This window comes from Hoplias malabaricus, chromosome 3 (assembly GCF_029633855.1).
Source record: "Hoplias malabaricus isolate fHopMal1 chromosome 3, fHopMal1.hap1, whole genome shotgun sequence".
NCBI classification, from domain to species: Eukaryota; Metazoa; Chordata; class Actinopteri; order Characiformes; family Erythrinidae; genus Hoplias; species Hoplias malabaricus.
In genome coordinates, this window is record NC_089802.1 from 49733777 (window position 1) to 49856103 (window position 122327).

Below are 122327 nucleotides of genomic sequence, written 5' to 3' on the forward strand. Positions count from 1 at the left end.
AATGGCTGTACTAGATAGTATGTCTTTTGAAATGGGTCTGTTCTGATTTCCAAATGGGCCTAATATTTTAACATTATTCATTTATTCATTGTCTGTAATCACTTATCCAGTTCAGAGTCACTGTGGATCCAGAGCCTACCGAGAATCACTGGGCGCAAGGCAGGAACACACCCTGGAGGGGGTGCCAGTCCATTGTAGGGCACCACACATGCACACACTCATACCTATGGACATGTTTGTGTCGCCAATCCACATACCAACATTTGTTTTAGGACCGTGGGAGGAAACCAGAGCACCAGGAGGAAACCCACGTGGACACGGGAAGAACACACCAAACTCCTCACAGTCACCCGAAGTGCAGCTCGAACCCACAACTCCAGGACCCTGGAGCGGTGTGGCAGTAACACTACCTGCTGCACCCTTATTTTGGGTATATACCACTATAAAACATCATCCACTTACTGTTTGCTGTCTGGTTATATTTGTCTACAGTCGGTTCAAAACTGATGAGAAAAATGTGAATGAGTGAAAAAATAACGGGTAGTCAGTGATTGAGTGATCAGCAAACATAAATGACTGAGTAAATATGAGTAAGTGGGTGATTGAAGAAGTGGCTGGATGAGTGGATGTATGTGATCTTGTAAATAAGTGAGTAGTGAGAATGAAGTTGAGTGAGTTAATGTGAGAGACTGATTGAATGACTGATGTGAGTGAGTGAGTGAGTGAGTGAGTAAATGACTGAAAGAGCGAGTCAGCGAATGGATGAATGAGATCAACTCCATGTTGTGTTTCAAATCCAATACAAATCCTCAGTAGTGGTGTAAGTGGCAGGTGTTTTGACGCCACCGAACCTAGTTTACTGCCATGTGCTCGATCAAGATCCCTGCAGTGACAGGAGGAGTGAAAGAACAAGTGCACAGCCTCCTTAAAGACAAACCTGTTTGTGCCTCTTCTCCTTCACGTAACACTCTCCAGCTGTCACGCGCCACAGCTATAAACAGGCCATGGTCAAACTACTAAAAATACGTCTCCTCCCCTCTCTCTCTCCCTCTATTTTCTCCTCTTTCATCCTCTAAGGGTGGTTTTAAAAAGACTCCACAGAGGCCTCGGGGCTCATAACACCTGCACCAACTTCACTGATGCTCAGATTCAAACTGAGCTGCATGTTACAGCTGTGATAACCTTTACATTAAAACGGATCATTTCACGTCTTTGACATAAACATACAGGAACATCTTATTCCAACAAGCATCAGTAGTCACAACTCTTTCTGTAGTGGAATAACTAAAGTATTCTTTATGACAACTGAGGCTTGTCTAGGCAGAATTTTTCAAATAATGTGATATCTATCTAAGGGCAACATGATCCTATGCATTATACTACATTCAAATATTTTTATTTTAATCATTAGCCCTTTATAATCAATTAGATGTTTATGTAGATTATACTGGTTGACATGACGGTATTGTTGAGGTGTTGGTGAGCTTTATAATAATGATAATGATAATACTAATAATAATACATTACATTTATATAGTGCATTTCAAGAACTTAATTATGTCAATACATAGAAAGTATTGGTAGACATACAAAACAGAATGAGCATGAATTGTTTAAGTTTGAGGAATATTATATTTATGAACATCTAGATTCCTTCTCTTCCTGGTCAAAAGCCATTTCTCCTGTACTTGCTCGTGAAGTGCTAGAGACCTGTGCGACAAAGCAACAGACCTTTCAGACTAATCAATTCTTGGACAAAGAGGTGACTGAAATGCAGATGTACACACAAACACACACAGACACAGACACGCAATCAATTTTACAGCACGGTTTCCAGTTTCAGAACCATCAAAACCCACCTCAATCTATGATCATTATCCCCGGTAATTCCCATCTCATTGACTCCTGCAGTTTGAATGTCGGAGTGCAACTTCTCTGCTATATGATGTAAATCAAAGCATAGCACACAACCTGCTGTCAGCATGAAAACTGTTGTTGTTGGAAACGAAAGCTTTATCTGCTGCATTCTGTTTTGGCACCAAATATACTCATCCTCAAGGGTTCCGGATACCCACCTAAAACTTCTCTTCCAAACAGCACCATCTGAATTCAAACTGGAATCATTCATTCATCTGTAACCACCTCAACCTGTTCATGGTTGCCATGGGTCTGGAGCCCATCCAGAATCGCTGAGCGCAAGGCAGAAACACACCCTGGACACTCATAAATATGGATGCTTTTGAAGGCCAAGCCACTTAACAAGAAGTGTTTTTCAACTGCGGAGGGAAACCCATGCAGAAAAGGGGAGAACACACCACAACTTCTCACAGATAGTCACCTGAGGCAGAGATGGATCTCAGGGCCCTGGAGCTGTTTGACCATGAGCAGTGCCACTGTGCCACCCTGAAAACTAGCACCATACATTGTGATACTGCTGGTAGCTATATGTTCAAAGGAACACTACATGGTGTTTTATATTAAAATTATGGTTTTAAAATCATTGTGATGTTCCACTGACCTCTGTTGCTGCTTCAGGTTTGGCACTGCAGAAACTGCACCATGTAACTTTTAAGAAAGGACAGAAACCATTCAACATTCCCTTCTTGTTGCAGTTGATTTCAATACAGCTGTACAAATGAATTATACTAGAGGACGCCCCAGGAGCAAAAACACAAATCTTACCTAGTGTTCCTTTAAGTGTTCCTTTAAGACATCATAACAGGGTCTGCATTATTGATAAGGAAAGTGTTATGTTTGTGTCTTGCAATATATTGCGGTATGACTTCTACCAATCCTGTGAATCGTTTATACATCAGCCTGCATTGTTTTTAACCAAAATACTCAACATTTGTTGGATTATATTAATATTTTGACACACCCAACCCCCCCGTGAAACCCCATTGTGAATGACTATGGAAACTCTAGTGATGAAAAACCTACTGTAAGAAGAGGAGGCCCTGAACATCAAAAAATAATCTGTATTTCTTTGGCTTACAGTAATTTGCTCTGACTGTGACTTGCAAGGTCAGTACTGTAAATGCATAGCAGTGTGCTGGAGATATTGTGGCACAGGCTAGAGGAGGGGTCAGATGCATACTGCCTTAGGCGATATCAAAGTGGCAAAGATCATTATTGCAGTGACTGTTAAGAAACAGTATATTGTGCAGCTGAAATGGTAATGAACCATGAGGGCACTGAGTGCAAAGCATCTATATGGAAGGAGCGCATCACTGCAAGCAGAGTTTACAGGAAGCAGAAAGAGGTTTAATTAGCACTCTCCTCTGTCAAATGAAGATGATGTGATAAAAAAACATGACACAGCTGAGTCTCCCTCATCAGTCTATATGTATGTTGTGTTTTTACCAAAATGCAGCTTGTCTCTGTCCCTCTGTCTATGCAATGGTTCCCATCCTCATGCAATGAAGCTACATTCAGGAGTGTGTTTGTTTTGTGTGGTGATTAAATTGACTAAATGCCAGGGCTCTTGTCCTAAAATGCTCCCTGCTCTGTTTTCTATTGACTGCCAGTCCAATGATGCATATCCAAACAAACCTTGATTCTGACATCTATATGTGACTGTGTGTGTGTGTGTGTGTGTGTGTGTGTGTTAGAGATGGACAGCTTCATTATCACTCCTGGTGAATTCCAACACCACTTGGGCTGACCCTCTCTGATCGCTGTCAAAGTGTGAACAGATAAATGCATTGTACTTGTTTCAGCATGACCGCCAAGGACTGATTAAGAATTCTTCAGCTTCATCAGCAAGAGGGCTTTGATGAACACACGGTCTGATACCAAATGTTGTATCAGTTCAAAACTCTCCGAAAGACTGTCACTGTGGTGGAACCCTCAATGATACATCTTAGTACATTTATTTCTGAACATAATTGTTCATTCATTCATTCATTATCTATAACTTTTCCATTTCCATCTTATCCATTTCAGGGTCGTGGTGGGTCCGGAGCCTACCCGGAATCACTGGGTGCAAGGCAGGAATACACCCTGAAGGGGGCGCCACACACTCACACCTATGGACACCTTTGAGTTGTCAATCCACCTACCAATATGTGTTTTTTGGACCACGGAAGGAAACCAGAGCACCCGGAGAAAACCCACGCGGACACGAGGAGAACACACCAAACTCCTCACAGACAGTGACCCAGAGCGGGACTCGAACCCACAACCTCCTGATTCCTGTAGATGTGTGACTGCGACACCATCCACAAATATCTACTGTTTCAAATGTTTTTGCATTTAACACAACTGGTCTTTTAGACCACTGTTATACCTTTGAAGAGATATTTCTGCTATACCCTATACCAAACAGCAATGCATGTGTACAAGGAATTTTTTTCTGACAGTGTGTGTAGTAGTGTGTGAAGTAGGGCTGTCACAATTACTCTATTAATATAACATTAATTGCTCAGTGTATTGAAATGAAGTTGAATGAAGTGAATTAGAATCGGACATGATTCATTGGAAATTTGACTGATGATGTTGCATGACATCATCAAATTTCTTAAGACTTAAGCCCATGCGGTAAAAAACAACTTGTCTTATGAGCTGTACAAATTAATCAAAATTTCACTGTGAAATTTCACACATTTCCCTTCACATGCACATATGATTATATATGATTCTATGTTAGATTTGATTATTTTTTGCAATATGTTCTTGTTTAGGAGCAGATTTCCATTTGATACTTTATATAAAAATGCAAAGCCATGACATTAAGAGGGAAATAACTTCTATCACCTAAAAAAAGCTGTCTGCTGTTTAGTTACACAGTAATCTTTTTAATTGTGTGTTTTACACTTCACTGTAGGTCAGACTCTGACCTAAACCATGTCACTGAGTCACTATGGATTTCTAGTGTTTGTTAGCAATGCTGAAATGTCCTGGGACTACATCTGGGTTACGTGGAAAATTGTGTACATTGGATTTTTTAGTTATAACGGTCCTTATCATCTACCAAGTCAATTGTTTTTTATTCTCCTTTTTTAAAAATCACAGATTAGTTCATTAATCATCACAATAATTAATGGACTTGCTGGTATAATCCATAGTGACAGCCCTAGCATGGTGATTTCTTTTTTTTTATTACACTGTAAAATGTCACTTCTCTTTCTTTCGTTCTCTGGTGAGCTTCCTGAATACAAGTCTAACACTATTCACGTAGTAAAATCCACATACCCCCCCCCCCCTTCCATTCACAATGCGCGATTTTGCTTCTGACGCTGATTAGAGAAACACACACAGCTCCGGGCACGTAGGATGGCCTGCTTGACATTTTCACAGCTTCAATTATTCACACTTTTGACAATACAGCAGACATCCTAAAATGCTAAGGAAGCTAAATGAATAGAGCAAGCATTATTTCTCTCTCTCTCTCTCTCTCTGTGTGTGTGATCATCCATCCTCACGCTTCTTTCAAAGCATCTCTATTGGTTTGGCACAGGGCATTATACAGTAAACACAAAGAGCTACAGACCACTGAAATGATCATTATATTTAAAACAATGAAAGTAAAAATCAAAGACCACATTTGGATCCGAAAGAAATTAATAGTGGCAACTCCTATGATATTATCTTGTGCTTGGTCTTACCTGGACTAAGGTCGTTCAAATATAGACCAGTGTGTGTGTGTGTGTGTGTGTGTGTGTATTTCATCTCCCATTATACTTGACCACACAGTCAATAATGACATCACTATTTGCTTCCCCCTTCTTCCACTGCCTGAATTGCACTGCGGGGAAAAGCACAAATGAATTGTTTGTGGCTCTTTTTTGCCTTCAGTTTTCCCTGTCTATGCACCAAGAAATCATCCCCCACCAGGCCTATCACTGTCAGCAGAAGCAACAGAAAACTATCACCAAACCCATCCCACAAAAAGCATTATTACATTCTTTAATGTTCTCCCTTTCTCTGCCCCAATTTGACGCAACTCTCTGAAATCAGGCCCAGGCTCTGAGGGGTGATATGCACACGCTTACCTCCAATTCTGCAGATATTTAATACACAAGTCTTCATGCATAATACATAGGGTTGCATTATACAGCCTTAACATCTCACTAGCTCTGTCCAGCTCGAGCAACACAACAATGACATGCCCTTCACTTTTTTTACACTGCTGCCCGCCACAAGGGCTTTTCATGGGTGAACAGTTCCTATTTGTCCTCCTGTGTGCAGGTTAAAACAATCTGCTCTCCTGGACTGCTTTAGAGAAAGAAAACCAGGACCATGGTGTGGCAGGTAATATCAAAGCTAAAATAGCTTGCAGAAAGCCAAGACTCTTTGACCTACTGCATGAAATAAAATCCCATAAAAAAGATAGTATTATAAACTAGCTAATGAAATGATCTGATAGAGATATTCTGTATAATACCGTACTGTACAAATGTCAGAGGCCACCCATTCTTTTCTTTCTTTGCCAGTCAAGGTTGCCATTCAGTAGTTTAAATATATATCACTAAAAGCAAAATGCACACATGCCTCCAACACCAAGTATAACAAAAGTACCATCAGTGTTTAATTTAGGTGCTCTTTACATTTGTGCAGTTTACTGTCACTTTAATTCATCCATCCATTGAATCTTAAAGACACCCTCCAGTGAAAATCAAGCTTTTTTACCTGCTACATTTATCAAACACTGTAAGACAGATTATTCAAAAAAATAATTTGTCAAAGCCATGGCTAAGCATATTTCAATTAGAAACCAGGGTTCCGTGGAAATTCTCAAACAGGTGGATTCAGGCAGCCAGGCTTCCTGACATCATAAAGCTCAGAAACTAACTCCACCAATTTTGCAGTGTGGGGCTTTCAAGCTGCAGGTGAGCAGCAGAGGGGTAGAGATTAAATGCATTTTTATAGATCTTCCTGTAATGAATAAATGAGAAGGTATACAGTTACACAAAGCCCCTTGGAAGCCCCTTGAAGGATTTTTTTCTTGGAAATTACTTCTAGCTATGTAATAGGTGCACTAGGGGTGTTATTTGATGACCAGAGTGGGACTTTAAACACAAATGTCTTCCAACAAATGCTGTTTCCAAAGGTGTCACTGACATTATCTTCCCTTTCAAAGAGAGGTGGGTGTATTCATTGGAAAAGGAAATATACTGCAAAAATCTACTAGAACAAAGAAAGTGAAAATCTGAGTTTAGAGGACATCTGTAGGAATCTAAGCTTGCCTGGGTTGTGAGAAGCAGAAAATACAACTAAATTCTACAAAGGCAAATTTGGATGTGTTTCATTAAAAAGCATGGGAAAGAATCAGTGCAAATAAAACGTATTATATTATGTAAAACTCACTTTTTGTGTGCTTTTGTATTTCCACTTGGGAAATAAAAAATAGAAAATCCATTTGTTTTCTATGAGGAATCATATGCTTCTATGAGCCGTTTGGATGGCTCCCCTATTGTGATGTCACAATAAGTAAATTTGCATAGAACCATCCTGGCACCACCCCTCATCTGCGTAAATATAGGATGGGTGGGGCGTGGCCAGCTTAATAAAGTGCATAAAAGTGACAGAGCCCTTAAACAGCTCATTTTGAAAGGGAGTGAAACTGGCAATAATAGATCTCATTATGTGAGTGATTTTGTGCAAAGAACTTCATGAACATGTTTTGTAAATCCCATAGACCTATTCCAACTTGCTTAAAAAGAGGTATAATATGTTCCCTTTAAATATAAACTTAGAAAAAATGTAATACAATAAATGATGTAAAAGGAGGTCATGTGCAAACAGGTTTGTTTGACCCACTCTGTATTTTAATTGTGCAAGGCACTCATCACTACAAACTGTACTTTAAATAACTGAACCCAAAGAAAAAAAACATACAGTGCCTTATGTCTAATGAAAATGAATATTACAAGAGAGAGATAGTCACAGAGAAAGAGAGAAAGAGTGGTGAGGCTCAGCTGCATGTAAATATGGGTAAACACTATTGAAAAGGCTATTGATCTTGCCAGGATTAGCAGTCCTTTCATGGCCTTTGCTGCTGCTGCTGCTGGTTCCTGTCCTCTTATCGACTGGCCATTCAGAAGATGTCAGTCTGGATTTTTTTAAGCACAAAAGCCAAAAGGGCATCAAAGTGCAGCAGACAGTCACTTTACAGGAAACAGCACTACAGTTTGACAGGTTTAATTTTCACTGCTGAAGACATCACTGCAGAGGGATAAGCTTGGTTAAGTCTGGGCTTTCTTCTGTTCTGAACATACTTCAAGACAGTTCAGCATGAGTAAATGGAGCTGCTGTACAGTAAGGACAGTTCTGCCACACGAGGGTGCCTTGCGAGGCAAAGCATGCGACTGTATCCAAAGTAGAGCAAGGAGATTTTCAGCATGAATGAATTTGAGGCTGGACTGTGTTTACAGAGAACTCTTGGATAAATCACAGCTAAAAAAGCAAATAGCAAAAATAGGGTTCTAGGGATGTGGGGTTCTAGGGAAGAAAAAAAAAGAATTGAAAACCTAGAATAGACAGATAAAATCTTTACATTATGCTGAAGTTCTTTAAATCTAAAAAAGCTCTTCAGACAAGCACATATATAGTTCACTAGCTCTTTTAAGAAGAAAGGGGAAGAGCTTAAAATGTCCATTTTTACTTATTGATAACCTGTACACTTTTGAAGCATCAAAGACTCCTTGACTGCCGGCGGCACCACCTTGTGGACAATTTTCAATTGAGTGAGAGAGTGAGTGGGTAAATGTGAGAGTGACTGAGTTACAAGCCCCTTCTGGGTGGTCCTTCATGTCTGCAAAGCCAGGAAAGTGTGTGTCGGCAGACAGGGCAAATTACAAAGCACAGCTGCAATGAGATATGGCACGATTACTAGCATTGCCCGTTTGAAAGAGGTGCAGACCTGTGCTCAGCAGCTCCTGTTTTACCAGCAGACACTGACAGGAGAGCACGTTGGTCTAAGACCTCTCAGCACAGGTCTGTACTGAAACCGGAGGAACTACAAGCTTGTTCCCAGCTCCATCATGACACCACCTTAACCCCCAACTGTCGCCTGGGCAGAGGAAACAAGCGGAAAATGGCTGTGATTGGCCAGCACTTCAGCGTCTGATCTTTGTGATTCGCTCCTGTTACATCTGACCGGGACAGACCCACAAAAGCCTGACTGGGTCCAGCTAAAGGTTAATGGCTACTTATAGGATAAATATTTGAATAAATACCAGACTCTACATACAATAGTATGAGGGAATAGAATCATAGTACATGAGGGGGAGGGAATCATTGTGCAGAGCGAACAAACAAACAAAAAAACAAATCTCCAACAACATAGGAACACCACTGCAGCCAAATTGATTTAAACCAAGTAAAATGATATATTAAAACAGCAATAGACGAGTAGTGGAAAATAAGGCGGCTCTGAAAGTGGCCTGTGCACTTTTTATGCTTTTTGCGGGGTTGTGGCACTCTCGTTCTCCCTCTGTGCACGAGCCACAAACCGTAAACACGCCACACATTCGTCTCTTACCTCCTCCAGCGGGAACCTCAAGTGTTCGCCCAGTACGGATGAATCTCAGGCGATTATCCCGTGAAAACTTGATGGTAAACAGTCCGCTCGGGTTCGAGACCAGCCAGTGGCGCTGGAGGAATTCAGCCTGAGAGCAAGTGCTTCTTTTCCCGGGCTAAAGAAGCCAAACGGAGGGTAAAAAAATAAAATAAAAAATCACGTGTTAAAGTGTGAGCCGGAGCTCATTTCCTCTCGTGTCTGTAGACTGCGAGGCGGCGGCGGCGGCGGATCTTCTGAACACTCTGATCCCCATCACTGAGCCCTTCATTCGGCATCACAACACAGACACGAGCCGCGGCTTGGAGAGTAGCGACGAGCAGAGATACTGCAACATTCGGCACACAACACAACCCTCAGGGGGAGAGAGGGGGAGGGAGACAAAGAGAGAGAGAGAGAGAGAGAGAGAAAGAGGAGACAGGAAATTACTTTAAAAAGCCCTTTAATAAAGCATCAGATTTATTAAAGGGTCAATGTAAAAGTCTACAGAAATAGATGAACTAGAAAGAGGGAAAAAACTCACCATATATAAAGAGTGAGAGAGAGAGAGAGAGAGAGAGAGAGAGAGAGAGAAGACAAATCAGCACCATGGACAGAGTTCTATGAGCAACATTTTAGTCAGCACATTTAATTACTTCCCTCTGTAACCATGCTGTGTCATTTTAAGTCTTCAGTCTCACAGTATGGGTCTTCTTTGGGTTTTGCTGGTATATATTTTGTTATATATTTGGCCATCAATTTAAACCTTAAAATTCTGTTAATCAGAACAACAGATAATACATTTTTCCTAAGTAAACAAGTCCAAATGCCTTAAAATGGTTTAGACGTAACACTTTAAATGTGTTTTCTTTCAGTATAATCTTTCGTGTATACATATATAAAAATGTTTATGAAAATAGAATTTGTCCCAGCCTCTATCTCCACCCATGCACCACTGTCCTGCAGCTCAAAAGCCCTTTCCTGGAAGAAGGGATTGGTTCCATAGGCTTATGATGTCAGAAAGCCTGGTTGTCTGAATTTGCCCATTGTAGACCTTCTGTGGAACACTGCAGTTTCATAGTGGATATTGCTCAGGTATGACTTTGATTGCTTATTTTATTCATGACATGTTTTTTGAGCAAATATACGGCACCACAAAAACACGAAAACAAGGTAGAAAACTTGATTTTCACTACAGTGGGTTTTGAAAAGAAAGATCTTCGGATCAGCACATCGTGAAATGTGATTTTTCAACAGTTTGGGGTGTGCCCATGTGGAGATCTTTTAAAAAATGCTAAGCATGAGTCAGTGATAATTACCAAAAATAAACAGTATACAACTGACACCCGAAAAAAGGAAACAGTGTAAGATTTGCTGGATACATGCGAGAATGTTATGGTGCTCATAGAGGGCACTAATGAGATCCCTTACTGGGGAAAATAAAGAAACCAAACATATTTGCAGGCATGTGTTAAATAAATCAAGCAGGGGTTTTCACATGAAAGGCTGAACCCACTTTCCCTTTAACACATGTAGCACACAATTTTAATTCAAGCGCAGTGATTTCCTTTTAAAATATATGCTGAGTTCTTGTAGGTTTGATGCATTGGTAAATAGTACCCTACTGGCCGTGGGGTCCTTAATGAAACCATTGACACCATTAGGGAGTAAACGAGCCTATGTTCAAAATGCTCAATGTCAGTCTTGGCCTATAGAGGTGTTAATCCAGGTGCAGTGGAACTGAATTCTCTGGAGGGGTGGAACACCAATATCTGGGAAGGTTTGAAGTGGTGTTAGTGATCTACAGTTGATCATCCAACCATCCAATCAATCAGTATCTTACCTCACCGATTCATGATTGAGATGTTCCACCTTCTCAATCATGATTAATGCCTCCCTAGAAGACAAGAAACTGTTATTGCAGCAACCAGGGGACAAATTTGTTACTGCACTTTTGAGTCCAGAAGAAAACATTGCATGTTTACAAACATTTGGCCATTTACAATGTATTTCTGAGCAGATACAAGGAATCCCACTTTTATTAGTTCTATCGGGGAGAAATAATTTTTATTTTATTCTTTATAAATAATTTATAAAGTATATTAACCCGTTAACATACGTGCAAAATCCAAAATCCCACCAGTTTTTCTCCTACCCCCCTCACCCCATAGTGCTGTATTTTTAAAATCTAGGGCAGCACTGTAGTGGTAACTTCAAGCTTGTACCTTCTGATCCTTTCATGCACAGCTGTTTATTGCAAGGCAGAGAGAACATCTCTAAAACAGTGTAACCTAGCCCAAAAGAGTTCTCCTTTTCAGAATCCACTCTTAAAAAGTCTTTTTATACCCACCAACTGAAAGCCTGCATCTCTCTTTACCCTCCTGCTGCAGCTGTGGAGTCGAGATTTGAGAAGGGAACGTAAGAGTGGAGCAGAAAGCGGAGGTGGGGATGAACAGGCACACGATAATTAGCCATTCATCAAGTCACCTTACCATACAACACACCACTCACACGATTAGCCTACATTAGATCAGCCAATTAGATCTGTTTCGGCTTGTTCAGACCATTAACTGATAAAGAAACACTGAGAAAATCATGGAACCGCCACCAGACACAGCTCCAGTCGTGTAATATCCCAGTGAGGTCTGGATCAGGTGCAGGTTTGTTGGGAGACTGAACTGTGTGTGTATTGATTGGTCATGTGAGCCCCACTTACTGCCAAGAAAGGCAGTAAATCCCACCAAGCGTATCTCTGGGATTTTTGAATTGCTCGCAAGAAATGGGTTGACGTTTTTCTGAAAAACAACCGCTCTCCCCTTTATTCCACTGAGTCACTTTCTGAGTGATGAAGATGCACTTGGAAATGCAGGTCATGGGGCATGACACATTTTTCATCAATTCATATTTGGGCACATTTATAAAAGATGGGGAAAAATGCTAAATATGTGACCAATATAATTTAAGAGAAGGCGCACAAAGGCCAGCATTTTATATTATATGGTATGTTTACCTCTCTGATTGGCTTATAACTCACTCACACACTTGATTACTCACTGGTAACAAAATCGTCCATTAGGGGCCGCTATTGAGTACTTCAGTAATATTTATCGTTCAAGCACTATTGCTTTTGTTTGAACATTTCTTCTTATTATTATTCTTTTTCTCCTAAACAAATGAATCTGCAGAAGAAACCGTAACAGCTACAGACAATAAAATTGGTGGATAAGTGTAGTTAGTGTGCATCTCGGTGAACAACAAAAATGACACCAATTAGTCAATGGGGGGCGCTATAATTTAGCTAAATGCGTTTTGCCTCATAACTCCTAAACTCTTTTAGCTAGAGTCAAAATTCTAATTTTTACTGATTCCTTGTGTGCAGACAAACAAATTTGCCATTCAGACCATACATGTTTTTGCAATTTTTTGTTAATAATGTTTTATTATTGATAATACTGCATGAAAACTTCCATACATACATATTTGGCCTGGTCCATGGTGTGTAGCCTTCTTATTGTCCTATTATTCATGTAGGATGTAGACCCACTGTGACACTGATCAGCATGAATTTATTACAGAAGATGAATAAACAAATGAATATATGTATTTTGTGTTATGCATAGGCTTTACACAGAGCAATACACCGGGGACAGTTTCTTATTTATACACTTTTTATTTTTGCATTAGTCTTAGAACCAGTTTCCACAAACCTCCGCGACAACATTCTTCACACATTACGACACATGGGCAGAGACTTTGTTAGGCTTTCAGCTGGTTAAATTTGTGATAATTTAACTCTATTATTGTTATATAATACCATGTAAAATCACCACATACACATACATTTTTTTAATCTATAGAAACACTAAAGTACACTCATAAAAACAAAGGGTTCTAAACAGTGTGTGTGAGCTTCTACTCATTAATTATACATATGCTATTTAAGATGTGGAAGTTGTTTCCATTTTTAAGAAGTCTGTAACTTTTGCAAATCTCCCCTAAACACAGTTCTTTAAAGAATCTTCCAAGTTTAGAAAATGAAGGTATCGCTATATAGATCTCCTTTTGAGCCCTTTATCAGAACTTTTTAGCTGGGTTTGATTTCTTTTGGTTCATGGCTTCTGCTAAACAGCAAGGCGCATACAAGGCAATCTACTCAGAGTATGATTTCTGCTCTTTGATCAGCTAATGCCTGAACAACAGGTAGCTACAGGTAGTGCCGCTAACACACAGCTCCATTGTCCATGGTTCCTGGGTTCAGGCCTGTCTGTGAGGAGTTTGGTGTGTGCATGAGTTTCCTCCAGGCACTCTGGTTTCATCCCACAGTCCAAAAGCACATACTGGTAGGTGGATTGTCTGTGTCCACAGGTGCGAGGTATGAGGACTGGTGCCCTGTGTGCTCAGTGCTCCAGGTAGGGTCAAGACCCACAGTGACCCTGATTAGTATGAAGTGTTACAGAATATGAATGAATGTTTAATTGTGTATATGAATAATAGTATCTAATAGAAACTTTTCACTCAGTTGCATTTCACTGATTAGGACTTAGTTCATATTTCCTTTTTTGAGGTAATACCATGTTAACGAGTAACTGCATCTTTAATGCTTTGTAGTTTGTCACACCATTGATTATTGTAGACCAGGAGCACATAAAAAAAAAACGAAGAATGGCTGTGTAGACTACCCGGCTCAGGGACAAATACAAAACAGAGCCAGACAATCTACTATTCAGATGGCATTAGACTTTCTTTTGCTGTTTCAAATGTAGTGACACACACCAAATTTGGGAGACTTGCATGAAAGCAAATGCATACCTAGTGCTACAAAACAAAACAAATAGAGTTACAAAGGAGCTCCTGTGGTAATTCAAACAGTGAATAAAACTTACAGGTAATGGCGGGTTCACACTACACAAATTTAGCCCAGATTTTCCAGTCACAGATTGTTTTGGAGCTATCTGACAAAACCCCTAAAGTTGGGGGTAAATCGGCATTCGCTCTGCATTCGCATAAGTCATGCATGAACCACTGAAAGACACGAACTGAGAGCTCACCTAACGAACAGTGATGCCTGAAAAATGGCCAACATATATCTAGCAGGTTTCTGGATCTGTTGATGACTCTAATTCTGGTATTGTGAAAAGTGTGGCAGTGAGTGTGGAGACTTGCTACAGCCTGAAACACAGGCTGAGGGAAAGCTGTAGAAGTAGAACTACTGTGCTCCTTCTGTATTTAATTTATTCCTTTGTAATTATTACTACATCCTATTACTACATTTTCTTTCTTTTTTTTTGAGCTACTATTTTCTACTCAATTTCTTTTATTCAAGTCATTATTTTAACAAAGTACCATCACTCTTCCTTTTAGGCTACTCTACCTATTCCTGCTTGCATCCAGTTCTGGCTCACAGAAGACACAGAGCACAATTTTTTGGAGCTGTGTATTACAATGTGATGATGGTTGTAAGCTTGTCCCTTGAGCCCCAGTATGAATCATTTGAGGCAGTTCCTGACCAATTTATGCTTAGATTACAGTGTCGTGACAATGCCCCAGTGGAAGAAGTCTCCTGCTGGCCCAGACTTCAAGTCAGATTCTACAATTTTTGACAAGCTCCAAGCTGAATGTGCAATGCCATGCAAAGTCCTTCAGACAGGGCTAAGACATTTATGTCCATATAAGGGAGAGGACTGATCGTCATATCATTTCACGAAATCAGTTTCACACTCATGTCAGTGTTAACTCCACTCCAAAACTTCTGCAGTGACTGTGCCTGGAGAAGGATCTTTAGGGGTAATGCCTAAGAGGGATGAAATGTCATCCTCCTTTATATGATATTGATGCCATTTCTATGGCTACACTAGATTCACACTTATGCCCAGTCATTGAGTATATTTTTGGCCACTATTAAACTGGCCTCAGCTTGTCCAGTCCTGGATTCTCCTCCCTACCCTGCCCAAGCCTTGTGTATTTTTCTCCTGTGCTTCAGCAGCCTGTGAGACCGCATATAAAGTCTACAGGGATTATGTGGAAGAGCATGGCAGTGTTTCAAAGGTATCCTTTCACACTTTTGTCCAAATGAAGCAGAGAGAGTGGTAGCATGTATGGCAGAACCAGGTCATTAAAGCCTGGAGAAAATGCCAGCGGATACTGGCATGGCCTTTCAAAGATTCTCCCTGGTAAAATCCCTAAAACCTGGGAAAATGCTGAATCTAGATGCTCCAATGGGCACACCTGGGACCTCTCTGTATTTGCTGGTTGCCCTGTATGTCTTGCTGTGATACTTCCATTCAGGCACAGGATATATTATCAGACACTGGTAAGGTTTTAGCTTCAACAAGCTTCAACAAGGCCACTTATTTTTGCCAGCACCTAAATGTTCTCACAGAGATAGATTGGAGAAAACTGTTGATTATTGGATATTTACAAATATATGAGATCCATGAAAGGAATATAGAAGCAATCATTAATGTGATGCACGGGAGCATTATTTTTGTATAACTTTTATTGACTTGGTTTTAACCGGAGGTATTATAGCCTGGTATATTATAACCAAAGTTACACCCTTACAGCATGTAAACGAGAAACAATTTGACCAAATTTTAACATAGCCAGCAGCGTTATTGGTGAGCAGTGGATATCACTTTCAGACATCTTTGACAGACAGGTACGGTGAAGGGCAAAGAACATTACTGTTAATCTGCCCCATCCTCACTGTGATGAATTCCAGCAGCTCCCTGCAGGCAGAAGGTACAGACTCCCCACGGCCAGGTGCAACACTCTGAAACACCTCTTTATACTATGTGCAATGAAACCTCTCAATGAAGGAAATAGTTCTATTTACACATTTCCTTATTTGAGTGTTTAATCCAGCCTCTGCTCTGAGACTGTTACTACTATGTGACAGTGAATGTTAATGAGTACACATTTTAGGAACTGTCTCTGGGGGTGTTTCTTCTATGACTGACATGCTTCTGAAACACAGTTATATGCTAAAAAAAAGCATCTTCAAGAATTCTTTAGTAAAGGCAGTGGTTATGTAATGTACAGAATCATAACAACTGTTTGCATGGTTAAATAGTTATTTTCTATGATAGAGCACATATAGAAATATCTGTAGAATTTTAAAACAAAAACAACAAAAAAATATTTCATTATAGTAAACTGTGATGGATTTGTGCAGTTTGTGTTTATTGTTTTGTGTTTATTGCCTTGTGTGTAATAATTCCGGGTAGGTGCTGTGACCCTGATAAGGAGGAATTGGATTCAGGAGGTGCATGAAGGAATGAACAAATAAAACCAGCACTCTTCTTAATTAACAAATTAACATTAATCGTGTTGTTCAAAAGTTTTAATTTATAATCAATTTATGGCAGAAAGCATTTCAAAAACAGTGACCAACCAACATGATAAGACTTGTACTACAAATGTTTATATTACGTATAAAAACAAATATGCATGAAAAATAATGGTTGTTTTACTGTAATGAACTTTACATTAAGGTCAATGTAATAAATTACCCACTGGATATGACAAAGCGGGCAGCACGGTTGTGCAGCAGGTAGTGTTGCAGTCACACCGCTCCAGGGACCTGGAGGTTGTGGGTTCAATTCCTGCTCCAGGTGACCCTCTGTGAGGAGTTTGGTGTGTTCTCCCTGTGTCCACGTGGGTTTCCTCCCACAGTTCTAAAACACACTTTGGTAGGTGGATTGGCAACTAAAAAGTGTCCATAGGTGTGAGTGTGTGTCGCCTTGCGAAGGACTGGCGCTCCCTCCAGGGTGTGTTCCTACCTTGTGCCCAGTGATTCTGGGTGGAGTCACTGCGACCCTGAGCTGGATAAGTGGTTACAGACAATGAATGAATGATTTACATTTAGTTTAAGGAAATCAGTTTTTATTTTGTCCCTGCTAAATGAGATATCTTGGAGAGACATGAAGACATGACTGAAAACCTAGAAAATCAGAGCACAAGAGCTGTATCAAGATAAATGCCCTTAATTCACCCGTGGCTGGACAATTTAAAGAGCTGAATCTCAATGTTCAAGATCTTACATGTATTGCTATAGAGACAGGTAAGAGAGGTGGGGATGTCATTAATAAGATTTCACAATGGGAAGCGTTTTGGATTCATACTTTGGGTATTATGGCCCAAGCAGGAAATGTAATCTTGCATGATTTTGGAATTAGATGATTAGGAATATTTTGTTTGATGTTTTTGTATGTAGATATATTGTGTTTGTTATGTTGAAATATTTATTTGGTTTATATTGTTGGTAGAGGGTAGCACGGTGGTGCAGCAGGTAGTGTCGCAGTCACACAGCTCCAGGGACCTGGAGGTTGAGGGTTCGATTCCTGCTCCGGGTGACTGTCTGTGAGGAGTTGGTGTGTTCTCCCCGTGTCCGCGTGGGTTTCCTCCAGGTGCTCCAGTTTCCTCCCACAGTCCAAAAACACACGTTGGTAGGTGGATTGGTGACTCAAAAGTGTCCGTGAGTGTGTGTGTTGCCCTGTGAAGGGTGCCCTCAAGGGTGTATTCCCGCCTTGCGCCCAGTGATTCCAGGTAGGCTCTGGACCCACCGCGACCCTGAACTGGATAAGTGATTATAGATAATGAATGAATGAATATCATTGGTAGATTATTGATCATTTGAGAGTTTACAGTGCCTTGCACTGTGCCCCCTTGAACTTTTCAAACTTTTGCCACATTTCAGGCTTCAAACATAAAGATATAAAATTTTAATTTTTTGTAAAGAATCAACAACAAGTGGGACACAATCGTAAAGTGGAATGAAATTTATTGTGTCAAAATTTTTTAACAAATAAAAAACTGAAAAGTGGGGCATTAGTTTCAGTGCAGCAAACTCACTCCAGAAGTTTAGTGAGGATCTCTGAATGATCCAATGTTGTCCCAAATGACCGATGATGATAAATAGAATCCACCTGTGTGTAATCAAGTCTCCGTATAAATGCACCTGCTCTGTGATAGTCTCAGGGTTCTGTTCAAAGTGCAGAGAGTATCATGAACACCAGGCAGGTCTGAGATACTGTTGTGGAGAAGTTTAAAGATGGATTTGGATTCAAAAAAGATTTCCCAAGCTTTAAACATCCCAAGGAGCACTGTGCAAGCAATCATATTGAAATGGAAGGAGTATCAGACCACTGCAAATCTACCAAGACCCGGCCATCCCTCTAAATGTTCATCTCGAACAAGTAGAAGACTGATCAGAGATGCAGCCAAGAGGCCCATGATCACTCTGGATGAACTGCAGAGGTCTACAGCTGAGGTGGGAGAGTCTGTCCATAGGACAACAATCAGTCTTACACTGCACAAATCTGGCCTTTATGGAAGAATGGCAAGAAGAAAGCCATTTCTCACAAGCCATCTGGGAGACACACCAAACATGTGGAAGAAGGTGCTCTGGTCAGATGAAACCAAAATCGAACTGTTTGGCCACAATGCAAAACGATGTTTGGCGTAAAAGCAACACAGCTCATCACCCTGAACACACCATCCCCACTGTCAAACATGGTGGTGGCAGCATCATGGTTTGGGCCTGCTTTTCGTCAGCAGGGACAGGGAAGATGGTCAAAAATGATGGGACAATGGATGGGGCCAAATACAGGACCATTCTGGAAGAAAACCTGTTGGAGTCTGCAAGAGAACTGAGACTGGGACGGAGATTTATCTTCCAACAAGACAATGATCCAAAATATAAAGCCAAATCTACAATGGAATGGTTCACAAATAAACGTACCCAGGTGTTGGAATGGCCAAGTCAAAGTCCAGACCTGAATCCAAGCGAGAATCTGTGGAAAGAGCTGAAGACTGCTGTTCACAAACGCTCTCCATCCAACCTCAATGAGCTCGAGCTGTTTTGCAAGGAAGGATGGGCAAGAATTTCAGTCTCTCAATGTGCAAAACTGATAGAGACATACCCCAAGCGACTTGTAGTTGTAATTGAAGCAAAAGGTGGCACTACAAAGTATTAACGCAAGGGGGCCGAATAATATTGCACGCCCAACTTTTCAGCTTTTTATTTGTTAAAGTTTGACACATCCAATAAATTTCATTCCACTTCACGATTGTGTCCCACTTGTTGATTCTTCACAAAAAAATTAAAATTTTATATCTTTATGTTTGAAGCCTGAAATGTGGCAAAAGGTTGAAAAGTTCAAGGGGGCCAAATACTTTCGCAAGGCACTGTATGTCAGGCTACACTTGTATGCCCTAATTTTAAATGGCATTGAAGTTTCACTGATTCGATCACTGCTTGTAACCACTTACCAAGCTCAAGGTAATGATGGGTCCGAAGCCTACCCGGAATCAGTGGGCACAATGCAGGAACACATCCTGAGAGGGGCACCAGTCCATGGCAGGGTATCACACCTTCACACACTGGCACTAGTCAAAACATCTCTTTGTCATGAATTAAAATATTTAAGCAGATATCTCTTGAATATTTATATTGGTGAGTGCAGGCCTCGGTGTATGAGTAACATGAAACTTATTAGTATTATTATTATTATATAGTATTAGTATTAACATTTAGTATTATTAAGTGTACACCCATGGTCTGTAGAATCAGTACACTTGTGTTTGTTCAGCATTTCATAAATCCCAAAAAAGCACATGAAGCTGTAGGGTCAGTTGAGATGTTCTTTCATGTTTGAATATGCCAGCACACAGTGACAATTAAGGACTGTGCATCTGTTTCCAAGTATTTCTCGACAGCATTAAAACTCGAGAACATCTACAGAGAGGGCTTTTTATTTTAAAAGCTTTCCATTTATTGTTCCATTTACTTAACGTTTAATTGTACATTTATTGCAAACTCTCTCATCGCATCTGTGCAGTCATCTGTGCAATTAAAGTCTTCTATATCCCATTTTTTCTATGTTAAAATACAGATGTATTCGGCACACATTAGACTTGTACGCTATTTGCCATATACACTCCCTCATTCTCACTGCAACACTGAAAAAACCCCACTGCAGCTCAATTAAAGAGAGATTAATAGGGACGTCAAAACCAGATGAAGGGCTTATGTGATGTGCCATCTGATCAGCAGATGGCACAGAGACACTAGGCTGCCAGTGCTGGAGACTCTGCTGCTGGTCTAGGAACAGTTGTGCCAAGCCAAATGTAAAGCCTTTAGCAAAGTAAGGCAAAACAGGTCTCAGAGCAGCAGTTAGTGGCAGATTCTGACAGTGTCCTACAGCGTGCCAGAGCATTGGTGGGAACAATAATACAACGTGCACCAGGTGCACAAGGTGGTAAAACAAGGTAAAGGGGGCAAAGAAAATTATGCAGAGAAACAGGTGGTCTATCTACAAGATGCATCAATTTGCATAGGTAATTTCAGACCATTCAGTTGGCATGTATGGGTTTTTCAAATATTTTTTAAAATGATATTTAAAAATATCATATACTTTTTTTTTTTAACACTGTTCTTGAACATTGTTTTCTCAGCGACTATATATAAACATCCAGACTTATTAGCCACTTTACATTAATTTACATTTACTGTGTTTAGCAGAGGCACTTATTCAAAGCAATTTTCAATTCTAATGATGTTACATAGATAGGTGAATCAAGTGCTAGGAGTGTTGCCCATGGACTTTTAATATAGTGGTGTGCTTATGCAGATAGGGAACAGAATAATTGGTAACCAGGGTCTTGTTACCCACTAAGCCACACCACCCACCACTTAATGAGGTATCTTGTATCTACACTTACTACTTAGGTGGACTTTCCATGTGTGACAATAACACATTGCCACATTGTGCAGCCATGGTATAATGGTTACAGAAAGAGGCTTGGGACTGGAAGGTCGCTGGTTCAATCCCCATGACCGGCAGGAAAATTGAGGGCAGGGGGTTTAAAGGAACAGCGCTGTCCTGTTCTCCCAATAATGACTGAGATAGCCTGGAGCAAGGCACCTAAACCCCAATGCTCCCTGGAGAAGTGTGTGTGTGTGTTTACTGCCATGGATGGGTTAAATGAGGGAGATGCATTTCATCAGACACTGTGAATAAATGTGTAAACAATGACGAATAAATGTACTTTGCATTTTTAGATCTGTAAAGTCCATCTGTTTCTCTGTATAATTTGCAACCTTGCTGTGCCAGACAGGGTCTCAAAATGAGAAATCAAACCTGGGGACAATTTGTTAAAATTCTGGTGCTGGACTAAGGCAAAACCTGTCACTAACAAAGATGTATACCTTGAAATCCTGCCCTCAAATTCCTTTAATACCTGCTCCTATAGTCCAAAATACAATTAATAATGCAAACAAAACAATCTAGAGAAAACGCTATTTTTAGAAACTGGGACTGTTTAAACCACATTTAATTTAATTTAATGTGACACATGCCTACATGGTTAATAATTTACTGAGTTAATATTTTGCTCCTGCTAAAATATCCATGATGTAACAGGTGTTTTTGGAACATTATGAAGATTGTAGCATGGCTACTTTTAGTTATGCCTCACAATGTGTTGGCTCAGAGATTTCATACAGTTTGTTCCCACCCTAATAAGTCTATATCCCCACTCACTTTTAATCTCAAACTCTCCAGTCTCGGCGGCACAATGGCACAGCAAGTAGTGTCGCAGTCACACAGCTCCAGGGACCTGTGGGTTCGATTTCTGTGAGGAGTTGGTGTGTTCTCCCCGTGTCTGCGAGGGTTTCCTCCGGGTGCTCTGGTTTCCTCCGGGTGCTCTGGTTTCCTCCCGCAGTCCAAAAAAACACGTTGGTAGGTGGATTGGTGACTCAAAAGTGTCCGTAGGAGTGAGTGTGTGTGTTGCCCTGTGAAGGACTGGCACCCCCTCCAGGTTGTGTTCCCGCCTTGCACCCAGTGATTCCAGGTAGGCTCTGGACCCACCGTGACCCTGAACTGGATAAGCAGTTACTGATAATGGATGGATAGAAGATCCAGTCTCCAAATAGGTGTACTTGGTGTTCTTCGGTTACAGACTTTGGCTGATGTGTTGCTCTGCATACATTGTTTGCCCTCTTTACCTATATTTCAGTGGTCAGGACACCTATAAGACCACCACAAAAGCAGAGCAACCACCCTGGTGTTGTGATGTTGTGATGGTAAGTGTGGACACACACAGACACAGCAGTGCTACTGTAGTTTTGAATCATTTCACTATGAATGCTGGACTTAGAATGGTCCACCAACCAAAATATACCTATCTAACAGCATCCTGTTGGCAGTGAGCACTGATAAAAGACTAGAGGATGCCCAACACAAACTTCAGCAACAGATGAGCTACTTTAGAGTGGTCAGTAAGTGTTTAAAAACTTCAGGGGCACAGATGTGTCTGATCAACTTGTAGCAGCACAACAAACAAAAACGTGCCGCCACCACCACTGGTGCTCACAATAATGTACTACCCAAATAATAGCTGTTCTGTGATGGTCCCATGGGGGTCCTGGCCTTTTAAAAACAGGATGAAAAGGGCATAAAATAGGCAGAGAAGCAGATGGTGTACTGTCTAACTGTAGAAATACAAAGGGAAGGATATGGCAAGTGAGAGATTACACAAGAATAGAAATGAGAAGGTGGTTTTAATGTTATAGCTGGTCATTGCATACACAACAACTAAGTTCACTCATATAGCTTTGGTGGAGCTGAAGTGTTATCACATATAAACCTCTGCAGATTCATATGGCTGAAAGGGGCCAGCAGTGGAAATAACAGTCCTTTCTCTTTCCCTTTTTGATATTCATACATTTTCTCTCAGAGCTGTCTTTTGTGATCTTTGTGTTTTCACATTCGCTGTCATTCACTATTCTGACGGTGTATTTATTTTTCCCTCTGTTCATATGAAATGCCAACCAGAGGAAAATGGGCAGCACAACAAAAAGAGAAAGCCTTGTCTGGAACCAGTTGCACCCAATATGTCCACCTCTCTCTGGCACAAGCTCATTCTTTTTTCTTTTCATGACAGTGAGTTCAGTCCTGCAGCAGGTCATTGTTATTTGCCGTTTAATATTTCAGATTTATACAAACTCATACATGCATGCACTTCTGCAGGTGGTTTAAACACAGAACATTAATATCTAAGCTAGTTGAGTCACTGGGAACATTACTTTTCCCATTACCCATTCGCTTTACTTTCATTTGCTCACTGACAATGCCTTTTACCATCCTCTTTCAGTCATTTGTATTGAATCCAACTGGTGATGTTCCTTCTTAATAAAGACAGGATGTGGCTTTTTTTTATTTTTTATTTTACAACATTTTCAGTATTTTAATTTTTAGGAAATTGTGACTACAAATCCTATTTCTTGTTTAACATTAATAGTTTTATTTCTATGATTTACTAAATAATAATAATAACAATAATAATAATAATAATAATAGTAGTAGTAGTGTGGCACGGTGGCGCAGCAGGTAGTGTTGCAGTCACACAGCTCCAGGGACCTGGAGGTTGTGGGTTCAATTCCCGCTCCGGGTGACTGTCTGTGAGGAGTTGGTGTGTTCTCCCTGTGTCCACGTCGGTTTCCTCCGGGTGCTCTGGTTTCCTCCCACAGTCCAAAAACACACGTTGGTAGGTGGATTGGTGTGTGTGTTGCCCTGTGAAGGACTGGTGCCCCCTCCAGGGTGTGTTCCCCACCTTGTGCCCAAAGATTCCAGGTAGGCTCTGGTCTTGTGAATAAGAACTATACCTTATTAGGAAATCATCATATAAATGACAATATGTTTAGTGAGTAATGGAAACAGTGGGTATTTCTGTGAAGAGAATCTATAACATTACATGGTATTATCAGACAGGTCTGATAATAGGCCTTTTAAGGTGGAACTGTATGTTTGAGGACAGTTGTGTGTGTGGCTGAAGTTGAACTTATCTGTAATATTTCTTCACTGTGTGAAGTACCACAGAAACCATGCCTTTCCATGTTGTAGCAACACATTTGAATCTCCTTCCCAAGGGTCTAAAATCCTTGATTATTATTATGTTCTGGCTTGTCTCAAGGTTCCATACATTTCAAATGATCTGTATGCCTTAGAATTTATCTTAGATGCAGTCTGCGGTGCAAGAACTCATTTTGTCCCATGTGTAAATGCATAAATTGCATTGCCAACACCTTTCTAAAAAGGATGAGAAAAGATCTTGAAGATCTGTGTATATCTGATTAATTATCACCTCCAAAACTGCATTTTACTGAGTCAAACACATCTATTCTCAGTGTGAGATCCACACTCTCCTCCGAGATGGAGAACAGAAAGAGAGAGAGAGAGAGAGAGAGAGAGAGAGAGAGAGAACATACAATATTTATACCTTGCTATATATACAACTCTATCAAATTATCTCTATACATTTTTATAACATTTTATGAATTGCTAAGTGTTTCACCTGGCTATAACATTTTATAGCTAACACATGGTACCGTAGAGTAATAATAATTTTGTTTATGACAAAAACACGTATTAACACGTGTGCGTACGTGTGCATATGCGTGCGAACTGTCTCTAATTATAGCTGTGCAGTTCAAGATGAGCCTGGAATGTACTGCCACTCCCTCCATCACTCTCTCTCCACTACTCTCAATCCAACTGGAAATGTCAGCAGAAACAGATGTCAGAAAAATGCTTTATTCCCAGCTGAGCATCTCTGAGGACATCTGCCTTTCTCTCTGCAATCACACAAAAAAATCTCTCTTATGTGAAATGCCTCATGTCACCTGCATCTTGTAACTCTTGGCCTACTTAACTCTGAAAACATTTTGAGAACTGGCTCTCCACGTGAGACCACATTTAGGACATTTCACAGCCTACTTTTACTACAGTACTTTAAATTAGGGGTACCACGCTTTATCACAGTATGTTTTTTTCATTTAAAAATATTGTGTGGTACACATCATGGCATATGTGTTCGGACCATCACTCTTGCTATCAGCTCTACATATATACACATACAGTGAAAACCTATCACAACATTTTTAAAGCATTCTGATTTTAAACACCATATATGTCCCATAGGAAAGGCCATAGCATTGTTGACATGACACTGATACAATGTGCAGATGCCCTTCTATATTTCCCCTCATGTAGCACACACCTTTGATATTTATTCTGCAAAAAACAACCCTGGAAAATATTCCTACTGCAATAAATGTTACAATTCAGATTTTCTGTATAATTAAATCATAATGATTGATGCAAAGTCACCATAATACACCGTAATACAGCCATCTTAATAGTAGCGCCACATGTTCTAAAGTCACAAATGAAAATTCATTCATTCATTGTCTGAAACTGCTTATCCAGTTCAGGGTCACGGTGGGTCCAGAGCCCACCCGGAACGCGCAATGCAGGAACACACCCTGGAGGAGGCGGCAGTTCTTTACAGAGTGACACATGCTGGGACACTTTTGAGTCACCAATCCACCTACCAACATGTGTTTTTGGACCCCGGAGGAAACCCACGCGGACACTGGGAGAACACACCAAACTCCTCACAGACAGTCACCCGGAGCAGGACTCGAACCCACAACCTCCAGGTCCCTGGAGCTGTGTGATTGCAACACTACCTGCTGCGCCACCGTGCCACACTTACAAACGAAAAAATACTAGATAAATAAACAGTCAAAATCAGCTGGTTCGGTCAATAGCTCCAACAACGGCATACAGAAGATCGCTGAATGCGCACTTGTAGCTGCATTTCTGTCCAGTGCAGCTTGATTCTATGTTAAACCCTGTGATGTTGGCTTGGCTGTGTTTGGGTTGAAGCCGCCAGTGCTGCTATTTAAAACCCACATCAGCGATGGAGTGAGCATTTGCTAAGCCCAGGGCCAGCCTCTCTCTCTCTCTCTCTCTCTCTCTCTCTCTCTAGCACACACGCATGCACACATCCATTCTATCTCTCTTGCTCTCACTCACTCTTACGCACACTCTCTCTCTCTCAAACTGCTCATCTTCCATATATACTTACACTTTCTTATTACACACAAGGAGGAATGCTTTGTAGAGAGACAAAACACATTCCATATGTATGTGGTAAGAAGACATATTCTAACTCAGTTTTTTTGGCCTTTTTTAACATTTAAAACTGGCAGTTGCCATTTACTCTGTGTCAGAAATGAATGCTGTATGGACTAAACAGCAGATATACTGTGAGATATAAACTGTTGTGTTTATTTGCCTTAAACTACAAACCATTTCAGTACATAAAATCTCATTGAACATATCTTACATTACACATCTTTTATATGTTATAGATATATTGTGTATTGTTTTTTGCCTACTGTTAAAAACAAAAATGAATTAAACATTGAGTACTGTTTGTTAGTGTAACTGTTTAAAGTGAGAACATATACCATGAAAGACACTGTCCTGTTAATGCAGCTAAATGAGGGTCTACATCCTGTTGTGGGGTCACCTAAACTTTACTTCAGACTTTACTCAAAATAGATTTCTCTCTCTCTCTCTCTCTATACACACACACACACACACACATATATATATATATATATATATATATATTTAAATGGTTTAATGACAGTGAGTTGGCTGGTGTTGTCTCTTGCCAGGCCAGTGCAGGATTAACTGGTGGAGTTTTTAAAGGAGATTAGAAGAGGATTTATTTATTTATTTGTTTTATTTATTTATTTATTTTATACCAGATGAGATCTATTCTGTCCTCTCCATGTTCCATTAACTAATTGTTACGTCCTACCTCATATGCTCACTGAAACATGTGGCATTAGAGAAGGAGAATGAGGGTTTATTTGTGCAGCAGAAAGGGAGAGGGAGGGAAGGAGGGGAGAGAGAGAGAGAGAGAGAGAGAGAGAGAGAGAGAGAGAGAGAGAGAGAGAGAGAGAGAGAGAGAGAGAGAGAGAGAGATGGGCTAAATTTGACCCCAAATTTAGCTAGCAGCCAGTTTGTCCGTAGGCTAAAAGGAGCAGAAGTGCTGCTCATATTATGATGAAACATGAGTAGGGGCCTTCTGATAAATAGAAAAAAGAACAACAATAACAACAAAAACATATGCAGACTTTACATAACACAGCAATAGCATATATTATCTCAAATGGGCCTGCAAAACATGACTAATTGTGGTGGAACAAAACCATAATGTAGCTTCTGCAAACAGTCCATATGATTTCTGTAAGATGTGTAACCTTCAAGTGCCTCGTGGGTATAGCATGTCACAGCGTATAAAGGCAGCACATGTGGGCTCTCGAGCAAACCAGGCCAGCATCACTCCATACACATTAAACATAAATCCTACTTAGTAATAGAAATGTATTTAGGAGATTTTGCCTATTTTCAGAAAACACATTTTTTGTGGTGGTGGTGCAGCAGGTAGTGTCGCAGTCACACAGCTCCAGGGACCTGGAGGTTGCGGGTTCAATTCCTGCTCCGGGTGACTGTCTGTGAGGAGTGTGGTGTGTTCTCCCTGTGTCTGCGTGGGTTTCCTCCGGGTGCTCTGGTTTCCTCCCACAGTCCAAAAATACATGTTGGTAGGTGGATTGGTGACTCAAAAGTGTCTGTAGGTGTGAATGTGTGAGTGTGTGTGTTGCCCAGTGAAGGACTGGCGCCCCCTCCAGGGTATATTCCCGCCTTGCGCCCAATGATTCCAGGTAGGCTCTGGACCCACTGTGAACCTGAACTGGATAAGTGGTTACAGATAATGGATGAATGGATGGATTAACTGTAAGGTATTGTTTAAATAATAACAGAATTGCTAGTGGAAACAAGACATTTGTATTTCAGTATAATGCTCAAAAACTGTAAATTGCACAGAGAAATGTAATGAGTATAGATGCTTTCAGACAGGTGCTGGGATGATACAGGTCCACTTGGAAGGAAGAAGCCATGCAATGCAACACAAGCGATTCTGACAGATCTTCTATACTGACAGAAGTGATCTCTTCGAAGATGACAGCCTCATCTACAAGGCACAAGTAATGAGCATGAAACTAATGTAAATCAAATGCTATGACCTTTGCAGTAACCAGATCTAACCTTTGGGAGATCGGATTGGCATGTTAAACAACAGGCTTCAGTTCAAGAATCAAATCATCAACTAAGGAAAAATATTTGGTAGAATTTCTTTGAATCCCATGAATACATGCCAAGATGGCAATATGTAATGAACCAATGTGGTCTTGAGCCATTGGGTATGGTCCAATTTGTCAGCTATTTGTATCACAGATGGGTTTTACATATCTCTAATTACAGTGTCTCACTGTATATATTAAAGCCCATAAACAAAAGAATGCCATTTTGAACACTATCAAGGACCAAGGACTCATGATATATTTACCCACAGCAAAACAACTGCTTTAATATGTTTAGCACCAAATTACGTTATCACACTCCACTGAGTTCCATCTGTGATATAAGCTTTAACTATGTGTCCACAAACGTTCCCTATTGACTGTATAGTGCACTATTTTAAGGTTTCGCCAGTTTGTAGATGTGTCCAAATAATAGTAGACAATTTGCAGTGCAATCCAACCATCCCACAATGCATCATAAATGGTAGTGTACAGCTCATGTAAAACTCAAGTAAACCCCTTCTGAATTCAGTTCCCTATAATAGTGCACAGTGAATAACTGGTCTGACGGGTCTGAACTGGTTTCAGTCAGTTTAGTTAGAGACCGTGTTGGAGCAGGTGGTCTCTGTTCACTTAAGATTCATTAATATTTTCAGTTTATTTAGTACATGTGTGTGTCTAGTGTACAAAACCACATCAGTATACCCTGTAATGTGTATGGGAAACCTATATATTAAATAGACCACAGTTCAGTTTGGAAGAGTTTGTGGTATTCTGGACTCTTTGTTTATTCTAATCAGATGACCCACAGTCTTCACAGTCATTTGCCAAATCTTGTTTGCAATATGTATCATCTGAACAAGAGTGTATACAGCACACATGGTATATTATTAGTCACACATGGTCACAGGGCACAAGTCAAGATGAAATCTAGCCATTGGCTGCCCCATAAAATTCATAGCCAATGTGAATATAACTTACTGCCCAGTGCCAAAAAGCTGCTCACAGGGAGACTCCTGGATACACTACAAAGAGAACAGCAGAAGAAAGAAAGGAGAGATTGAGGGAGACAGGTAGGAGGTGATATCAAAGGAAATAAACACACAATCACATACACTAATATATAATGTGATGTTATAATTCATTCATTCATAGTCTGTAACCGATTATCCAGTTCAGGGTCGCGGTGGGTCTGGAGCCTACTCGGAATCATTGGGCAGGGCGGGAACACACCCTGAAGGGGGCACCAGTTCGTCGCAGGGCGACACACACTCACACACTGACTCTTTCGAGTAGCCAATCCACCTACTAATGTGTGTTTTTGGATCATGAGAGGAAATCGGAGCAACTGGAGGAAACCCATGCAGACACAGGGAGAACACACCAAACTCCTCACAGACAGTCACCCGGAGCAGGACTTGAACCCACTCCGGAGCTGTGTGACACTACTACCACTGTGCTGCCCTTACTAGAATTATAAATAGTGTAAATTCCAATATTCAGCCTTCTTTAAAGGGAACAGCTTTGCCTCTGGGCACAGGGTAAGTCCACAGGATTTCTTTGGAAATCAAAACTATGAAAACTTTGGCTGTAATGAGCACTAAGTCAAAGCAAACACACATCGCCAAATTTTCAGATTAATTCAGTATGTTCAGTGCCGTTAAGGGAGAAACTGTCCTCCCTGAGAGTTGACTGGAGTATCATATAATTTCTTTTTATTCTTAATCATGTTTGGTTAAACTGTGGATGTTGCAGTGCATAAATATTTAAATCAGAAAGAGATTAGCATATTTACATATTTTTACAAGATGAATAACTGAATATCTTATTAGGCTGCTGAGAGAAGTGAAATCACGCAAAGACGATGAAAGCGGGGTCAAGCACATTTTCGGGTCAATGATTAAAATGCAGTGCAAAACAAATCAAGCTATAGGCTACTACATGGCTTTCCTACTGTATATGAAAATAATTGGTAATTAGTCCGACTAGTGGTGCACAGGCTGACTCATAGCCTGAGTGTCTGGGGTTTACCCTCAGATCAAGCATGTTCACGCTGAAAAAAAATATACTCAGCACTGCAGATTCACATGAAAATATAAAACACATAGGCTGTAGTTAATAGTATCACAAAATGTTATTTGTTCTGTTGAATAAAAGCAAAGTACAAACAATGGCATATTATTTAGAAATCATGCAGGTCAAGGTTTCTTTTTTAAGTCAAAACATACGAAGTTACCCTTGCTACCGCTTACTCATGATGGGTAAAGTAAAGGTAATATTCCTTCATTCACTCATTATCTGTAACTGCTTATCCAGTTCAGGGTCGCGGTGGGTCTGGAGCCCATCTGGAATCACTGGGCACAAAGCAGGAACACACCCCGGAGGGGGCACCAGTCCTTCACAGGGTGATGTAAGGGTAATAGCACAGAGAAATACAGATAAATTATTTAATGAAATGTAAAACTTTAGGGCCCAGTGCTGTATTATGGATAAACAGAGTTTAGCCTGTAAGAGGTGTGCAGTGAAGAACATTCTTTGGGCTATTGTTTTAGTGCACAATGTTGACTTCTGTATTGAAATGATATGAAAGACTTACAAATAAATGAAATGGGGCAGCTTGGTCCTCCCTCTGCCCTAGAAAGACATTGCAGAGGAAAAGTAAACTTCAGCAGCCTTTTTTATGAGACAACAAAAGATGAGAGAAGTCCCACTTTAACAAGGAACTGTGCTGGTACATGCAGGCATGCTGACCTACTTCTACATCGGCGTTTTAGGCCAACATTAGTGGAAGAACGATGCTGGGCATCTGGAACTCTGGAACAAATCAGATATGTTAAAGTGTAAATATGACATTGTTCACAAAACAAAAAAAAATCTATCATTGGTGTCACCATATCACTCTTCCTCTGAACATTGTCAGTGATCATCCTCATCATCTTCATCATAGTCTATAAGAGTATTTGTCTCTATGTTAAAACTATCCTCATCATCATGTTTTTCTTTCCATAGTTTATTGCATCCTTATGCAGTCTCGACAGACCCAAAGCCACAAAGATATCACTGCTACTCACTCACTGCAGTGCAGTTTAAAACACCCCAGAAAACACCCAGTGTGTGCGCATGTGTGTGTGAGCTCTCTCCCACGGTTCTCTGACCCAAATACTGCAAGCTCTCTCTATCTGACAGACAGGTGGAGGTCTGGCACACGCTGCCTCTGAGGGACCATGCCGCAATGTTCCTCATGTGAACCCAACCAGCTATATTTATATTAAAGAGGACACTCCGCTTTCTTTTCGTATCTTTCAGAATAGCTGAGCTTGTTCTAGGTAAGCCTAGGAAACTCAATTGGGAGCTGTAATTTAGGCCGAATCATGGTGCATACACACCAAAATACACCCCCTACACACACATTAACACACAAAGTTGGAGACCAACTTACATTTGAATGTGTAGACACTTTAGACACTGCTCATTAAAAGCCAAACGCCCCTATTTTCATAGAGCTTCAACATAGTCCTACCAACGCTAACACGATGAATCACTAGAGCTAAATTCACAGCTAAACAGAAGTGTTATAAGGTAAAGGCATGTGGAAGGACTAGGACAACTCACCTAAGCAACATGTGGCCAGCTGCGCCCTCCAGTGGTAGATAAACGACACTTTAACAACATGTTTTCTTATGGCCTTGAGCAAGAGCAGAACAAATGAGCTACAACGCGTTAACACACGACCACGACCATGGTTGAACAATGTAAGCCTGAAGGTCATACAAATCTAAGACCACTGCTTGTAAACTATTAGCAGTACTGTGTTATGAAATAGACTATTTAAAACACGTACAAAAATAACGAATATTATTTCTGTGTGTAGAGAGGATTAAACAAAGGCAGGCTTTTTTTTTCTTTTCTACTATCAGTTCCTCAGAATAATGGATTTCCCACAGTAGCAATTTGATACATAAAATATATATATATATATATATATATATATATATATATATATATATATATATATATATATATATATATATATATATATACATTTTTTAAAAATGTGTATTATTTATTTTATCTGGTGTGTAATTTTAGGAGAAGCAGAAGAGAACAAAATTATTGTAGGGTTGAAAAGCATATCTTACCTTTTAACTTAGTCCTTAAAAAACCGTACAATTTCTGGGGCTCTCAGCAGGACTATGACTAAATGACTAAAGTTCGTTCGCTTTAATACAACGATTTGTTTTAGCTTGTAGTCTATGTCTAACCGCTCCTACAGTCTTCGTCCAATCAGAGCGCCAGTAAGTCTCTCGCGCTCCACACACCTGTTGGTAACGGCTGTCTCTCGAGCTCCATTCGCACCGCGTGCCTGTCATTTAAACTGCGGGAGAGCTGAAGCTGAAAGCGGGTTCCTTGGGATTTGGACTAAATTCAAATAACGTGGGTAAGATTACACATATTTCCATCATTTTCTTTGTAGAACTATCAAAACTTCCTACGCTGGCAAGTTAGTGCAATACTGGTTCTTAAGCTTGTTTTCTGAACGTACACAGCAAATTCACCAGTGTTGAATTAACACTGACAGCGTTGACAAGTGTTACGTTTTAACACGAATGGTGTTGATTTAACACGGTTGGACTTGCGGTGTAGTTTTGGGGTTTTCTTGCCTGCCATTTCAATCTTCCATTTTTATAGTACGTAAAACAAGTAAATCTGGCGATTCACACAGAGAAAACTCATTTCCTGAGGCAGTGTCTTTTGAAATATCAAAGCAGGCTGTGTTTACTAAAGGCTGAGCTTTGTAAACCCGATGGAAGTTTGCCAGAATGACATTGTTGAAATACGTGATATATCCGATTTGGCACAGACTTATCGCTACTTTCCTTTGAAATGAGAATATGATTTATGGTACTTGTGCCTCTTCCAAGATACTTGTAAATATATGAAAATTTATAATGGTCTGGAAAACTTTATGTTTAAAAAACGACTATAAAATTCGTTATGTTTAAAAGGAATACAATATGATCCATCATTCCTGGTGAAAAGAGGTAATAAATGTTGCTGTTGTCATCAGGAATTTAACTGTGTATTTGCTGTGACAGTGTGTGTGAGTTCAGTAGGCCTTTTTATAAAGGAATGCAATGCAAGGTCAGTTAAGGCTTTCAGCTACAGCTCAACCTGTTTTTTTCTCTTTTAAAACAAGAAAGAGCAGCAAATGCTTGCTGTCACATACATGAGAAATAACACACAGTGGCTGTATGAATAGGAGCTCTCAGTTAGAGGAAAAAAGACCTTCTGCTAATTCCATGCCATCCTTATCATGGCAAAGATGTGCTTGAGTTCCACATTAAAGTGTGTTAGACCACTTTGAGAGTAAGTGAGCTTTGTGAGATTGTTTGGGGGCATTGATGTTTAATCTGTAAATCTGTAGCAGTGTCATGGCAGTGTCACTCATCCTCCAGACTTAAACAAGAGCTCATTCTTATCTCTGTGTATCTCAGACTTGTTCAGACAAATATCATGTCTACTTTGAATGTATCTGTTTGGGTTTGTAGGACTTACCAGGGCTTGTCTTGAAAGTGTGCTAGCCGCTGTTGTTTGACATGGACTAATTATTGTTGTCTTTCCAAATGTGGTTATGGGCTGTGCTACATCATAGCAAAACCCCTGGCTTGTTTTGAAGTTTTCAGGATAATGTGTGCTTTGGTGAGCCAGTGGAAGGAAGAAAACTGTAACTAGATACAAGGTGTTCTATGGTACTCATGTCACAACGTAAAGATTATTTCCCCTCATAGTGTTAAATGTATAATGCTTTATTGAGCAGTTAAAACAATACAGTCTTGGCATGCTTCATGCTTACTTCGAAGAATGAAATATAAAAGATTTTGATGTTTATGTGTAATGTCAGTCTTTGGCATGACTTAGAGAGCAAAGCAATAACTTCCTAAACAAACCGGCACAGTGCTTCACCTGTTCACTAAAGTTTCAGACATCTGCTAAACATATTAACACCAACAGTGTGTATATTTATTTGTTTATTGTATGCTAGAACGGAATGGTCTTTCAGAATATATATGTTCAGTGTCAGAACAAAACCTCTATCTCTTTTATTATTGTATATCATTTTGGGAAATAATTTGAAAATTCCAGCTCCCCATTACAGTGTGAAATATTATAAAGGATGGACCAGGAGAATATTAATAATGCATTTCCTTTAACTAAAAAATATACGGTTTTGGAGAAACAAGCAATGTGTTCATATAATGCAGTTATGGTGTGAGAAAAAGTGTGTATCATTAAAACTGTTCAGAAACTATAACCACTTTATAGCAAATATTTTTCTCGTCAAATGCCACATAACAAGCCCTTGCTTCCTTAAAAACTAGTCTTCTTGCTTAGTCAGTATTGTGTCATGAGAGTTTTTGGGAAAGTGATGTAACACCTAGCTGTAACCGCTAGATATAATTTGTAATTAATAAAATGAATCTCACTTTTCACAATGGATTTTTTTAGGTGTCAGGTAAACTTGTGATTTTTGCCCTGCCATAAAGTGTCACTATTCACTGTTTTACACCTTATAAAAACGTGAAAGCATAATTAATGCTGAATAAATTTCTTCTCCCTAAGCTAAACCCTGTGCAATCAGAACCTTTGCTGTCCTCACTCTAAGTGCTACACAAACACAGACAGTTAAGAGGACAGGTCGGTTTAATGGCTCACACACGTACGTGCACTAAGTGCTGGGTAAACACTAGGGAAAGAACAGGAAAACAGCTGGGATTGATGTGCCCACTTTAACTACTGAAAACTCACTCTTTTAAATAATGTCTCTGTTCTCAGAAAGACACACACACACACACAAATTCAATATGCTAGTTTTCAATAAATTACAGCATATAGATGTTTTAAATGGGATTTATACAGAAAACATTTAATATTTTGGCTATTTGTTGTTGTTGTTGTTGTTGTTTTTAATGTAGAGTCTAGACCTGTAACCACTTATCCACTTTAGGTTTGTGGTGGGCCCAGGCCTACCCAGAATCCCTGAGCATGTGGAATCACAATATCCTGGATGGGGCACAAAGCCAATTAATTTCTATATAAATAACGATACCTGGATCCACCTACTTTGTATCTACACTCATTGTATCTTCACAGGAGCACTTTGTAGTTCTTTAATTACAGATCAGGGCAGCACGGTGGCGCAGCAGGTAGGTGTCGCAGTCACACAGCTCCAGGGGCCTGGAGGTTGTGGGTTTGATTCCCGCTCCAGGTGACTGTCTGTGAGGAGTTGGTGTGTTCTCCCCGTGTCCGCGTGGGTTTCCTCCAGGTGCTCCGGTTTCCTCCCACAGTCCAAAAACACACATTGCAGGTGGATTGGTGACTCAAAAGTGTCCGTAGGTGTGAGTGTGTGAGTGAATGTGTGTGAGTGTCTGTGTTGCCCTGTGAAAGACTGGTGCCCCCTCCAGGGTGTATTCCCACCTTGCGCCCAATGATTCCAGGTAGGCTCTGGACCCACCGCGACCCTGAACTGGATAAGCGGTTACAGATAATGAATAATTAAATAATTACAGATCATTCTCAGCAGTGACACTGACGTGGCGATGATGTGTCAGTGTGTGTTGCGTTGGTACAGGTGGATCGGACACAGCAGTGCTGCTGGAGTTCATTCAGTGTCCACTCTACTGGACACACCTACCTTGAGTGGAAGTTTTTGATTGGTGGACTATTGTCAGTCCAGCAGTGACACTGAGAGCTGTATGCTCCTGTATGGTCAGTGGAGCTGATAAAAGGGACAGTGAGTGTAGATACATGGCAGGGGTTACTAATCCAGTGATTGTTCAGGGTATATATCAAAAATAGTTTTATATACTGATCAAAGTTATTTAAAAACAGGTTTAAAATTAAAGTAAACCTACATGATAACATTACTTAACCTTGGCCTCTAAATATGGTTTTTCATAAATGCGTTTTCTGCCTTCTTTTATTTTTATGTGTTTTCCTCAGACAGTTGAATATGGATCAAGCTAAAATAAAATAAAATTAAATCAAATTAAAAACAAACAAAACAATCCTAGGATATTATGTAATTACTGTGACATCATTTTACGTGGGAGTGTCTGTTGATTTTCTGATGTGTCTCTCTTCATGAGCGATTTAAAATAAACAAATGATTGTTAGGGCTATGAGTCGTTTTTTTCCAGTTGTGGGTGGAATCCAATTTCACTCCACTCTAATTTATAGAGAAAGATCGGTTTTGGAAATTTCAAGTTTCAAGAGTTCAAAATGGACATTACTAACGGACATAACTTTTTATTATGCATTTTCTGTTATTATTACCATCACTGACCCCTTTCCTTGGCCCAGTAGGTGGTGCTGTTTGACTGAGTGACTTCAGTTGAAAAGCTCACAACGTTCACTGTTGAGTACAGTTGTTACAGCATGCATCCTCGTCCCATCGTCTTAAACTCCACATTAACTCACCAGCCCCAGACAGGGATAGACAAAATGTGTGTGTGTGTGTGTGTGTGTGTGTGTGTGTGAGTGTGTGTCTGAAAGAAACAGAGAAAGCGAGAAGGACTTGATGCTTTATGTGCCTCAAAAAGGTGGTAAGGGGTCAAGGACCAGGGCACCCAGAGAGTCTCCATGAATCTTGACAGGTAAAATGTGAAAAAGGAAATTCTTTCATATTGTGGAGGCCAAAACTAGTTTACAGATTGAACCAGCTGGTCCCCACAATGTAAATCATTACATTTTAAGGTGAAGGCATGTTTTTAGGTTGGGTTATGTTTAGGATTAGAGTTAAGCTGGAAGCAATTATGGAAAGGTTACTAGTAGATTTTCACATAATAAATATAAGTGTAGGTAACATCCTTCACCAATCATAGTTCAAATATACAAGTGTGTGTGTGTGTAGGCATGTATTCAGATGTATTTGTTTTTCGGGGGTTTTCCATAGTTGAATTACCTGACAGTTTACCTGATATTGTGATTGTCTGCAGGTTTATTTTCCCTGACGGACATAGCCAATCACCTTTGACATAATTCTTTAATTTTTTAGGATTTCTTTTCTTTATCCAGTGCACTACTGTTTTCACGATAGCAAAATTATGACTTTCGATACGATACCTGCCTAAATATCTCAATACCGATACTGAAACCATACCATTGCAAAAACCTAAAACACCAGAAAACTAATGTACTTTCTCTACAAGCTGAGGGCAGCAGCCATAATCGCTAGCATCTGCTTGTTAAGTGTGATGCCACACATGACTTTTCGCCATTTCTGGGTTCAATCGTGCCTTCGGCCCCGTCTCATACTTTCATGACTTGTTCACTGTTTGAATGAAGATGTGGTCTCAGTTCAGGAGTTCAGAAAAAGAAATAAATTCAACATAAAAAGAAGTAAACATGTTTTTGGCAGCACTTTTTGCACATTTGCAGCTCATTCTGATCTGTGTGAGCTGCCGTGTGGGCCGACTGTGCTTCTCCTGTGTCTGGTATGGACTGGTATGCTAGTTTTTCTCTCTCTCTCTGCTCCTTACAGAGCCATCTGGAGGTTTTTAGACAATGGAGAGAACTTCAAACATTGAAAATCACAAAAGGAGATGAAGATATTGCTCTACTCCTGCTCCATAGGTAATATCGACTTTCTTTTGCTGTTTCAGATCATTTAGGAAATGTCTCCAAATTCGGGTGATGGTGTAACTGCATTACAGAAAATGCTATAAAATGTTTTAAAGGGGATTAAAAAGATAGATTTTTGAGTGCTTTAGCACATTAATTTTGCACCCACAATCTGTGAAATAACACAACCAGTTTTTTGTGATCTGCCTTAGTTGGGAAACATGGGATGAAACAAGCCATTCTGATTTTGTGATGAACGTAGATTGCAGACCCTATAGAACTGCCTTGCCTCTTTGTCGAAGTCTCTCCAATCATGGCACTGGTCCAATGTTTATGTGAGAGCGCAAAAACATTGTTAAACAGAGTAAAACAACACCAAGGACACAGAGAAATAAGAGTACTGATTAAATATGCCCAAAACAAGAATGGAGCAGAAAGAGAACCAGACAAAATGACTAAAAATCAGAGCTTCTTCTCATTGATCTTCACACCTGTGCTTTCACAGAGAATCAATAAGCCCTAAAGCCAGACATTCTGTGCAGCTCTGTTTAGACAGAGTGTGAATTTTACTGTATTGTTTGGTCCTTGTGGTATTTTGATCAAAGATTGTCACAGGCATCTCTATAAGACCCCAGGGAACTGTGTTAATTGTGGAAAGGAGTATATGTTCCCTTTAAATAATCAGGACATTACTCAGTTAGAAATATTATTAAAATGATGGCCTATGTTGTTAACGTACAGCCTCATGAGCTCTTTTAAAAAACGACCACTACTGAGTAATATTCGTTGATCTGAAGCTGGTTCTGCATATGTTATGCTTTTTTTTTTGCTGAAAATCACGCAGACACAGCACTGTGTTCAGAACTGTTATTCATTACATGAGCCCTTTCCGTAAGCATCTTTAAGCTATTAAAACAATGATGAGAAGCAGGAGAAGGGTATTGGAGCTGACCTAATTTTTCCTTACAGTGCCGAAGAATCACTCTTTACTGGAGCTCGATTAAAACAAATGGCTCTCACTCACAAATTGCTGTCTGATTGGCCAACATTTGGTTCTGTTTCATATAAATGTTTGATCATTCTTTTTATGCATACATTGTTAAAGGTTGCGCTACAGATATCCATTCTAAAATTCTCTTTATTGACTCTTGGAGAGCTTATTTCCCCCCATTTGTATCCTCAATTACTGCAATGGAAAACTCCAAACTGGTCATAGGTCAGCAATAACGCTTGACCTCTGTCTGCACTGCAGCTCCACAGAGCTACAAATAAAACTAGCCATAGTCTTGCATTATTTTGTTACTTTTAATGTCTCCATCCTGGTTAGGAGCCCTTGTCCTGACATAGTAACTCATGCTGCAGATTACTAATGATTATCTAGTTTCTTTTCTCATGTATGTATGCTGCTGTTCATGCACTACACTCAACTTACACATATACAGATCTATGCCTGCTCAGACACACACGCACACGGAACATTGTCTTTCTGTACATGCTAACAGACCGGGTTGCATCTGCATCAACTTAAAACGCCAGGGTGAATTAGCAGCTACTCAGCACTCGGAATGAAAACATTTAAAGTCGGTGTGTGTCATGTAAGCAGCAATCTGGATGTTTTGACATGCATATTGCTTTACAGCTCTCTCACTAATTATACAATCATTTACCACTCTGTTCAATATTCTGGACTTTTTTAAAATTTTACAGCTTCCCACTTTGTGTGGCACGACCATAAAATATTATTAAAACCATTTCAATACACATATCTGCAATGAATTTGTTTCATAATATCAGAAAAGAACACTTTTCCTTCTTCTGTAAAGTGACCATACACAAGGAGGTTTTATTTTTCCTCTTCCCCAGGACAGAAATTATATGTTTACTGAGACTGAGAAAGGCAGTCATGAGGAAAATTGCACTGTCAGGTGAAGGGTAAGTGCATGGTGTCTTTGGGTGTATCTAGGACGCTTGAGGTGTCTAGTTTGTCTTGTGTTTAAATTGGGTGTGTCAGTTATTCATAGACACACATTCAAACACATACAACAACCAGTACTCATGCTCTTGCTGTTTCCCCACCCATGAGCTCCCTTCAAAATCTACTAACTTCTGCGAGAAAAAAAAAAGAGAGAGAAAGAGAGATAGATAGATAGTATACATTAGTATAATAAATGTATACTAGAAAAGGAAAAGTACTGTGCATGGTTGATATAAGCAGACGGAGAAAGTGTGTAAAAACAAGAGTTTAACACTGGATTCTGTGTAGGTGTTTGGGACACCTAAAAAATTACAATAGTCTAATTTTTCTTCCTCCGACAGGTAAACAATAACTAAACCACAAATACTAGAGAGTGAGGTGCTTGAGACCTAATGCATATTAGGGATGGGCAGTATCCAAATTTTTCATACCACCATATCGTCTCAAAATAGTAATACGGTATACGGTATTACCGTGGGGAACGGGGGTGCAATGGGCTGTGAGGGCCTCATATCTATGAGCACATAGTCGAGTAACGGGTTGCGCGGTGTAGTTCAGCCCAGTACAGCTGGACCATTCACACCGACACACGTGTTGATGATAAAAACCCATTTTTGAGAGAGCAAATTTCAGAACAGAAAAGCTAAAAAATACGCAAAATAATACAGGCTCAACACTGTTTAGAAGCATAGTTGGCCAGCTAACAGCTGTGGTTTAGCACACCACAGCAAATGATTTTCCAGCAAACACCTGTTGAAATCACACACATTTACAAGATAAAGCCTCATACCTGTGAGTACAAAATTAAGTAAAGGGTATTTTTGCCTGTTTTCAGCTTCAACCCAGCTTCTTAGCTTTAACCCAAACACCTAAACGCACAACTGCGGTGGGCTACAGAAAACTTGTGTTTTAACCCGACCCGTTTTCAGTGTGACGTCACCAGTCAGTGAACTCCCACAGCGCCCCCTTCCAGTGGCTCTCTTAAATGCACACGAATAACTTCTGGCCTTGTACTCAAAGACACAAAACAGACATTGACACAAATTTGACTATATCTCACATCTAAGTTACAGTCCACATTTGTAAATACTGCAGTATACAGTATTAACGTATACTGTATAACGTATAACATATCCAACTCCAATGCATATATCAGATCACATCAAACATACAATGACACCAGTGACCTCTAATAATTCCAATGAAAACTTTAACTTGACTGTTTAAGTTTATTTTTGATATTGTTCTAATTATATTATGCAGGTTTTTTCAAATACAGAGTGCACATATTTAATTTAGAAAAGGCCTTAATGCAACCTCTCTCTCGCTCTCTCTCTCTTAAACATACACCCACGCACACCTGTTGTCCTCTGCCTGAACCAGAGAAAAGCCTGGTGTGTTAATGACTGGCTGCACTGCTGTGATGCTCTTGAATGGTTTATCTCAACCAGTGGTGTCCAGTTCTGACCCTGGAGGGCCTCAGTCCAGCCCTGTGTTGTGTTTTCCCTTCTCAAACAAACCTGATTGAACTTACCAAGTTCAGCGGGAGTGCTAGGGAATGAAAATCACTATGGCTGTTTATGGCTGATTAATTAAGAAAAGAGCTTTAAAAGATCTTTAACAAGGGGATCAACAATAAAAATTGACTTAACTGAGAGTCCATTGTTCTGAGAGCACTATGTGGCCAAGATAAATATAAATGGATTAAGGCATCTGAACCTTTTAATGTATTGTCTGTTAAATTACTCAAGAAAGTCAATTTTAGCTTCTGATTTCTGACTTGACCCCTCATGCCAATCCAAAAATCTAATCCTCTGAGTTAAACCCTGTGGTTCAAGCTCTGAGAGAAACATACATCAAACATTTTGGGGGTGTTTATAACTCCTAAGTTTTCAAATCAGCAAAAGGCAGTTCAGATTGGTCTAAAGGCCCTAGCAGGCCCTTTGAACTAGCAATATTTTCCACTTAAAACCCTACTATCCTTTTTGCTGCAGTGTTAGACATAAGGAGATAGTGGTGGATTATCTCTTAAATATATTCCTTTCTGTCATAAGAATAAGAAAAACCCCGTGATGCCTGATTTCAGCCTTTGTAACATCAAAGTCCTTGTGAATTCCTGTGTAAGACCTAAAGGTATTGAGGTGAAATAAAACCTAGATATAGTTACGTTTATACCTCCACACTCTGTCTGATTTATCTTTTTTTATTTTAAATAAAAACACTCTGTTCTAGAATTAGGTCTCAATGCGCTCACACAGTGGGAAGATTAGTTAAAGAGAAACAGATGGAATGTGATTTTCAGCTTGGGAAATTTTCTGCTATGTGCTTAGTGACCAAATAATATATGACGATGTAAGTAAGGAAATGAGGTATAAGTTACTAAAGTACTTTACTGAGCTATATAACTACTTTTGTTTTATGAAGTGTTTCTGACATTTTAGAAACAAAGAGTTTCTTTGTATAAACATGTATGCGCATGTGCACACACACAAACAGACATTTCTTACTTTACAATTCCTGTACTTTCTAAAGTCCAGATGTGCTCCTGAGCAGGAAGTGCTGATAGATAATACATACCTTTGCTAAGCCTTTCCTTTATTCATCTCTAAACAGTGGACAGAGTTTGAATTCCTTCTTTAAGACCTCTAAGAATCCTTAAGTACAAGGTTTGTCCCCTGTCACTCATAGTTAATGGAAAAAATGTAATGGTTCCTAAAAAAGAAAATATAGGTCATCGGAAAAGGGATTCACCACAATTGAGTGTGTGTGTGTGTGTTTTTGTGTATGTGTTAAGTATCTACATATAATTGTTATTTTTCTCTGTAATGTGAACCAAGGTAGATATGATCCCAAAGCTTGCACTGTGTATCAGCATTGGAAGATATGCACATGAAACACACCAGAGATCATTATCTGTTCAAAGTCCTTTTTGAGTCAGTTTTTTTTAAATTTGTGATTGCTTTGATCACCATTTGATCAACTTTACTTCTTTACCAGGAGCATGGACAAGTCTACCAGCAGAATAAATAGAGCTCTACTAACCTAACGTAATGCTAAAGTAATAATAGTTAGATGTTCTATGTAATTTTCTGTAAATGCTACAATTTCATTTGACATAAATGGCCATTAAAAATAAAATAAAAGAGCTGCAAGCAAACCAGTAAAGATTGACACAAATCAGTCTCTCAAGTCTAGTTGTATTAGGATGTTTAAAAAGGTCCATTCCTGTTCAAACTCTGTTAATGTTCCCTGTATTGAATGGATTTTTTCAGGAGTGCAGTATGACAACAGGTTGTTAATCCAATGATATTGGTTTGGAGGTTCTGTAGTTTTCCAGTTTTTAAGTATACACTTTTTGCCACAGTAAATGCCAGTAAAACAAGGAAGTAGTTTCAGGGATGTAACATCTCCAAAGATCCAGATCTTAGGATCAGAGTCCAAACGAAATCCACACACCTCTGTGGTTATTGTGATCAAATTATTCCAGTAGGTCTGCAACTGTAAACAACTCCAAAGCATATGAACAAGATCCCCAACAACTGTTTTACACCTTTGGCACTGGTCAGAGACAACATTACTGAGTTTATTCAGCCTAAATGGAGTATCACATGTACGATGGAGAATGTTGAATGGAATTTGTCTGTGTTTGGCAGATATATACAGTACAGTCTGAGATGAATTCAGTTATCTGCTCCAGCTATCGTCTTCATGCATGCAGCTTAGGTCTAATTCCCATTTTGATTTTTTGAACACTTCTTATAAGCTGGTAAGTTATCAGTAACAGTTTTATAGACACAAGAAGTAAGGCCTTTTGTGGAATTACATTTGGGATCCAACAGACACATTTCAAGTAAGGTTCCCTCTGGTTTATTTAGGAATATCCCTAATGATTGGCTCCTGTCCCAATGTCTGATCTGTAAATATTTCAAACGTTTATGTCTGTATAAATCATAAAACTCAGACAGTTCACCAAAGCTGGTAATATTTTATGTAATTTCATGTTTTTGTCATTTTATACCTGCCCATGGGCTGTAGTTGAAAATTAGTCTAATGGATACAGTTACAGAAATGTGGTTTAATGTAGATTAAGATGTAGACTAATATAGAGTGAGAATATAGGTAAGACTGTTTAGGGTTATAGAGGTGGCTCACTGTGAGATGGGCAGACATTGATAACAAAGGAGACAAAAGACAAACAAGGGAAAGCTTTGTCTTCTTTCCCTACAGACAGACACACCCAAATACAGCTCATATTGCGTCACTGTATACACAAGCCTTTAGAAGTCAAATTATTCTTCTGATCTAATGCCCATGACTCTGTGTTGGGCTCTTGGCTGTTTGAATATAATTAACCAGTGCAAATTAAAGAATATATGGCCGAAATTGGCATTTAGGTGTACATTTACATGGGGGATAAAAACTGGAATCTATAGTAAAAAATCAGGTTTTTCATACTCTGGTCTTGTACCCGTGAGCGGATGAGAAATCGAACGGGCTTTCAGACCAAGACCAGAGCACTCAATAAAATACAGCTCAGATGACTCACTCTTCTGAGGCTGCTCAACGACAGCAGGGGGTCAGACATTTACACACACACACACACACACAGCCTAAACAGACCCTGAGTTTCAGCATGACTTCGGTTATCAGTATGTGCTATGGTCAGCCTATTCTTTGTTTAGAGCAAAAAGCATGTGTCTTCAATAAGTGTGCTGTATAACTCATGCTAATGCAGTTTTTTTTCTCACACTCTTAAATAGGAGTTTTCGGTAAATTCAGCCATACTGATGTAATTTACACGTTTAACTGTAAACAATAAAACATGAAGAAAAATATTTAACCACATAGACTAATCCTAAGATACATGCAAATAGGAAATGCCACATTTAGCATGACATTCCATTTACATAATATTTTACAAGAGAAGATTGCTAGTCCTTTTTAAATGAAATATTTAGTCAGCAGTCACAGACTGCTGGCAAATCCCTAGTTGACTTTCAAATATATCAATGACACTGAGTCTCGGATTTAGCCGTCTGCATCAAATGCTTTCACTCAAAGAGACAGAATTATATTCCCCATGTCAAATCTCATCTGTATGGATTACTGGGATTAAGTGAGATTATGGATTGTAAACACATGTCTTTGATGGGGTATCTGTGTAGTGTTACTTGCATTTGTGTAAGAGGGATTATTGCTTCTGTTTACAGCTTGGGAAAATGGAAGAGTTTGTATTTGGTGTGTGTGTTTTTGTTACAAAAATATATATATGTAAATATGTGCACACACATAGAAACCCCTGAGGGCTTTGCTAGAGATTAATAATTGACAAATTCGTATCCCAGTTGTATTCACAGACTACAGCAGGATACGTTCACCAAATTTCAGGATGTCCAAATCTAAGAAAGCTTTGTTATTCCTTTATTCAGTGATTAAAGTTTCAAGATATATGTTGTAAATTGAAAAACATCTGTGACGTATGCCCCGCACTCCCAACCACATACAGAGTCCGATTTAGAATCTCTATAATTATTAAAAGACTTTGCAAGATATATTTAAATTCTTTAGTCAGTATTAAATCACAATGAATCTTTTTGATATTAATCAATATCATGTTTCGCTTCTCTGTGCCACCACCTCCACTATCATAGAATGAAGAATGTTATGCGCTGGAGCGGCCCCATAAAGGTCACTATGACTTATGTCAAGTGTCAGCTAGAGGGGTAAAGCCCCCCAACACTAAGTTGTAGATGTGCATTTAAATGCCTTTGGGATGATTTAGAGTGTCATTTGTGATCCAGAACTAATTGTGTAACATCTGTATTTGACCTCACCAAAACTCTTTTGGCTGAATGCAAGCAAATCCTCATAACAATGTTACTACAGCAACTGTAAAGCATCTCCAGAAGAGCATACAAGGAATAAGCAGGTGGACTAACAAACAAACATCTGGATGAATAGTGTAGCTGGACAATATAATTACACTCTATTCTGCTATTTATTCTATTGTATTCCATCCCTCCAGGGCCCTTCCACTTCTGTGGAAACTTTAACGAGATTTGTCAGTCCACTTTTTCCATTCACTGGCCCGTCTCCTCTATCATACTTTTTTGCTGTCCAGAGGAGAAGTTAGATGAAGGCTTATTCTCAATGTACTCATCTCTCTTTCAAGCTTGTGTCTTTGTTGCCCCCCTCTCCCTCTCTCTCTCTGCACATCTGGTTTAGATGAGATAGGGTTTTAGAGTGCATGTCAGTTGCATCGGGTGCCTTTGATCTGACATCCTTTGCAGACCGGCCTTTTTCATTTCTGGACCTTGGATGGACAGTGGAATAAAACCAGAAACTCCTCTCTTCTCAGCTGTTTGCTGACTTCATTCATGCTTTCCTTCCAAGCATATTTTGTCATTAATTTTATTCACCCTTAGTGTGTCTCTACAGATATATTAGAGTTTAGATGAAACAAATGATGTGTTCACGATAAAACCATGCAACTCCTGTTGTAACGTCTTTTAAAGAGGAACGCCACCTGTTTCTACATATTCCAATTGCTTGGATGTAAATAAATTAATTCTTAGTGGGCTTTTGGACACTCGATTTGTGATGGTGATAAGAACCAAGGGTCATAATGTAAAGTAATACAGCCATTTTATTTATTAACCGAAGTGAACCTACATACATGTGCATTTCTATATGTTGACAATGGTGAAATAGTGATGAATCTGAAAGATGAGTTTTCTTTGGAGAAAGTTTTGCCTTTCACCCAGTGTATAACAAATAAAAATGTTTTAGGCCAAATCCATAATCTCTAAACTGACACAAATCAATGTCTCAGACATAAGGCAGGATCTCTGTTACCATTTCAGTGTTATTTCATCCTGTGAGGAACTTTCAAAGCTTTAAACTCGTTTGGTTCTTATTACCATCAGTATGAACAGTTCTGACCTGGTAAATTTCCTTTCAAACATTTAGCCATAAACCATGATGGTTGCCTTGGTTCTTTGAAATCAGTGGAATTGTTATACTGTGAACTGTTATACTATTTTTAATAATATTTGTAAATATTGCAATCCTAATATAAGAACAAAGGCCTCAAAAACAGATAAAGGCCGGGTTAGTGTGGAGATGTTTTGCAAGTCTTTTTGTTTAATTTAAGTCCAAAACATCTGTCCATCTTAGATCTTCTCATGCACATCTGGAGATACACATCAAGACCGACCTGCTGAGAGGGAGAGAGAGAGAGAGAGAGAGAGAGAGAGAGAGAGAGAGAGAGAGAGAGAGAGAGAGAGAGAGAGAGAGAGAGAGAGAGAGAGAGAGACTAGCATGCAGCATGGAAGAGAGAAGGGGTCAGAATGAGTGGGTGAAAAACGTCTGAAGCTGCAGAGCAAAGTCCACTGTTAGAAACCCACTCTGCTGGTATGTAGGCCATGAACATTCCTCAGTGTGTTTTGGCTAAGAAGTCATCTGTTATTCTGCTCTCTCTCTCTCTCTCTCATTCTCTCTCTCTCTCTCTGTGTCTGGAGAACATAGAAATAATATTCTCAGGTCCTGTGCTCTCTCTCACAGAAGCTCTAGTGTGTGTGCACTGAGGGTGAGAGAAGGGTGTAACTATACATTCCAGGAGGTCTGCTCTCTTTCTGTCTGTCTTTGCACCTCTCTCTCCCTCTCTCTCTCTCTCTCTGTGTGTGTCTTGCACTCTGCTACTATTTATCGATCTTGGTCATTCCCACTCTCTCCTGTTCAGAATTTTTTCTTTCTGCTCACTCCCCTTGTCTTTTTGATAATACATGTCTCTGTCCTTTACACTCTATTTTCTCACTTTTTCTATTTATTTTACCTCTTTTAGCCCCCCCCCCTCTCTCGCCCCTCACTCTGATGTGTTTAAGTGCCTGTGAAGCCCAGAGTTGCAGCAAACTAGAAGCCGAACAGAGGACAAGAAACTTTTCAGAACGACTTCTGATCTTTTTGTCCATGAATGCGTTTTTTTTTGTGTGTAAGTCTGTCTTTACATGATCGGTTTTGTGTATGGGTTTGTGGGGGAGACGACGTCCAGAACTGCCACTGAGGAAAAGTATGAAAGGCCTTAAGGGGGATTTCCTCTGAAAGAGAAAGCTTCTCTCCTCCCCCTCGCTCTCCCTCTCCCTGCTTCTCTCCCTCCCTCCTTCCCTCCCTCTCCTTCTCCACAAAAAAAGCACAGAGCACTCAGGAAGCAACAGAGAAGCGAGCCAAGCAACAGGCTGCATCACACTTTACAGCTTTCTGCTTTAGTTACTCTTGGGCAAACTTGTGAAAACTCACTGTATGATGGAGGCAAGTTACTGTAGCCAAACTACAGCGAAGTACACATCTCCAAACGGGACAGCAGCACAGATACAGCAGCCACTCTGAATGTGAAAGACTATGGGAACAATAGCAATCCATCTGCAAAAGTGATCTGCAAATGTTATGGATTAATGAACCAGAAGATGACAGCTGGATAGTGTGAATAATATCAGCAAAAATGGTATGACCGTTAGCACTGCTGTTTTGTTTTATGATGTTTTATTGTCTTGTTGGCTTTTGAAATACTGACCCAGTGACTTAAACAGATTGACTGACTGTATAATAGGGGATTACAGTGTGGTTATGGGTGAATGGTTTTGAATAAGAATAAGAATGCTATTAGGTATGAATGAAGCTGCAGGTAGCCTCCAGGGGTATTTAGCTTCATGAGAACTCAGTTGGCAAGACACATGTTTGTGAAAGAACAACCTGTTGCCTCACTTGTCGCCTGAAGAGCAGTAGCGTACTTGGTGAGTTCAAGTTGTTGTTATTGGGTTTTACTGCAGTTTAAATCAACCACTACACATATTAATTGTACAAAAACTATGGATGAAAAATGCATAAACATTGCCTGCTAGTGAATAAAAACTTACGGCACAAAAATATTCCACTGATGTAGTGCATGTATGGAGGTCTAGAGAGATTTGGCTAGTAACAGGAAAAAGGCTCACTTTTTTGCCTAAGGGGTAACAATAGCAAGCTCCTTTGATTAGAGTGCAATTACTGTAGAACTCACACATACTCTCTGTGTGTGTGTGTGTGTGTGTGTGTGTGTGTGTGTGTGTGTGTGTGTGTATGTGTGTGTGTGTGTGTGTATGTGTGTGTGTGAGAGAGAGAGAGAGAGAGTCCCCTTTGTGTTCTCCGAGTCCTCGTAGGAGAGTTTTATTAGCACTTACTAGCTATTTCACAGTGGGAGTCATGCTTCTGTTATAATCAGCAAACTGTTCCCACATATACAACAAAAATCATTTGCAATCTATTTCAAGTTCACAACCTACTATAAAGTTCCCATTGCAGTCATTATTAATAATGAAAACTTCTCAGAGCCAAAGCAATAAAAAAATCAGTAAGGTCACAGGAGCAAAAATAAATAAATAAATAAAAACATAAATGTGATGGTATAAACACAAAAATCCCGTGACTACACTATGTTCTTGTATACATCTGTAATTGGTACACATAGCAAAGTGGTTCGGTGTGATTAGCTGGTGTTGTAAACCTGTCACAATGTCAGTAATGTCATAGGAGACAAAAATTCAAGAGAAATTTATATAAATATAGCATGTATTTTGGATTGTGTGGCATGTGATATGTTTATGTGGCTGTGACATGAGGTAACTGTTGCTAATAATTCAGTGTTTTAGGTTTAATATAAAAGTGTATCATGCAAAATTAGAAGATGATGGTTAATATCTCCTTATGAGTTGTACCCATGAGGTTTTCTGAGAACAGTTTCCCCAAGACTTCAAATTCTCCTCTGAAAACCTCCCTTTCATAGCTTATTAACTTTCTGTTGAACATTTTACCTAGACAAAGAACTTGTCTTGGCACTTAGAAGTATTCCATTACTCCATGTACCTGGGAGTACCTGGGATATCCCACTCAATGCAGCATATCCTAAATCCCTCACACAGCTTCATTTCATTTTTACAGGACGTGATTTCACTTTGACTTTGTATGTGTGTGTGTTGAGGTGGGGGATGAGAGAGACTAAGTTTGAGTAAAATGTTTTTTGCATTGTAATTTGGCTATGCAAATAAGCATGGAGTTTTACTAATCTGTAATCTCACGGAAAATATAAATTGAAGCACATTTATTTATTAACAGTGCTCAGTCAGTCAGGCTGTATCATATTGAATAAACCATTAAAAACAATTATACCCACACACAAAATGAATTTGAATAAATACCCACCCAAGTTTGGAGCAGATTCAAAGCTTTATAGATGTCTGTGCAGTGGTTTTAGTTTATTATTTGGTTGATTTTTCCCTTTAAGAGTTTCATCACCATCTATTCCTCATCAGTTTACACAATAACTCAAACTAAGCAGGCCTGTCCTTCGGCCAATGTAATTACAGATCTTAAGTGGAACTGACATCTGTGGGAATGCATGGAGCCATCCTGGTTAGGTTTCAATATGACTCAGTGTGATGTTGGGGTGTGAATATGAGAAGCAGCTGTTTACGATTCCCAGAGATGCTCCATTGTTTGCTTCATGCACTCAGAAAATGTGTGACAAAACCACTTAACTCCACCGTTCTGTTTTGTGGCATTGTAAGTGAGGACACTGCAAGTGTAATAGGCAAGCAACAGCACATAAGTATTAATAGGCAACAAAAATAGGCATGCAGCCTCAATTTAATGCGGGGAACGGCTCCAAATTTGTTATTTCATTACATTATATTACATGATACCTGGGTAATGGCTAATTATGAAACTCTTCAATTGCAGCAGCTTTCAAAATTTGATTTCACGCCCAACCCAGTTTTCAACACCTTTGAATGCATCTGCACCATTTTTTTTTCACATGTAATCATTTCCAATATGTAGTCATTTAGAACAGTCGTACAAATGTCTATTGAGCGAAGGTCTGGAATGAAGAATCCTGTCTGGCTTCTGTTTACTATAAACATCCCTTTGGGCATGGTCATGTGGAGGTCCTGTGGACATGTTAGCTACGTGCCCTAACTGATACAGGTGGCTATCTATTATGACGGTGACACTGTCACATCAGAATATCTCTCTACACAGCTTAAGAAAAAAATATATAATTTCTGTTTTGACTGAAAAATATATAAATGAATGTGGTCTTTGGTCTTGTTTCTACAGTCGTTTTCCATTTTATGCAATTTCTTTCTACAATTACAGATTGTAGTCCATCTGTTGTTATGTACATTTTTTTTAAACCCATTTACATAGTTCTTCAGTGGTCAGGATCACCACACAGCAGGTATTATTTGTCTGGTGAATCATTCTCAGTGCTGCAGTCACACTATCATGATGGTGATGTTTTTGTGTGTTGTACTGGAACAAGGGAATCAGACACAGCAGTGCTATTGGAGTTTTTATACACCTCAGTATCATTGGACTAAGAATAATGTCCTGAGGGCTGTGTACTGTAACAACAGGTGAATGATTAGAAGAATAAACACTGTGCAGCAACGGATGAGCTACTCTCTCTGACTTTACATCTACAAGGTGGACCATCAATATAGGTATGTTTAATAGGGTGACCCAAAAAAATCTGCTGTGCGCTGGTCCTGGATATTGAAGAATAGGGTGAAAGAAGGCTAACCAAATATGCAGAGACACAGACAGAATAACGTCTGTAATTGTAGAACCACCACTTGAATATGTATGGTCAGTGGAGCTAAAAACATGCAAAATTAGAAACAAGGTCATTCTTTTTATTTGGCTGATCAGTGTGAATATATACATATAGTGCCAGTTGCACTTTGAATCACATTTTATGATGACTGGACTAATAGCAATGATTATAATTTTAATTTCATTTAAGGAGGATTAGGCCTGTTTTGAAATTCTTGGGGAATATTTTTGCACTGACACACTGTGCATGTATTCATCCCATATTAATATTTAACACTATACTAACAGTAGATACTCATGAACTTTACCTTGAAACAAAAAGCTAGCAAATATTTTTATTTAAGTTTATAGCCGTGATGGTCAACACTGATCCCAGAAAGCAGGATTTCCCATACATCTGATTTAACACATCAGAGAATTACCAGGGTTAGTATGAGTTTAAAACAAGGGAACTCTCTAAGCTGTGTTAGAGACCAGGCCTCCAAAGCTAGAGTTTATGATTTATTATTCCCAGTGATTGTGGAATTGCCTGATGATTCCCAGAGATTGAAGTAATGTGTATCCACCTCCTCCCAGCTGTTGAGGGGTTTTTGCCTGCAGCAGTCTATCTGACTGTCTGGCAGCAATGGTCAGTGGAAAAAACAATAACAAAATAAAACAAAAAGCATCTGGCCAAACCCTGAACACACACAAACACCACACACTGCGCCAGTGTCTTTTATGGCTTCATACAAACCTCGAAAACACTCACGTAAGCATATGCAGGACCATGACTCAACAAATATACATACAGTTTGCTAGATATCCAGTCATTAAAAGTATGGTTTCTATTTATATAATGTCAACCAAGCACATGTCTTTTAAAAATATTTGGGTGGGTGATAAATGGGAATTTAAATGAGCTGCACTGGCCTAAACTGCTAGCACCCACATTACTGGCATGTCTGCTGAATGTGGCAAAAAGTATATTAAAATCCACTCAAAAGCAAACAAACAGCCATTTTCCCATTCCTTCACTAATGGGAGTGCTGGGACAGATTCACCTGATAAAAGCTGATAGCTTTCTGCCTGAGGGCTTAAAGGGGAGGAGGAGGCTTCAGTGCTAGGCTGGGTTTGTTTTGTCATGCTAATTGAGTCGGTGAAGTACAGCTGTTGGGCAAGTGCCAACTGAGATGCATTAACCGAAAAAAAAAAAAAAAGAGGAGTGTGGGGTGGACTGGGAGGGATTCCTGTTGGGGGGGCAGAGAAACCTTATTCTGACAATGTGGTACCGCAGAAACACTTCCAAACCTGAGCTACCCTGAGCTGTCCAAGTCTCAGGCTGTTTTTAAATTCTTGTATGTTGTTTACTGAAGCATATTTCTGGCCTAGTCAAGACTTGCCATTTTCCTCATACAAAACTAGAGTGATGTGAAAACATGCAGTGGGACTTTCATGTGTTATAGATGGATTCCTGTGGGTTTTGACCCTGTGAAGTATCTGAGCCAGAGAGCAGACTGATGAGAGTGGTCTGTTTACCGTTTATGCCTCTCCTGCCAGATGTTCTGTCATAAGTGTTCCTAAACTGACAAAACATCTTGCAGTGTTTTTTCACTTTCACTTTTAGCCATCCAGGAAGCATAGATAAACCCTATAAAGCGTATTGGAGGGCACCTGGTTTTTACAAACCTCCTCTATTGTTAGGTACTGAATGTAGGCTGTAGAAAGGTGGAGCAGGTTTGAGGTCTGGAGTTTGCATGTTAAAGCAACGGTCAAACAGTGAAATTTCCACCCATATTTCTCCAGTCCCTCTATTTGGAGTTCTGCATCATCCATGCATATTAAAGAAAAAATTCTACCAATTATCACAATGTCTGTACAATTTAGTGGTTAAGTTGTAAACCATTATTTAAAGTGTTTTTATGTGAGATTTTCCATTCTAGAGAAACAGAATTATCCAATTATCCACAACAGTGATGATTGGAGCTGGACATTTAAAGCATTAAATATTTCTTAGCCAATTCACAAAGTTGTTATCTTCACCCCTGGTTCCTGTCACCACCTCTGAAGAGAAATATGAGACTGTAATTTTAAATAAAAAAATGTGGAATTCCCCTTTCATGCCTCTGTAGCAAACAGTTTTGTTGAATATGATTACTGAGACTTTTGTAGAATTTGAGAGAACTCCAAACTATGTTCTTAATTTGCTTGTAATTTTGTGTCTAATAAGGTTTAAATTCTCAGGTGCTTCAATAACTCAAAGCAGTGTAAACAGAGCACTCTGTTGTGTTGACGTTCCTCTAAGTAGAGAGTTTACATGTACCAGAAAAAGTGTTTGTTTTGATAATATACTTCTTGACCCCAAATCAAAATGTAATGAAATTTAAGACTTGGGAGAATTGGACGTCCCTGTGTTTGGCATTCTTGGATCTCAGCTGGGAATCACTGAGCCTTTCTTCCTTTAGCAGACATGTGGGGGAGAAAGACAACAAAGTATGGGACATATGATACAAAGTTTATATGGCCTGTTAACCCAGATGAATCAAAACTAGGCATGTTAGCCTTTAGAAATAGGGTTCTTCCCAAGAGGCCTCCAAATGTCAAAGCTTTAGGCATATTACTCTTAAAAACATGTACTGCAGGACTGATCACTGTGTAAATACAGAATGTCAAACATGTGATAAAATTTTTAGGAGGCCAATTCCAGAGCCAAGGGCTTAGAAATAAAGTTTGAAGCATCATATGGTCAGATGGGTTAAAGGATGGAGGGGTAAGTAGACAGATGGTGCTAGATCCCTCTCAGATTTGAGTTGGGCACACTGTCCTTGTTGGGCTACAGTGTTAGAAAGTCTTCAAATGTGTCTAAGGCAGTGTGAATGGGGTGCATTATGCCAAAGTTCCCTCGAGGAATTAAACAAGAGTGGCCCTAAGACAAAGACAACACTGTCCTCTTGAAGAAAGAGAGGAGGGACAGGAAGAAAGGATGAGAGGAGGGAGAGACCTGCTGAGAACAGAGAGAGCGGGAGAGGGGCTGTAGGAATTTGACAGCTGAAAGTACAAGACTTATCCTGCTGAAAACTTAACACATGTGGGATTAAGGCCTTTTAAAGTTAAGGCTTGTTTGAAGACCTGTTTTGTCCCCATGGATTTCTTGTCTTGAGATTCAAATCAGTTGTTTGTCTTTCATGTCTTGCAACACAGAAGCAGTTTGTAAAGTTCACAACATAGTTTTATTTTCCTTCTTAACTTATTTTCTTTGCCAAAAACACATGTGAAGGTGAAGGCATTGTTTGAATTTTATTAATCTTGGGTCTGTAATCCCAGAAGATAATTTTTGCCATTAAAGCATTTAATAAAGGTTATTTTTTTAATGCATTCATTTATTCAATAGTCTGTTGGCTCATTGGTTGGTTAAATGAGAAAACTTGTAGAATTACACATTGGTATCTGAAAGTAAGGGCTGTTTGTTATACTGTTGGAAGAATGACATGAATTTGCTGCTGCATGTGTGTAATTACAGTCAATCTTAAACAACAGCCTGTGGACAAGTTTGTATCTGTTCCCTGAGATTTCTCTACCTTTACACTTTTACATACAAGGCCCCCATGTCTGGTGATAAGCCTTGACAAGATACTTTGCCTCTGTAGAAAATTATATACAGTATCTCGACACTGTAAACTTGAAGTTAGCAGAACACAAAAACAAAATTAAGGCAATCGGTTGCCATAAACTTTTTAAGTTCATAAACTCAAATGTCCAACGTATGCATACACACATACTTTAAGTGTCTACAACTTCATTTAATGCTTAATAAAACAAAAAAATAACATGCATTTCTTGTAGTCAATACTATTAAATACTATTAACTAATCTAATCATAAATTCATTCCTTGTCTGTAACCAAGGTGCCAGTCCATCACAGGGCACCACATACTCACACCTATGGACACTCTTGCACGGCCTGTCCACCTACCAATGTGTGTTTTTGGAATGTGGGGGAACACACAATTCCTCAGGGCAGTGACCTGATGCAGGTCTCGAACCCACGATCCCAGGACTCTGGAGATAAGACAGTGATTCTATCTGTTACACCACCACCCCTTGCACTGAAAAGACACATGAACCTGTCCAAATTCACTAAAAGCAGTGAAACGCCGACCATCCTCCAGCTTGGCTAAAAACTGCTGCACTTGTTCTAGGACTGTGACTTCAGACGTCATGCTGCATAAACTCATAACATTTAAGTTTAGTTAAATCTCTCATATCCAGCTGTTTGTATTTAAAACCACTAAAATTATTCTGCTAAATCAAAATTATACCATTTCACAAACTCAAAAAGAAGAAAATGTTGAAAATAATTGATTTGTGAAACTTTTCAATATATTTTAAGTTAGAATCACTCAATCCAGGTAATTACTTTGAGCATTAGGGTTTACAGTGTAGAAACCTGAAAGCCTGTGAAAGGTAACCGTTAAAAACACAGAAATAAGTTTACGAGTACCTGGTCAGTTCTCACCCATCTGCTTCCTGAGTCTAACGCTCAGGTGTTGGCCAAGTTGTTGGGGGACCACCCATGCAAGCCATTAAGATGGCACCAAAACAGTCACAGTCTCCTAAATGCAAATAGCAGATGAGGAGAAGCATGCCAGGCTGCCAGCATTCCTCACCGCAGAGCCACCAGGTCCTGCTGAACCTTGTTTGGCCTCCACAGTGTTTGAAACGCAGGGGTGTGGATATGTAGCAGACCTTCAGCACCAAAGCCATAGTTAAAGAGGTAGTGGGACCTCAGAACTGGAATAGAGCATGTTTACTGACAGAGACAAAGACAAAGGCCTGAGCAAGAGGAAGGAGGAAAACCGAAAGGGAGAGAGAACGAAAGAGTCAGCCAGAGGACCCCAGAGGTTCGAAAAGGACCACCCTGAAGTAGATGTACGTGCCAGGGAAATAAAGTCAACTGCTCGGCTCTGTCTGTTCACCTGAAATAAATAATCTCACTACAAACCAACACAAGCATTATGCTCTCACCATACCCACTTATAGAGGGTCCTTTATTATTAATCAAACTATACAATGTCAGTTGTACTCCTACATCCCAGATTAAAACACCTTAAATTCCAGTACATGTATGTTTCTCCTCCGGGCTTAAAGGCATATTCACTGAGTGTTTAATTATAACACAATGTTTAGAACCATGCGATTGCTAGGAGACTCCGAATGTAAATGTACAGGTCTTGATTAAAGACAAACAGAGGATCATATCTCTTCGCCTCTCGAAACATCTACAGCTGCAAAGCATTACAATCTTCAACAAAATCTCCAGATTCCACAGCACAGTCTACACATCAACACAGCTCAATGTCCCTCTATCACATAAAGCTCATTACAGCTAGAAACAGGCTTAGGACGAATGCCAACGCAAGCATTCTTCTGAGGTGAGGTGAGGGACTCGAGACAGTGCTGTCTGCATTACTGTATGACTAATAAAATGAACCCCACTCTCAAGCCTTGGCTGGGGATGTGGCCTTTGTAGTGGAGAAACTGAAGCTCTTTATCATCTCCCTGTTTTCTATTCAGAATGGCAGTCGCAAAATGATAGGTCATGGCAGCCATGAGAGGAAGAGGAATTAGGACTTCAAAACCAGTTAGTGTTATATTTTCACACTGATGGCAGGAAATGCAGCTTGTAGGGGAAGTTTGGCGGTTTAGGAAACAAGAATGTATCACGATTAATGCTGCCGTTTGTTCTAGACAGATTTTTTTGTCTGAACAAAGGGATTTGCTTCATGTCCCCTCCAGTGTTGAGGTACTGGAATACAAAGTAACAAGCTACTGGAATGTGAGAACATTATTTTGGGTCACCTGTTAATATAAATTTATATAAATTTAAGTTTCTATTAAAACCCCATTGCCAAAAAAGTATGATTTGTAATTTCTCTTTAATTTATTCAGCTGAGAAAAGTACAGAGACAGTATTTCCATTGTTCTGGCTAACCATCCTGAATGCTGACATATAGAATCATTTAACCAATGTCTTACATCACCAAGATTTAGCCCAATTGCTTGAAACTGAGGCTAGTTGGCTAATGCACAAAATACAAATTACAAAAGTGGAACAGACCCTGAATAGAGGTGAGACATGATTTCCCCTCAAGACAGATTTCTCTGGCTAGGTTATGTACCCAAAATGGTGAAAGACCTTAACTCGCATTGAGAAATTACCTTTTTGAACTGTTTCACAACTCTGTCATTTCCAGCACAAACTGGTGAACCATGACCAATCACTGCTTGCAAAGTCTGAACTTTTGTTGATTAATTGTGATAAGTTAACATGGCATTCGAAATGAAACAACCTCTAGATGCAAACATTACAAATAAAATCTATAGTTAACTTTACTTATTTGTGAATTAATGAGACCATGTCACACACATTGCACCCAGTGATTACAGGTAGGCTCCAGACCCACTGTAACCCTGAACTGGATACGTGGTTACAGACAATGAATGAAAAATAAATGTCATTCAGTTGAACAGTTGTCCAGTTACATATGGACTCCTCAGATTATAGGACTATGCATAAAATCTTCCTAAATGTCTGCATTATTATGTTTCAAAATTCTGCCCTGTAACTTTACAGTTAGTTCTATGCTGGAATACAGAACCTAAATATTAAAGCTGAAATGCTATTAAAAAGCATACTGATTGCAAGGTGTATGTGTGTGTTTGTGTGCGCACACATTTGTATGCCTATAGTTTGTCCATATTTGATTCATGGCCTTTACTTCTGAGCCTTGTTGTTTATTCCTGTATCTCAGTAGGACAAATAGCATCAAGCATCAAGGTTTGTGGTTGAGTGCTGTGTTTTGACTTCCGGGTTGCGAGAGATACGCTGGCGCGTTTGGCTGCCGCTTCTCCCCCGATGACAAAGTTTGTAATAGCTTTAAAGTTGTATTCGGTTTTTCTGCCCGCTGTGTGCAAAAGTGCTGTGGAACCCAACACACTGTATCAAACTTTGTACTGGATTTATTGTAATATGAGCCTTGGATTTCTCCTTGTGGCTCTGAGCCCTCTTAGAGTTTAGCGTCTGTGTCTGTGCTTAACATCTGCCGCGAGAGCACCTGTGTCGCCCGTGCTATGTGGATTTTTTCGGGATTACTTCTCTGGCTTCTACTGGGCTGTTACGGCTGCAACTTCCATTGTGGCCTCATCATGACGACAAGGAGAATAAGGTACTCTTTTGGTGAACTTTTTACGCTCCGAAATGCACAGTGTAAAACTCCTGCTCCTCTACTGATCCATCGTCACCTTGGTATTTTGCGACGACCTAAATATTCTCATCGGGGTCTTGGTCGGACTTATAACTACTATCAGCACCCCAACAATATCCCCTCGCTGTGGTCATCGTGTCGCCGTAAATCTTCCCAGGCGACGGCAGGCTCAACTGATCACACAAATAACCGGAACCTGTGTTACGTGTCTACAACATCTCTACACGCTCCGAGCACTGATCATAATCTGAAATGTGCTCTGTTTAATGTTCGTTCCTTAAATAATAAGGCAACGTTTGTCGCAGATATTATCCAGGAACATGACACTGACCTGCTTTGTCTCACGGAAACCTGGCAGCGGCCCAACGAGTATTTCGCGCTCAATCAGACTCTGCCTCCACACTATCAATATGTGGATAAACCTCGTTTAACTGGACGAGGAGGAGGACTTGCAGTGGTGTACAGCCCTGGCCTCAAAGTTAAAACAGTTTCAATCCCAAATATGACATCGTTTGAGTGTTTGGCGCTGTTGGTCTCTGCTGTTAAACCTGTATTGGTTCTGCTCATCTATCGCCCCCCAAAAACCTCATCTGTTTTTGTGGCAGAGTTTTCTGAGCTAATCTCCACACTTATTCCTGTTTATTCTGATTTGTTGCTGCTTGGTGACTTTAATATTCACATCAATTCTAGTAACTGTTTGTTTGCTAAAGAATTTCTTAATGTTTTACAGAGCTTTGATATTTCTCAGCACGTTGATTTCCCTACACATAACAAGGGCCACACCTTGGACATTGTTTGCTCTCTGGGTAAAACCCCTTTTAATGTGAGAGGCATTGATCTGTGTGTATCTGACCATAAAGCTGTGTTCTTTGACTTTCCACTATCATGTCAACTGCGAGAGCAGCGTCAATCACGCCAGTTTACATTCCGGAGTGTCAAAAATATCAGTCCTCCTGCTGTTATGGAGATGCTCAGTCAGAGCCCGGTACCTGATTGCTTAGATCCTGATTTGCTAGTGTCCCACTATGACGAAACATTGTCACATATTTTAAACCACCTGGCACCTCTAAGAACACGCTTGGTTACATTTTCTCAGCCTGCTCCCTGGTACACTGCTGAGCTGCGCAAGCTGAAAGCTGTTGGTCGCCAGCTTGAACGACTCTCAAACAGAACTGGCCTGACTGTGCATGCCCTTGCTTACAGTGATCATGTCTTGTTTTATAAGGAAAAACTACAGGAAGCTAAAACACTCTATTATTCTGATGTTATTCTTGGTGCCCACAGTAACCCTAGAGCTCTCTTTTCCACTGTTAATAAGCTATTGAGCCCTGTGAAAAGTTTCCCTATGGTTCCTTCAGCTGAACTCTGCTCTCGGTTCATGGACTTCTTCAATCATAAAATACTTACAATTTACTCTCAGTTCCAGCCCACTGCAACCAGGCTAAACATTCCTCAACTATCTCCTCAGTTCAGCAGCAGCTATTTTTCCACCTTCAATACTGTAAACCAACAGCTTGTTTCACAGATTATTAATTTCTCAAAGGCAACTTCATGTCAATTAGACCCTTTTCCTACACAGCAGGTGAAAGCCTGTTCTTCATTTATCTGTCCTCTCATTACCAAAATTATCAATGCTTCACTTAGTTCAGGAATGGTCCCAGCTTCTTTGAAACTGGCAGCTATTACTCCAGTTCTCAAGAAGCCTGGCTTAGATCCTGAGAACCTCGCAAATTATAGGCCCATCTCTAATCTCCCTTTCCTTGCTAAACTGTTGGAGCGAACAGTAGCTGCTCAGTTAACAGAACATATTCAATCATGTGATCTGTTTGAGGTCTTCCAATCAGGTTTTAGGAGGAACCACAGCACTGAAACTGCTCTTGTTAGGGTTGTCAATGACTTGCTGATGTCAGCTGACCAAGGACTGCTGAATCTTCTTGTCCTGTTGGACCTTACTGCAGCCTTTGATACAGTGTGTCATAGCCTTTTACTAACTCGGCTCAAAAACATGGTTGGCGTAACTGGTACTGCATTAGCCTGGTTTAAATCGTATCTTTCTGGTAGGCAGCAGTTTGTTTCAATGGGAAGTTTTCGATCTGACACATGCTCCTTGTCACATGGTGTCCCCCAGGGCTCTGTTCTTGGGCCCCTGCTTTTTATTTTGTACATCCTTCCTCTTGGTGACATCATTAGACATCATGGGCTGCAGTTTCACTGTTTTGCTGATGATGTCCAGATATACATTTGTACAAAACCTTCCCACAGCTTGCCACCTAGTGCCTTGCTGGAATGCTTAACTGATGTGAGGGCTTGGATGATCGAGAACTTCCTGAGCTTAAATAATAAAAAATCTGAAGCCATCATAATTGCTTCTCCTGCAACAGTCAGGAGGCTTAGTGACACTACTGTTTGTATCCCTGGTTTTGTTGTCTCTACTTCAACACTAGTGAGAAATCTTGGAGTAATGTTTGATTCTACATTATCGTTTGACTCACATATTAACAACACATGTAGGACAGCCTTTTACCATCTTAAAAATATCTCTAGGATTCGCCCTTTTCTCTCTCTCACTGCTGCCGAGACCATTGTCCATGCATTTGTCACTTCCAGACTCGACTACTGCAATGCTCTGTTGTGTGGCCTCCCTGCTCGAGCTTTGAGTAGGTTGCAGTATGTCCAGAACTCTGCTGCTAGGGTGCTGACCCATACAAGATCTTGGGAGCATATTACTACAGTCCTAAGTCGTCTTCATTGGCTTCCAGTGAAGTATCGAATACAGTACAAATTGCTTGTGTTGGTGTTTAAATCCTTGCACGACCTTGCCCCTTCTTACCTAAGTAGTCTACTGAAACCATACTCTCCAGTGCGTACTCTTCGGTCCTCAAGCCTCCATTTGCTTGAGGTCCCACATTTTAAGCTAAGCACCTCTGGAAATAGAGCATTTTGTGTTGCGGGTCCAAAGCTGTGGAATAGTCTTCCCGATGAACTGCGAGCTTGTTCATCTGTAGATGTTTTTAAAATCAGACTAAAAACTCATCTTTTTAAACTAGCATATGGATGATACTATGTATATGTCTCTATGGTCATTTTATGTTTGTATGTGCATTTACCTTTTATTGACTTTCTTCTTTTTTTCTTAACTTTTTTTATTTTCATTTTTATTTTTATTTTAATTTTTATTTTATTTTATTTTTTATTCTTTATTTTTATTATCTATTGTACAGTGTCCTTGGGTCACTTGAAAGGCGCTTTCAAATAAAATTTATTATTATTATTATTATTATTAAATAGTTTTGTTATCAGTTTACAGGTAAAATGTGGGTAATATGGTAACAGTTTGATTTACACATAAATAAAAGGTCAGTTGTGTATTTGTTAGTAAATGGTAACTCAGTACCTTTACCTGTAACTAGCTTTGTAATATATTACCAAATAAAAGCCACAAAACCCTGAAATAATTGGGATTACAGGTATAAAACACTCACTTGTTTGTTTCTTAACCTTTATGACATTTAATGATCAGATACATTGTGATGTACAGTTACTGCAGCTCTCTTTTACTGTTCTGTGCTATACCCAAGCAATGAATCAATCATAGTCATGTTTTCACTGGTCCGTTTTTATCTGAACTGGAGTTTCAGCTCTAATCTTCTGTAAAGAAGGCAGTGGCTAAATGCATTACACAACACACTTTACAGCAAATACATCATTATCCTGGAGAACTGATGTTATTAACTGAGGTGACAAAGTAACTATGAAAGAAGATGGGAATTGTGAGTTTGTATTGTACAGTTCCGATGCTGTGTAGTTTCACTGTAATTGCAGTCACTAATTAGAATGAGTGTTTTACTGCTATTGTACCACACCAGTCAATAGAGCTACTGAACTGTATTTGGAGAAATTAAAACAAAATTTACTGAATAATTATTTAGTTACCTCTAGGAAGCTGACATTTACATTTTCAGTCAATACAAACTGTCTCTGTAATATTATTACCATATTTGAGTGCCTTGGGTTCTGTCTGTGTGTTTGTGGCTAAACCATTCCTCACTAGTGTGTTTTATGTGTGAATTAATAAAGGGGATTAATAAAGTAAATCTTGTTCTATTCAGACTGATCTGTAATGTGCAAACCATATTTCAGCAGATATATGCTTGAGATTTAATTTTTTGATTTTTCAATTTGTTTGATGATGGTGACAATGCTGTACTGCAGAAGAGCAGAATATTTAGGGCTTCTGTGCTACAATATCTGCATTTTATTAATGTTCTTAGAGCTCATGCAGGAGGATTTAGACACAAACTCTGAATTATTTAAATGTTTATGTATAAGCAGATATTTACATGAAAAACAGTGCATATCTAACCAAGAATTCCAGTATTGATTCACCCCTAAGTATAAAGGCCTACTGAGGCCTGTAGAAACAGGCAGAACCATTAGTATAGTGTAGTGGTTATAATTGTGGTCTTATACGAGGAAGACTGCTCAGGTGAGCGTGCCAATATTAGTCATTGGCAACACTTCTACAATTACATTCACCTACACCTGTCATATGATGAGATCTGTAAGTCAATCTGAATAAGAGTGTCTGCCAAATGCCATAAAAGTAAATGTTAATGTACCACAACAAATGTCTTTGGATCAGAATCAAACCCTCAGCCAAACTACATCTGCATCTCTGTGCATGTCATGTAGCTATTAATACCAGAATGATTTAATATCAGTAACATTAAGTATACATAATATATACATATATATGTAGAATGGACATAAAAATAGACCAATGTGCCTGGGGTCACTGTCTGTGAGGAGTGTTCTCCCTGTGCCTGCGTGGGTTTATTCCCACCTTCCAAAAACACATGTTGGTATGTGGACTGGCTGAGCAAAGGTGTCAAGAAGTGTGAGAGTGTGACGACCTTTGATGGACTGGTCCATCCAGGGTGTGTTCCTTCCTTGTGCACAGTGATTCAGAATAGCAGACATGAACCATGATTCTGAAAGGGAGTTTTTTTTACAGAATAATAAACTATGAATTAATGTTGTACTGTGTTGTTTATTTTTCTGGATGTATGACATTTGGTCCTACAAATATTCGGAGGACATCAGCAGTATGTTCACTCACACATACATACCCATGCATACACACAGAGAGACAAAGGCATAAGCTTACCTAAAGTGGTGTGTATCCCCACAATTGCAGCCATGTGATTCCAATCATGTATTTTCTTTGTTCTCTTTTTCAATCTGACTGTCTTCTGTGTGCACTTAGCCATCTTAAATGAGCTGTATCTGGAAAAAAACATGCAACATTCCAGGAACACGCTCCTACCAAGTGCAGAATTAAACTCAAATGTAACATACCATGCCCGGTTGATAAAGCCGAAACATTCAAACTCAAATGATTGATCAGCACCTGAGCCTCTGGTGCAACTGAATCTGAAGGTAAGGTAAAGCCTGTTTTGAAGAAATTGGTAGTTTATACCCAAATAAACAGGCTGTATGGGTTTGACATAGTGTGTTACATTACCACCTGTCTTGTATAATTTCTTAATTCAATGAAATCTTGACCAGTGCATGAAAGTTATTCCTTCATTATACTTCCATCTCTTTTTTCTTTCCCTTTCTCTTGTTTTTATCAGAACCCTTCCTCCCTGGACTGGTCCATTCAGAGTGCACTGTCGTCTCTTTTCCCTCCATTTGAGGCCACTGCCCCAACTGTTCTGAGCCAGCTCTTTCGCACCATCGAGGAGCGTTACCATGGAGATGCACTGCAGTGCTTGTTGGACTACCTAATTCCGGCCAAACATATCCTAGAGAGTGTACAGCAAGCAGCCTGTGTGAGTACAACAATAATAATAATATACTCAATAATATCTCCAACAACAAAGCAAAAAAAAAACAGTATATGTACAGTATAGTTATGTGAGGCCTAACATGGAACTTCATGGATTAAAGGCAGGCTTTTGTCTATTCAGTGCTACGCATGAAAAATGTATGATCATTTTTTTTTTGTATTGGCATAACTCTAAATACAAAGTTCAAAATAAGGATACTATGCTATCTTGCGGTCCTTGTGGATATTTGTGGCTCAGATCCAAGCCTGCTAGTTTGCTTGTCCACTCAGTACAAGATCGCTTTGTTTCATCTTCAAAAGATGTTGAAGCCCTCCAAGATGCTTCCTCTGAAGGAGATTCAAGAATTTGTCATGCTTGCCAAACTTTGCTTCTTCAGTTCTATGCTTTCAACTGTGCAACAATGAAATAATTCTGACCTGCCTTGTAGAAATATACAAATTTTAAGGATCTGTAGTACCTTGGAACACAATAAAAAACCACATTATACATCACTAACATTTGAATGCTACATTTTTTAATCAGTAGCTTCTTCTCTTTTCTTGTCCTCTTTCTCCTTCTATCCTCTCTCTAGGCTGATTATTCTGATGTGTTGTTCCGGTGTGAAGGCTGGCCACTTTGTTTGAGGGATCGTGTTGTGATCCAGCTAGCCCCCATTAATCCCTTACTCTTACGTCCTGGGGACTTCTACTTGCAGGTGGAGCCCTTTGGAGAACAGTCAGCTCGCATAGTCCTCAAGAGTCTTCTCGTGCAGGAGGACCTCTTAACACAGGAGAATCTGGTTGTACAAGCAGGTTTCAGGGTGCCGGAGGGTCCGACCGTGGAGGAGACCCCCATTCCAGAAACATCTTACCCCTGTATATTTACTGAAGCTTGGCTAAAAGAGGTGAACGAGGGCCGTCATGGCAACCAGTTACACCAGTGCGTGCTTTCGTCTGATCAGGGGATTGTGAAAGTGCCCTGGAAGGAAGTAGTCAACCCAGAATTTTTGGACAAGCCAAAAGCAAATACCAGGCCTGAAGCAATGACATCATGCCCAACTGCAGAGCTGATATTGCATGATAATAGGCCTTCTGAGCTAGAGCCTCAGTCACTGTTTCCTGTAAACATTTCACCTCTAGAAATAGAAACAATGATTCTTCCAGCTAAAGATGGGGTTGCAGTTTCAGTTCGGTTGGTTGACAATGGCAGCAGGCTTGTTAAAGTGGAACAAGGGAAACCAGTGAACAGTCCTGTGGGCAAACCTGTTGGCTGGGTCTCGCCTAACACCTGGGACAGCAGGCATAATCGAGAGCTGGAAGGAGAGTATGTCGACCTCTTGGATTTTGCCAAGGAGAAGGAGACATTGGTCCTCAACAAAGCTGCTATACCTACAGTGCCGGTGCACTTCAGGCCGGCTCCCCCACCTCCAAAAAGAAACAGCGAGCCTTGTGTCCAGCCTTCAGGAGGGAGAGACCAGCTTTGCATTCCATGTTCACAAAACAAGCAGTTGTCCCAAGACTTACAGAAGGGCTCAGAGTACAAATGCAGACACAGACAGTCTTACCTAGCAGCTATAAGAAACCCTGTGAGTTTTGAGAAAACAAGTGGGATGGCACCTTTAGAGGAACCCTGGCCAGGTTTGGGCGAAGCGGAAGTAGGTTGTGAGGAACAAACCACAGGAATTGAGTCTCTGAGCTGTTCAGAAGGCCAAGGTTCAACCCAGCTCATCCAAAAACAAAAGCAATCCAGCAAAACATCAGTGCAACAAGATGGGCACTTAGTTCAACACAAAATCAACACCAAACATCAGAACTCACCACAGCCATTCCCTAGCACAGTTCAACAGCCAAAGCCCTTACTTACAGAAGATGCTCCCAAGACTGCACCGGAGAATAAGATAGTTCCTGACCACAGATATCACTGCCTGAGTGAATCCACACGACAAGAACCCTGTCCAATGCGCGCTAGCGGCCCGAAACACGCTAAAAGCCAAAACTTACCCAAAATGGGACTTAGAGCTTTGCCTGATCATCGCAGTCACAGGCAAGAATCAAATGCCTATGGATGTCAAGGCATAGGAACAAAACAAACTGTGGTTCAATATGGTCCAGCATCTCTGCATAAAGACCTGACACAACCCACAGAGCAAAGACTTCCTCTTTTCCATTATCCACACTACAATCTGAATAATCTTATGGTCCGTAAGTCATTCCAAGACAACAAATCGTGTGGTGGAGGCACTGGCACACCTGCACAGGTTGTGAAAGTTTCAGGTAAAAGCCGATCCAAAGCCCGCTCAGCATCCTCAGTATCGGACACAGTCAGAGAGTGCATGCATGTTGACAAGATGACCAACAGGAGTCACAGTGATGTATGTCCAGAGATTATTCCCATGGTTCCTGCAATCCATGCGGTGCAGAGCAGGAAATACACTCCCTTTTTACTGGCCTCCCCGAAACTGGACAGACGAAAAGGACCTAAAAACGGTATGAAATTTACAAACTTCCTGCACCTTTAATAGGGCTAAATTATCAGTTATTTCTGAAATGCAAAAAAAAGTAAACTGAACAAACTATAATTTTAATGACATATCTTGCCATAATTTTACATTGTCTTCATAATTTAAAAATTAAATATGAACTAAAAATTCAGAGCTTGTATACCTCACGTAAGTTTTCGAGTGAGAGGCTATTTGATCTCAGACAGCCCTCTGCCTGATATGTTGTAGTTTTAGACCCCTACATTACTCATAAGCTTGTATAAGCATGATTGATGTAAGCAATTGTTTGAAGAGAAAACATGTGAGTCGTTTTGTCGGTCCTGAAGCGGTTTGGGGAGGCTTGTCTGGACTGCATCCGGTGAGAGGGTCCTCACAATGTCATTTTACATGCTCATGCCAAGATCGGTCCTTTACAAATGGGCTGATTACAGATGACCTCGACCCATCTCAGAGAGGAGAATGTGCTGGGATGACAGTTCAAAGATCATCCAAAAAAGAGTTCTTAATGACAAAGAAGTCAGAAGTCAAATGTCAAAAGCATGCACAGCGTTCTAGCAAAGAACTCTTTCACTCCTCTTCCTTATTTAGCAGAATGAGAGCATTTATAGAGAACTAAATGCTATTGTGAAGCAACAGAAATAACTCCATTTTAAGGAGAGGATTTTTCTCTTTTTTTGGACTGAAAGAAAACAATCATTCAGTTATACACAATGCCTTGCAAGCAGAGACAGACTGACCAAGCTCTATTGCACCACCTGGTGTAGAATAATTATAATAACATGAGTGATAATAGCGACTTATGACACATAAACCATATGGAGACTACACATATTCTTAGAGGAATTTATGGGGTTTATTGGGACGAGGAAAGTCCACTGATTTTGACAGAAATAACTAAAACTAATCTGTTTGTTTTTGCAACACATCTGTAGGCCCTCTATTAAGTCTGAATAGTAAACACAGCGGATTTATCTTTTCATTACTCTAAACAAATCAGAGTGTACATTACTCTACATTGCACTACTCAGGGCTTCCCGCAGAAAATCGGGGGGTGGACAACAGGACAACAGCCTTGTAACCGCCCCCACGCGCGCTCCCATTGAGAATCAAAGCTCAAGAACCGAGTCATCGTTCGGTGTTATAAAAATCCACTGATGTTTCGTGAATTATGTGCTCTGTGTGGTGTTTGGACGCTTTGAGGAACTTACACTAAGGGGTTGAGTGTAGAGTCGACTCATTAAGTAAATCGGTTCAGGAATCGAGTTGAAATTCAAATAAATGATTCAAAACGTTGTTTACAAGCATGGGCTGCACATGCTCTGACCTCGTGTACACACAGCCGTGGGACGAAACTCGGAGACGACACACAGCTCGCCTTAAACTCTGGATTATACTTCAGAACGTGTGTTTGTTACTGAAAACTGGGGGATAACGCATTAAACGAGTCACAGAAAGTACTTTGGAACTTTGAAGGATCCCTTATTTTTGAGGGTTTTCTACAATGGATTGGTTAATCACGGATCAAAGTGGCGCAGCAGGTCGTGTCGCAGTCACACAGCTCCAGGGTTCAAGTCCCACTCCGGGTGACTGACAGGAGCTAGGTGTCTTCTCAGTTTGGTGTGTTCTCCCACAGCCCAAAACACATGTTGGTAGGTGGATTGGCTATTCAAAAAGTGTATGTGAAGGACAAGCGCCCCCTCCAGGGTGTGTTCCTGTCTTGCACCCAGTTATTCCAGGTCCAGGTTACAGACAATGTATGAATTGTGGGGGTGGCCAGCATTGTCAGGGCAGCAGCCCTAAATGTAAAGCACTGCAGGAAACATTTCTACTTCACATCAGAATACTCTGAATCTTTGTTTACAAACATGCCATACAAAGACACTCCCCTTTAATTTTGTTTATTTTTGAACACAATGATAGTGTTACACAGGGTATTTTAGGTTTTTGTTGAACTACTGTGTTCATCATCTACCTAAATTCAATTTCATATTATTAAAACAGACATTATATTGACATAGTGGCCTAGTGGTATCAGAATCTTTTTATTCATTCATTCATTCATTCATTATCTGTAACCGCTTATCCAGTTCAGGGTCACGGTAGAATCTTTTTAAGGAATTTATTTTAAACATGGCAGCCTATGTTCCCCATAGGGGACCTACTGTATATTATCTGGTTCATTCAGGGATTTCTCATCTTTTGTGTGTTGCAATTTATAGAGCAAAATGTGAAAAATAATGAATCACTTTTTGGCTATTTCTTTCTCATTTTAAGATACCCCTTCCTCAGAACCTCCTATTCTTCAGCCTCTAAATGGAATGGTTCTCCAAAACCCTAAAAATGAAGTCCTCTCAGCAATCAAAGCACAAATCTCATCTGGACATGGAAATCAGCTTACACCTCTTTCACAAGACCCTACCATCAAGAGCCTTCTCCAGCTCGGCATCATCTGTCTGCCAGGTGAATTATGCATGACATCTACACCTATTTTAATTATAATCATACACAAGATAAGATGTAAAATATAAGCCCCACTACATAGGGCCCACCACACTCTCTTCCTACCTGCAGCCACCAAAATTCTACACCTCAGCTCTAAGGTTGCTGTGGCCGTTTATGATCCGATCAGCAACCAGCTATCCTTAACAACTACGGTTACTCATTGAGCTCAGCCCATGCGAACCCAAACCAACCACTGTAACACTAGCTCTTCACAGGGGTCATCAGGCAGGCACCTCCTCTCATTGGTGTTTTGCTGAATTAAGCTCCTCCAGAAGGCTCAACAGTGAAGTCTGGCCTCCCAGACCCACCCCCCTTAACTCTAAAGTATCAACAACCGTAAATCCACACTGGACTCCCTGGTGTTTAAGGCTGTACCTAGCCCCACTGGCACTGTTAATGCATGCTCAGCGCCACCAGTTCCATGTGATCGTTACGTGCTACATCACCAACCACTACAACAGCACATAGCTACCCTTAACATTTACGGTTACTCACTGAGCCCATCACATGAGTACCTAAACCACTCACTACATCACTAGCTCTTCACAGGGGTCATCAGGTAGGCACAAGGTCTGGCATCTCAGACCCACGCCCCTCCAAGCCAGCTTTACAGTCCTACCTTACCCTTTACCATCAACAACCATAAATCCACACTGGCCTCCCTGGTGACTAAGGCTGTATCTAACCCCAATGGCACCGTTAATGCATGCTCAGTTCCATGAGTTCCATGTGCACATTACATGCTACATCATCAACAATCCCAATAGCACCTCTACCGTGCATCTCCCCATGCTCTCCTTATCCACAACCTATCCCTAACAACTATCTCTACCAGTCTTACATGTGCCTGTTACCCACGATCCCTCACCTCAGCTGGCAAGTCTGCGTACTTCAGCTTCTTCCTTTCGAATGCTCCATCTACTGCATCCTCAAATGGAACAGTTAACTCTATGAAATAAACTATCCATTTACCTTCAGAGTCATTTCCATTTATTTTCACACGATGTCTGGCCTCAGTGTAGTTAACAAAATGCACTCTGGGTCCTGTAGCTTTTTTCCTACGTCCACTAGCAATTTCCAGTGTCGTGCTTCACTCCATCTACCAATATTTGTAGCCTGCGCACTTTCTCGAAAACATTCCCCCTCACGCACACAGCTAACTATTTTATTACTACAGTTACTCGTCAATGCATTAACCTCTAGCAATTTGCTGTCCAACAAACATGCAAAAATGCTTCAGCATGCCAGCCCCTGTACATAATCCACAACTAGGGTCTTCACCTACCCACTGTCCAAGATTTTGTGGTGTTGGAAGGACATCATAAGATGCTCCCAGCAAAAACTTAATATGACTTGCCTCCATCGTCCCCAAATCTTGCCAGGAAATCTTCTGCATCTCTAGATTCTCCCATCAATCCACTGGGCTTGTTTTGCTCGTGACTCTGCTGTTGCAAACCGGGCCTCCTCCTCCTGCTCGCAAATAAAACTAGTTATAATTTGCCTTCTCTCTGGTGATGTGGCCTTACTAAAAGCTTTCCATGAATCACCTGCTCTTCCGGCAAGGCCTGCTCTGCCGCATCGTACTTGGACAATCACATCCCTTAGTTCTAATGAGCTCCTGGCTACCTGCACGGCCACTTTCGGAATCCACTTCCTTCCTGTTTTCGTGATTGGTGCTGCTGCTTTTACCACTGTATCTTTCGATCCTGACAAAATCATCTCATGACTCACCTTTGCACATTTAAATTCCTTAACTAAACTTGTGAATGGTAACCCCAGTACCGCTCTCCTATACCATGCCACGCAACTTAAACACTGTGGCACTCCTAGCCACTTCCTTATGCCCTTGTTAATAACCCTTTCCATCCTCTGTTCTTCTGTGATTGAAACATCATTAAGTGTCAATGGCCACCTAATACAAGGCAGTAAGCCAAACTGCAGACACCACAATTTCAGCTTCCCTGGCAAACACGATCTATCAATGCTATTAACAGTTGATTAACTATTCACCAGTTCAGCTTTTACTTGTTTGCCCTCTTTCACCCTACAGTGACACTGGCATGGTGTGTTATTGTGTGTTGCGTTAGAATAAGTGGATTAGACACAGCACTGATGCTGGAGCTTTCCAACATTGTGTCCACACAGTGCCCATATCTATCAGATGTTGGTCCTCGAGATTGGTCTTGGAGTTGTAAAATCATGTGTTTGTTCATCCTCTATTCTTTCATCGGTGGTCACTGAATGCTGCCCATAGGATGCTATTTGATATATATTTTAGATTGGTGGATTATTATAGTCACTGACACTGATGGAGTAAAAACTCCAGTGGAGCTGAGAGAATGAACAGTGAGTATAAAAATAAAAAGAAGGTGGTTATAATATTCTGATAAAACTGTGTAGAAATGTGAACCAGTAAGATACTGTAATACCGTGTTGATATTATATGCCCAACATTTTATCTCTGCTGTAGCCCACTAGCCCTTTCAGCATTCTTATGTATGTGTATATTAGGCTCAAGATTGTAGGGGTTATCTTTCTGTTCATTACCTACAGCCAAAAACATTTTCACATATCTACAGAACTTAGTAACCTTACTCCCCATCCCCACAAATACACACATCCAGCTTTACTGATTATGCTGTTTAACTCTAGGCAGTCGTGACCGAACAGGTCGAGCAGTACTGGAGGTTTATGGTGGAAAGAAAGGCTGGACTTCTCCCTTTCTCTCTCCTCTGGAGCTCTGCAGACTACTCCTCTACCTCCATTCCATACCCAGGTACCATATCCTCATTCACATTTCATTTGTTCTGATGCAGTGACATTATTAAAAGAGATGACCACAAATCAATGTCAAATGAGCTGTAATATATTTGTACTGTACAAATGAAAATCATTATATCCACTAGAGGGCAGTAAAATACAGCAGAAAGTCGGTGAAAATGCCATGTGCTTTGTTAATGCCTGGGTTTAGATTTGATGTTATGCGATTGTGTTTCTGCGAGAATTTTATTATAGACTTGAGATAATGATAGTGTACTTTCACTGTCAGAAACAAAACTAAATGTATTTATTGGCCAAAGAAAAAAAACATTACCTTTCAATAGAAATGAAAAAAGATAGTGTTCTGATAGTTACATAAAATGGTCGGTTACATTTAGCTTGGATATCTGTATATGTGCATCCACCTAATTAAGCAGCCAGTGAGTTTAGAAAGGTGTTATTTTTCATTTGAAGTGTTCTGATATCTAATTCTGATGTCGCAAAGAGTGCTAGTGTAAACATGTTGGTTCCAGAACAAATTCCCTGTATAAAATATTTGGTAGAAATGGACACTTTGTTTTTCTGAAGTCAGTGTACTTTAAAACTGCCAATCATGACAAGCAACTTGCATGCAAAATTTTGTGTCTTTAGACACTCTAAAAGAGTATACTATTAAACAGAAATGTGCTAAAACGTTCAGTGGAGTGAAGCCACTTTCATTCTCTAAAGAATCTTCCAGTGTGTGTTTCACTGTTAAACAACTTTTGTACTTAAAATGTGTGCATGAGAAGAACTTTTTTTTTTAAGAATCTCCACATAATACGTTGTTTCCCTGAACAACAATATCAAATATGTTGATTGAATTCACTTAAATACATATTCTAATGACATTTATATGGACTAATTCTAATATTAATTCACACAATATGAAGTTTCTAAAGACTGTATGTGTTCAACTGTAGGAGAGAGGTGAGGGATCTTGGATTAACAGTGGTGATGGACAGTAGGAAGGCTCCACCCCCCTCAGTGCTTTACAGAGCTCTGTTTATGTTGCAGGTGAGTTCAGTATATGCACGATAACATTCAGTGTTATGGTCAAATACACCCGAAGTCCAGAAGCAGACACCCAGTAAAATCTTAAACAAAAATGCAATGCCCAAAACTCTGTATAACTGTAAACTTACACCTCCCATTCACTTTGAGTGTCATCATAATTGCCAAGTAAGAGACTAATGCAAACACACATTCATCTGTGTTGTAGGATCAGGTTGTTCATGCAGTGCACAACATTATATTGTTGGTGGATAAAGACCAAAGTCCTCGGCCTGAGAGACAACCAGGATTACAGGTAATAATGCTTTGGTAGTTTTCTGCCAAGAAAGTACTCTGAGCTAAGATGTGCCAACGCATACAGTGGGTTCCAAAATCTGAGACCACATTTTTTGCCTGTTTAAATAATATAAAAAAAGTTACATATTTATTTTATGCCAAATAACATCTTTTCTAGATGGGTTACATTTCTACCCATGTTATTAATGTAGGCGCATGCAATGGTGCACTTTTGCCTCTTGGAAGCACCCATTTTTGGTATCTTTCACTCACAAAAAACTTTCTAACTTATAATTCAGTGCAGGGTCCAAAAGAAACCACAGGCAACCCTTGCCAGCTGAATAATCCCCCTCTTCAGAATTGGTCTGAAATCATTTTCTGTTATTTTATAACCTGAAAAATAAGAATTTGCAGTAATCCGCTTGTTAAGTGTGACGCCACGAGTGACATTTTGTCATTTCTGGGTCCAATCGCACCTCTTACATTTATAAAGCATGTGTTCATGGTTTGAATAAAGCTGAATATCTCAATCACGTATGCTATCTTGGTTCAGGGGGTCATTAAAAGGAATAAAGTAAATGTAAAATGAAGCAAACGTGTCTTTGGTAGCACTGTTTGCACATTCGCAAGTCATTCTGATCTGTGTGATCTATCGTGAGGACTGATTGTGTGCTCCGCCTCTGGGAGTTGATGAACCGCATAGAGAGAGCCGTGTCCCCCATTGCTCTGTCTCTGGAAGTACAGGAGCTGCGGAGAGAGACGTCTCCTGCTCACAGTCAGTCCTGGTGTTCTAACGAGTTGTACCATCGCTATCGATTATCTAATATAAAGTAACTAAGGAGCTAGATTTGGTGCCGGTCTTTTTTTTTTCTTCATAATAATTCGCTAGATGGTCTGAAAAGTCACTAAATCTAGCAGCAAAGTCACTAACTTGGCTTTACCGAGCAGCAGTTTGGACCCAGACATGACATTTCTCAAGGTCGAAATGTCACAACTTAACAAGCGGATAAGTGAGTAGAGTTAAATTTGTAGTAGTTTAATGTAGTTTATTTTAAAAGTAAGTTATGGAAATTTTGTTCAAATGCAAATGTTGCCTTGAGATAACAGCATACCTTTATTAATTCCTGCCATGATATTTTTCTTTATTGTCTATTTTGGTTTAAATATTAACTTAAAAATACTAAAAATCCTAACAGCAATTATTTTATCTCCACAATTTAACCTAGATAAAGTTGATAAATTGTAGTTGTAACAAATGTCTGGCTATTACACTGTATAGTCTATGGTGCCCTTTGTCCATCCTGGAAACACAAGTGAACAGCAGGTCAACAAATTTGACGACACTCTATAGCATTCATTCCTATTGGCTATTACATAATGGTACAGTGTTTTCTGAGTGTAAATAATCTTTGTAATGAAAAACTATTAATGACTAAACTGGAAACATATTTCTAAATGCAGAAGCTTTTTAACAAGAATTCAGAGATATTTGGACCCCACTGTACACTAGCTCCTAAATTTTTATTTATTTCAAATATTCCTCTTCTACTCTTACTCTTTTTCAGATGGATATTGCAACATCACTCAAAGCTCTTCATAAGACCATTGATGGACAGCAACTAACTTCTGAACTTGAAGGAACCTTCTCTTATAATCACAAAGATTGGCTGCAGTTCCAACAAGTAAGAAATACAGTGAGTCATTGCACTGCAAGGAACTGTATCAGAGTTCTGGGTTAACCAAACTCATGGTGTTCAGTTTCCATGCAATACAGCTCCTCAGACTCTTTATATTTAAAATTTGTTGAGAGAGATGGTGCAACCCAAGGGTGCCCATGATTCTTTGGCTTGAGATCTACTACTTCCAGGGGACAAGTCAATGCTATCTTACTTCATCAGTTTCTGTGAATAGTTTGAAAGTGCTTCTCGACATGCCCCTTCTTTGAAAATATGATGGCTGCTTGACAAATCAAGCAGGCATATTTAGAATTCAATATTTGTTTTCTGATGACTCTGCATGGAAGTGGTAAGTTTTAGGTTTCTTTGTCCTAGGTCTTGTACACATTCTTAAAAAGTCAAGTTACAGAAAGAAGAATGCAAAAATGTGCAAAAACTATGGGAACAACTATTAACAACTGTCAGTCACACTGACTTCACCACCAGAGACAGTAAGAAAGTGATGAAATGTGATAGCCTGTTTGAATGAAATGTAAATTTAAGTAAGATCTACTAAAGTGCATGGTGCTATTAACTGCACGTTCCTGACCGACACGCTGGGCACCCCAACAAAGGCCTTTCACTGAAATTCCTGTGAACTTACACTGTGAACAATGCAGAGTATAATCCACCACCACAATATTACATGCCCCGTGATGGTCCTGACACTTGAAGGACAGAGGACTAACAACCTCTGAAGAGCAACAGATGGACTGATTTAACTCTATAGCTGATCTGTGTGTTTGGATATGTTCAGTCGATCTAACTAACACTCACAAACCAGTAAATAATAGGCACCAAACAAAACATCAGCCTTTAGTTGTCTTGATTTGACTGCAAAGTATATATGGATGATTATCAGAATCAGAATCAGAATCAGAATCTCTTTATTTCGCCAGGTATGTTAAACATACTAGGAATTTGTCTTGGTGACAGCAACACATGTATGACATGTAACACAGACTGTTAACAAACATAACTCTAAAAGAGGTACAATAAACAATAAATAAACTAAAGAATACAGTTAAGTACTAGCAGAAAAAAGAGCATTAAGACATAAATTAGACAACATAAAATATAAAATCTATACTGTACAGATATGAGTATGAATATAAATGTTTCCAGATATTCCTAAAGTAGGTTATATTATATATTGTTGTAGAAGTACAGAAATAGAGCTTCTGTACAGCTGTGCAAAATAGCATAGTGCAAGTGAGTAAAGTGTCCTGTTCAGTGCAGTTAAGTCCAGTCGGTTTAGTTCAGTGGTTTGGAGACTCAGAGGTGTTCACTGTGGTTGAGGAGAGCTACAGCTCTGGGAAAGAAGCTGTTAGCATGTCGTGTTGTGCTGGTTTTGATGGTCCTTAGTCTTCTACCAGAAGGGAGAGTCTGGAAGAGGTGATGTCCAGGATGTGAGGGGTCAAGCGTAATTTTGTGAGCGCGTTTCCTCACCCTGCTGGTGTGGATCTCCTGAAGCGTTGGCAGGTTACATCCAATGATCTTCTCTGCTGATCTGATGATGCGCTGGAGCCTGGCTCTTTCTTGTGAGGTAGAGGAACCAAACCAGGTGGTTATGGATGAGGTGATGATGGACTCGATGATCGCTGTGTAGAACTGGATCATCAGGGTCTGTGGCAGGTCAAGTTTCTTGAGCTGCCTCAAGAAGAACATTCTCTGCTGAGGTTTCTTGGTGATGGAGACGGTGTTCCTCTCCCACTTCAGGTCCCTGGATATGGTGGTGCCCAGGAACTTGAGTGACTCTACAGTGGAAACTGCGGTGCCATTGATGTAGAGGGGGGATACAGGGGGTGGGTTGCGTCGGAAATCCACCACCATCTCTACAGTCTTGTCTGTGTTCAGCAGCAAGTGGTTGTCACTGCACCAGGACACCAGCTTACCAACCTCCTTTCTGTAAGCAGACTCATCACTATTGGCTATGAGGCCCACCAGAGTGGAATCATCTGCAAACTTCAGGAGCTTTACAGCTGGTTCCTTGGAGACACAGTCGTTGGTGTAAAGGCTGAAGAGAAGGGGTGAAAGAACACACCCTTGTGGAACTCCAGTGCTGAGTGTTCGAAGGTCTGAGGTGTGTTTTCCTAGCCGCACATACTGTCTTCTGTCTGTGAGGAAGTTTGCAATCCACTGACACATGGAGTCCGGCACTGACAGCTGGGACAGTTTGCTTTGAAGTAGCTGCGGCACAACGGTGTTGAAAGCCGAGCTAAAGTCAACAAACAGAACCCGAGCGTAGGTTCCAGAGCTGTCCAGATGCTGAAGGATGAAGTGGAGCGTTAGGTTGACCACATCATCAACAGATCTGTTTGCTCTGTATGCAAACTGCAGGGGGTCTGTAATGGTCTTTAGGTGGGCTAAGACCAGGCGTTCAAACACCTTCATGACCACAGATGTCAGGGCGACAGGTCTGTAATCATTAAATCCAGTGATGGTGGATTTCTTGGGGACTGGAATGATGGTGGAGGTCTTGAAGCAGGCTGGAACACAACGGAGCTCCAGTGATCTGTTGAAGATGCTGGTGAAGATTGGTGCTAGTTGGTCACAGCAGTGTTTTAGGATGGATGGAGAAACTGAATCAGGTCCCGGGGCTTTCTTCACCTTCTGTCTGCTGAAGAGTCTGTGGACGTCCTGCAGGCTGATGGTGAGACAAGCTGGGGGTGGAGGTGTGAGAGCCAGTGTGGGGGAGGAGGGGGGTTGATGATGGGGTGAGAGAGTCTGCTGATTGTCTATTGTTTGAAATCTGCAGAAGAACTCATTCAGGTCGTTGGTGAGCTGACGGTCGTTCAGGTGGAGGGGGGTATTTCTCACCTTGTAGCCAGTGAGAAGCTGAAGACTGTTCCAGGCTGACGATGGGTCGTTAGCTGTGATGTGGTTATTCAGCTGCTCTGAGAACTTTCTTTTCGCTGCTTTAACCCCTTTCTCCAATCTGTACTTGGCTTTTTTGTAGACAGCTCTGTCTCCACTCCTGAATGCGGCCTCCTTCTCTCGCCTAAGCTGTTTCAGTTCTATAGAGAACCAGGGTTTGCTGTTACTGTGTTTAACACGTGTTCTAGTTGAAATACAGCTGTCTTCACAGAAGCTTATATATGACGTCACAGCGTCTGTGTATTCGTCCAGTCCGTCTGTCGCCTCCTCAAACACAGCCCAGTTTGTGGATTCGAAGCAGCCCTGCAGCTTCTCTATGTCTCCACTGGTCCACCTCTTCACTGTTGTAATGGCCGGCTTGTTGGTTTTGAGTTTCTGCCGGTACGTGGGAATGAGGTGAACGAGGCTGTGATCGGAGAGCCCGAGAGCGGCGCGCGCAACAGCGCGATAGGCATTCTTGATGCTTGTGTAGCATTTGTCTAGTGCGTTGCCTTCACGTGTAGCGCACGCGATATGTTGCCTGTATTTGGGCATCTCCTTCGTGAGGTTAGCGCTGTTAAAGTCCCCCAGAATGATCAGCAGCGAGTCTGGATGACCTCTCTCTAGTTCCATTATCTGTTCGGCCAGTTGTCTCTGCGCGTCGCTGGTGCACGCGCTCGGCCTAATGTACACGCCGGCCAGAATGAAGGAACTGAATTCTCTGGGAGAGTAAAACGGCCGACAGTTAATGAAGAGAGACTCCAGATGAGGAGAGCATGATGTTAACAATACTGTAGTGTCTCTACACCAGCGCTCGTTGATGTAGAAGCAGATTCCTCCTCCCCTACTCTTCCCGCTACGTTCCACGTCTCTGTCCGCTCTCAGTAGCTGGAAGCCCGGTACGTCCAGCGCACTGTCCGGGATCAGCTCGTTCAGCCAGGTCTCCGTGAAGCAGAGGGCAGAAGCAGAGGAGAAGTCTTTGTTGGTCCGGTGGAGCAGGAGTAGTTCCTCAGTTTTGTTGCTGAGAGATCGGAGGTTGGAGAGGAATAATGATGGTAGAGGTGTGCGAGGCCCGCGCCGCCTGAGACGCACGAGCGCGCCCGCGCGTCTGCCCCTTCGTCTGCACCCCCAGCGTCTCCTTGCGAGGCCGAGCAGCGTCAGCGCGGCCGTTGTAAAGATTTCCACACACTCTAAAGGTTCTTGAATAAATTCCGGCATAAAATCAGGAGAAATGTTGTCCCTGGCGGTTAGTAACTGTTCTCTGTTCCAGCTGACCAAGTTTGAGGTACAATAGACAACATTAATTAACAAGAACAAACATAACACGGAGGAGCTCGTCACCGTGGCTGCCATCCTCGGCGCCATCTTGAATTATGATTTGAATTATGACTTGAATTATGAATTATGATCTGAGGAGAGCCAATGATCACAAGGCAAAAAAAATATGACATACATCATGTGCTAATTTTCTGTAATGTTATATAAATTCCATAATCCCATCATCCATAAAACCAAAGATCAGTATTTTTATATAGTGTTTATATATAGCAGTTTGGGCAGCACGGTGGTGCAGCAGGTAGTGTCACAGTCACACAGCTCCAGGGACCTAGAGTTGTGGGTTCGAGCGCTTGTCCGGGTGACTGTCTGTGAGGAGTTTGGTGTGTTCTCCCTGTGTCCGCATGGGTTTCCTCCGGGTGCTCCTGTTTCCTCCCACGGTCCAAATACCCACGTTGGTAGGTGGAGTGTCCGTAGGAGTGAGTGTGTGTACCTAGCTTTTGGAATGAATCGCATTACAGTGCTGGTCACATTGCCTGGATAAATAGGGAGGGTTGCATCAAGAAGGGCTTCCAGCATAAAAACTGCCAGATCGATGATGCGGTTCACGGTTGATCCGCTGTGGCGACCCCTGGTGGGAAGGGGCAGCCAAAAAAAGTAGATGATTTTAAACATGATTAAAAGATAGTTGAAGAGAAATTCAAATACATGCAAGTTGTTGTAGACCACCAACATTGTTTCCATCAAACTCCAAAATCACACAGCACTCAATCAGGAATCCTTTGTTTTGGTTCTGTGTTTTGGTCTTGCCTCAAACATGTTTTACCTGTCTCTCTCCTTGTTTCTTGTTTTCCTTAGCCATGCCCCACACCTGTGAGCTCAGTCACCTTGCATACACTTATTCCTTGTTAAGCCTTGTTCTGCTAGTCTGTTTGTTGGTCACTGTTTGTGTGTTAGTGTTTCTGTTCCTGTGTGTTCCTTTTAGTACACAAAAAACATTACATCTCCACACATGCTTCCTCCTTCTTGTCTCCCTGGTACACTCCATGTGACACTTGCTTCAGATCTAAAAAATTCCAAAGCTGTTTCCGTCCATTGTTTCACTGTGAGAGGACAAGTCAACACTATGAATCTGAAAGAATGTGGAGCTGTAAAGAAGTCATTACTGAGGAAATAGATTTAAAAAAGGCCATCTGCAAATCAATCAATGCTTTCCGAACAATGGCCTGTCCACCTCAGAGCTCAGATCACATCAGTGAATGTGTTTGGGACAATTTGGATCATGAGATAACTTAGTTGGTAATGCCTCTGTGTCAATTTCTGATACTGAATTTAAATGGATTTATATCATATATACAGACCTCTGCTGCTCACATGTGCGGCACTTTATTGTGTTTGTATGTGTCATGAAGTATATGATAGTTTTATGATGTCCAGCCACCAGCTTCATTTCAGCACATAAGTTTTATTCATGAAAGACTCTGTGTTCATTACAGAAACTGTCCCTCTTTGAGCTGGATCTGCAAGGAGCAGCCATATTACTTCAGAAAGCTATAAAGAAACTTGACAGCAGCAAGGAAATTGGCAGTGTAGAGGTAAACACAGATACTGACTCATTAACTTAAACTGTTAAATGCTATCTATAATGCGACTAACCATCTCAATGCTGCAGGAGGTGAAAAACTGTATACAAGAACAAAAGAGCTCCATGAAAGAAGTACTGGAGGACACACGCATGGTCACACTTCAAAGGGAGGGTGGTGCAATACTCGCCAGAATGAGGAAGGAAGAGTTCAAATTCACCCATTCTGAAGATTACAAGTAAGCACCTATGTACAATCTTAGGACCATTGTAATATACATCACAACTGCTGCCTTGTGATTCGGGTAGGCTCCAGACCCACCACGACCCTGAACAGGATAAGCAGTGGATGAATGAATGAATGCAACAGCTGAATGATTTAATGTCATCAGGTCAAACTGCTTTATACCACTTTTGTTTTATTTAAAAAAAAATTAAAACTCCTTATAAATATATACAGCATGCTTTTATAATGATTAAATTGTGAAAATGTCCCTCCAAATTAATGGAACATATAAGAAGTCTCAGTATTCAAGCTAAATAAATCTCTATTCATTTTATAGGGATTCTATGGATGCTGTGACTTGTCTGTACAATCAGGTAGAGGAGGGAGTTCACACTCTGGTTATGAGGTCCAACCAGTCACTACAACATCTTGATCATGTGCTCCTTCTGAAAGAAACAGAGGACCAACTAAACACTGTAAGGCAAACATCAATACTTTTCAATACTTGTAAACTGCCTAGCTTGCCATCAGTGTCAGGATTAAACAGGCTGCATACCATATTGTGAGATGGAAGAAAAGACAAAATTACACTGTAACTACCATTTATTATGTTATTTTTCAGGCAAAACATAAATTCAGTGTTAATAATTGTTGTAATTTAAAGTAAATAACACAGTTTTGGGCGGCACGGTGGCGCAGAAGGTAGTGTCACTGTCACACAGCTCCAGGGTCCTGGAGTTATTGGTTTAACCGCGCTGTGGGAGACTGTCTGAGAGTTTGGAGTGTTCTCTCCATGGCCACATGGGCTTCCTTCAGGCCCAAAAACATACATTGGTAGATGGACTGACTACTCAAAAAATTGTTGCAAGTCTTGTGTGTGTTGCCCCAAGGAGGACTGTCCTCCAGGGTGTGTTCCCTTCTTGCGTCCAGTAATTCCGGGTAAGCCCCGGACCCACCGCAGCCCTGAATTGGATAAGCAATTACAGAAAAGGAATTAATTAATATTACAGTTTTTATTAGGTTACCATACTGATTGCATCATGGTATTTCAGGTCAGTGACATCACTGTAATTTATGTGAATTGAATATATATGTCTTGTTATGAGGTTTAATATTTTCTGCATTTCTTATCAGTGAAACATGTCCAGTATGTCGAGACAAACATAAGACCCAATACTGTGTTTACAAGTTATGTTATAATAGTGAATTTACTATTTTATTAAAATTCTGTACAGCTAAATACAGTATACTGACAGTGCTTCAGTGGCAGCTTATGTTACAAAAATTGTAAAGCATAGATATCTACAGATGTGTAATGTGCTTAACAGATCAGAGTGTGGTGTGAGGAAGAGCAACAGAAATGGCAGAGGGACACTGACCTTGAAGAAGAAACTACTGAAATGCTGGAGCAAAGACTAACAGATCTCCATTCTTCTCTTGCTCAGGCAAAGGTAAATATATGGATGGTTCAAAAGACAGTAGAGACATGTGGTGTTGTCAGAAGAGTCTATGTTTCAGCTTGTTTTTTATTTTCATTCTACACATTGTTTAATCTACCGCCCTAAAACAAGGAAATATCCCCCTCTTCTTCAATGGTCAGGGCCACCACAGAGTAGTTATTATTTGGGAAGTCTACCATTCTCAGTGACACTGATGTGTGTTGTGGTGGTACAATTGCTGCTGGAGTTTTTAAACCCCTCAGTGTCACTGCTGGACAGAGAAGCGTCCAGCAATCAAAAATATCCAGCTAACAGAGTCTCATAGGCCGTTTTCAGTGATGACCGACAAAGGGCTAGTGGACAACCAACAGAAACTGCACAGCTGTGAGGTGGATCAACAAACTTAAGTGTCTAATGGAGTGGACACGTGTTTAAAAACTTTAGGAGCACAGGTGTGTCTGATCCACCTGTACCAGCAAAACACACACTAACACCACAATCACTGTGTCAGTGTCACTGAGAATGATCCACCGTACAAGTCATACCTGCTCTGTTGTGGTCTTGCAGTCGTCCTGACCATTGAAGAACAGGGTGGAAGACGTACAGAGGAACTACAGGAACTTGTGCTCCTGCATGGTCAGTTGAGTTGAGAGAATGGACAGTGAGTGTAGAAACAAGGAGGTGATCATAGTATTCTGAGATGACTGTGTAGGAGCGCTGTATCCATTCACACTTTAACAAAAGAAGGTATTTTAAAAATAAATTTTGTCAACAGGAGAAAAAAGTGAAAGGAATGTTGATGATGAGAGATGTGGAGAGAAAGATCCAGAGGGCATGTTACCCTGAAACTGAGGGATTTCACGTTAACGTGACAAGGTTCAAAACCACCATGGCTGCTTTTCTGCTACATGGTGAACAGTGTAAATCAGAACTGGAGTCATTGATTCGTCTGTACGGCTTCTGTGAGCAGGTTAGTGTGTATGCTTTTGTACTGTGACTACTTCCTACATTGTAAAGAACTATGCAACCGCTAGCATTTATACTAGAAATATCAGTTACATATAGGGATGGGCGGTATCCACATTTTTCATACTGTCTCAAAATATTATCTCGATATACGGTATTACCGCGGGGAGGGGATGCTCCGTCAGGCTACGCTGAGCCTTATATCTGTGAGCACAAAGCCAAGTGAATTTAGCTAAACTAAGGTGACCAGACGTACTCTTTTACCCGGACATGTCCTCTTTTTTAGACTTAAAAAAAATGTCCAGGCAGAATTGCACAAACGTCTGGGATTTTGTTTTTCTACAGCTTACATAGAACTTCGAGAAACGTTTCGTTCACAAACTAGTCCCGCCCTCCCCTACTCCGTTTGGTTCGCTTGAGTGAGAAGGGGGCGTGGTGAAGTAGCCTAAAATCTTCGGATTGGACGGTCTGACTGTAGAGCTACCGCTCTTAAGTATTTTACTTAACCGTCAACCCAACGTCTTTTTTTCGGAGTAAAAAATATTTTGTTGCATGCAGAAATGTTATTTCATTTTCTCTGCGGTCGTTTATTGATTTCATAAATGTAACAGTATAGTTTGTTTACACATAGCACAAAGGAAAAAAAAAACCTGTTATGCGCAGTGTTATTTCATTTAAAATTTCAAAAGGGGTTTGTGGCTCCCAGTGTTTTCTTTACTGTGTGAAACCGGTCCAAATGACTCTTTGAGTGGTAAAGTTTGCCGACCCCTGCCCTAGCTAAACACATCCCAACAGTGCACACCGACACAAAGACAGCAAATTTCTGAAACTTGTGCTGAAGGAACAGAAAAACAAGCTGATCTAGGACCATAATAAGATGGTTCTACACTGTTTAGAAGCACAGCTGGTGCTTCACAACAGGCACTTGTGTAGCACATCACAGAAGTTTTTTTTCAGCTAACTGAGAACTCAACACACACATATTTACAGGATAAAGCCATACACCTGTGAGCAGCACAAAGTCAAGTGAAGGATTTTCTGAGATTTTTATCTGTTTACAGCTTTCTTCCTCTCTCTTTTAACCCAAACTCAGCGCTAAACTTCCAACTGCGGTGGGTTACTGGGCTTGTGTTTATCTCCACCCGTTTTCAGACCGTGACATCAGCAGTCATTGAGCTCCCACAGCGCCCCCTCCCTGTGACTCTCTTAAATGCACATGAACGGTTTGTCGACTTTTAAAGACAAAACAGAAAATGACACACCACACGTCAAAAATACCGTCCGCATTTTGAGCTACCGTCCACTTTTTTAAATAGAGCGCTATACGGTATGAACGTTATACAGCCCAAACCTAGTTACATACAAGTGAAATAATCTTCTGAAATAAATGATGTAACACATCTGTTTGTCAGGTCTTATCTCTAACCAAAGAATGCAGTCATTATCTGGAACACATGAAGACTGGCTGCTCAGAACACGCCAATATAAGCAAGCTGAAGACATTTGAAGAGAGATTTAAAGCTTTTCTTCCCCAGCGTTTTGAGGAGGAGAAGAGTAATGTTGTGGCTGTGAAACATCCAAGAGAGCTGCGTGTGTGGAAGAAGGCCTGGGCTGAGTGCCAGGATGTCAAGCAGAGGCTGGAGGAAAAGCTGCTGGAGTGTGATGGGATCCAGAAACCTCAGAGACATTCACAGACAGATATCAGCATGTTGGGAATTGCTGAAGCTTCTTTGCAAGCTCCTTCATGCTCCATTTCCAGCTCCCGGGGTGAAAAGGAGGCCAACAGTGAGTGGATTGGAGCTGATGGTCAGACACAGAGCCAAGACAGTTGTGCCAGAAGTGACAGTGAAGCTGTAAGCATTTTTAATCTCAATTTTAAACCTGAGGGGATAACCAGCAAAATAAGCAGTGCACTCCCGGTGGTCCCAGATATATGTTCAGTCATATCTAAAAACTGTAAAGAGTTCAGAGCTGAGTGTGTATCTCAGACACAAAGAGAGGAAACCCAAACACAGCTTCTAAGCTTGAGTGAGCAAGTTGTTTCCAGTGCAGAGCAAAACAACTTTAAAGAAGCCAAGCCTTGTGCCTCAGTCATTGCCTCAAGCAGAAATGACGGTTCTGCATTACAGAATGACTTAACGATAAAATTAAGGATGTTGTCTCGCAAATACCACAGTGAGCCTGACCTCAAGGCCATTCACCTTTCGACCAGGGCGGCAACTAAAGCACAATGGAAACAAGCCTTAGGGAGATCACAGAGTGAGGGCTCCTGTGAACGTGCTTCTAATTGCTCTCCTGTGCCTTTACTCAGAGAACACTCCAGGGACAAACCAAAGTCTTTGTTAGATGGCCATGCCTCTGCAGTATCTTATCAACAAAGACGGTGCTCTGACATTTCCACCACACCAGAGTGTGCTATAAATGGTAACAGATACAAGCCCAGTGTGTCTTTGGATGAGCATCAATCCCCAATATCTCGGCAAGAAAGCTTCTGCTCCAGTGTGTCCAGCCCCAGACAGGGTTGGGTGAAAGAGGAGGATGATAAACCTTCAGATGCCTTACCATTAGACCCCATTTCTCCAGACAAGCATGAAGAGAGCTCAGCCTACAGCCCTACCAAAGCCCTGGAAAACAGCTATCATTTACTGTGAGTAATCAAGGGAAGTCTTCCAAACTAGAAAGACCAATATGTCCAGACACTTCCAGCCCACAGTCTGTGTTCATGGATTACAGAATAGACCACTCTGTTCTTGTTTATCATTAGAGGAGATGATATCAAGTAGGCCTGTGTGGCATACACATGCTGATGATTAAACATGTGTGAGTCCCAACTTTAGTCAGACATTTGGGAAGTAGGCTTAAACTACTTGGGGAAAGTACCTGTTTGTTATTTAAATGTCAGTTATTATTTTAAAGACCAGACCTGTATTTTTATAACCAAGGCCACCAAGGTTATCTGTCTTTAATTTTTAGTGTTCAATATATAAAATTCTATAGAATTTTTCAGTAATTTTTCAGAATTTTTTTTTGAATGGGGCTGAATTAGCCAATAAGCCTCACATCTAAGCTTCCCAATAAATTTCCCAATCTTGCTGCTTAATCATGGTCAATTTTATTTTGATTTTTACAAATCATTCCATCAAGTCCCGCTCCGGGTGACTGACTGTGAGGAGTGTGGTGTGTTCTCCCTGTGTCCGCATGGGTTTCCTTTGGGTGCTCCGGTTTCCTCCCACGGTCCAAAAACACATGTTGGTAGGTGGATTGGCGACTCAAAAAGTGTCAGTAGGTGTGAGTGAATGTGTGTGTGTTGCCCTGTGAAGGACTGGCGCCCCCTCCAGGGTGTATTCCTGCCTTGCGCCCAATGATTCCAGGTAGGCTCTGGACCCACCGCAAACCTGAACTGGATAAGCGGTTACAGATAATGAATGAATTAATGAAAATCACACCATCTATACCACAACACTTATTGCACATTGTTTTTGATAACACTGCCAAATTCCAGTAGATAATCATTCACAATGCTGTGTTTTGCTAAGATAAGCAGTTGTGGAAACATTGCTGTCATTTTTTTAATTAGTTCTGTGCAAGAAAGTAATAGAGTAAATAATTTTATGGTCTGACAATGATTGATTCTTGTTACTATGTTGTTCTGGCAGTAAGCTGCAGCATATCATGGAGGAGTTGCTGCGGACTGAAAAAGAATATGTGAGAGCGCTGAGTTATGTCATGGAGCACTACTTCCCTGAGTTGGAGCGCTTGGATGTGCCACAGGACCTAAGGGGCCAGAGGGGGAGCATTTTTGGAAACCTGGAAAAGCTCAGGGACTTTCATCAGCACCACTTTCTTAAAGAGCTAGAACTTTGCCTAAGAGAGCCTTTTCGTGTCGGACGTTGCTTTCTAAGACAAGTGAGTTTTTGCTCTGAACTGAAAATTCCAAGCTGACAGTTAAAACCTAAATTCAGAAAACCATTAAAACCATTTGAAACCCAAAAACCAAAACAAAAGTAACAATAAATAAAGACAGGTTACATTAAAAAGTGTAGTAAAAATATTACACTTGTGTACACTATGTGCCAGGAGATCCCAGCTCTGCAGTAAGAGAATAGAGTTTGTCAGGTATTCGCCTTCTAGTGGGATTTTTCATTTTTAATGAATTCCCTATTGAAAACATATTGCTGTATTTATTTTAAGTGTAATATAACTTAAAAGTGACAGATATTATAAAGTATGTTGTTTTTTTTTGTTTTCATTTTTTTGTCCTGCATGTTTCCCTTCATGTTCTGTGACATGTCTCTCCTCTTCCAAATTCAGAAAGAAAGCTTTGGTCTCTATGCCCTCTACAGCAAGAATAAACCTCACTCCGACAACTTGCTCATTCACCATGGAAAAGAGTTCTTCAACGTAAGGCCTGAGAATGAACAGCCAGACATCACACACAACTTGTGAAAACATCAAGAATAACACTGAATATTGTCTCAAGCTATATTTAAGATATCCAGAAAAGAAACAAATGCATTTAAATAAAGAAATAAATATCCATCCACACTAACCATATAACGTTAATGGCACTTAGTAGCTTCATTCCTCAGAATGTTTCTCAGTAATTCCAAGCAGTACAATGTTCACACATTTGCAGCAAAAGCAGCAGCAGCTGGGGGATAAGATGGACCTGTCCTCGTACCTGCTGAAGCCAGTGCAGCGCATCAGTAAATACAGCTTACTGCTGCAGGACATGCTGCGAGAGTGTGATTCTGAGCCACACAGAGATCGCGAGAAAGCTGAGATACAGGCTGCTCTTGAGGTCATCCAGTTCCAGCTTCGCCATGGCAACGATCTTCTCGCCATGGATGACATCCAGGAATGTGATGTGAGTTGGGAGCTGAACAGTAAATCTTGGAAACTTAAAGGATTAAATGAAAATTCTGTGCACTGCATATAAATATGTTCCACTGTCACAGTTTACTCCAAGTTTCTGCTTGTCCTGAAGTTCCAGACAAAAATAAGGGGATGTCATAGTTCATGCCTGAATAATATAATAAATATATTGTAATGTCATAGGTTTGTGAGCAGGTGGATATTTTTTTAAGGGAGCAGCTCAAATGTCCCCATTTATACTAACAAAGCTTGAGGTCACAACATTTATTTTCAGCCACTTAAATTACAATGTTCTTCAGTTGAATGTTGTTGTCTGATAGGGCAGAGAAGGACTGACTGAACATAACACTTATCCACCACTTTATATAATGCATGCAAATGTATAAGTTCTTTCGATATTTGCTAAAAATAAAGTTAGACAGCAGCATTATTACTCCCAATAATGGGAGTCTTTTTCTATATCATGAGTATTTTAATACAAAGTACCTCAAGTAACAGGCTTGCAACTCACTCACAGTTCGTTAATAAACTTCTCCACAGACACAGTCCATGTTAGCTATAAACATAAATATAATTGAGTCAAATGTATGTTCACAGGTGAACCTCAAGGAACAAGGGCAGCTGATTCGTCAAGACGAGTTCTTAGTTTCCTTTAGGAAGAAGAAATGTTACCGGCATGTTTTCCTTTTCCAAGATCTTATCCTCTTTAGCAAGACCAAGAAGACAGATGTTGGGAATGACACATATATCTACAAACAGTCCTTCAAGGTAATCTCCTTGCATGTATAGCCTATCTACTCACCATGATTTAAAAGCAGCCCTTTTTTGGGGCAAACTATTTCCATCAGAACCATTGGTGGAGCCAGAAATTGACCTTGGAATGGGCCTGGACAAAAGTGGGTGGGCACAATTAATGTTTCTAGGATAATATACAAATGCAAACTTGGGGGATGCAGAGGAATTGTGCTCATAGGCTTTGCTCCTATCACATCTTGGGTTGCCAAATTTCTGAAATCGAAATAAAGAATGCAAGAGCCAAGGGGGCTTTCTAAACAGCGGCAAAGCATAATCTCTCCATGTATTTTGCAAATAATGAATCACTGTATAATTAATCTACTGTTTAAAATTGTTCATTATGTACGATGAGATCTGAAGTGAAAGAATCGGTCTAAGAGGTCTAAAAGACCTCATTCCATTACCATATTTAACTATGTCTAGTAAAAATGTCATATAATTAGTTATGTTAAAACACATTTTCTTATATGTTCTATGTTAATATACACTCTACGTTTATTTAGGACTCCTACCTTTGACCTACACAGTATGAATATGTTATTGTTGTTAATGTTATTGTTAATCTTATATAAAAATGATCTAATATGTTTTTTATTTATTAATGTGATTCACAATGTAAGTCAGCTTTATTGTCATCACAGGTGTGTTAAGGGTAAAGAAAATGAAGTTTCTCCAGGACATGGGGCTAACATTAGCTCTATATCTTAAAGTAGCACTGATCTCTCTTTCAGCGCCACTGCACATCAACCCCCTCTAGAAGGGACTGTTACTTCATAGGCTGCAAAATTAAATGTACACCTAACTTTGGCTGCTGATTGGCTTAGTAAAAGTGATGACCATTGAGAAGCGCATTGTCTGTGTAATTTAAACAATGGCACCACTAATATTTATAATCATCAGCATCAAATAAAACCAATATCTTAATTCTCTTTCTTATCTACATTTCTGCCTCTCTGTCCTCTTCCAGACTTCTGACATCGGAATGACTCATAACTATGGTGATTCTGGACAGTGTTTTGAGATCTGGTTTCGGAGGCGTAAGTCTCAGGACACATATGCACTTCAGGCAGCAACACGGGATGTGAAAGAAGCCTGGACAAAAGACTTGGAGAGGATACTGTGGGAGCAGGCTGTCCACAATAAGGGTGAATACGCCAGGCCTTTCTCACTTCATCTGAACCACAATCCACTTTTATTCTCAGTAACTTGAAAGTGCATTATTGTATATTCAGTCGTTTTGTTTGTAACAGTGAAAGGCTTTATGTCCCATTTGACTCTGAAATCAGAAATCCCTTTAAAATGGTATACATAACAAATCAATAGGACACAGCAAAGATCCCAAAACAAAGAAAGGGTTTATTTGCTTTGTCTGTATGTTTTTTTTATGCTTTACTGCTCTCAAGTCAATGTTGAAATAAATGGGAAATGTTCCAACCAAGATGATAAACACAGATGAACTAGGGTGGAGATGGGCTTAATATTAAGTTCCTAGACAACTCATGTTCCAAGCCTACACAAGCTTTTCCTCTATGTTACCACCCTTTCTTGTTGTTCTGCTCGTCACCATTAATGTCATGTTCTTCAGTCTAATGAACATTTTGGCACTGAATTTCTGGACATTTATAAACGTAATGTTTTTTTAAACACAACTGCATTTAAACATAAAATGTTGAGATTAAATATATGCTTCATGTTTCATTGGCTGACTCGCAGAGATCCGTATGCAAGAGAGGGTGTTTATGGGAATTGGGTATAAACCATTTATGGATATAAAGCCCAGTGAAGCAGCCATTTGTGACCGTGCCATCAACTGTGCTCTGACAGTAAGAGGTGAAGTACTTTAAAAACATGTCTTATGTACTACCTAGTATTACAGCTGGAATGAATGAAGAGTAAGAATTAGGTAGATGTTATGTTACATTGCATTAATGGGAAATTTCACGGATTTTTAAAAGCAAAATCAGTTACTGCAGGCAAATTTACTGGCTCTGAATTCTTTAAATTGGTGGTTATTAAAAACATCAATAAAAAGATCAAATATCTATTATACATATTTTAATTTAATAGCTTAATTTACTAAATAACCAGTGAAACTAATTTGTGTTTTCCTCTGAAGTATTATAAAACAGTGTCTCGGGTATAATGAAGCACATTTGTAATCATTTCATGCAACAGCATTCTGTTAAGTAGCTTCTAGACTTGTTAAACCTCACATCAACACTGTGAACTTTTGTGTCTTGGCAAGTGCTCTTTAATACCCCAGTGCATGTTAAACAATTCCTAATCATTTAACTGAATCTTAATGAGATTGTGGAATTTCCCTCACACGTTTGCACGAAAGACAGGCATCCATTTCTGGACAGTGTTTGGAATACAGCCTCTACATGTCATTTAGCTTTTGGAATGGCATGTTTATTACCCTTGTCTGGGTTGAACAGTACTTTGATTGTTTTGCATTCTTTCATGTTTGCAGACTGTAAGGCAGTTACCTCCTCCGGAACAGCTGACTCTCAGGGTGGATTTCTAGTTCAGAGACCAAACTCTACTGGTTCAGTCAGCTGCACATCTTCCTCATCCTCTTCCTCTGGACGGGGCTCTGCCTCACCTATGGGCTACCTGATTGGTCCCAGCAGGAGGGGAGTTTCTGAGACGGGAAGATTCAGCAGTGGAGAAATCTTAGAAGAATATGACTTACAGCAAGAAGTCAGCAGCCAAAGTCTTCTCGGTAATACTTTGTTAATGTGAAACGTCTTAATGCATAAAGCCTGTGAACATTTTGATCATTTATTTAAAGAGCTGTGATTTCAGAGTGCCAGTTTTATCTGTTGTCTTTCAGTGGACAGTTCAGAATCTTCAGGAGAGAGCGTAAGTGGCTTCAGCAGCTCTGGCTATAGTTGCCAGTCTGTGACTGTAGGAGAACATGAAGAATGCACAGACAAACCTAAAAAATCTCCTAAACCACAAATCCAGCTAAAGGACCAACCACTCAAAAAGGTATAGCTATGCATATGTCACCAGAGTCTAGCTTATAGTTTCATGTGTTTATGACCAATTCTATTCAGAATTTTATTACAGTCAGTGATAAGTGTTATCAGGTTTAAACCTGTCAAAACTCCTCAGCACATAATGAATGTGTATTTCTACTGGCTCTGTGATTAATTACAGTGAACCCATTTTATTTATAAAAAAATGTTGAACACCAATGAACTGCATAGGGTATAATTTGCTGGTGTGTTTTATAGTGTTCATTTAGTACTCAAAGTACGACTGAATCAAAGTAGAATGGAGGCCTTTTGATGGAAAAATGTTTTGTTTTGTTTTGTTTTGTTTTTTTCAACTGCTCTGGGTGTATACAACAGGCAGAAAAACATGTGGAACTTAGTCTCAGGAACATACTTAAAACTTTTATTTTCATCTTGCCCTTTTAGGGCTTCCATACTTTTTAGATTGAGTCACACTTTGGAAATTAAATGAACACTATAAAACACACTATCAAATTTACAGTGCTGTCTGAGCCCAAGCAAAGAACATTTGCATTTTAATGGGCCAATACTGCATTTAAAATTAAGGGAAAGAGGAAAAAATACAGCTGCATATTTACATAGAAGAATTTTTAATAATGTGGTTGCACAGTTCAAATAGAGAACATTCTTGTTCTTTAAAATAGCCACGTTTGGAATAAAAATCATATTCTGCCCACTGTAATCACTTATGCCTAATTAAAAGGGAATGCTATAAATATTATTCATATTAAAAATTCATGTGTTGCTCAAGGATGTAATCTAATACAAAACACTCTACATTTTCATTCAAATTGCAGATTGAAGGGAACAATCACCAGGGAAAATCAACTGAAGTTTAATTGTGGATATTAATTCAAACCCTCAGGACCACATGGAGAGCCTGAAAATGTTGAGATATTTGTCCCTTTCACATCAAAAAACACAGAAAAGCCTTATCAAGGAAAAAGGAACGGTGGTATAAAGACGTGCAACGTACTATTTATTGTTTTTTAAGATCTTGGTGGACACTAGCAGTTTCTGCTGACTTTTTCGTAATGGTTTATAACATACTGGTTATACCAAGTTTAAATTAATCCCTTTATTTGCTAAGCATATGTTATTGGTACATTGTTGATTACTTTGTTTGTATATGTTTGTGTGTGTGTGTGTGTGTGTGTGTGTTGATCTCTGCAGAATGTGTATTTGTGTTTGAGAGCCTTCTGGGTTTTATAAAAGAGCAATGTCTCGTTTCTCTTTTCCTTGTTGGACAGTTGTTTATCTTTTCATAGCATTTTTTAAAACCATTACCAACTGTTTTGTATTTATTGAATTCTGATAGAAATGTTAATAATAATAACATCTAACTAAAATGATCAGTTGTCTATACTAAATGTAACCAGGTGGTGATACTTTACAGTCACTCCCCACACTACCCATTAAACTGTAACTCTTGTATACGGGCACTGTGTAGTTTTTTTATCTTAAAAATCTCCCAACTGTATCATGCTTCGAAAGGTCTCCTAAATGCAGTATATAATGTTTTTTATCTGCCGTCATAGCAGCAGTTTTTATTAGCAGCAAATAATCAAAAAATGATTACAAATTATCCAGTACATTGAAGAGCCATTTGTGATCCAAAACTAATCACCTATCATAAACACCTGACCTCAAACATTCATACATGACCTCATGTTTATGTTGCTGATGCATTCAAATCCTCACAGCATTGTTCCATCTGGAGTAGTGCCTTCCCAGAAGAGTAGAGGCTGTCCATTTGCGAAAACTATTGAGAGAACTGATAATTATTCTCTAGAACTCACACATCCGGTTTAAACCTGTCAAAATCCTCAGCATCAACTCCTGTATTTCTACTGATTCTTACTCATCAATATAGTGTATACATTGCAAGTATTAAGAGAATTTTGAACACCAGTGAACAGCTTACAGTATCTAACACAGTATGTAACACAATTCTGATAAATTCCAGAGGACCAAAGGTCAGCACCTCAACTGTCACAAAAAACACTGGTCACCACACCAGCAATGTCTAGAAAATCATGAATATACCCCCGACATGAACAAAATGAATGACAACAGAGGAAGTGCTGACTCAGCAACCGATTAACAGCAAGTGTAGAGTCATTTCCAGACGTTGCAAAATCATTTTCTGAAAAATTACAGCACCAAATCAGTCTCTCTGTGACACTTATCTCTGCTCGTCTTTTGTTGGTTGTTCTCTGGTGTGGACATGTGCTTTATAAATAATTCTTTCTTCAGAAATCTCAAGTTGGACTAATTTGACTTGATTTGATTGTTTCAGAAGAATTACAAATTATTATTATGTTTTCTTACATTACATAATAAATTCCATTCATTCAATCATTCATGCATTCATTATGTGTAACCGCTTATCCAATCCAATCCAGGGTCGCGGTGGGTCCAGAGCCTACCTGGAATCATTGGGCGCAAGGCGGGAATACACCCTGGAGGGGCCGCCAGTCCTTCACAGGGCAACACACACACACACACACATTCACTCACACACTCACACCTATGGACACTTTTGATTCGCCAATTCACCTACCAACGTGTGTTTTTGAACTGTGGGATGAAACCGGAGCACCCGGAGGAAACCCACGTGGGGAGAACACACCACACGGGGAGAACACACCAAACTCCTCACAGACAGTCACCCGGAGTGGGAATCGAACCCACAACCTTTGTGGCTGCGACACTACCTGCTGCGCCACCGTGCCACCCATTCATTCAATCATTCCTCTTAAACAACAGATTCATTCTGATCAGGATTCACTGTGCACAAGGCAGGAACACACCATGGACGGGGTGCCAGTCTATCACTTGGTATCGCAGAGTCACTCACATTCATACTGGACAACTTCACACAAAAATCCAACCTCCCCCATGTGTTTGGACTGTGGGAGGAAACAAGAGCACCCAGAGGATACCCATACAGACACTGGGAGAACACACCAAACTCCTCTCAGTGACAAGGAGCAAGGATCAATCCAGGACCCAAAGACCCTGGAGATGTATAACTCTGCATCTCCTAAATTCACTTCAACAAAAAAGACCACAGACAAACGATGGACATCGCTGAGACCCAGAGTCAATAAAAAAAAAAACAAGATGTTTGAAGGTATTTTTAGCATTCAGAATATAATACACAATATGATGATTGAAATACTTATGTAGACAAGCCTCGTAAGGCTTCACTGTTCCAAAATAATGCACACAATCACACTGCTACACAAACGCAAGCGTGGGTTTCATGAACTTGAGAATGAGTTCAAGTGGCGTTTACCTCAAGAATCCCTTCCTGTCTGATATTGTTAAGTTGAAAGTGTGAAACGGTCATAGTTGTGAACTTCCACTTTTTTTCCCTTTAACTATGACGTTAATCATCATTTTACTCATTAAATGTTGAAATGTTGCCAATATTTTGAAATGTTGAACTTGCTAATAAGCAAAGGAATTTTTATTGAATAGCACTGAACTACAAATGGATGTAGATACACAGATCCAAAAAATGGTTCTCAAGGCAAAATAAAGTATGACAATTTAAAGCATACTGAGCACATTGTTTTGTGTTTAGAGTCTAGCACCTATACAGACCATTAATCAGGGTCCATCCTTTATTTACCTCATTTCCTGTCAAAATAGCCACTAAAAATAAAGCAAATTTGAGGTGAAATGCTTTTTCAAAGACATCCCCAGATATATCTATTCACACTGGGTTCTCAAACTTAGTTTTCCTTTTGTTTTTTACAAACCAGATAACCACAACATTTTCAGTGATGTTACGCTCTGGTCTGAGGAAACCATTGTCCTGGAGATAACAGTTTGATTGACAATGTTTTGTTACTCTTGACTGCTTTGTTGGCCATTTTTCACCAAAAGAACGCGTCATAACACTTTATTTGAAGCTCTGTGCTCTTTCCTGAGAGTCACAGTATGCACTGAAGAACCTACACTTCTTTGGTTCCAGCTGGGTAAGAACTTTTCTGGTTTGGGAACCAATTTATGTTGGTGGAAACGCACCACATTGTGCCACATCAAGTTCACAAACAATAAACGAACCGGTTCCTTGTTGCTGGAAAAGGACACATTGAAATACCTGTGCTTTTTAAAGAGATGAAGTGAGGCATTTGATCGCCTCTAAACACACATTCCCCCTTTCTGTATGGAAATGAAATGTTTTTAATAAATGCAAAATCCTCAGAAATACCTCCTGAAAATGAATAAATTGTTCTTATGCCGATTTGGACTGGATATTAAACAGTGAAGGAACAGAAGTTAAGCCTCAGCTGGAGGGCAAACATTTTCTCTTTCACAATGTCAGGTTAGTTAACTTCCACAGAATTTGCTCTGCTGGAAACATATGCCTTGTAGCTTTAAAGTGTTGAAAGACACACAGTCTTTAACCCCCCCGGCATTAAACACATACACACACTCTCACTATCTCAGCCTCCCAAGCCCCCCACCCCCCAACCCAACACCAAGACCCCACCCCCAACCCCAACCCAAGCACCAAGACCCACCTCCAAACACACAGTTCCTAAGAGCTTCAGAAAAGCGTTGACTTCACTCACTACAAATACAGCCTCAGCTCCACAACCCCTGTACTGAACTGTTCAACACAGCTGAACACTTCAAAAACATCCCATCATTTCAGAAGATCTCAGCAGAATGGGTGAGTACCAGCAATTATACCTTTAATATAATAAACACCTTTTCTACTTTCCAAACACTAACTGTTCACATACAAGAGATATGACTTGTCTGTCTGAGATATGAATCTGTTAATGTATTGCATGGTATTGAATGTGTTTCACTGAGTAATTTCTCACACTTTGTATTAGCCTTAGCTTTCCAAATATATATGACAATAAACAAATCCAATTCAAACAAAGCCGCCAGCCAAGCTTTCCTTCCTAGATACGGTCTATTACTTAGTGAAAGTGCACACATTTTAAAAAACTTCTAGTACCAAAAATGTTTTGTGAATTGTAAAACCAGTGCTATGCAGAGCTAAGCACATGCAATAGTCTAGAGAAGAGAAGACACAGAAGAGCCATGCAAAGACTTCTCATGCTTTTCTTTTTTAATTAAAGAATCTTTACTTGTCTTGTCGCGTTCTAAAGCAATCCAGGTTGAAACTATAATTTCTGTGTGAATGGGCGGGGCTCAGCTGCAGCACAAACTTATGGAGAGCAGCAAAGGTCACATTTGTGAGCCTACAGGCCACATTCTTATGGAGTTTGTAATCTCTCAGACATTCTCACAAACACAGACTGAACCTGTGCAGCGTAACCAGTCTCAGCTGTGGGTCTGACATGCGTGTCTAAGGCTAAATTAAGTTCTACACAAGTGTTGTTTTAGTTTGGAACCCTGTTCAGGGCTATAAATGTTCAAACAAAACTAAAAGCCAGAAAGTCAAATGGACTGTAAATGTTTAAAGTTCAAAGACACCCCTAATAATTTCCTTGTTAAATGAGCTTAAAGTCAATATACCCAATGGCAAGCAATAACATTATTGTAGAGACTACCCACTGAGTGGATGCTTTTAATTGCAGCAAAGATGAACACTTTCTATGATATTTTATTTTTTTTATTTCAGAACATATTGGATGAACAGTTGTCCACAAACTTTTGGTCAGTTTACACACAGAGGGCATTTATGCGCTTTGAAGCAGAAGGAAGTCATTGAGGGTCATTCATTAGTTTTTTGTTTAGTGTGTGTGTGTGTGTGTGTGTTTTATCACCTGGTCAAAGTACCAAGGTAAAGGAACAGGGTATTTGTGACTACGGTAGATTAATCCATCCAGAGCCAAAACATACACCTCCAGGTTCTCCTCACTGTCTTTGTACACAGCATCACAGCAAAAAAAAAACAAAAAAAAACAATAAAATGACCTTTATGAACTTGTGCTCTCTGAGAGAGAGAGAGAGAGAGAGAGAGAGAGAGGGATTATTCCTGTATTTGCAGACATCAGTCATAGCTTACACAAATATAACCAAACACTGTAATGCTTCACTGTGGAGTGGACAGACTGGAAGTAAAACAGTGGTGTGTAAGGGTAAGTGAGCCAAGAGCAACACATTTATGTGTGTAGGCACAAACAAATACACACCCACCCACACACAATTATATTCTAAGAACCAATACACATTTGTGAATGGATATAACTTGTCAGAATGCTTGTAAGAAAATGTTCTGCTTATTTTTCTGAAGGAATGTTTTATTTGAAGACAAATAAATTCCAACTTTATGCTCTTACAATGGTCTCGCTTACTTTCTTTTAGTTTTTAAAGAATGTTTCTGCAGCCACAATATTCAGTCTCTGCTTCACAAAATCCAAACTTTTCCAAACAAGACTTCAATAAGGTTAAAGTCTAGTTCTGAGGTGCCCAGTTCATTCGGGCTTGATTTGTCAAGCACACTGGACAGTTGACTATGGTCTGATGAAATATACAAATATATAAAGCAAAATGGAGCTTTTGTTTTCCTTTGCTCTCTCAAATTCTTAAGCTTTAAATAAATGTTATTTGGTTGTCTGACAGGTTGTTTTAAATACATTTAACAGATTTATAGTTGAGGGCGGCACGGTGGTGCAGCAGGTATGTGTCACAGTCACACAGCTCCAGGGACCTGGAGGTTGTGGGTTCGATTCCCGCTCCGGGTGACTGTCTGTGAGAAGTTGGTGTGTTCTCCCCGTGTCTGCGTGGGTGTGCTCCGGTTTCCTCCCACAGTCCAAAAACACACGTTGGTAGGTTGACTCAAAAGTGACCGTGAGTGTGTGTGTTGCCCTGTGAAGGACTGGCGCCCCCTCCAGGGTGTATTCCCACCTTGCGCCCAATGATTCCAGGTAGACTCTGGACCAACCGTGACCCTGAATTTGATAAGCGCTTACAGATGATGGATGGATGGATTTATAGTTGACATTTATTTTCCCTTCCTTTATGCAGTTGGTTATATCTAATCAAAAAGTATCAGATCTGCTCTTAATTATGAATAATTTGTACTTAACATTTCAAAATATGTGGAACGTGGAAGGCGTGGGCCCCTGAAGAGGACCACAATGTAGAAAGAGTCTCAATAGTTCTTTCTATTGAAAGGTTCTTAAAGGAGCCCTAAGTTGTTCGTCTATAACAGAACTCAGTCTGGACATCCTTAAAACAGTGTAGCAGGAAGATTTCACTTTTTCACAGCCTGAAGATTAAAGTGGGTATTTACAAAAGGCGTTTAATAGGCATGTTTATCTGTGGTATGTGTGTAAATTAATCCCTTTTGGAAGAAGCCCATAAAGGAACTAGTTAAACCTTAAACCCACTGGCCTGTTGGACCTGAGCCACATGGCTCTGAATTCTTTGATCTGTTAAACATCATGGTTTTGATCTCTACACCTCAAAATCAAACACAGATGGAAGCTGTTGTTAATAACCAGTCTCAGTTGTAGGGCCTGATGTATGCTCTGAGGTCAGACCTGTTGTCTGTTTGTTTTTTGTTGTGATGTGTTGTGTATATCGGTGGGTCTTAAACCAGCCCTCTCAGCTCCCAGATGGTCCACATTTCTGCTCCCAGCTCAAGACAGATAAGCACACACCGCAAATGTAGACAATCTGAAGGACAGTGAAGACTGTTTGGAGAATCATTGTAAATGCAATACCTGATTATTAAGACATAATTATTAAGAAATATTTTGAGGCGATTCTGTTATGTAAAGAGAGAATAATGGGGAATAATCTGTAATGTGTGGAAGCCCTACATGTTTACAACCTGCTGCTAACAACATCATTGTTGGAACACCATGCTGTGTTTTCTTTTTAACAAATACATTCTAACTGTCCAGATGAATACATTTCCTACATGTTTCTCAGATATCCTTATGTTTTTGTACAATACTCTGTGTAAGGTAAGTAGCTTGAAAGGACAGTGCCTTGTTTTCGGTGAGTTTTTCCATGGATTTGAATGAGATTTCCTCTGTTGGGACAAGCCCCACCTGAATCTTAGAAAACTTAGATTACAGTAATTCCTCCAACAGGAAAAGGAAGTAGGAAAATGTTTATGACTAAGTCTTCCTCAGACTGCTTCATTCCCTCAAAAGAAAAAAGGAAGGGCTGGGAGTTTACAGACTTTACAATCTACAGCCAGAGCAATGGTGTTGTATCTGTGCTTCTCTGTTGTGACGTCCTTTATGACTTTAATTTGAATGAGAGAAGATCAAGTGCCATGTGCTGAAAAGGCAGCTTTATATAAATGCAGTTTGTGACATCACAAACATTATTCTTTCCAAATTAAATAAAAGAGGAACATATGGTATTGTGCAATACTGGACTTACACACACGTTTTTTCTCTCTCACATACACACACTTAATTTACCAGTCGATATACTCCAACATTTCTTGGAATTAAGAAATAATAATAAAAAACATTTCTGTTTTCTTCTGTATAGTTATTATTTTTTATTTTTAATATAAATTTATCCAATTTCTCCAACATTTCAGCTCTAGACATTGGCAGTTGGGACCTGGCTTGTGATTTCAATAACACAGACCATCACACAGATCTGAATGGCACTGATCATCTGATCGTGAGGAGGGGTCAACCCTTCACCATCAACCTCCACCTACGCTCTGGATCCTATCAGCCTGGAGCTCAGCTGAACATCACAGCACAAACAGGTATAAATTAATGCTAACAGTACATAGACCAGGGAGTGTGGTTGTGACTTATCATCTTAGCAACACTGTACAGAGTTATACTGCATGTTCCAAGAAGAGACCTGAAAAATGATGGATCAAATACCTAACAAAGATTAAATTAGGTCCATGGTATGAACCAAACACTACCTTATGTGACCGAACTCCCAACTGACTGCTGCATTAGGTAGGATTTTAAAAAGTTGCCTAAGATAAAAAAAAAATGACAGAAAGAATTTAAGATGATAAGAAAACAGAGTCAAAGAAAGCTATAAACTGTGTGTGTGAGAGAGAGAGAGTCATGAAGAAAGATTATATCCTAACAGGGAGATGTTATGTGGGAAATGTTAAGAACTCAAAATCTGTGTTGGTAATAGTTCAGCTCATTATTTCATTCTTAATTACCAACTCTGCCAACCTTAGTGTTGAATGCTGATATAGACATTCAGTTGTGCACAGCTTGTATTCTCCAGCATGAAATGAAAAGGGACACTCTGGAACAGCTGTACATATGTATAAGGTCACCGTAACAATGCCTAGTTTCAGCTAGATAAAAAAAATAATAATAACATGGGGGCAAACTCCATATTAGGGGATGAGGTCACGCCCCTCGCTGCCGTTGTATGCTTAGCTGAACCTATGTGTGTTTTTTGGTCCTTTACAGCCTTATTTGCTACACAAAACATGGGAATTTCTTTTTTAATTCATCCGAGAACTTACATTTACGTTTCGGCATAGCTGCTCGAGATGAGGGTGGGTACATGAGCTTTGCCTGACGTAAACAAGGACTACTGATGTGCAGACTGACCAATTAAATGTTTACAGCGAAGGTTATTGACCATGGAGCTAATTTGTCAGTAACGCAAAGACCTGACTACAACATTTTGTCATCAACAAAGGTTGGATTTCAGCATCAAACACTTATTACCAGAATCTATGTCTGAATATAATGCTAAAATCTAGCTAATCACTAGCTAATATGGCTACAGCTAACCGCGGCTCTCAGAAACTCATGATTAAACTAGGGTGACCAGACGTCCTCTTTTACCCGGACATGTCCTCTTTTTTAGACTTAAAAAAAAAATCCGGGCGGAATTTCACAAACGTCCAGGATTTTGTTTTTCTAGAGTTTACATAGAATTTTGAGAAGCGTTTCGTTCACAAACTAGTCCCCCCCAGACATGTCCTATTTTTCACCATCTCAGATCCGGTCACCCTAATTAAACTCTTTGTCATCCACAAAGTTTATCAGTAACTAACACAAGAAAATGCAACAGCATTATTACTTACTTGTCCAACAAGAAGAAAGCATCTGTCTTGTATTCTCATGTCTCTTTCAGCTCACTCTACTGAATAAACTCAGTCCAATATTAACTCTTGTACAGCCTCCTGTTCTCTCACTCTCGCTCTCTTTCTCCTCACTTCCTCTGACAATTCTGCCTTTCTTAGCCTCTGCCATAATGTCCATACTGGGAATACTGAGCTAGATTCTTCTTGTAGCCAGTGGGAGATGTGTGCTGTAAAGCGTTATGCGGTACTCGTGAGAGCCTCTGCTCCGTGCTGCTGAAGTTGCACAGTTTCATTTTTAGAGTGCTCAGCACCAGAGAGCATTGACAGAGGCTCTGTTCTCCTTAATATAGGTCGGCGACGTATCACAATCATTTTCAAACTATAATTTTAAGATGGAAATTCTACATAATGTTACTTTAATTAGTGCAAAAAATGACCATATTCTGTTTTAATTGTTTAACAGTAAATCCCATTTCAACTGCAGACTTATTTTTTGAATTTTTAAATTATGTTATGCAAACTCACAAATTTTCAACTTCCTTTCTGGAGAAAAGAACTTTAAGATAATTGCTGTACTTGTGAATGTACACTGCCTCTGCCTGTACCTTTTAGTGAAATTAATTATTGACCTTTTGCAGCATTGTGGAGCATTGAAGTCTATGCCTGAATGCTATGTTAATTGAGTGCAGGGCTGAGGGATCAGAATTATTTATAGACATGACCAGAACCATCCAAAGAGGTAATTAATGTCATATGATATCTTTCAGTGTACAGACATCACTGCTAATATGCAAACAGACCTCTGTGACAGTTACAACACAGGATATAATGGTATATTTAAGCATATGTTTAGTAGAAGATAACACCACTATCAGGGAACAGTTTAAACATGTTAGCTTATAGTTTGAAGGCTGTTTTTTTTTTTAGCCATATAGTAGAACACTCTTACATTTTACACTTTCAGCATTAATGATCCATCAGTACCAGTTTATCAGAAGTGCACAAGGGAAGACAATTTTTTTATTATGCCATTAACTGCTAGTTTTTGTGGGTTTGCTCACATCTGATTCAGGAGCACCTATATAATATGACATAAAACTGTTGCTGTTAAGAGAGCAAATGGTGATCAGTCGAATGTTGCAAAACTCCACATCACCTATAGCTAACCCACTAAACAACCCTAATAAAGGCAGCATTTTTAACTATAATAGCATTGCCAGTACTCATTATGTAACACTGGGTTATTCTTTCTTGAATATATATGGGGATGTCAGTGATAGCAGGCCTAAAAGGGTCATTTCCTGGAACGCTTCCAAGTTCCAGCATAATGGAATTCCAAGCGCATGCGCCTTGTAGACTTTACTCAGATGCCAGGGTCATACACAGTCTGTGATCTTGAATTCCCACACACTCTTACAGCCTTGTTTATATAATTTGCTATTGAACCATTTATAACCCATTTGCTTTAACCACAGGACATTCCAATTTTTGCTGGACTTGTGAGGAAGTCTTGGGATTTTTAAGATCTGCCTTGGTTTTCAATCAGTGATGTAGTGATGCATTGGTTATCTTCACAGACAGAGAAGTGTAGAACAATGTGGACTTGTTAGGTCAAGTCTTGTTATGAGTACTACTTCACCATTTATCAGAGCAGGAAAAGAACACAGAATTGCATTCTCAGATCCCTTTGACACAGATTATCAGAATTTTAGTGGACCACCTACTGCAGGCAAATACCAGCAGTTGCATTAGTAAACAGGCCTTTGTATTTGATTTAGTTATTCATTGATTTGGAACAAGTTTTTAGAGGAAACTCTGTTTATTTGGTTAATTCCAAAAGACTGCGGTCGCAAAGTGACTTATGGCCTTTCTGAAGTGGCCCCTATTCCTATTCCTTATGATACAGTTTGTTTAAAATCACCATCATGCATATAACCAACTAATCATGGACTAACTGTGAAGGCAAATTTTTTTATGAACTTTTTTAGGTGATTATAGGTCAAATATAACATTAAGTTATTGATTTAGCTGAAAGATATATGCAATAGTGAGTATACTACTATATGTTCTTACATTTTTTTTATATACTGATACTTTAATGATGTTTGTATATGTTTAGGACCCCAGCCTGTGGAGCAGTATGGAACCAAGGCTGTCTTTGGTCTGAGTGATGCTATTGATGACACACGTTGGAGTGCTGCAGTGACTAGTCCCCCTGATGACACAGTCTCCTTGTCCATCTGTTCTGCCCCCGACGCACCCATTGGACGCTATGTTCTAACACTGGATGGCAATGTCCAGTTTGAGCTGATACTGCTCTTCAACCCCTGGTGCCCTCGTGAGTAAAAGCATATGCACATGTACAAGCACAAACTTACTCGTCATTTTTTTAAACACGTATAATAATAAGGACTGCATAATTGGAATAGTAAAAATTGTTTACACTATAAAGTTATATCAATCAATCAAATTTTATTTATATAGCGCTTTTCACAACAAAAAGTCGTCACAAAGCAGCTTTACAGAGATCCGGGTCCAAGCCTCCTATGAGCAAGCCAGGGGCAACAGTGGCAAGGAAAAACTCCCTCAGCACACGAGGAAGAAACCTTGGAAGGAACCAAGACTCATACGGGGAACCCATCCTCCTCGGGTCGACACCGGAGACACAACAGAGAACAGAAGTAAAAGTGAAATGACCGATGAAGGGGTTATAGTAATATAAATGTAGTATATTAGTGATGATGGAGAAGCAGAAATGAAAATGGTGAGGATGATGATATTAGTGATGTATGAGTCTGATGAAGGAGGAGGTGATCAGGGATTCAGTGTGAGTTAAAATTAGGTGCAGAGTTAATCTGAAATAAAACAGCATGGCCAAGCATGATAGTGTAGATGAGACAAGGACAGGATCTTGTACAGGACACACAGGGGCTGGATCAGGGCAACACCTGGAGAGCAGCAGGACATCTCAAAGCATGAGAGAGAGACAGGAGAAAGAAAGCCAGACAAAGAGAACAAATAAAAACACAGAGGTTAGTAGGGTCATGGTAAAGAACGGGGAAATTTGTCCTGCGAAAAAAGCTTCCACTGGTCAGGCAAGAGAACCCAGCGACAGACAGCGTGTTGGCGGTTACTACACAGCTAACTAAGAATGCTGTAGCTATGGTGATATGACAGGGTTAACACAGAACAGTGATAATATGAGAACCAGCCCGAACACCAATATAGAAGGAGTAACCTGAAGGTGAGTGATTAACCAAAAGCTTGTTTAAAAAGGTAGGTTTTTAATCTAGATTTAAAGATTGAGAGTGTGTCTGAGCCCCGAACAGTAACCGGAAGGCTATTCCAGAGTTGAGGAGCTTTGTGAGAAAAGGCTCTTCCTCCTGCTGTGTTTTTCTTAATGCGAGGAACAAAGAGTAGATGGGCATCCTGTGAACGAAGTGTACGTGACGGGCGATAAGGTATGAGAAGTTCAGTAAGATACTGCGGGCCTAAACCATTTAGAGATTTATAAGCTAAGAGGAGTATTTTATAGTCAATGCGAAATTTTACAGGTAGCCAGTGTAGGGACGAGAGAACTGGGGTGATATGTTCGAATTTTCTAGCTCTAGTGAGCACCCTGGCTGCTGCATTTTGAACTAACTGAAGCTTGTGTAACGCTTTGCACGAGCTCCCTGCCAGGAGCGCATTGCAGTAGTCTAGACGTGAAGTTATAAAAGCATGCACTAGTTTCTCTGCATCTTTTAATGATAAAATATGCCGAATTTTGGCAATATTGCGTAGGTGGAAGAAGGCGGTTTTGACTGTATTGGATATGTGGGTATCAAATGTGAGAGTCGAATCAAAGGCTACCCCTAAGTTTTTAATGATGGCATTGTGTTTTACTGTTGAATTATCAATAGCAGCATTTCTGAGTGAATGTATCTGAGTATCTTTACCTAGTAACAAGACCTCAGTTTTATCAGAATTTAACATGAGAAAGTTTTGCATCATCCAGTCTTTAATTTCAGTTAGACATTCTGTTATTTTACGTAGACAAGCAACATCATTGGGTTTGGCTGATATATACAGTTGTGTGTCATCAGCATAACAGTGGAATTGAATCCCATGCTTACGGATTAGTCGACCCAGTGGCAGCATGTAGAGTGTGAACAATACAGGGCCGAGCACTGATCCTTGTGGAACACCATATTTAACTAAAGTATGATTAGAGGATTTATTATTCAGATAAACAAATTGGTAACGATCGGATAAATAAGATCTGAACCAAGAGAGGGCAGATCCTTTTATTCCTACCAGATTTTCCAGCCTATCAAGAAGCATCACATGATCTATGGTATCAAATGCTGCACTAAGGTCAAGCAGCACCAGAATAGATATATAGCCCTTATCATGTGAAAGGAGTAAGTCATTAATTACTCTTGTTAGAGCCGTTTCTGTGCTGTGATTTGGTCTAAATCCAGACTGAAAAATGTCATGAATGTCATTGTTTTGTAGATAAGAGCACAACTGCTGTGACACGACTTTTTCTAGAATCTTAGCAATAAAAGGGAGGTTTGAAATTGGCCTGTAGTTTGCGAGTACGAGAGGGTCAAGATTGGGTTTTTTAATAATTGGTTTGATTACCGCTAGTTTCAGAGGTTTTGGTACATATCCAATGTTGAGGGATGAGTTTATTATTGTGAGCAATGGTCTAATGACTTTAGGTAAAATTTGTTTAAATAATTGTGTTGGTACAGGATCCAGTAAGCATGTAGTTGATTTAGATGAGCTAATTAAACTAAGCAAGTCATTTTCATCGACAGAATTCAAGTAGTCTAAGTGCACCTCAGAGCTGGCGGGTGGTTCATCTACGAGAGCCGATGTGACTTTGGACTGATTTTGGATTTTGAGGCGAATGCAATCAATTTTATCATTAAAAAACATCATAAAGTCATTGCTACAGAAATCAGAGGGAACAATGGGGTTGATTTCCTTTTTGTTTCCAATTAGATTTGATACAGTGCTAAAAAGGAATCTAGGGTTGTCTTTGTTGTTTTCTATAAGGGAAGAGATGTACTGTGATTTGGCTTTAGATAAGGCATGTTTGTAGTCGGTGAGGCTGTGCTGCCATGCAATTCGGAAACATTCTAGTTTTGTGTGTCTCCATTTACGTTCATGGTTACGGGCAGCCAGTTTTAATGCACGCGTGCTGTCACTGTACCATGGAGCAAGCCTTTTCTCTCTAAATTGTTTGGTCTTGACTGGTGCAACACTATCTAGGTTTGTACACAATAAGTGTTGTAGGTTGTTTGTAATGAGCTCAAGGTCATTTGGGTGAGTTGGAGAAGAAATGGTGGTAAGGTCTGGAAGGTTGTTGATAAAATCACTAACTGTTGAGGATGTTATAGTGCGCTTTCTAATATAGCGTGGTTGTGGACAAATATCAAAGTTTAACGCTATTTCATATGTGATTAGATGGTGATCAGAGATGGTCTCATGTAGCGAGAGATTGGATAGATTCTTTATCTCAATGCCCCGTGTTAACACTAGGTCCAATGTGTGTTTGCATTGATGAGTGGGCCCAGTAACATTCTGAGTGAACCCTAGCGCATCCAAAATTGATTCAAATGCAATTTTAAGTGGATCATGGTCCTTCTCAAAGTGAATATTGAAATCACCAACAATTAAGGCCTTTTCTGATACGATAACTACACTTGAGAGAAAATCAGCAAATTCACAAAGAAATTCTGTATAAGGGCCAGGAGGACGATAGATTGTGATGAGCATAAATGAGTGCTGCCTTTTTGATGCAGTGACTTTAAGAGTAAGTACTTCAAAGGATTTAGTATCATAACTAGATTTTTGTGTTGTGTCAATGGTAGGGTCATAGATTGTGGCTACACCACCACCACGACCAGATGTTCGTGGGCAACTGTAATAGCTGAAGCCAGGGGGAGTGGACTCATTTAGGGCAATGTATTCATTGGCTTTAGCCCATGTTTCACAGAGACATAATGCATTGAGTTTGTTATCAGTAATGATATCACAGACAGTGAGTGCTTTGGATGTTAGAGATCGTATATTTAAAAGCCCTAATTTAATGCTGGAAGTGCTGAAATATTGCGTTCGCTGCAGTGCCTTGGTGTTAATTCTAATTAGGTTGTTAAAACTGATTTTTGGGCGTTTGTGATAACAAGCTTTGCGGGGAACAGACACAGTCTCAATGCTGAAAAATTTATTAGCATTAATTAGAGTGGGTGATATGGACATGCTACTCATCATACTAGCAGTAGAGAGATGGTCAGGAGGAACATTAGGAATTTTAATATTACTTACCTGCTCGCTATCCATTCCACCTACCTGACTGATGTGACTGGGAATGACCAGTCAGTTCCGGCGCAGAACCACCTCAATGTTCTCAGAGAGAACTGCGGATCCTAGACGGCTCGGATGAAGCCCATCCCAACGATACAGGGCCGGACGCTCACGAAAGCACTCCCAGTTGTCGACGTAGTCCACGCCGACAGTGCCGCACCAATCCAGGAGCCAGGAGTGGAGCCCGAAGAGCCTGCTAAACGCCTCGCATCCTCGACGGTAGGTGGGCAGGGGGCCAGAGACGATGATCCTAGCATCCGTCTTCTTCCGAGCGGTATCCAGAAGCGAACGGTAGTGCTCCTTCAGGACCTCGCTGCGGCGGGCGGAGATGTCGTTCGTTCCCACGTGGAGAACGACGGTGCCGAAGTCCTCGCGCTGCCGAAGCGCCGACGGAAGCCGCCTGGCGACGTCCAGGACACGTGCGCCTGGGAGACAAGACACGGTTGCATTACTCTTTATCCCCGGCACTTTTAAATGTCTTACTATTGAGTCACCAGTAATAAGAACACCGTCCTGTTTAGTCTTCGGCGCTGGAGCAGGTGAAGGCCAGGAGCTGAGCACCTCAAACCGGTTGGCAGAAGTGAAGACTGGCTGCGGTGGAGGGGGGGACGGCCTCGGCTTCCCACGCCCACGCTGGCGCTCCCATCCCGGTGCAGGCGTGTAGATGGGTACCCCCGCAAACCGCCGCGGCAGAGGAGCCGGAGAGGCGACGGCCAGGTAGGAGGCGTCGCGGGCTGCCTCGAGTCTCGTCTTCTCCCGCTGGAGCTCCGTCTGCTTCTCCAAGAGACGCTGAATCCGGCGACCGAGCTGCTCGAGCTCCGCGCCGAGCTCAGAAAGGGCTCGTTCCTCGGCAGGCGCCATGAAGAGAAGAAAAAATAAACAATGAGAAATAATATGTACGAAAAAAAAATGAAGTTAAGAAGCACGGTGGGTTAGGAATGATGAAGACAGCACACTAGGATAAGCAATGCCAAAGAATATGCAATAGAGATTGTAAATAAACGTCTAGAGGACTAAAACAGCGATATATGTTGTTAATGTACTGTTAAAATCATAAGCTGGTGGATTTGAATTCTCACACTGGTATGAGCAATACACACTACTATACACATGTGTAAGATGCTGCACCATGGAGTTATAAATGAAATAATTCTGAATCTGCCAACTTCACTGTGCAGAGTCTGCTCTTGTACAGGAATCCAGAGAGAGGGGATTAAAAACTCTAGTTTTGGTGATTTTAAGAACCTAAATTGGAGAATAATCAATGGTGTATAGAACTTCAAAGAATGAACAGCAGTGTTGAAATAGACAGAAGTACATTTTAATCAACATTTTCAAATGCAGTGGAACAACCATCTGTGAAACAGTGACACTGTAATAAAACTACAAATAATGTTTCTCTCTGATGAAATCATGCAGTGTAACAAATGTGTTCCTCCAACATACTCATAAAAGGTTGCAGGCTTCACAGAGCACAAGTTCATGCAGGTCATTTTGTTGGTGTTTTCGCTGGACAGGAGATGCTGTGTACATGGACAGTGAGGAGAAACTGGAGGAGTATGTTTTGTCTCAGGATGGATTAATCTACCGTGGTGATTACAAATACCCTGTTTCTTTGCCTTGGTATTTTGGCCAGGTGATAACACACACACACACACACACACTAACACACACACACATCACACACAATATGAGAGAGAGTTTATATAAGTTATCAGCCATCCCCTCCTAAAAATGAGCCAAAACTAAAAACAAAACTCCCTTCACATACTTACAAAGATAAGAGACATAAGTTCAGCTGAGGCATCAGTAAAATAAAATTTCACTAATGCCTATGTATTAAGTGTTTTAGATTACATTACATTACATTACATAGCCATAGTTCTAAGAGAATATTGTGTGCCTTATTTTTTTATTAGCAAAGCGCCTCATGAACCTGGCTCAAACCAAAAAACAATAGACATGTCACTCACATGCATTTGGCAAAATCAGGATTCATTTGCTATGATCATTCTAGACTGATGGTGCTTAAAATAGTGTCACTGTGTCTTTGCTTCAAAAGTTATACTTATATTTACAGAATATACATACTCTTTTAATAAACATAATTGTAAGAACATCCTTGTACAGACTATATTGTTAAGTATTATAAAAAGTTAGCAGTTCAGACACTGCTAGAAACAAAAGGTGATGATGTTAAAACCATATGCCACAGTATAGGTAAAAGTCACCCATATTTGAAAATGATGATGGCTAGTGCAAATGACAAAGTCAAAATGTTCTGTTCCATTGCTGTCTTTAAGTCTTTCTCAAAAATTCCTACTTACTACTTTGGAGGATTTAAATACAACATGATATGGTTGGAAGTTTTTATATCATCTGAAACTGAAGTTTATTTTGCCTTACAGAAAAAACTTGAAGTGATTAGGACATGTATTCATTAAATCACTGGGCAGCGTATTCAATTTTTATTACTGAATTGTTTTATAATGTAATTAAAACACACTTTATTTCCATAATTGCAAACTACTCAAATTGTATACAAGCTCATACTTTACAGTTAATATAACATACAACAAAGCTACTACTAAAAACACACAACATTTATTGTTTCTTTAGAAGCAACAAGGCATATAATTCATAGCAGCAACCACCATGTCTTTTTGTTATTTACACAACCTCAACTCAGAAAGTTGGGCTTCATCAAAAAAATCCATGTTTCCCAGTTGTTCCGACTCTCTCATCTTATAAATATATTTCCAAACTGATGTAAAAGCAGTCCATGTCTCTCTAAATGAAATGAGCACCCCAAGATATGGCCCTCCAATATTTATTGCTTCACTGGACAGAATGCCCCACTCATTTTCTTATTGGCTTATCCTAAGAGAGAACACGCAAAGGACAACATTTTCTGTCCACACTTTGATGATGAGAAGGGAAAACTACATTCCCTCAATGTAAATTTCACTAGTTTTCTTAACGTTCTCAGAATGTTTGTAGGTTACTTTAAGTAAGAGAACGTTCCCAGGACATCACCTGAACCTCTTTAGTAACTAACAATTTATACAATACTACGATAAAACATTTAATATAAGCAATCATATATCAGACATTTCATACTAAGGTTAAAGGCCTTGCAAAGAGATCATTAGTCTCAGTATATTTAGCACATGGGACATGCTACAGTTGGAGATTAAGTTTCCGTTTGTTCTAAGGTGGAAAATGCAGGATATTTACATGCTTAAACTGAGAATGATCTAAACAGTAGCTCAGTAGACTGGAGGTACAGTAAATCCTGTATTATTTAGATATTTGTGCTTTACTTTAAATGTCAGTTTGAAGAAGGCATCCTGGACATATGTCTGCGAATTCTGGATATGAACCCTAAATACAAGAGGAACCCTGGGAAGGACTGTTCTGGACGCAGAAACCCTATATACGTCTGCAGAGTGCTCAGTGCTATGGTGAGAACCAATGTTAAATTGAAGTTGTAGCTGTGAACATTTAGGAAGATTGTTGTCATATCTGAACATATTACAATATGCCATACTGATATCTAATTCTCATACACAATCACAGGTGAACAGTAATGACAGAGATAATGGAGTGCTGGAAGGCTGCTGGAAAAAAACTTTCGAAGGTGGAATCAGTCCCATGTCATGGACGGGAAGTGTGGAGATTCTGAAATTGTGGGACTCTTCTACCTGTTTGCCTGTCCGCTTTGGCCAGTGCTGGGTCTTTGCAGCTATTGCTTGCTCTGGTAAGGCTTTGTCTTGTTAAGGCAAGTGTACAGAAACAGGACAGATAATTTCCATTAAAAAAAAAAAAAAGATTAATTTTGCCTTGGGTGGCATGGTGCTGTCAAAACAGCTCCATTGTTATAGGGTTGTTAATACAAACACCACTTTGGATAACTGTCTTAGATGAGTTTGGTTGTTCTCACTTTGTCTGTGTGGACCTCATCCAGCTGCTCCTCCCACAGTCCAAACACATGTTGGTAGGTGGATTGGCTGTGCAAACATGTCCATAGATTTGTGTGTGTGTGTAAGTGATTGTGTGAGGGTGTGCTGCCCTATGATGGACTGGCACCCTTTCCAGGGTGTGCTCCTGTCTTGCACCCGGTGACCCACCATTATACTAAGCAAGATAAAGCGGTTACAGAAAATGAATGAATGAAGGAATAATTTTGCATAGTAACTACATAAATAATGACAAACTTCTATTTCCTTATTAAGCAGTTTCTCCTACTCAAAACAGCTTACAAAGAGAGTTTATTTATAGCTACACTTATACAACATCTTTCTAGATGTCCAAGGACACTTTTCAATCCACATAAAACACCATTCCATTAAAATCTAATCCACACACAGACTGGTGTGAATCGTCAGGCAAGTGCACACAGCGTACTCTCAACCAGGACAGATTAGACTAGCCAATTCACCTAACCTCCATGTTTTTGAACTGTGGGAGGAGACCCCAGAGGAAACCCATGCAGATACAGGGAGAACATGGAAACTCCACCCAGATGGGACTTGAACCCAAGATCCCAGTGCTGGGAAGTGAATTTGCCACCCAATTACCAGTAAGGACATCTGTAGTAGTGCAGGAATGATAAACGGGCACTGTTATCAGTTGTAACTCCAACATTGGACCAATCAAATTTACTGCTCACCAGGATTCTGTGAAGCCATTAAGTCTATAAGAATATGGAAGTATGTTTGAAGTATGTCCTAATGATTAAACAACTAATGTAGCCTTGGGTTTGTCTTAGTGTCTCGAGCTCTGGGAATCCCCTGCCGAGTGGTGACAAATTATCTCTCAGCCCACGACACCAACGCGAACCTGGTGATTGAGCGTTACATTGATGAAAACTACAAGAATGTCAGCAGAGACATGATCTGGTAGGAACTTGCTCATTTGATCAGAAATATTTGGGTGGTGGGAGAAAGCAGGACAAAGAATGGTCATGGCATCTGATGCATGCTCCTGCATCAGCGATTAGGTTTATAATTTCTATGCACTTATAAATTATTATAAGTGCAGTTTATTTGTGCTTGACTGACCAAAGTATTGAGCAACACACAGCAGCAAATTTCTTCTACTTTTTTAAAATCAAGTTCAAGTTTCCGTTAGAGTCTCTGCAGATGTGTTGTTTAGAGACTTCCTTTAACAATAGCCAATGGTCTAGAAAATGAGGTGGAAAAATGATTAACATCAGAATAATCTTCTTAAATCCTCAGGGTTAAATGTGTGTCTATGAGAACTCATGATTCACTGTGGTGTGTGTGTGTGTACTATGTGCTCACAGTTTGTGTTTATGTTGAACGACTCTACTGTCTAAGTGGCGCTAACATAACAGCTCTGTAGGATGTTTTGGTCAGAAAAAAACTGTGTTTATTTACACCAATAGTTGTTTATAATTAACACTCATTTTCTGTTTGGAGCCAAGCTTTTTGACGTCTCCTATACTGCATTAACTGTTTTAAACCTTTTGCTTTATGACTGTGCACTTTGAATGATAATCTGCAGTCTTTGTGTATGTTATGTTCAGATGCTTAATGCAAAATAAAAGTTATAAAGGCTACACAGTAAACCTCAGATAAAAAAATTCAAGTCACTTTCTCCTGACAATGAAGATGATCTTGTACTCAGTTATAGTTTTAACTACAGATGAAACAAATCAAGTGGTCTCTGACATTTAAGGTAGATGTGAATAAAACCAATCAGGACAAGAGACAGTTGACATGGTCAACAAAGGTCATGGATGACATGGATGACAAAGGTCATCTAATTTATGTCTCAGTCTGAGCCTGTTGTATGTTCAGCTGCAGTAATAATGAAGTTAAAGGTTGAAGGGAAATTTCTATGTTCTGTAATATTGGTTGATCGTGAGGCTAAATTGAGCAGAAATCTTATTCCTAAGTGAATAAGAATGTGACACTTGGCATTTTACCAGGTAAAATATTTACAGTAATGACAGTGTTATTCCTCTACATACATACTTTGTAGAACTGAGACTATTTGTTTTGACATGTTCCTCTGCAGCTAGCTAACAGAGCTGGAAATTTACAGTTAAGGGTAAAGCCTACCCATTTAGCAAGCAACCCTGCACTAAGAGGTCTTTCATAGAAAGGTGTAGGCGTGCCTAATGAGTAGAGCAGTGAGTTTAGACTTATATTTGTGAAACTGTTTGCAAATATTCACAAACGTGTATTAAAAGCGTCCACCCAACACCTGCCTTTATGTCAAAACTACTCATTATAAAGGCCAATATAGACTGAGCAGAAAGGTGGTTGCACAAATGTGTAGATTACAACTTGTGACTGACTGCAAAAGGTGTGACGGTGTGGGCCAGAATAGTAGCTGCCAAGTTTACACTATATGTCCAAATGTTTATAGACACCTCTTCTAATGAGCGAATGCACTCATTGCTGTGCAGCACACACAGCTTGTGTTACCTCCAAAGAAAACCCTCTGAAGCAGCTGCTTTAGTTCAAGGTCTACATGTCTAAGGTTAGTTATTGGTAGATGGTTGTAAGGCCCTCCAAATTTGGGGCTGCAGAACAACGTAAACATATTCTCTGGAGTAATGGGGCTCCATCTAATACCTGCGTGTTGCCTTGGAATGCCATTTGTAATCATGAATTCTAATCAGTCACCAGTGATCCCTAAAAGATCTCACTTCTGCTTTTGAGGCTCAGTGGATTTCCCAGAAGGTCAGCGGTGTTACTGCAGCAAATTACCCTTGATCTCAGACATTGTTTGCCATTCTAACAGTACACAAATGGCATTTTAATTTAGAGCTAAAAGAGATGGGTGTAACATTTGGCTGAACAGAGCCAATAGGGAGATTATTAAGAGTTTTGAAATGCACTTGCATGGATGCTATAAATGGCTATGTTGGTTAGTGTAAATAGGTGTTATTTGTTTGTGTAGGAACTACCACTGCTGGGTGGAGAGCTGGATGACTCGCCCTGATCTGAAAGCAGGCTATGATGGCTGGCAGGCCAGTGACCCCACACCTCAAGAGAAGAGCGAGGGTATACACTCGCGCACACACACACACACACTTTTCACATTATTGAATAATTATTTTACAATTAATGTTGCATATATTATCTAGATCTGCATTGATTAGTTGCAACACAACTTTTAGGTGACATCTGTTGACAACATCTTTTTAGAACTGGCATACACAACAGAAAAATCTTTAATTCCTAAACATCTCCTAATGATGACACAGTTCTCCATTACTGCATTAAATATGTCTTGGCTAAAATAGTCACTGTATTAGTGTGTTCATTTTATTACGTCATTTCTTATCCACCAGGTGTGTTCTGCTGTGGGCCAGTTCCTGTGAGAGCGATCAAGGAGGGAGAGCTCACCTTTAAGTATGACGCTCCATTTGTGTTTGCGGAGGTGAATGCAGATGTGGAAGAGTTCCTGAAATATAAGGACGGCAGCACACAAAAAATCAAAACATACACAAGCCAAGTCGGCTATAAGATCAGCACCAAGAGTGTTGGAAGTGACGAGCGAGAAGACATCACACACCTTTATAAATACCCTGAAGGTAAGGGAAACAAACAAAATACAAATGCCAATTCATGACCACCATGACCTTTAACCCCACTGTAATGTTTCTCTTAGGATCTCCTGAGGAACGAGAGGCGTTTAAAAAGGCCAACCACCAAAACAAACTCAACAAGCAACCGGTCGACTTCGGCCTCAATGTCAACATCAAAGTCGCCCTAGAGATGAGGAAGGGCTGTGACTTTGATGTCTTTGCCGTGGTTACCAACAACACGTCTGTGGATAAGAAGTGTCGTCTGGTGTTCGCTTCTCGTGCGGTGTCTTATGATGGAAATAACGGAGATGAATGTGGGTTTAAAGACTTGCTGAATGTGGAGCTACCACCTGGAGGAGGTGTGTGTTTGATGTGAAAGTCTAAAGTATATTTAAATTATGTTATTAAAAAATAAAAGAAAATAAATGACTTGCACTAGGAAATAATGGCCTGGCAGGTCACAAAAGAAAACCCTGAAACTGAGATCAGTTTCTGAACAAGGCCTACATTTGTGGCCATCCATTAGGTGTGCAAGTCAGTTGATTTTTTTATTTGATTTTTTTAAATTTTGTATAAATTCATCATTTTGACCTCACGTTCAAGTTTAAACATTACAGAATATTTGGCACAGATTCAGTACTGCCCAAAAATGATATATTTGGAATGTGTGTCTTTGTGTGCACCTTAGAGCGGAAGGTGCCCCTGCGGTTAAACTACAGTAAATACTGCAATGCTATAACTGAAGACAATCTAATCCGCCTGGGAGCTCTGCTGATAGACTACAGTAACAGAGAAGCCATTCTTGCTATGCGCACCATCGTTCTCGAGAACCCAGACATCAAGATCAAGGTATAACCACACAATGAAGACATGTTCTATTTAAAAATCTATTTCCTTATCTGTGATAAAATAAAAATATAATTTGATCACACTTTGACAGTTCAGTCATCATGTAATAAAGGAACTGTATGTGTTTTCCACAATAATATAAAGCTAATTTGACTCATGGGCTGCTAAACAGTTGTTTATCACATTGTGTATTTTGTTTTAAGATCCTGGGAGAACCCAAAGTGAACCGTAAACTGGCAGCAGAAATCACTATAAAGAATTCACTGCCAGAACCTTTAGGTGCATGCTGCTTTAGCATAGAGGGAGCCAACCTCACCGGAGGCAAAACCATCACTGAGAGGTATGTTTTGTATTAGAGAAGTTACTTATTCTGTGTGTGGATGCGGTTGTTTAAAAAAGATACCAAAAGTCTAAAAGTATCCAGACATATGCACTTATATAATATATAAAGCAAGGCTAAAGTTAACAGTGAAAAGGTATTCAATTGGCTGCAGTAATCACTTGGTTCTTGGTTTCCACTTGAAAAAAGGCAAACCACCACTGCTTACCAGACCACTGTTGTAGAGCTTTATGAGCCTACAGCATTATACCAGCTCTTGGCTTTGCACATACTGATCTCCTCTGAGATATACAGAGATTACATGGTCTTGTGCATGCAATTTAACACCCATGTCAGCCAGGAGTGTGCCATAAATAGCTCAAATCTTTAACAGGTGGTGCCTGAAGGACTTTGAATGTATAGTGTAGATAACAGATACAAGGTGTGGATACTATGGAAATGTTTGAACATCATACTGTAAGATATTTTCATGATACACAAAATACATACGATATTTTCTACACACTATATTTTATTAAATAACAGACAAAAACAACAATAGTAATATATATAAAAAGAAAAACTAACAATGAGCAGTTTTTATTTAATGAACTGCTGTAATCCAAATAAACAGTACTAACTGTGCATTTTTAAAGTATTGAAGCTCACAAAATGATATTGGTGATGATGCAATTAATCACCACAACAATAAAAATAATCATTGCTGCATTTTTCCTTTCAAGCCACATATTTTGCGAGCATTTTGTCTGAAATAGTCATAATAAGCACTGGGCCAATCTGTGTTAGTGCTGAAACCTCAAATATTTGATATATTGCTGATCTAGTTTGGTGCGTGATGATTAAAAACCATTTATCAGCAGAGTTCATGAATGAGTCAAAAGAATGAAAAATGAGAGGCAAGAAAAATCTTTCCACTCTAACGTAGTTCACAGCAGACGTAAGATAAATTGTGCATGACTGAATGCCAGAATGACTTGCCAAATACTTTCAGAATCAATATTTAGTTAAATCTAACCAAAAAAAAACTTTATATGAGATACAGGTAAATACATAAGTTGATAAAACAGATTTTGTGTAATGTATGTAGAAAAGAGTGTTTAACTTTTGTTGCTAGTTAAGAGTTGAGTCCAATAAAAATCATACTGCACTCTTTTACACCATGGCCATTTGTATTATTATAGTCAGTAATATAATATACAACTGGGATCAAAGAGGTTTAAGGAGGGATATTTGACTGAGATTAACATTTAAATATTTATATTTCTCAGCATCCCCACCACTGTGGAGCCTGGGCAAGAAGCCAAGGTCAAAATCTACTTCACTCCCACTCACCATGGCCTGCGCAAACTGCTGGTGGATTTTAACAGCGACAGACTGGGTCATATTAAAGGGTTCAGAAATGTAATCATTGGAAAATAAGTGCCCACTCCAGTACAGCTACACCATACTGTACCAGCTTAACAATGTGAAATGTGATGTGAATAAAAGCCTAAATGAAAATAAGGCATTGTATGACAAGAATGTGAAAATATTATGCATTGCTACAAGGCCTTAGATGGTAACTTTTAACATACCAACAAAGCAATTTATACTGTGTGCTACACGGAAGAAACCAGCGTTATCTTTACAAAATGTTGTTACTTGATACAACGTCCATTAAAAATTTGCAGACACCCAGCTTTTTCTGAATGATTTAATGAAAAACAAATATACAAACACAAACAAGCAAGTCTCCTTGAAGTAATAGGATTCTGAGTGGTTTGTAGATAAAAAGATTCAGTGAACCATGTTAACGTTTCTATTTTCTAGATGAGGATTCCAAAAAGACAAAAATAATAATAACAACATCATCTTTGTCCCTTCTGTCGATCTGAGGGCTTGGTAAAATCTTGTCAAAGCTACATGAGATACACATGCAGAGAGGAAACCATTTAAATAGGTTCAATATGCTAATGCCATGTAAAAACACAGATAAACTCCTCCAGTTTACAGGAAAATTTTAATCTTTTAAAAAATATATATATATACCATATGTTTTTATATATATTTAGCTGGAAACTCTCCTGAAAACTGATTAAACATCCCCGTGTAATTAATTCAATTCAAGCCCACAAAGAATCAGCATGAATTTGCCTTCTATTCAGTCAAAAACAAAGGAAGATGAGACAGTACGAGAGCATTATGTCTTTGAAAACACCAACACACAAAATGAATACAGTGTTCTCAGTGACGTTATTAAAAAAACATTCCTGTGGTTATATAACTCACACGTTTCTTCACAGACACACCTTGTATATACAGTGAATCACTGGACAAGCTAGCATTGCCTCATCAGTTGATACCCTGCAACATTCACCAGTGATGGAGAGAACCTAGTAAGAGGCAGGTCAATACATGTTTTCATACCTTTTTGGCTAGAGAATGGCAAGCACATTTCTTTGTAGCCTTTATAGCAGAGTGCCCTTTTGTAAAATGTGAAGCCTTTCATTTGTTGTTTGAATAAGCAATCTTTAATACTGACAGCAAGAGTTTAAAATGGGTACTAACATACAGATTCAAAACACTGCAGAGTCTGTCCCCTCCTTGTTTTCTCCAGACATGAAGCTGACGCAGGTTGCCAGGTTGAGGAAAACTGAACGTACACAAACAAGTGCTTGACCAGTTTAAAAACTTTGGACCTTAATAACTAAAACGAATGTGCCGTAATCAACATACAAGTAAACATATTGTCTCTAATTTGCTCTAAAATGTCTCTAAAATGTTACTGTGCCCCAATTAAATAATGTTAGTCAAAATCCAGTTTTATCCTGCATTGCTGAGAACTTCAGAACACCACGCAAATTCACTGGAACTACATTAACCATGTTTGAAAGACACGGTAGAGTTATGGTTAATGTATTCATTCATTGTCTGTAACCACTTATCCAGTTCAGGGTCGCGGTGGGTCCGGAACGGGGGGGGTGTAAATGTAAATGTTTACAGAGGTTATCGACCAATAACGGTAGCGCTACAGTCAGACCGTCCAATCCGACGATTTTAGGCTACTTCACCACGCCCCCTTCTCACTCAAGCGAACCAATCGGAGTAGGGGAAGGCGGGACTAGTTTGTGAACGAAACGCTTCTCCAATTTTTTTGTAAGCTCTACAAAAACAAAATCCCGGACGTTTGTGGAATTCCACCCGGACATTTTTTTAAGTCTAAAAAAGAGGACATGTCCGGGTAAAAGAGGACGTCTGGTCACCCTAACTCACACGTACAGCCACATTTTTGACTCGCCAATCCACCTACCAACGTGTTTTTAGTTGGAGGAAACCGGAGCACGATGCGCTAATTTGCATATCAGTGAGTTTATCACGTCGTAACACTCAACGAATTTGCAGGAATCGAGTCTGTAAGAGTCGGCTCTTTTCTTCACTAGTTTTAACCGCACTGTAGCGCTGTGATTCCGCAGTCTCACCTTTGCTTTCAGATCGTCAGTAAATGTGTGTGACACAAAGATAACTGTTTGAATAAAGCAGAATTTCTCAATAAATTATTTGACCTCAGAAGTTCTAACACAATAAAAGTAAAAGAGTAGCAAACATTGGTCCTTGGCTGTGTGTTCGAGTTGACTTTTTTGAGAGGGAACTGAAAAATCGCATCTAGCAACAAAATCGCTTGGCATTACTGGTAGAAACTAACATTATCTCTGTTCACTTGCTGCACGGCTGCAGCTATACTAGAAATGGAAGTAGGATCACAGGCCAAAACACAGACGGAACTGACCCCCCGCTGCTGCACTGCTTTGTTCTCTATTCACGAGTCTCATTGTCCACTCATTCTTTCCATTCCACTCCACCTTTGACTTTTGTGTTTTTCCAATTGTCTGAGTTTCCCTCAAGATGAGGGCTGCAGCAGAAATACAAAATGCTGCAGCACAATGGTAGTACAAACAACAATTACGTGAATTCTGAAAGGCAGTATTTCAAAGGGACTTGTCACACTTTGACCGTGAAATATACTAAAGGCCCCTGACACACTACATGTTCAGGAAATACAGACATTAAACTTACATATTGCTGGACTGTATTCATAAAGAACATAACATTGAATTTCTAAATGCTTTACTTGTTCTGGTTTTTTCTATAAATAGTAGTACTACTAGTAGTAGTAGCAGTAGTAGTATTAGTAGTAGTGGTGGCAGTAGCAGTAATATTAGCCGTAGTAGTAATATGTAGTTATTGTTTCAAACTCAAACTAATTTATTATAAACTTTATTTAATCTAAAGTATATATACAAAATGAATCAAATCCACATCTATCATTGATGGTGGCATGAAATAGATATCATGGTAGGTTTGAATTCTGCATTGGTTAAACTTTGTTTAATGTTCTATAATTGATTTTGACAAAGCATGTTCTTTCAACAGAAACATGATTGAAAAAATAAAAACACAATTGCTAACTTACGTAATAAAGAGCTTAGAGATAATAAAATCTCTGTAAAGTTTGGCACACTTGCAGCCTAACACTCCTCATTCGTGTGTGCCCTTGAGGCAAGGGTGCCCCATTTTTAAT

At 39.9% G+C, this 122327-nt stretch overlaps 3 protein-coding genes and 2 long non-coding RNA genes across 6 annotated transcripts; 3 read left to right on the forward strand and 2 right to left on the reverse strand.

Moving 5' to 3' along the window:
- Positions 1–24846: 24846 nt before the first annotated feature.
- LOC136692908 (uncharacterized) lies at positions 24847–32771 on the reverse strand. 2 transcript variants are annotated; one of them, XR_010801998.1, is made up of 6 exons: positions 32645–32771; positions 32118–32190; positions 31261–31319; positions 31102–31139; positions 29487–29530; positions 28215–28396 (listed from the first exon to the last, which is right to left on the reverse strand). It is a non-coding gene; the product is annotated as an uncharacterized lncRNA (long non-coding RNA). The 2 variants fall into 2 exon arrangements; XR_010801999.1 differs by lacking the exons at positions 28215–28396; positions 29487–29530 and adding an exon at positions 24847–25136.
- Positions 32772–32869: 98 nt separating this feature from the next.
- LOC136691124 (uncharacterized) lies at positions 32870–47364 on the forward strand. The gene is made up of 3 exons (XR_010801834.1): positions 32870–32943; positions 38047–38138; positions 47278–47364. It is a non-coding gene; the product is annotated as an uncharacterized lncRNA (long non-coding RNA).
- A 54-nt stretch (positions 47365–47418) lies between these two features.
- Positions 47419–93814, forward strand: quo (quattro). Its single transcript, XM_066665677.1, has 24 exons — positions 47419–47514; positions 47945–48601; positions 64628–64825; positions 65415–67308; positions 69597–69782; positions 72477–72600; positions 73547–73640; positions 73846–73932; positions 75479–75595; positions 81256–81354; positions 81432–81580; positions 81905–82043; positions 82896–83018; positions 83782–83976; positions 85385–86619; positions 87629–87878; positions 88284–88373; positions 88609–88839; positions 89445–89615; positions 90610–90787; positions 91356–91472; positions 92116–92367; positions 92479–92636; positions 93463–93814. The coding sequence occupies exons 2-24, from the start codon at positions 48599–48601 to the stop codon at positions 93502–93504; spliced, it is 6132 nt and encodes a 2043-aa protein (XP_066521774.1). The 5' UTR covers positions 47419–47514; positions 47945–48598; the 3' UTR covers positions 93505–93814.
- Positions 93815–97219: 3405 nt separating this feature from the next.
- Positions 97220–119439, forward strand: tgm2b (transglutaminase 2b). The gene is made up of 13 exons (XM_066663508.1): positions 97220–97355; positions 101172–101348; positions 104776–104994; positions 110531–110649; positions 112349–112477; positions 112593–112773; positions 113785–113914; positions 115950–116053; positions 116344–116586; positions 116664–116939; positions 117269–117429; positions 117633–117769; positions 119038–119439. The coding sequence occupies exons 1-13, from the start codon at positions 97352–97354 to the stop codon at positions 119186–119188; spliced, it is 2031 nt and encodes a 676-aa protein (XP_066519605.1). The 5' UTR covers positions 97220–97351; the 3' UTR covers positions 119189–119439.
- On the reverse strand, positions 105131–110455 carry LOC136691151 (uncharacterized). Its single transcript, XM_066663509.1, has 2 exons — positions 109523–110455; positions 105131–109438 (listed from the first exon to the last, which is right to left on the reverse strand). Exons 1-2 carry the CDS (start codon positions 109872–109874, stop codon positions 109026–109028), a joined length of 765 nt encoding a protein of 254 aa, XP_066519606.1. The 5' UTR covers positions 109875–110455; the 3' UTR covers positions 105131–109025.
- Positions 119440–122327: the final 2888 nt, after the last annotated feature.

Bases quoted from the DNA above. Each gene is read 5' to 3' on its own strand.
- quo (XM_066665677.1), top strand. The intron at 72,601-73,546 runs GTACCATATCCT...GTTCAACTGTAG, and splicing joins TACCTCCATTCCATACCCAG to GAGAGAGGTGAGGGATCTTG. The intron at 88,374-88,608 runs GTAAGGCCTGAG...ACACATTTGCAG, and splicing joins ATGGAAAAGAGTTCTTCAAC to CAAAAGCAGCAGCAGCTGGG.
- tgm2b (XM_066663508.1), top strand. The intron at 104,995-110,530 runs GTGAGTAAAAGC...TTCGCTGGACAG, and splicing joins CTTCAACCCCTGGTGCCCTC to GAGATGCTGTGTACATGGAC. The intron at 116,940-117,268 runs GTGTGTGTTTGA...TGTGCACCTTAG, and splicing joins GGAGCTACCACCTGGAGGAG to AGCGGAAGGTGCCCCTGCGG.
- LOC136691151 (XM_066663509.1), bottom strand. From the start codon at position 109,874: ATGGCGCCTGCCGAGGAACGAGCCCTTTCTGAGCTCGGCGCGGAGCTC. The intron at 109,439-109,522 runs GTGTTCTTATTA...CTTGTCTCCCAG, and splicing joins GCCGAAGACTAAACAGGACG to GCGCACGTGTCCTGGACGTC.